At 36.7% G+C, this 144179-nt stretch overlaps 1 protein-coding gene across 3 annotated transcripts; it reads right to left on the bottom strand.

The window, feature by feature from the left end:
* Positions 1 to 35518: 35518 nt before the first annotated feature.
* On the bottom strand, positions 35519 to 105473 carry CLVS2 (clavesin 2). Of its 3 annotated transcripts, none has more exons than XM_078447268.2 (6): positions 105362 to 105473; positions 103952 to 104876; positions 92674 to 92848; positions 53195 to 53305; positions 46724 to 46944; positions 35519 to 41671 (listed from the first exon to the last, which is right to left on the bottom strand). In XM_078447268.2, the coding sequence occupies exons 2-6, from the start codon at positions 104338 to 104340 to the stop codon at positions 41584 to 41586; spliced, it is 984 nt and encodes a 327-aa protein (XP_078303394.1). In that variant the 5' UTR covers positions 104341 to 104876; positions 105362 to 105473; the 3' UTR covers positions 35519 to 41583. The 3 variants fall into 3 exon arrangements, with proteins under 3 accessions (XP_078303394.1, XP_060472537.1, XP_078303395.2); XM_060616554.3 differs by having other exon boundaries at positions 105314 to 105424; XM_078447269.2 differs by lacking the exons at positions 35519 to 41671; positions 46724 to 46944 and adding an exon at positions 46953 to 51133.
* Between the last annotated feature and the right edge of the window lie 38706 nt (positions 105474 to 144179).

The raw sequence follows: 144179 nt of genomic DNA, 5'->3' as shown, positions 1-144179 counted from the left end.
GTTGGTGAGTGAAAATCTTAACCCAGGTCTACCCAGCTGAGAGAGTTCACAGTGTTTCCATTTATTAATCCATTTGACAAATATGTATTGATAATGTATTATGTGCCATACACTGTGCTAGGTACTGAAGTACATGCATGAATGAGACAGACATAATCCGGGTCCTCATGTACTTACAGTCTAAAGGGGTCAAACGTATTTTTTTAAATAATAGTACAATCACTTAAGACAAAATCTGCAAAGTAAATGCACAAGGACAATTTTTTTCCTGCAAACATATTTATTTGTTCTGCGTAGTATTTGTCTGCAGAGTGTCTTTATTATTTGAGTTAATTAGTAATACTTATAAATCAGAAGATTTCATACTCAGGCAGACATACACATGCTGGAAGCCGAGCTATCCCAGCCTGAGTGGCAGGACCCGGGCTGTGGACGTATTGGTGACTGCAGGGCGGCCTGCCGACAGTGAAGCTTCTTGTACTCCAGCTTTTAGGTAATTTGGCCTTATTAAATTTGGTATCGCCTGTTGGGGAATTGCCCTCTGCAGGCCCCCTGAGAAAAGAACCATTAGAGAAGAAAATAAGGTTCCGCAAGAAATTGTGCAGCCTGGCCTTATGTTTAGCCCTTGCCATTCCCTAAGGAGACTCCTCTACTTACAGGAAGGATAGCCTCATACATTTGCCAGCAAAGAGGGCCTGTAAAGGAGAGACATATGGATTTGAAAGTCCCACTCTGGCAACTAAGGAGTGTATCTCTGGGCCCAGGTGACTTCAATCCCTAGACCCACCTGGCCCCTGGAGGCATTCCAGGTGATGACTGAACCTAGTCGGTTAAGGTACAGAATGGTTCATTGGTTCCTAGGTGCGTTGTCTCTCTGAGAATGTGTGAGGCATGGGGGTTTCTAAGGCTTTTTCGGCCCCTTCCTGGCACCTCAGACCTAGGCAAACACATTGTTCTTCTGGCCTCACGTGGTTAGGAGGTCATGTCCCTGTAACTGTTCCACTTGAGGTGTTGAGAAACAGAGGGCCTTTCACGAGAACAGCAAAGCAAATGCTTTGTAGATTATGGATCTACAAACGCAGGTACATAATGGAATAATGTAAGGAATTAATCAATAATCAAAGGGTATGCGGGAACTTTACGAGAAAATAGCCATGTTATTTCTTAAAGGTTGATTACACATAAGAACATTTTCAAAATTAGGTAATGTTAGAAAAACATAGATGACGTACATTACAAGGAAATCACTAGCATATATAATGCCACGTTTACTACAATAAATTGGCCAGTTCAACACACTGCTGTGTCTGTGTCCTTTTTTATTTTAGTTTTAGTTTCTTATTTTAGTTTTGTTTTATTTTCACCGACGCCTTTCTTCCTTCGGGAACCCCTGGACCTGCTGGAGCTGGACTCGGGCATACACATACAAACACATAAATCTGGATTTCTGGCTGATCTGAAAAACTCAGATGTGACTCACTGGGCTGGAATTGCCTGCAAGGCAATGATTGGCTAAAGCTGAGGAGATATGTGTTTTTTAGATGGCAAGAGGCTCTCTAATACACCACACGCTCTATGGCTTCTTCTTATCACTTCATTCATTAACAAAACCTGCCAGCCATTGTAGGCATTTGAGCTTATAATCCTTGATTTGATTAGAATTTTGGTGAGTGTTCAGATAAGGAAAGAATGCCCAAATGAAATTACATATCCAAGTGAGGTAGGCAGAATTCTAAGATGACCTCCAAAAAGTTACGCCCTTGGAAACCCCTTCTCTTGAGTGTAAAGCCTGTGAAAGAATCGGATGTTAGGCTATATGGCAAAGGTAAAGAGATTTTGCAGATATAATTTAAGCCCTGAGTCAGTTGACCTTAAGTAAAAGGGAGTTTTTTCTGGGTGGGCCTGTACTAATCTGGTCAGCATTTTCAGAGAGGGACCAGGTTTCAGAGACTCCAAGCAACAGGGAAACTCTCCTGCTCACCTTGAACAAACTGTCATCCTGTGGGGTGAGCAATGCTGCAGGAAACAGCAGGCTACTTAAAGGAGCTGAGGGTCTCAGTCCTATGGCCACCAGGAACTGAATTTGGCCAGCAACCAGTGAGCTTGGAAGTGCATTTGACCTTAGATGAAATCGTATTCCAGGTTTAAACCTTCATTGCAACCTTGTGAGATCCTAAGCAGAGGACTCAGCTAAACGGTGCCCAGACTCTTGCCCCATGGAAACTGTGTCATAAGCTGCTCAATTTATGGCAATTTGCTGCACAGCAATAGAAAACTCATAGATATTTTCTAAGTACACAGATTAAGAGAGCATTGAGAATGAGAGGAAGCAGTTTATGCAAAGGCTCTATGATAGAGATATGGGGGGGAGGGCTTGTAGTAAAGGTGTGTGTACATGTGGAGGAGAGTGGACGGGAGCTGCTGGTGTGCAGAACACGCAGGGACTCATGGCCAACATTTTATGTCTAATCCCAACATTTTAAGAAAACTTCTTTGGAAGGGTTTTAATTTACAGTATGATACACTCACTTTTGTACTTTAAAAGAATAAGTTAAATATAGGAAACCAAGTAAAAAATTATTGAAGCAGACTATGTAGCTAGGATTAAGAAAGAGGATATAGAAAGGTGAATGGATCTGAGAATTATTTAGGAGGCAAAACCATTATGACTTGGTGATTAGATGCAAGAGTGTTACAGAGTGGGGTCTAAGAGCTAAAATCTAGGTACCTCTGTTCCTAACTTAAATCCAAGTCAGTTTCTGTTTCTGAATGACTTGTCCCTTTGTCAGTTTAATTTACCTGAAAGCCTGTTCACTGTTAAAATTCCACCATTTTCTGTATGGAGTAACCATTGCTTAGTTAAGGTTTTGAAGACAAAGGAAGAATATGGAGTAACAGTGACATTTAGCTTAGGTTCTTAATACCTAAACTTTAAAGATTTTCCTTTCTTGGAGGCTTTAGGATGGTGGAACAGTAAGGGGACCTGGGCTGGTCTCATCCCTTGAACACAGCTGGATCAACATCAAACCATTTTGAACATCTAGGAAATTGATCAGAGTATTAACAGAACAATCTGCATAATTTGAGGAAGAGAACACAGCAGCTTGTCTTAACAAACAGACCAAACACACTTAGGATCTAGCTTCCTTTATTTGATTTTTTTCAATTTTTCAATTTTTATTTCATTCTATTATTGTTGTTGTTGTTTTTCCTTCTTCCAAAACGACAAGAGGGAGGAATTCACCTCAAAAGAAAGAACAGGAAGGAATGATGGCCAGGGATTTACAATGCAGATATAAGTAAGATGTCTGAACTAGAATTTAAAACAATGCTTACAAGGATACTAACTGGTCTTGAAAACAGCATAGAAGACACCAGAGAATCCCTTTCTGTAGAGATAAAAGAACTAAAATCTAGTTGGGCCAAAATTAAAAATGCTATAACCAAGATACAAACCCAAATGGAGGTCATAAAAATAAGAATGAACAAGGCAGAGGAGCAAATTAGTAATACAGAAGATAAAATTATAGAAAATAATGAAGCTGAAAAGAAGAGAGAAACAAAGGTCAGGGATCACGAAGGCAGAATCAGGGAACTCAGCAATTCATTAAAATGTAATAACATTCATATCAAAGGAGTCCCAGAAGATGAAGAGAGAGAAAAAGGGGCAGAAGGTATATGTGAGCAAATTATAGCTGAAAACTTCCCTAATCAGGGGGAAGGACACAGATATCAAAATCCAAGAAGCACAGAGAACTCCCATTAAATTCAACAAAAGCTGGTCATCACCAAGACATATCATAGTCAGTTTAACAAAATATACAGACAAGGAAAGAATTATGAAAGCCGCAAGGGGAAAAAAGTCCTTAACCTATAAACAAAGACAGATCAGGTTTGCAGCAGATCTGTCTACAGAAAGTTGGCAAGCCAGAAAGGAATGGTAAAATATATTCAATGTGCTGAATGGAAAAAATATGCAGCCAAGAGTACTCTATCCAGCAAGGCTGTCATTCAAAATAAAAGGAGAGATAAAGAGTTTCCCAAACAAAAGCTAAAGGAGTTTATGATCACTGAAACAGCCCTACAAGAACATTCTACTAAAGAATGAATGGGTTAACCAGGATTAAAGAAGAAATTTAAAAAAAAAAAACACATGGAAGCAAATAAAAATGAAAACATGACAGTCCAAAACCTTTGGGATGCAGGAAGGTCAGTCCTAAGAGGAAGTATATTGTAATTCAGGCCTTTCTCAAGAAGCAACAAAGGTTCCAAATGCACAGCCTAACTTCACACCTGAAGGAGCTAGAAAAGGAACAGCAAATAAAGCCTAAAGCCAGCAGAATAAGGGAAATAATAAATATTAGAGCACACACACAAAAAAAAGATATAGAAACAAACAAAGAAAAACCAGTAGAACAGATCAATGAAACTAAGAGCTGGTTTTTTGAAATAATTAACAAAACTGATAAACCCTAGCTAGACTTCTCAAAAAGAAAAGAGAAAGGAGACAGATAAAATTATGAATGAAAGGGGAGAAATCAACCAACACCACAGAAATATAAACAATTATAAGAGAATCCTATGAAAAGTTATATGACAACAAACTGGGCAATCTGGAAGAAATGCACAAATTCCTAGAAACTTCAAACTACCAAAACTGAAACAGAATGAAATAAAAAAAATCAAAAAAAAAAAACCAAAAAACAATGACCAGCAAAGAAATTGAATCAGTTATCAAAAATCTCCCAACATACAAGAGTCCTGGGCCAGGTGACTTCCCAGAGGAATTCTATCAGAAATTTAAGGAAGAATTAATACCTATTTTTCTCAAACTGTACCAAAAAAAAATAGCAGTGGAAAGAAAAGTTCTACACTCATTCTACAAAGCCAGCATTACCTTGATTCCAAAACCAGACAAAGATCACACTAAAAAGGAGAATTACAGGCCAATATCCCTGATTAACATGGATGCAAAAATTCTCAACAAGATATTAGCAAATCAAATTCAACCATAGATTAAAAGAATTATTCACCACCATCAAGTGGAATGTTTTCCTGGGCTATAGGGCTGGTTCAATATTTACAAGTTGATCAACATGACACACCACAATTGAAAAGAAAAAGGGTAAGGACTATCTGATTGTGTCAATAGATGCAGAAAAAGCATTTGATAAAATACAGCATCCATTCTTGATAAAACCTTTCAACAAAGTAGGGATAGATGGAACATACCTCAACATCATAAAGGCTGTATACAAAAGACCCACAGCTAATATCATCCTCAGTGGGGGATAACTGAGTCTATCCCTTAAGGTCAGGAACAAGACAAGATGTCCACTCTCACCATTACTATTTAACATAGTATTGGAAATCTTACCTTCAGCAGACAACAGAAAGAAATAAAAGGCATCCAAATCAACAAGGAAGAAGTCAAACTTTCGCTCTTTGCAGACAACATAATACTCCATGTAGAAATCCTGAAACGTTCCACCAAAAAATTGCTAGAACTAATATATGAATTTAGCAAAGTCGCGGTATATAAAACTAACCTTACAGAAATATGTTGCATTTCTATACACCAATAACAAAGTAGCAGAAAAAGAAATCAAGAAATCATTTCATTTGCAATTGTACCAAAACCAATAAGATACCCAGGAATACATCTAATTAATGAGGTAAAAGATCTATACTCTGAAAACTATAGAATACTTATGAAAGAAACTGAAGAAGACCCAAAGAAATGGAAAAGCATTCCATGCTCAAGGATTGGAAAAACAAACATTGTCAAAATGTCTATACTATCCAAAGCAATCTACACATTTAATGCAATCCCTATCAAAATACCACCAACATTTTTCACGGAACTAGAACAAAGAATCCTAAAATTTGTATGAAAAGACTGAATAGTCATAGCAATTCTGAAAAAAGAAAAGCAAAACTGGAGGCATCATGATTCTGGATCTGAAGATATATTACAAAGCTGTAGGCTTCAAGACAGTATGGTTTTGGCACAAAAATAGACACTTGGATCAACGGAACAGAATAGAAAACTCGGAAATGGACCCGCAACCATATGGTCAGCTCATCTTTGACAAAGCAGGAAAGAATATCTAATGGAAAGAAGCCTCTTCAACAAATGGTGTTAGGAAAACTGGATGGCAACATGCAGAAGAATGAAACTGGACCACTTTCTTACACCATACACAAAAATAAATTCAAAAGTGATGAAAGAATGGGGCACCTGGGTGGCTTAGTCAATCAAGACATCTGACTCTTGATTTTGGCTCAGAATTATCTCATGGGTCTCATGTGGGTTTGAGCCCCAAGTCAGGCTCTGTGCTGACAGTACAGACAGTGCTTGGGATTCTCTCTCACCCTCTCTGTGCTCCTCTCTCACTCTTACTTGCTCTCTCTCTTTCATAAACTTAAAAAAAATGACAAGACAGGAAACCATCAAAATTCAGGAGGAGAACACAGGCAGAAACCTCTTTGACCTCAGCCAGAGCAACTTCTTACTAGACACATCGCCAAGGGCAAGGGAAACAAAAGCAAACATGAACTATTGGTACTTCATCGAGATAAAAACTTCTGCACAGCAAAGAACAATCAACAAAACTAAAAGGCAGCCTACAGAATGGGGGAAGATATTTGCAAATGACATATCTGATAAAGAGTTAGTATACAAAATCTGTAAAGAACTTATCAAACTCAACACCCAAAAAAACAAATAACCCAGTTAAGAAATGGGTAGAAGACAGCAATAGACACTTTTCCAAAGAAAACATCCACATGGCTAACAGACACATGAAAAGATACTCAACATCACTCATCATCAGGAAAATACAAATCAAAACCACAATGGGATACCACCCCACACCTGCCAGAATGGCTAAAATTAACAACACAAGAAACAACAGGTGCTGATGAAGATGCAGAGAAAGGAGAACCCTCTTGCACTATTGGTGGGAGTGCAAACTGGTACAACCACTCTGGAGAACAGAGTACGGAAATTCCTCAAGAAACTAAAAATAGAAATACTCTATGATCCAGCAATTGCACTGCTAGGTATTTACCCAAAGGATGCAAAAATACAGATTGGAAAGAATACCTGCACTCCAGTGTTTATAGCAGCACTATCAACAACAGCCAAACTATGGATACAGCCAACAGATGAATAGATAAAGAAGACTATATATATATATATATATACATATATATATATATATATATATATGTATATATATATATATATGTATATATATATATATACATGTAAATATTATATATATGAATATTATTCAGCCATAAAAAAGAATGAAATACTGCCATTTTCAATGACTTGGATAGAGCTAGAATATATTATGCTAAGCAAAATAAGTCAATCAGAGAAGGAAAAATACGATATGATTTCACTTATATGTGAAATTTAAGAGACAAAACAAATGAACATATGGGAAGGCGGGGGGAAGAGAAGAGAGGGAAACAAACCATACTAGACTATTAATGGTAGAGAACAAACTATGGGCTGATGGAGGGAGGTGGGTGGAAGATGGGCTAAATGGGTGACAGGTATTAAGGAGGACACTTGTTGTGATGAGCACTGGGTGTTGTATATAAGTGATGAATCACTGAATTCTACGACTGAAACCAATATTACACAGTAACTAAAATTTAAATTAAAAAAAAAAAAAGGAAGAGCACCTGGGTGGCTCAGTTAGTTAAGCACCTGACTCTTGATTTCAGCTCAGGTCATAATTTCATACTTCGTGAGATTAAGCCTCACATGTGCTGTAAGCACAGAACCTGCTTGGGAGTCTCTCTCTTTCTCGCTCTCTCTCTGCCCCTCTCCCTCTCACACTTTCTCTCTCTCTCCCCTTCTCTCAAAATAAGTAAATAAACATTATTTAAAAAAATAAGTAAAATTTTAAAAAGGAAAAAATAATTTAAAAAAGGAAAAAAAAGTAAAAGAAAATAAAATAATATTCTCCTTCTTTCTTGGAAACAAAGAGTGGGTCACTGATAGGATTTATCCTTCCAACTGACCCCTTTTTCCAAGCACATATAAACTTCGTTATGTGTTATGGACATTTTCATTTACTCCTTCATATACTGGCCCCTCTCTTTATCTATTTAATTTATCTGCCATGATGAAAAAAGGAAAATGTCATTACCACAACAACAAAAGATAAGAGCAATACCCAGAATCTGGTTGTGTCAGTGGTGGATATTATCCTTCCCCACATCTCAGAAAGTTAGCATTGCTGGTTCATGAAACAATGGGATGAAGTAATGAGGTGTTCTGCATTGAGATTTGATTTGGAGGTTGGAATCAAACATTCAAAAGCCTCAAAGGATAAACTCAATGACACTTTTAAGAAGAAGTTTATTCAAGAGAATATATGTGTAACAGGAAAAGAATTTGAAATTTCAGAGAGTGAAATTGCAAGCCCCAGGAATCATGGACTTGGCATGGCAGCAACTAAGATGGGAAATGTGGAGGCATACATCATAACCTGAGTGCTCAGTCCCTCAGAAAGTCGCAGGTACCCAAATTTGGCATGTGAACGTAGTCAGTAAGACTGCCAGTTTGAAGAAACCAATCAGAAAGAAGACAAATGGAGCCTTCCCAAATGCGTGGAAGAACTAAACATACCCAAACTTGCCAAGAACCTGACAACCTCCTCTCATATCCTTTCCTCTTCAGTTTGTTCCTCTTCAGCTAAGTCCCAATGTATAAACCTACTCTTTTATCTCAGCCCCAAATAGAACAATTCTTGCCCAGTAACTCCTGTCTTAACTAGAAAGAAAAATAGCATCCTCTTATGTCTTCCATCTATACTCCCTCTCTGGAAGATTTCATCTAAGCTCCATAGCATGAAAAATCTATGTCCCACCATTTCCGAATCTTTATTTTCATACCTTGGTTTCTCTTGTGAGCTCACTTCTACCTATCTGCTTGTTTCTGCTTACATGTCTAATAACTATCATAAACTCAACATGTCAAAAGAAAACTACTGATTCCATATCACTGCCAAAGTCATTTTCTTCCATTCTTTCCATCTTAATTGACGGCAATGCCATCTCCGTGGGTCCCAACCTAGACCTCAACTGTGATGATTTTCACCTCATTCTCAATTGAACAGTAAAAGTTCTATTGATTATTCATCTGAAATATATTCCAAACACTACCTACCATTCCACCGTCTCTACTGCTACTTGCTAATGTAAGATAAGATTATCCCACCTAGACCTCATTAGTGGCCTCTAGGAGGTCTCTAATTCTATGCTAATGCCTTATAGTCCATTCTCCTTATGTTTTTTTTTTTAAATTTTTTTTTTCAACGTTTTTTATTTATTTTTGGGACAGAGAGAGACAGAGCATGAACGGGGGAGGGGCAGAGAGAGAGGGAGACACAGAATGAGAAACAGGCTCCAGGCTCCGAGCCATCAGCCCAGAGCCCGACGCGGGGCTCGAACTCACAGACCGCGAGATCGTGACCTGGCTGAAGTCGGACGCTTAACCGACTGCGCCACCCAGGCGCCCCTCTCCTTATGTTTTTAAACATAATCTTAAAACCCTTCAATGGTATCTGATTGCAAAAGACCAAAATCCAAATCCTGTCATTTCCTGATTTTATCATTTACTATTCTCCCCCCCCCCCCCCCCCCCCACTAATTCCTCTCCAGAAATACTGGACTTCTTTCTGATCTCTTAATAGACCAGAATCTTCTCCTGGATCATGACCTTAGCACTCACTATTCCATGTGCCTAGAACTCTCTCCCCACTCCTCTCTTTTCCCAGATTGTTACGTTTTTCCCTCCGAGGATTAGCTCAGTTGTCACCTCTTCAGAAAGCTCTTCCCTAACCATCCTCACTGAAGTGACCCTTCCTTCCACCAAGTCATTCTCTTTGCTATTGCCACCCTTATTCTATTTTCTCTACAGCACTTAGAAGTTATCACACTTACTTGTTTACATGATTATAGACTATTTTCACATTAAAATGTAAACCTCATAAAAACAGAAATGTTGTTTATTCCCTGAACCTAGAACATTGCCCAGGGTGGATAAATCTTTGTTGAATGGCATAGACAGAGTCTGACCTCAAAATCATTCATCAAAGCTTCATGTGATTTGACATATACATCCTGAGAAAAACTTTGAGGAACTTTGTTGCTTCTGGATTATGATGAGATGTTACTTAGTCCCCTGGATTATTTAACCAGATAATAACATCTACCTCAAATTTAATAGGACATCAGAGTAATGGTAAAAGTCAATATGAATTAATAAGGAAAACTGTTTCAAATATAATTCCCTGAAGAGTTATTATCTCTTAGAGTTCCAAGAAAAAAAATTCTTACCCTACTTCAAAAATAAGACCTAAAGTTACTATATTTATTTATAAATTGGCTCAAAATTAAGTACTGAATTATAATTTTTATCTTGTGATCCAGGATAATGAGTAATAATTTTTATATGAGAATATTTGATGAAGCATAGTAAATATACATTTAAGTGTTTATTTTTCCTAAAAGGATATTATTAAGTTATACATCCCCAAAATAACTAAGCTTCTATTTATTTCATAAAATGGTGCTAATTGCTTTTGGATTGAGATTCAGTTTCCCTATGTCCCTAAACTGATTAATAAAAGAGAAAGAAAAATCAACTTTTTGATGTACCTTACCTAGATAAACTCCAAATAATGTATTAGCTAGATGCATATCGATCTGAATTGTCATAAAGCTGAGATCCAGTCTCTGGTTTAAAAGCCTTTACTTGGGCACCTGGGTGGCTCAGTCTGTTAAGCAACTGGATTTTGGTTCAGGTCATGATCTCACAGTTCAAGGGATGGAGCCTTATGTCCAGCTCTGTGCTGACAGTTTGGAGGCTGCTTGGGATTTCCTCTCTCCCTCTCTCTCTCTCTCTTTTTCCCCATCCGCCCATCCCCCACTTGCACACATACATACTCTCTCTCTCTCTCTCAAAATAAATAAATAAACTTAAAAAAAAAAAAAAAGCTTCTGCTTGCTTTACACCTTCCATAGCAGGAAGGGCAACACCACACTCCTTACTTTCCAGCCCCATCCACTACCTGCCCCACTTACCCCATGACCTGGTCACAGTTTGCCTTTTCAGTCTTGCTTCTACACTGTCCCCACAAAACCTCATTTTATAGCCATTGCTGGTGGGTCATTTTCACTAAAATATTTCACACACAGGCCTCCTGTTCAGACATTGACCATGGTTTTCCCTAGAGCTAGAATGTCTTTCTCCACTAGTTAACCTGAAAAATGGTTTTCTCAGGCCTGAAGAACAAGCACAAACATTACCTCAGCTTTTGGTAATTCTGTTTTTACTCCCAACTATCTAATCTTATTCAGAAAAAAAATTGTTTCCTCATCAGGAAACATTTTATGTTATAACTCTACCACTTTTCTGCATAGCACTGGTGCTTAACACATACTTGTGCTTATACGTTTATCTCACGTACTGGGCCTTACGACCCTCAAGACACAAACTATTTCTTACTCATATTCCTATCATGGCAACTAGATGAAGCCCACCAAATATTAGATGTCCATGACATATTTGCTAAGTTGAATGGGAATAAAAGTTTGTCATAGAGGAAATGGAGCCCATAGGTTTTATTTATCTAGGTAACCTACAGAGCAATCAATCTTGCAACAATTTGTAAGAATCGTAAAGGAGTCTAAAGAAGTCCAGACTTCAGTAGTCTTGTCATTTGACAGAAGTGAGAGCAAGAGTTGATATGCAAGTTACCTAGATTGGTTTCATTGTACATATTTACTATTGTAAATTTCCCCATAATTTGGATAAAATAATTTTTAAAGGGTATTCACTTAATAAATATTTGTTGAGTACAGATTTACAAGAGCTGAGGCATACACAGCCTTGCTCTCTTTAATTTCTCATGGACTAAATAATTTAAATCACAGCAATAAATTATTTTAAGTAACCTGACAGATATCAGCAAAGAATCAATTTTATTATAATGCCTTATGCAAAATTTTTTAGAATTATCATTTCAAATAAAAATGATTTCAATCAAAATTTAAGTGGCATTCTAGATGCCAGAAAAAAAAAACTTTCTTAGACTGGGAGGTGGAAACAAAAATTTCCTATATTACAAGGTCAAGGATCATGAACCCTAAAGATTCATATACAGAGGGATAAATCAACATATCTCCCTATGGCATTCCTGACAAATAGCTATCTGAACAATATAAATGAAAATTATGTTCTCATTAAATAATGCCCTGGATAAATCTTAACAAATTTTTAACAAAGTCTGGCTTGAAACTCTTTCAAAGCCTTCTAATATCTCCAGGGATGATACATGTTGTTTTCATACCTCAAACTTCTATGGAGAATCAATTATTTACCTAAGTCTAAATCTCACCTTTGAATTAAATTATCTTTAAAAAAAATTTTTTTTTTAAATCTTTATTTATTTTTGAGAGAGTGAGAGAGAGACAGAGTGAGAGCAAGGGAGGAACAGAGAGAGAAGGAGACACAGAATCTGAAGCAGGCTCCAGGCTCTGAGCTATTAGCACAGAGCCCGATGCAGGGCTCGAACCCACGAACCATGAGATCATGACCTGAGCCGAAGTCAGACACTTAACTGACTGAGCCACCCTGACACCCCTGAATTAAATTTTCTATGCACTTTTCCATGGGTGAGATAGAGTTTGGGGCAAATGAAAGACCTAATTTTTCTTTTAATTTGTTAAATTCCTTATTTTAATATATAACAAATACAACATAACACAATAAAATTTGAATTTTGAGTAAGGACCATCTATCTGCTCACCTCATTTCTTCCCAGTTTAATAATATAGTAGTTTGACAGACCCAATATTCAAATACTGAGTAGCTCATCAAAAAAAAGTTAACTTGTTATAAACTGAAATAAGCATATTTAAAAAAAAAAAGATCTTAGGATATTAAATGTTATCACCTCCTCAAAATATTGACCTCTCCAAAGAAGACATCACAGAGCCATTGCTTTTAATCATTTGTTTTAGGTAATTAATTCTAGCTTGTTAGTAGAAGGTGAAGTACTATTTCTTCACTTATAAAGACTAGTTTAAAAAGTACTCTTTAAATACTACTATAGCATGCATTTGAAATAATGGCCCTCATTTTGAGTAGAGGAAGCTGCCTCTTGCATTTTATGTCATTACTAATTCATAGTAATGAATGAGAACCCAGATCATTTTGAGTAAAGTCACAAGACCATGTGGCCATGAGAGAATACACTGCTGTCTGCTGCTCTTGCTATTTCAATGTACTTAGTGTCACAACCAATACTCATCATGATATGCTTCCACACCACAAACTGGCCAATATGCGTTCTTATTGGTCAGGAAGCCCCTTTCCCTCTGCCTCACTAATTATTAAATAATTTAGATATTACCTCTGAATAACATACTATTAAAATAAGACTTATATTTGTCCCATTTATCACAAGCTGTGCAAGGCTATACATACCTATATGTGTGTAGGTACATTTATGTACACACACACAGAAATGTATATATTTCTTTTATCATCCTTATAGGTTAGTTTTTTTTCTCATTTTAAGATAGCATGAACCTGAGAAAAGATAGTAACTTTCTCCATATCATTTTCTAAATAAGTGATGCCAGCTACATTAGTTTGATTTAAAATTCAAACAAAATATGACCCGGGTATTAAACAAAATTATCTCTCCAATTACTCGCAGTATGTGACAAAAAATCATATTTTGCAGTATATAAAATTAAAGGTATATTTTGTCATAGTGCTAAGCCTGTGTTCATTGACACAAGCTGTTGGAAATGCCAGGAAACAATCAAGACAACTAGATGAGGTGGGAACGAACCCTCAGGCTGTCGCAGGGAGTATTTCGCCCCTGTCATTTGAAAGCCATGGAAAATTCCGACCAATCCTTGAGGATGTCCACACAATGCAGAAATGTAGCTGGACCCACCTAGCACTGCTGCCAACATGTAACCCCGAGACTTTCCCCAGTGAGGTATCACTTGACTTCAGCATCATTGCTCGCTGTTGCCAGCATTGATATCCCACTGCACTGACAAAAGCCACCACTAGCAACCCTGATGCTAAATGGCAACTATAAGGCCTTGCTTCCAGACTGCAGCTAAGTCCCTCAGTTCATAAGATCACAATCAGGACCAAGCGTACGATGTCTCTCTTCCCCGTTTATAGTAGCCATTGCCCAGAGTCCATACCTCTCAGATTAGTCAATCATTTCCTCCATTCTCATTGCCACAATGCTGGCAACATATTTTCTCCTAGCCCAATTTCTCATTCTAACATTGTTTCCTAAACCTTTCACAGGGACCACTGATATTCCCTAAATTATCTGTTATATAAACTACTTTAACCAAAACCTAGGTATTCCCAGAAAACGTAATTTCCTTTTTATCCTTCTCAGGCCAGGTATTTTTGTTTGGTTTTTGTTTGTTTCCCTCCCACACCCTCAATGCCTAAGTGTGGGGCTAAGAAGTGGCATTAGGGTCCTCAAGGTTTTTATCAGGAAACATCCAAATGCAAAGTTCCAGAACGTTATGACTTAATTCACCCAGCTTCACCACTCTCCCCGATTCCAAATTCCAGGTCCTTCTTAAAGACTTCAGCACCTGTGCACAATCTCCATCTTTACCTTGGTTGCTATAATCATCCAAATGAGTATATCAGCCTCACGGATGAACCAGCCAAAAGTCTTGAGTCTGTGTTCCCTGGGCTTCCGAAGGATTTCCTCTACTCTACCTAAGCCACGTACTCCTTCAATCACAACCTGAACTCTGTCGTCTCAAGAAACTCAAATTACTCCCTGGGGCACCTCGGTGACTCAGTCAGTTAAGCATCCGGCTCTTGGTTTCAGCTTATGTCATGATCTCGCAGTTCGTGAACTTGAGCCCCACCTCCAGCTCTGTGCTGACACAGAGCCTACTTGGGATTCTCTCTCTCCCTCTCTCTGGCCCTCCCCTGCTCTGTCTCTCTCTGTCTCAAAATAAATCAATGAACTTAAAAAAATTAAGAAAGTCAAATTACTCCCAAGGTACCCATTTCAGATATTCCACGCTGACCCAACTCCTGTTCTTCCAGTCACTTGCTAAGCACGCCCTGTACCCCCTGAAGAAGTTGTCCATAGAACTCTGAGATTGCCAACTCACCACTTGGTAGTGACCCTACCATTTTTTACCACATCTAGCAGCCTTTCTGTCTTACTGTCTTTGCCTACACATCTTCAGTTTGGAATCATCAGTTTGGAAGCTACTCACTCACACTGTTACAGATGCTGCGAATCCCGCTGTCCTGCCCTTGATCATCACACCCAGATGAGAAAACCACACCTCCAGACGAATCTAACTATAAATCTAACTATAAAACATCTCTAAAAAAAGCTTTCTGCAAATGTTTCTTTAGTTCTTCACTTTCACTGCACTCTTCAGTTTAGTCTGGCTTCTGGCCCTAGCGCTTGGGGAAAAAAAAATGCTCTTGTAAAGGAAACTAATGCCACCAAATGGCTAAATCACAGGAAAACCTATTTGACTTTCCTAGGATTCAACAAGCCAAGCACCAACTTCTTTTGGCTTTGAAAAAAAAAAAAAAGATTTCTTTTCTTCTTTAACAAGACATTCTCCTAGTTTTCCTCTTATTTCTCTGACAGCCCCTTCTAGTGACACTTGTGCATGCCTTCTCTGCCTCCAGACTTTTAAATGTTGGAATTTTGTAGGCTCAGATCTAGGCTATGCACATATTTGAATTTACCCTCATTCTTTAAGTGTTTATATCCCTTCCTATTTTTTTTAAATCATCAATATAAAGCACATTTATATCTTGACTTCTCTTCTAAGCCTTAGACCTATAGTCAAATGCCTAAATGATATACCACTTGGATATTTCACAATTAACTTGTTTATTTAATTAACAATTTCCCTCGATCTGCCTATCACAGTGGCATAATGAAAAGGCAGTTAGTTTCTGTATAATTGACAGAATTTTATGTCACAAATTCAAAAGTTAAAAACTCCATTTAACAAAATAACCTTAATATTTGTTTTATTTTCCTGAATCACCATCAGGCCCCCTGTAGAGTTCTTCAAAGTATATTACACTTGGTTCTTCTGAAAAATACTGTTTTTCATTATTTTTCAAATGTAATTGATCTCCTTTCAAATGCATATTGTCAGCATTCCCTTTCAAAGAGACTTTGGAAGTTAGTTTACTTGTGAGCACAAAGTTCTTTCTTGCCTATGAATTACAAAGTAATTCTTGAAAGCCTGGGGTGGTAGTGGTTGCCCTACACATAAATGAGAACCTGTGATCTTGATGTGTTAATGACTGAGGGGTGGTAGCTTCCCTATGTCTACCTGGTGGCTGTGTGCCTAATTTTTTGTGTATCTGTAGATCATGAGTAAACAATGCCAGCCATATTTTCAAATTCTGGGTCTGTGGTCCTTTTTTTTTTTCTGAGAATTAGGAATATATTGATGGCCATGTCAGTGAGCCAATGAATATTTCCTGCATGCCTACTATCGGTGTAAGCCCCAAATATGACACCGGAGCTGGGTCACTATATGAACTACAGGAAAAGTAAGTCTGAGGATCCAATTCAAACTATGCTTTGATAAATAACCTGCTAGAGTTCCTCTTGTGTGTGTTTCATTGAAAAGAAAAACTGTGCCCCTAGCACCGATCCATCTCCAACCCGGTGGAGGCCTGGCAGAGTGGCTTCTCTCTGCAATCCTCTCCGTAATGAAGGCCTTCTAGCAGGAAACTGCATCCTGTCTGTCTGCCTCTCACTTTGGAAAACATGTTTATCAACTCAGAGATGAATCATTGCAGCATTTATGCTAAATGGACAATTCAGGGCCACATAGTGATTTTCCACTGCTTCAGCAGACTTTCTCTTCTATTTACATCTGACTCTCAGCCCACTCCTATTGAATAGAGAGCCTGGCCTCCTTCCAGCCTTCCCAAATCTGATTCTGGAGTTCCCTGAGGATAGGTCTGATTGGTGTATACTACCTTGAGGGGCAGCTTCAGCTGGCGAGAGGCGTGCTGCTCTGTTCTAATTTGTGTGTTATGGAGATGTCAGCCACTCTGAGTCATCAGCAAACATAAGTTGGAGTACAAAGTGTCCTGAAATGATGTAGAGCAAAACAGAGTCAGTCTTCAGCTTCGTTCTCCCCTGACTGCTGACAATGCACAAGACACTTAGGATAGAGAGTTTCACATTGACTTTTATAATTCCTTAAACGTAATACCTGTCCTTTGTAAAGCAGTGTTTCGTGGTGATTAAACACCTAGGTTTATGAATGAGACAGAACTGGATTCAGATCCTGACACTTACCAGCTGAGTGTCCTTGGGCACATTAATTGATGTCACTAAATGAGTTTCCTTCTGAGAATTTTGTCTAAGTATCCACACTATAGAGTGGTTTTAAGGATTAAGGTTTTAAGGATTTAAATGGAATACAGTATATAAAAGGCAGAACATAGAACCAGGTACAAGAGGAGAGTTCAAAAACTAGTAATACTATTAAGGGCATTCTATTCATTGTCTGTTTCCATAATAATCCAATGTTCTTCCAGCTGCTACTAACATCATTTATTTCTTTTTATTTAGTCATTCCTTTGGCTTAACTCACCACAGCACAACTCTTTAAATCTTACCTTCCCTTTCACCTCAGAACAATCCATTCATCTAAAGGAATAAAGACAGAAAACTATTCACGTCTAAGAAGAGACAGGAAATGAAAAATACTGATATTACTTTAAAACTCAAACACTAACTTTTTGACATTAACTGGACCCAGGGCCTACCAAAAACCTGGGTGTGGTGTTTGCTTTATTTGTTTGTCTTTTGCTCTTGTTTGTGATTTCTAAAATATGAATGGGCTTCAGAATAGGCCATTGAGCACTAAACCATAGAATATTTATTAATATGCCAACATTCATGGGATGTTACATTAGAAATAATATAAATATAGGGCAAAACTCAAAGAAAGCCCCCATTCATACAATAGCTGAAACAAAATCTATTTCTACCTGTAGATGGGATTTACACTTGGGTTTTCAGCCACATTGGCAATCACTTGATATTTGAATAAGGCAATGGCCCACTTTGATGCCACTGTGGATCTCTCTCTTAGCCAATCCCATACTGCTAAAGACTTTGCTGAGGTAGCTACTTGATGCTCTCTTGGACTTTTCAGTTTCTTAGATTAACTGACGTTCCTACCTCTGGTCTTCAATCAGTTTCTGGGTTTACAATCTCATATATCCCCAAGTTTGAACAGTTGTATTAGTTTGCTAAAGCTACCATAACAAAATACCACAGACTGGATGACTTAAGCAACAGAAATTAATGACCTCACAGTCCTGGAGGCTGGATGTCCAAGATAAAGGTGTTGGTACATTTAGTTGCCCCTAAGCCCTCTCTTCTTGGTTTGCAAACAGGCTCCTTCTTGCTATGTCTTCACATGGCCTCTTCTTTGGCATTCTTTCCTCTTCTTATAAGGACACCAGTCCTAAAAAGGCCCATACTTACAACCTTATTTATTAACCTTAATTACCTATTTAAAGACATATTTAAAGACCCCCTTAATTACCTATCCAAATACAGTTATATTAGTGGTTAGGGCTTCAACATAAGAAATTTGGAAGAATACATTCCAGTCCTTAACACCCTTGCAGATTATTCATTTGATAAAGATCAACCTCCTTGACCTTGTCTAGTGGTACCTGACATAGCTGGACATTATTCTATAGGTAGCTTCCAAGAAGCATGGAAGCATGACATTCGCCCCAAGGGTAGATCTGGAACTAATGCAATCAAATTACACAGGGCCTGGAAAAGGCTGAGACACGTCAGTTAATTAGGAGACCAATATTTATTTAGTGAGTTGGATTTAAAAATTTTTTTCTTCTTTATACTGAAATATTTCAAACATATAGGAAAATGTAAAGAATAATAAAATGAAACTTAGGCACTCATCCAACTTAATCAAAACTTAAGAGAAAATATTTTTTTAATTTTTTTAACGTTTATTTATTTTTGAGACAGAGAGAGACAGAGCATGAATGGGGGAGGGCCAGAGAGAGAGGGAGACACAGAATCTGAAACAGGCTCCAGGTTCTGAGCTGTCAGCACAGAGCCCGACACGGGGCTCGAACTCAGGGACCGCGAGATCATGACCTGAGCCGAAGTCGGCCGCTTAACCAACTGAGCCACCCAGGCGCCCCAACTTAAGAGAAAATTTAAGACAATTATTTTAAAAGAAATATAATTATTTTCAAAGAATGTATTTGAAGTCCCTGTGATTTTTACTTTATCATACTTCCTTCTTTTCTTCTTACAGGCAATCATTGTTTTGAATTTGGTGATTTTTACCATCAGGTATGATATTCTTATACTTTTGCTTCATTGAATAGACCGTTGTTTTTGCCATTATTAAATTTCATATAAATGGCATCAGAAGATACATGTAGCTGGAGCTATTTTGTTGTATGTCCTTCCAGGGTAGAATATATCACAATGTAACTATTTATTCTTCTCCGGATGGACATTTACATTGTTTCCAATTTGCTGGTTGTTACAAATAACACTTGAAGAATTTTTGAATCCAGCCTCCTTTCCCAGCGTGTTCAAAAGATCCTCTAGAAACTGGAGGAGAGGAAAAAGTGTTCCCAGGTTTCCAGGTTCCCAGGTTTCTTCTTTTTCTCTTCAATCTTTTGCTCAATTTTCTATGGTATTGACTGCCTTTTCTTATTGATTTTCAGGGGTTTATATATTCTAGATTCAAATCCTTTGTTGGATATATTCATTGCAAATAGGTTTTGCTGGCCTCTAGCTCATCAGAAATAAATTTGTTTATGGTTTATAATTAAGTTTATCTTTTTTATGGAGAGAATTTTAATTTTAATATAATCAAATATATGTTTTCCTTTAAAAGTTTGGGGGGAGGGAGTTGAGAAATCCTTCCCTACCCTAGCTTCAAGATATTCATCTATATTTTTCTTCTAAAATTGTAATGTTTTATTTTCACATTTAAAATCTTAATCCATTGAATAAATAAAGGTGTATGAATCTATTAAGAATACTCAATAATTAAATTGGTAGGCATGCATACTTATAATTCTAATAGTTGAAAATTTAAGGATGGTGATATCCTTGCTGCTGTTTGTTATATCTCATTGATTCTTGTTCATAGTAAATTTGTTCCTCGTGGATTTTAAATTTTGTACTATGAACTTATTTTCAGGATTCCTTTGTATGTGGAAGTCCTGTGAAACAGGTTTAGTGTCTTCCTCCAGAGTGGTTCTGCTTTTGGTTTTCTGGACCACTCATGTAGTGTAAATTGGAACCCTAATTCCATATGGTTACCAATTTTCAGTGGAGACACTTATTTTCCACCTGGGCCCAGAGTAATGCTTGTAAGTTTCCTCATGGGGATAAATTTACCTGCTAAAGTAACTATGTTACTCCTTTAAGGAGGGTATATCACTTTGCAGGGTTTAGCTAACTGTAGGATCTCATTTCTGATTTACTATCTCTTTCTTGGACCCAAAACCTCATTCTACTTTTATAACCAGAGCAAAATAGAGTAGAAACCTCTTCCACCTATTTCTAATGGCACCCTCCCCTATTCCACAAACCCACCACCCAATGTGATTCTAGAGCTTCAATACTTTTACTTTATGATCTTGGATATCTCCCTTATTTTCTTGCTTGCTCAGCTATGCATTTAAAAGGACTAAAAAAACATTGTGATCATTCTAGTTATCTTGTTGCTATTAAGTGTTGCTGTAAGTTGATGTTCTGCTTTTCTATTTATAAATGTTGTATATCACATAGATTCACTTAGTGATTCACTTTAATTGGGCAAAGCAGGATTTATATCCTAAAATAAATAAATAAATAAATAAATAAATAAATGTTCTATAGTTTCTATTTTCTGCATTTTTATACATTTTTTTTCCTATTCAGAAGTCACTTGGGAGGTATAGCAAAGGGTTTAAAATTCAGGTTAATTTCCCATAAACAGTACGATATCATGAATTATTTATTTTCAGAATTTCAGCTGACTGCCTAGCTGCCAAATTTCTGCTGTCATGCAAATTGTAAAATAAATACAATAAGTAAAGCCCAATATTGCATAACAAGAAATGTTTCTCATCTCTACCACTTGAAACTGAGAGCAGGGGCAATTCAAATTTTTCCAATTTATGTCAATAATGTTTTGGTGTCCCACACAGAACATCTCAAGGCACTTTCCCAGCTGATCTGTTCCCAATAGCACTTACCTAGCTATACCCAGAATCAAAGGATTCAGTCTATGTAACTTTTCATATCTCATTCTAGAGAGACCATCCAGGAAAAAAAGTAAAAATCAACCAAAAGTTATTTTATGTATCTCATCTATCTTTGCTGCTTTTTTTCTTCAAACCCCCAATTCTTGTTTGCCCTTGGGAGACTAGTAAATGCCATATGAATAATATAATTAACCAAGTAAAGATCTGCTTCAATTGTTAGTATTCCCAGAAATCTGTTAAACACCTTTTTTTTTTTTTTTTACTATGTCATCTCAAGGATTGGATGAGTAGAGACAATATAACAGATTTTCCAAAATTAAAAAAAGATAAAAGTAAGCATTTAAGTGCTTGTCATTTATGCCTTTCTTTTAACTCCACAAACCTGTCCTGTGAAGGAAGAGAGCAAGAGACCCTTCCAGTGTCTCCAGTCCCCACTCAGTGGAGTTCGTAATGTATCTTAAGCAAATGCACTTGTTCATGAAGATAAGTCATCAGAAAGTAGGTTTCTCACATTTTTCTTCTCTTATAAAATGCTTTTGATTAAAAATAAGTCTGTAAAAAGCTCCAACACATACCTGTCACATTTTTTCTCAGTTGTCAGGAACATTAGAAATCATTTCTGATGGTCATCCAAGTAGCTTCAGATAATATATGTTTCCAGCATAAATCTCTTTTCTGAGAACGTCCATTCTTATTTTCAACTCATATTTTTACTTTAGTTTTGCCTTGACATAAAAATAGTGACATTTGCCCTCCAGAACATTCACACCATCAGTCACTACACAGAACTGAAAGCACTTCAATACATGTAGATACATTGTTGTTTTAGGAGATCTTCTGTGTCTTAAATCTGTTTATTGACACATTTTGCAAATGTGCCAATAGTGAAAACTACATTGTGCTAAATAAATATGAAATTGTTTTATTACTATAAAATGACAAAAATCAATTTCAATAGCAATTAAACAATTTAATTGTTTGGATTATATAATACGTGCTATATATAATATGCCTGATATGCTGCATTTTATAACACATGTTATGATACAAAATTTCCATTAATTAGAACTCTTCAAAAAACAGAATATCCTGATCTGATATCTTTAAGTAGCAGAAAATTGTAGTAGAAATAACTTCAGCATTAGATAAGCAGGTTTTAGAATCCTGCTCCTTCTACTTACTACTCTGAACTTGTCTTCACAAAATCTTTACTTCCATCAAAGTGAAGCATGAGTTAAAAATACCTTCTTTCCACAAAAACAAAACAAAACAAAACAAAACTACTTGGCACATGTGTTCTCTCTTTTTCCATGTTTATTAAGAACATTTAAAAAATAGAATAAGCTATGTATTAAGTAATAATTAAGGTAAAGTAATATAATTCTCTCTCTTCAGTCTAATTTCATTTTCTGTACTGGTTATAATATTGAAAATAAAAATAAGCTATTGGGACTAAATCAAAATAAAAAGCTTCTGCACAGTGAAGGAAACAACAAAACTAAAAGGCAACCCTTGGAATAGGAGAAGATATTTGCAAATGACATATCTGATAAAGGGTTAGTATCCAAAATATATAAAGAACTTATAAAACTCAACACCCAAAAAATGAGTATTTCAATTAAAAATTAGCAGAAGTCATGAATAGACATTTTTTTTTTCCAAAGAAGACGTGCAGATGGCCAACAGACACATGAAAAGATGTTCAACATCACTTATCATCAGGGAATACAAATCAAAACTGCAATGCGATATCACCTCACACCTGTCAGAATGGCTAACATTAACAACTCAGGCAACAACAGGATAAGGAGAAAGGGGATCCCTCTTGCAGTGCTGGTGGGAATGCAAACTGGTGCAGCCATTCTGGAAAACTGTGTGGAGGTTCCTCAAAATTTAAAAATAGAAATACCCTATGATCCAGCAATTTTACTTCTAGGAATTTACTCCACCACCCCCCCCAAAAAAAATACTAATTCAAAGGAATACATACATTCCCATATTTATAGCAGTATTATCTACAATAGTCAAATTATGGAAACAACCCAGTATCCATCTATTGATGAATAGATAAAGATAAATAGATATATACAATAGAATATTACACAGCCATAAGAAAGAGTGAAATCTTGCCATTTGCAACAACATAGATGGAGTTACAGAGTATTATACGAAATGAAATAAGTCAGAGAAAGACAAATATACCATATGATTTTACTGATATATGGAATTTAAGAAACAAAACCAAAGAGCAAAGGGGAAAGAGAGAGAGAGAGAGAGAGAGAGAGAGAGAGAGAGAGGCAAACCAAAAAACAGACTCTTAACTACAGAGAACAAAGTGATAGTTACCAGAAGGGAGATGGATTGGGGATGGGTTAAATAGGTGATGGGGATTAAGGAGTACACTTGTGATTAGCACCAGGGGATATAGATGTATGGAAGTGTTGAATCACTGTATTATATGCCTGAAACTAATATCACACTGCATGCTAATGAACTGGAATTTAAATACAAACTTAAAAAATGATATTGATAGTGAACATAATAACCAATATTATTTAACATTCATCAGTATTTTAAGACTTTGTCAGAATTTTCAATGTTGCTTATAATACTCATCTCAACCAGGAAAGCCTTGGTCCTCTCTGGCTTCTAGTGTCATGACACTGTTGCTATTTCCCAAGTCCCCATTTGCCCTCAGTAAGTTGCATTCTCCATTGATGGGGCATGAGTTGTTTAGTGGTAAGAACACATAAGGATAGTTGGTCTATGAGGCAGAAGACATTGGTCAAAAGCACTATAGCAGTTTCCTCTTTCTTCAGATGGGCTTCTGAGGCTTGGAAAAGGATTAACACACATGAAAATATAAAAGATAAAAGAAAATATCTGGAGCAAAAGAGACCTCCTCTTATAGATGTTCTCCTTTATACTAAGATCAGTTTACAATGACAAAAGGGTCAATCCTTCAAGAAGACATACCAGTTATAAGCCTTTAAGTACATAAGAGTAGAGTCCCAAAATACATGAAGTAAAAAACTGACGGAATTGAAGGAAGAAATAAACAATTCAACAATAATAGTTGGAGTCTCCAATATTGCATTTTCAAAATAGATACAACCTCTAAGATCAATAAGGGAAGAGAATACATGAACACTACAAGCCCACTATCTTCAGAACATTTCATATTTTATGTTTTGTTTACCTAAATGTAAAAACAGAGAGCTTCCATTATAGAATAATTAACACTAATAGTTAACATTTGCTAGGTACCAGGTGCTATCCTAAGTGTTTTGCATGTTTCTTATTTTTTTAATAGTCACAACAATCTTAAGAAGTACAAGGATTTATCTCACAGCTGGGAAATGATAAGCAAGGATGTTATAGTATGAATTATGTCCCCCCACTCCCAAATTCTTGTATTGAAATCCTAATCCCCAGTACCTAAGAATGGGACTACATTTGGACATAGTGCCTTTAAAGTGGCAATTAAATGAAAAATGAGACTCTTAGAGTGGGTTCTAATCCAGTCCCACTCCTGTCTTATTAGAAGAGGCTCTTTGAACATGGAGAAATGTCAGGGGAGTTCCTGCACAAGAAGATAGACCATGAGAGGACACAGCAAGAAGGCAGCCAGCCATCTGCAAGTCAAAGAGAAAGGCTTCAAAACAAACAAAATACACCAACATCTTGATCTTGGACTTCTGCCTCCAGAATGGCAAGAAAATAAATTGGTTGTTCAAGCTACCCAAGCTCTGCTTTTTCGTAAGGCAGCCTTAGAAAACTAATACAAAGGACTTAAACTCAAGAGTCTGATCTGAGAGACCACAGTTCTAAATACTACTCTAGAATGACATGGCTTACATGATTATTTTTCTTTGTTCTCAATTTCTAAATATGTATGTGTTATTCTAATCCATCTATATTACTAATTCTTACTTTGAACCTTTTTATCCAAACAACTGTAGAGAGTTATTTAAGAATAAAAGTTACCTTAGGTTCTGAGTAAACTTAGCAACCTCAGGTTTTGTGATGGTTCAAAAATGTTGAATCCTATAAGAGACCACCCCTGATTCTCGACCACCCATTCTGAAAGGCATAAAATGATTCTGTTAAAAATTGTTTTAAAGGCAACCTGGAGGTTTCTGAACACTAAAGAATTTAGAGATAGAAAGAATCCCACTTGAATATTTTGGTTACTATAACATTTCCTCCTATAATCCTGCAATGATTTTATCTTTGTTATATGATTATTTGAAGAGAAGAAATCAGGGGCACCTGGGTGGCTCAGTCAATGAAGCCACCAGCTCTTGATTTCGGCTCCAGTCATGATCTCACCATCATGGGATCAAGCCCCATGTCAGGCTCTGTGCTGAGCATGGACTCTGCTTAGGATTCTCTCTCTCTCTCTCTCTCTCTCTCTCCTCTCTCTCTCTCTCTCTCTCTCTCTCTGCCCCATGCCCCCATCTCAAAATAAATAAATAAACTTTAAAAAAAAAATAAAGAGAAGAAATCCAAGGGAAATTACTGCCAGTTGAATACTTCCTGTGTATCCATGACCTCAGAAAATCCTGACTAACATTATGAAAGAGTGCATAGAGTGCAAATAAAATCTCAGAGCTTTTTGCCTAGGCTAATACATAAATTATCTGCAAGGGAAAAATAAGTGACAAGGCAATTGTTATTCCAAGAAAACTTACTGTCCATCCCAACAGATGTGGACTGCCTCGCTTAATGTGCACCAACAATGTCTATGACATTTATTATTAAATCAGTAGGTATTTAGCTTGCTACACCCATAATATCTTTTTTTTTTAATTTGCAATATTGGAACACATTACATTGAGGTACATGTCAAAAATGTTAGTAATAAAAAACACATCACAAAGGGAACTCCCAAACCATGAGATCATGACCTGAGCCAAAAATCAGAGGCTTAACCGATTGAGCCACCCAGGAGTCCCAAATTTCAAAGTTCTTAAAATGGCAATTAATTTAAAAGACTTTTTCACTATTGATATATAAATACTCTGGCAATACCTTCCTCTACAGAACAAGTAGAAATGCTATATTTAAAAAAAACTAAATGCTGCTAAACTGTCAATAAAATAAGGGAAATCCTCAGAGGATAAATATAAGGCAGGTGTGAGAATCCAAAGAAGGATACCAAAGACTGATGATAGCCATTGACTTGGGATTTTTTACAAATACTGTTTCACCAGAAGTTTTGGTTTGAATAGTTACTGAAGGTATAGGAGATAAAGGAGGAGGCTCTTACAAGCCTGGAGCATTGGAAACACAGAACAATGAATGAATTCAGGACTGCCTAAGACTGTTAGACACTTGATGGGGGGAAAACAATATTTGATTTCCATCATTCACTACATAGAAACATCAATTCCACTGAGGTTGTCAAAGGCAGAGGTAAAATATTATGAAAAAAAAGAGAAAAAAATCATTTCCTACAAGAAAATCCATAGCTTTAACAATGTTTATTAAAAATAAGAAAGACTAATAGTTCAAAACCCAAATTAGAAATTTATATTAAAAAGACAAGATTCACAAAATTTAACATTAAGAGGCAAATTAAAAAAAGAATATAGTGAAATTAATGAAATAGGAAGCAAAGCTGTAATAGAGTTTCAACTAAGCTACATAAATTTATAAAGCTATATAAAGAAGGTCTAAGACAATACTAATAAAGACACATGTGAATAATCTGAGGAGTAGGAAAAGGAGATGAATACAAACAAGGCATATCTATGTTAAAAGGTAGAGATTATTATAAAATTTTAAAATCAATTTGAAAACCTCATTGAAAATGGTCACATTCCTAGAAAAAGAAAACAGTAACTGAAACTAACTTAACCACAAACTGGAAATTTCAATTGTCCTAAAATCATTGAGGATATAGGATTAAGAGTTTAAATATTTACATAAGGAAAATGCCAGTCCCAGATCATCTTAACTGAGTTCTGCCAGACATTCAAAGAAGAGATAACCCAATTTTACATGAACTAGCTGCAAAACTATGTTTTCTAGAGATATATACATAAGTAGTAAACTAGAAAGTAAAATTAAAAGTCAACATAATTTGAGATAGTTACCTTTAAACAGGAATCAGAGGGCATTATGTGAGACATAAAGGAGGATTTAAACTATTGGTAATGTTCTGTATCTTAGGCTGAGTGGTGGATACATGGTGCTCCTTCTGTTTTCTATATGTATACTGTACTACAAACTTTTTAAATATTAGCAATGTCAAAATGCTTTAAGACAATAAAAAATTCTTAAGCTTTTTTAATTTGATTTTCAATAAATAATACATTCACAAAGTTCAACAATAAAAAAATGTAGAAAGGTGAAAAATGAAAATTTCCTTCTCACCCTTACCTTAATCCATCCAATTTCCAACTCCCCCAACAAACAACAAATGTTATTAATCCTTTATATTTTTCTGCATTTCCTTAATATACAAGCAAATATGAATTTTTTATTTCCCACCCCACTTTTTTACATTAAGCATAATATATTCTCTACAATACTCTGTCCCTTGCTGCTTTTCTCAGCAACATATTTAGAGAGCTATTTCAGCACACACAAAAAATGTTTCCTCATTTTTTAAGATTTGTATGGTATTCTCATTTATTTAAACAGATTATATCAGATCTACATAGTATCCTTTCCATGGATATATCATATATTTTTGTTTTTTCTTCCAAATTTTTGGTTCTTGGAAACCATTATCCTATAAATATCTTTGGAAATATTTATTCTTGGAAACACATTTGAATATATCTTATGAAATATTTCTCATGTGTGCAAGTATGCCTGAAGGATAAATTCCCCAAAGAGTAGGTGGATCGAAGTACAGTCTCATTTGTAATTTTGATAGATTATGCCAAATTGTCATCCTTCTTAAAAGCAATATAAGGAGAGCTTATGTCCTCATACCTTCCTTGAAAAAGAGTAGGTTATTAAACTAGTCCATAGTTTCAATTTCTATTTCTCTCATTTTGAGTATGGCATAGCAGTTTTTCATATTTTTAAAGACACTATATTTTCTGGGAACCATCTGTTCATATCAACTGCCTATTTTTCTACTAGGGTTTTCCTTTTCTTATCAATTTCTAGAAACCTTTTAATATATTAGAAAACTTGACTCTATGTCTGTGATATAAGTTGAAAATTTTCCCCAGCTTTTCATTTGCCTTTTGTTTTGATTTTGCTTATGTTTATTCCATGCAAAAATTGTTGAATTTCATTTTTTAATTTAGTCAAATGTACCCTTTTTTAAAACTTTTTGGAATTTAAATCATAGTATAAGGCCTCTATTCTAAGATTATAAAGGCATTCTTTCATGCTTTCTACCAATACTTCTGTGGTTCCCTTTTTTTAATTTGAAATTTTTAATATATTTGAAATTTATCATAATATATGATGTGATGTATGGAGCTATGCAGTTCCTTTCCTGAAGAGAAATCATATCTAAGGTAGATCACTGTCCATTTAGAATATAATAGTATCATAAGTACATTTTTAAAAATGCATTATTTTAAGAGAGCACGACTCTGTGTATTATTTATATTTTCGGTATCCGTCTAATACAAGGTCTTCACACAGTATTTTAAAAGCCATAAAAAAGCAGTTAAAAAGTCGCATAAATTGATTGTGCCAAGTGATTCCAAAGCCACTGTCTTCCAAAGTCAGCAATAGCAATGCTAAAACAATCTCAAGTAAAATCTGATGCAGAGCCTTTTTTACTCCCTTTTAGTGAACTGAACTAAAGATTTTTTATGTTTAGATTAGCCAATTTATTAAGACCCGCATTTCTCTCCATTTTTTTTAAGATTTCAGAAAATCTAATCTGTTCAAAAGTCCATTCCACAAAATTCCTGTAGGATATCCTATGAGAACTGCCCATCATAAATCAATACAGTAGGGAAAACACCTGAATAAACTCATGGGAAGCTCCCAAACAGTACCTCAGCTCTCCTATACATCTGCATGGTTGCTTGACAGGCATCATGGTAGTAACATCCTGTCCCACCTGCCCTAACTTACCAACAAAATATAGAGAAGGTGCTCAAGAGCTAAGTGGAGCACCTGTGTTGAGATGTTCCCGATCCCATTTTCTTCTTGAAATCAAGGAACACATGCTTCTAAACACAGTAGTTGGCTTTGTTGAATGACTATTTCTTTTAGAGATAAGCCGGATAAAGTTTCATCTTCCTTTAGGACTAGGCTCATCCTGAAGCTATTGATTGCTAAGATCCTGAATGGTTGGGAATAATGGATATGTCCAATCATCTGCCTCTGATTTGAAAATCCCTGAGTCCTGCCCTCTTTGCATGAGTAGATGTTTACCAAATGTAATGCCGGTGGAGAATTCCAAGCACAGTAAACAGTATGGAGAAAATGAAACAGGTTCATTATGCAGGCAGAACAGAGTTACATAGAAAAAGGGTTAGGGGAACAAGGGAAAGTTATTAAAAGGAACAACAATATCACTGGAATGGTTGAGTCTTGGTTCTACCCTTAATTTGTCGTATGACTTCCAGAAAGACAGAGTATTTATAGGCCTCCGTTAATATGCTAATAAAATTGGCAGCTTGGATTAATCTCTAAAGGATCTTCCAGTAGTGGCATCTATTATTTTCAGAGAATGCAAGAACAGAGGTAGTTTTTGGTTGAGGTGAGGGTGCCATAGCTGAGGGATAATAATAAACTTCTTTTCCTTTTTTACTGAAGTGTTCATAATAATCTGTCAGTCTCCATTAATCAAATATATTTGTAATTGGTAAATATTCTCATAATTATTCCAATTAAAATTATGTATACTTACATATCTTTAGTTTTTTTTAAGTCTTGAATTATACATAGTTTCTTTTACTACTCTCGAGAATAGATTGCTAAAACATGTTTACAATGCCCATTAAATGACATAAGAGCAGTTGTGGCAAAATAAGATTTGAAATTCTTTTCTATAGAAAAATGTTTTCAATCACCCTTTAGTAATAAAGTTGTGTAAAAATCACTATTTTTTTCTGAGACTGGCTAAAATCCCTAGTATATATAATCAATGAGGGAAATAAATTTATAGCGACTTCATAAACAAATAAGTTCACAAAAGTAGGCAATCTGAATGGTGTCCATAACTTCCTGCTTCTAGAAACAAGATGCTTTATTATGACCATACTAAATTATGTTTTTTTCCTTCATAAATGTAATGAGTCAATTGCTGATGTTCTTAAATATCTCTTTATAAAAGTCAGTATGTGAAATAACTCAATTTTTCTGTTTATTGATTAACATAGAATCAGCCTGCCCTAACACAAGCGCTCACCTTTAGTGATTTTCTATATGAATGAAAATAGAGAAGCTAAGATGAAAGTCAATTTTTGGGGTTTTTTTTCTTATATTTCAAAAAGGGAAACTTTTATTTATTCACAGCTCCTTCTAGCTAAGTTATAATCAATATTCCTGATACCCTTATTTTGAGACTTGCACATGGTGAGTTTTTAAGGTATTTTATAATACGACCACTTTATAAAGGCAAAGATTCTCGTTTCACATACCAAGCAGGAAATAATCCTTTTAATGCTACCTACATTAGCTGGAGCTACAATGGTCAGAGTTTCCCCTAACAGTGGGACATAGAATACATCCAAACATGTCCAGGAAAATAGTGGCTTTGTGGTTCAGATTAAATGGAAAGATTAAATTGAACAGTCTATCGGAATTTGTTTATCTTTGGTTCCTCTTTGTCTTCTTTTCTGATGAAAATCAGTGTTCATTTTTCAGTTATAATGAGTTAAAGCAGTAGGAAATTGCCCGAAAAGGGGCAAAACTGGGCAAGAGCTGACACCTCTGGGTCACCCTGAGAGGCAGATTGTGAGATGTTATACCCCTGAGTGTCGACGGCCTTGAACTACTACCAGTGCAGAGCAGAAAGGAAGGAACCAAAAACCGTAATAGTCTTCCCCAAAACAGCATGGATATGAGAAGATGATACTGCATTTTTCCATGAAAAGGAAGGGGCCAGGTTATCAAAAATTAGCTCCTGATTCTGTGCTGACAGCTCAGAGCCTGGAGCCTGCTTCAGATTCTCTGTCTCCCTCTCTCTCTCTGCCCCTCCCCCATTCGTTCTCCCTCTCGCATGCGCTCTCTCTCAGAAATAAATAAACATCAAAATTTTGTTTAAAAAATTAGCTCATATTGTTGAAACAATAATTGCCCCATTTCACAGATGAGGAAATAGGGCCAGAGGTCACACAAATTAAATTAGGTGTGTTCATCACGCTTAACACACTATCTGAACACACTTTCCAGAAGGGCAGGAGCTTTGTTTCACTGCCATGTCCCTGGAACTTAGAACAGTGTCTGGGGCAGAGCAAACACTCAATAAACATCTGTTAATGTTAAAATTAAATAAACTGAAATCATTCAACCCACTCCACTGCTTCGGGGCTGGACTTTATAACTCATGCTGGTTTGTATCTCCATTCCATCATTCTAGAAATCAAGATGTGACTTTACAGTGATTTGGAGTTTATATCAAATTTTATCAAAGATATTGGATCGAGTCAACAATAAATTCAAAATAACATTAAAATATGCCCACACATGTTTAAAATCCATTTGAAAGCATTATATATTCCCATATGCTAACATCAATGCCATATCTCCATATTTTAATAACAAATTTATTCATAGCTATTTAATATGATAGGTTTTCTAAATTTACAGGAGTTTAGTTTATGATAAAAAGATTGAAAGAAATATATACACATTCACATTTCTGAATCTGAAATTTCATTTAGTGACATTTTATTTAGCAGAACTTCATTCATCTTCAGAGATCCAAAGGGACATGAAATAACCTTGACATGAAGTGAAACATTAATACTATGGTTTTAAGAATATAATAGAGGAACTGTAAAATTTCTAAATCCATTTGAAAGCAGATAGAATTAATACAATTTACCAATCAATATATTCCTAGGATTCAATCATAAAAATGACACATTAAAAAAACAACAAAATTCAGTATAAGATGATATGAACAACAGCATCTTCCATGCACTGTGTATACTTGAACTTGAACCCTTTATTTCTGATGTAATGCTAAACACATTCTTGGAAACTGGCAAAAAAGGATGTCACAGAGGCAAATACCTCCCACTGTCCAGAGAATTCACACAAGAGAATTCTGCCTTTTCCCAAGCACAGGCCATTTAGTCTCTTCTCTATAGAAGGTTTTCCACATTCCTCATTAACCCTGTCATATATTTGGGTAATCGGCAAGAAATATGATCTACACTGATTACCTATATGCTACATCATGCCTATTACAAAGCCACTGAAAGACTGGTTGTCTTCCGAAACATTTTCAAACATCTATTCTCATTTTTCACATTATAGTTCCTTCTTCAATTTCACATTCAACACCATACTTATTCTCAGTGTCTTGTTAAGAGAAGACCTGGTAGCAGATTGTAAAACTGGAGGCTTGAATTATTACAATGTAGAGAAAGGCACACAGTGCAGTGGAGTAAAGGGAATAACATAGGTTTGGCGAGAAAGAGAAGATAAACTGCAAAGGATAAAAATCAGAAACCTATCACACCAAGAACCAGTATTGAAGATATTTAGTTACTAGATTATGCCGAAGTCAGTCCAAATTGTAGGGATACAAAGTTTGGGGATAGTTAGGGGTAACAAATGTGATTATGAATTTCAGAAAATGATAGCTGCAATTGTACAGAGGAGAAGGGAGTAAACCAGTTAGAATATATGAACAATTCCTGTCATGTGGTGTCAGAACTAAAATTTCCAAATTAAAAAATATACAAAAGGTATCAAATATAAAACCCGACTGATATGACTTCTGTTAAAGTGTTGCCAGACTAAATAGTTATAATACCTATTTCTAAGATCATGAAAAGATTATTTAGAAACACCATAAAACTTCATTTATCTTGTAATTGTTTCAGAGAAGGAGTGATCATAATTTCTTTTCCTTCTTCTCTTCTCCTCTTTCTCCTTTCCAGTTAAACTAACTATCTTGGTGTTTTCTCTTAATCTAGTTTCCAATATTGGAAGAGTTATGATCTTTTAACTTGCAAATTTTAAATTGGAACTAAGATAATCAACAAAGAACAATTTACTATGGTTTTGACCTCAAAATGACTTTTCATCTGAGCTATCTTGTAGTCTTTCCAAAACTGAGTGTAAGCTATGCATATTATAGGTCAAGAATCAAATGATCTTAGAGTAACTTCCAAAGACAAAGCTCAAACAGTCATGTAAAACTGAAGTTCTGGGGTAGAGACCAGATCTGAGGGAGAGGGGAATTTAATTATTGGTTCATGTTTCCATCATCATCAGAGAGGGAAAAATTCCCCCTTTGAAGATGAATAACAAAAAGAGGTTTCTTATTAAGAAAAAAAAAAACTTTTCCTTGGGGTGCATGGATGGCTCAGTTGGTTAAGTGCCCAACTCATGATTTCAGCTCAGGTCATGATCTCATGGTTTGTGAGTTCGAGCCCTGAATTGGCATGGAACCTGCTTGAAATTCTCTCTCTGTCTCTCTCTCTCTCTCTCTCTCTCTCTCTCAAAAATAAATAAATAAATAAATAAATAAATAAATAAATAAATAAATAGAAAAAAACTCTCCTTAAAAGCATAACATAGCATGCTGAAACAAATTAAGATCTTCATGCAGTCTTTTTGGATTTGCTGCTAAGTCCAGGCACTATTCAAGGCACCAGTAATGAAAGGACAGGCAAAAACCCCTGCTTGTGTGGAGTTCATATTCTGTTAGAAAAAGATGTAAAATAAACAAAATAAATAAGCTATTTGGTGTATTAGAAGGTGATAAAAGTTATGGGGAAGCAATAGACCAGAAAAAGGAAGTATGAAGAACCATAGGGCCATATAATCTTAAATAGGGAAATTTAGAGAGTTCTAAGAAGGTGACTTTTGAGCAAAGATGAAGGAAATGAGGGAATAAGCCACATGGATTTTGGAGAGTTGGGGGAGAGGCAGAAAGAACAGAAGGGCAAAGGTTCTGAGCTGGAGGAATGCTTAGCAAAGTCTTGGCACAGCAAGGATGACAATTTGGCCAGAGTATAAAGAGTAGAAGAAATATTCTTAAGAAATCTCTAGAAAAGCCAAAGTCATGGGTGAGAGGGTATATTGCGTAGAACTTTAGAAGCAAGAAATTAAAGTATTTAACAATTACTTTTGCATTACACAGGTGACAAGATGCAACCCAACCAGAAAATCTGCTATTCTGCTCTTCTGGTGCTTACAAACTTCTTACCAACTCTCCTCATTCTCCATCATAAGGACATTGGTTTTTAGTCTTGCGGGTTTTGAGAAAGTGAAATGATCTGAGCTCACTCTCGCTAATGTGTTATAAATCCACTCTAGGCGCCAAGGGCAGAAGCAAAGAGACCAGTTTTCAGATTATTAAAATATTCCAAGTGGAAAATGTTGAAGTCTTGGGACAGGGTAGTGATGTCCTGGTTAGAGAAGTGGTAAGCATGGATATTACATTTTGAAGGAGAGCCCACAGTGTTAGTGAGCTGATTGGATGTGATTTCGAGACAGAGACAGGGAAGAGAGGATGATTGGAAAGTTTTGAGTCCTGGAACCCAGAAGGTTGAGTTGACACTTGGGGAGATGGGAAGGCCAAAGGGGAAGCAGGCTCAGAGTGAGAGAAGAGAAGTTTGTTTTTTTGTAAATGTTAAACGTGACATGTTCATTAGACATCCAAATAAAAACGTTTAGATAAATTAATTCAAAAGAAAGAATATTACTGGTCTTCTCTGTGGATCGAAGATCCAAAAAACATTTCATAATTTTCTATCATGAAAATCTTATATATTTTTGAAAAACATTTACTAAAGCATTTACAAATCAGTAGGCAAATACCCAATCCTATACAACTGACTGATTTATGTTTTTATGTGTAAAATGGCACATTTTTTCTTAAAACATAGCAAAGTGTTTATGGTTTCTGATACTTTTATGATTCCAGTTAGAAAAAAAAAGGGGCAGAAGAGAGCATACTCATTTTTATTTTTAGAGAGAAGTGATATTCAGAGACAAGGGTTTTTGATGTTGTTGCTGTGTAAAGACAGACTACACATCAGAGCCTTGACCATCATGTCCCCATGGACTCTTTTATTGGCCAAGTATTTAAGCCTTGATATCAGAAACCCTTGACATTTTGGAAACGTTTTCTGTATGTGCACTTTAATACACTTCAATGTACTTTTTAGTGCGGAAAGAATTCCATATCTCTGGTTTTTCTTGCATTCTTTGGTTGTCCTGAATTCATTCCCACTTGTGATGCTTCTTCAGTTGCTGCTAGAAACATGGCCCCTTCCTGACATGGCTTTACAAAGAGGCAGCAATAATGATCCTTAATAATCTCAAAAGCTGTGTACAGGAAAATCATCTGCATCTGAGCCAGAGAAAGTCATAAAGTCTATTACAGAGGGTTCTAGCTAAATGTCTCTTTCCCTCATTAGATAACTTTTCATCTATAGGTAAGTTAAATGAGGGAAACTCACAGAAGACACAAATGTGTATTTATTAAGCATTTTTTCCAAGTCAGGCTGAATAGTTTTATTTTATAGTTTGAAATGGAGTTATGTTTAATAGAATTTATTTAAATCAATGCTTCTTTATAATTTTGAATGTATGTCTAATCTCATAACTTTACGTCAAAAGTGAAAATATCAGCTATTTAATGGTCATCCGCATTGCTATATGCAACTTAAAAGTTAATTCACTTCTTCATTCAAACTATCCTTTGAAATCTTGTCTAAAACTTACAGAATACTAAAAATGACGTTTTGATTAAATGAAATATGTTTTCTCCTTTAAGCTCCAATCATGTAAATGTCAGAAGATCTCAGATATCCTAACCTAAATAGCTAACTAAAATTTCTCTAAAAAGAAAGTTATTGTCCATTTTTAGATGATATTTTAGAAATTTACATTTCACAGGTGCAACAGATCCAATACTACCAAATTCAACATTCACCATATGCAAAATTATTTTTTAAAGCAGAAATGTATTTATTCAAAAATTATATTATACCATTTATAATGTTGTATTGGAATAAATCACTCCCTCAAAAGGTCATAGGTATTTAAACCAAATAGTAAACAGTGTGCTTGTATTCTTATGTAGGACTTTTATAAATTACCTCTTAGACATCTTGTTTTGTTTTCTTTCTGGACAGTTTGGGAAAAAAAAGTATGTGGTTTTGAAATTTTATTTATCTTCTAAATAAGTCTGAAAGCTGAAAACTAGATTAGAAATAAGACAATGCTTGAAACTCTATTATATGTAAACCATTTATAGTTCATTGCAATTTTTCAAAATAGTTGGGGATTGATGAACTCTTGAAAGTTCTATTAACATTTATTTCAATTTTCACTGAGGTCTCTCTCATTCACCACAAAAATAATTTTGACAGAATAAATGAATTGATATCATTAAAGATACAAATATTTGCATTGAAACTTGAAACTAAGCCAAATACTGACCAACACCTTCTGAATTGTAACATGTCCACTATCTACTAGAAAAGTGCATTCATTGTATTTAAATCTATGCATATTTGGTTTTTTTCTTAATTTAAAAAGTATCATTTGCACCCTCCACCTTTGAAAAACAGTAAAATTTGGCTGTTTCAATCCACAGAATTGCTACTTTATATTTTTTCCCACAATGCAAAGGAATAAATTCCCACACTTATCACAGAATAGACTCCATAATAGTATCTCCATGTGTGGGGTTAACCTATGGATGTTTACAAAATAAAAACTTGAACTTGTGAAAACTTACATTCTTTAAGCCACTAAGATCAAGATACAATAACGTTTCAAAGTCAAGTCTCCTTTTGTAGTCTTACTTATTTGCCCCCTTTCAACTAGCAAATAGTGTTAAATAATTCCAATTGCACGTTGAAATCAGTTTTCTTTCAACTAAAATGAACACAAAAAAACAAATCCTTTTTACTACTGAAGATAATTACACATCCTGGATATTTAGCCAATCTTGTACTTTTGTGCCAATACATTTTATGTAACTTGCTGATTCTTAAATGATCTAATGGTATCATAAATTTAAAATGCACCACTATTTTTTAGGCTATATATCTATATAGCATACTTAAAAAGGAATATATGCCTATGAGCTTATTGATGTAAAAATGTAAATACTATATCTGAAAGTTCAAATATCATGCCAGACCTTTGCTCCTTTTATTTTGTGTGTTGAAAATCACTCTAAAATGTCCTGATGGCTGATGGCAGCTTTTCAAGTAATCATTAATAAATACACACAAAATAAGAATCAAAAAAGTTATTAACTAACCAGATCAGTTAGACATTTAGATACAACCACAGAATACATAGCTTCTCAGCAGGTTGTCTTCATATAATTTCTCTAAGGGGTCACAGACACATCCATAAACCTTTAGGTTGTTTGTAGAAGGAAAGGAAATCTGTTTCTGAAGATACACTCTGCCATGGCTCTAAGGGTTTCTTTTTGTGAGTGATAAACATGTTCCCCGAGGTCTAAAACAATGCTCCATTTTCTTGATGCATTAGAGGGACCTCTGCTCCCTCGGGAATAGTACAGAAACTTCAAATGTTTACTTTAACAATGTGACCTAGTTAACAATATTAGAGAGAACCTAGCTGCTTGGCTTTCCTGCTTATGAATGTATGAATTTCAGTATGGTAAAATAAACAAGCATTTTTCTGTGAAAAGACTCAAGCAATGTCTGCCTACACTAAGCAAACTATTACCAAAATAAAAGAAATCATGCATGCCCACTTCAAAAACTTCCTTGAACAAATACTTGTATATTGTTTTAGCATAATGCCAGACTTGTCAATAACGTGTTCAAGTTACGGTATTGAACTTACACAATAAAGACTTATACTCTATGGGAATGTTCAAAGCAAGTCCTCGATATCTTTCTTCAAATGACATTTATATTTCACCCTTATGACATAGATGCATGTATTTACTTTTCCAAAGAGAATATAAATAGAATCCATATTCTAGTATCACTGCTTTATCTCATTTTTAAAGAGGCACTTCTTCATATTTCTTAGAGTGTATTTTCACGATAATCTCTTCCTTTAAAAATATCAGGCAAAAATGTGTATAAATATCACTGACAATAAAAGGAAAGTTATTTATTTTTAAACTAGCTTTGGAAGCAGCCGCCCCTGAAACAATGGGAGGAAGAAAGGATATAAGAACTAGCTGGCAGAACAGGCAGGGTGAGAGAAGTATGAACAACTGGCCTATTCCAAATGAAATGTGGTAATTCTTTGAGGTCTACTATTTTCAATAACGACGGCTACAAAAGTAAAGCATAGATCTCAAAATAGGCAAATCCATGAGGGCAAACAGCTGTGTGTGTGTGTGTGTGTGTGTGTGTGTGTGTGTGTGTGCGTTGTGTGTATGTATGTGGGTGTGTGTGAGACAGAGAGAGAGAGCGAGACAGAGAGAGAGAGAGAGGACTATCACAATTAAATTGAAAGAATATGGGGGTGCTTATTTACGAAGTTATGTGACAATAGATATAACACAGAATATCGCATCAGGGAAAAGCATCCCTAAACGGTGCAAGTTAGCTGGTGCTGAAGGGAAAATTTATAGAGTTGACCAAATATCCCTTGACCAAGCAGCTCCAAAAACATTCCTGGAAAACGAGTCTACTCACAGATTGAACTAGATAAAGCAATTTCAAAAGGCATCATTGTTGTAATTTTTTCATTCATTTAAAAATATTTTACACAATGCAGCCAACTCTGAATTGCTCATTTGAAGAAGAACAGACACACAGCAATGGGAAATGAAGTTTCCAGATGTTGGGCAAGGGAGATAGTGGGAATCATACTTAGATAGGTATGTATACACATAAAATATGCCTTTCTGGTTATTTTTATATATGACACTAGCCTTATGAGAGGGGAAAGAAGCTGGCTATACTGGTTGACATCTGAAGCCGGTAGAATCCTAAAAAATGCCAATAAATAGTGTATTTCAAGAGAAACACATGAGACTGAAAAGTTGACAATCCTTCTGTACTTTGTTTTTCTTTTATCCTAATGCATCCTATTGCCTAACACTTGCTTCTGTAGTATATGAAGTCCAAGACTATAAAATGTACATCAGGTAGGCAAAAACGTAAGAATCTCATGGGTAGGGTTCTAACAAAGATAAGAGTTGCTGTGGCTTTTTATCCCCAGGTCATTCTAATCTCTATCATATTTATGGGCAGGGCAGAGTACCTGACAGTTGTTATTCTTCTGCACTTCCTTGAGGTTGGCATTTCTAAGATGTATTTCAATCATATTATTTATGTATAGATTATGTATTTTTACAAATGTTAGATAGGCCATCAGTGAGACTGCAGATTGGTGTCCTGATCTTGATTTTAAGCCTTTTGGCTATAGAATTGTCACTGGAATTTTTGAAGCTTTTGGCCAAAAATATATAAAAGCTGCTACATGCCTTTATTTCTGTTGGTTTCCAAGAGCTCCTTGAGATATGTTTCTTTCAAAAGAATATTTTAGTGGTAAATTTTCGATCTCAAAAATTGTCACTCTGAAGAGGTGGTAAAAATCTTGCTTTTTCACACTGGGATTTGAAATTTAAAGTAAGATTTTAAAAATGTGCTATAATTGTACAATTTCTATGAAATAAAAACTAAATAACATAAGGATTCCACATCTAGATTTGAATTATAATATGCTATCTCAGATGCCCTCAGAAGCTTTCATTATGTCTTATGGATGCAATATGTTCCTTCAGTCTTTTCTGAAAAGAAAATCTGTACTTACAGAGTCATTAAGATAATTACTTGGATTTTTGAGAAAAATTGTATTACTCTTGGTCACCTAAAACCTATGTTACATTGAGACCTGTTGTTTTTTAAAGGAAAATTTTTTTTCACTAAAATGGCACAGATTCAAGATTGCATTACAAATTAAACTGGAATTCCCTTAAACAGGTTCACTGAAAGTCTATTTCACTAAACATCATTTTCATTAACTTTAGCAGAAGTAGTTTTCCAGTTAGTATCTCACATAATCATTTATAACATCTCTAAGACCATTGAATATTTATGATTTATTTTATAAGCCTGTCACATCAAGAATTTATTAGAGCTCAATAAAAATATATATGTGCATGTGAATATATATGTTTATGTTTCCAACCAGTGCACAAGAATTAGAAATTAGCCCCTTATCCGTACATGGCAACTTTTATGCCCAAAATTAGCTGTCAAAACACTATTCACATATGAGTTCTCTTTCTCTTGGTCAAAGAGTTTTGTGGGGGGAAATGTTCTTAAAGTACATTAGACAGGGATACAATGGGGTCTTAAATACTACATTTGATCTTAGCCAAAAGGCCGAGAAACGGTACAATGGGGTCTTAAATAAAAGACACATTGTGAAGACAGCAGTTTAAAAAAAATCCACTCTTTCAGAATTCGACATCTTAATATGGGGAACATATCTTTTCACAAGACTCCAGGAATTAAACAACATGGAAGAGTTCAAGTGTTTAGTTTACCAGCTCCTCTGCCATTCCTTGTCTCCAAAATTCAAGGCCAGTGATAGTCACTAAGACACATTTTGTGTGAAATGAAAATCACTAGACAGGAAATACACTTATCATACTAATTTCCTAGAATCATCTAGTTACCTGTGTCCATTAAAAGTACATTGGAATATGACAATTTCAGAGAAAAACAATGAAACAATCACTATGATAGCTGAAATATGGCTTCATAGGAAACAGGGCTACATTTAATTAGCTTCCATTGCGTATGTGTCTTTTCTGGTTTTTGTTATAATTCATATCACTGGTATGGTCTCATGAGCCAATCTTTTCCAATTTAAGTTACTACCAAAGTTTACAAACTTGACATGAAGATTACATTATATTTACAAAGAACTTGGCACTTACAGAATAAATTATTGACTTTTTTCTTTAACTCCAGACCAGGGCACCCATGGTTCAGGCAAATGGGAAAGCCCAATGCCTTATTATATATTATGCTACATTAACATGAATAAATAAGTTTCCAGCTGGTCATTCTTCCACAGTGCTGTCCCTGTTGCTGAAAACAAGTACCTTCCATTTCTAATCCATGGAGAGTGTAGAGAATTTATCAGTCCAGAGAGAGCAAAGGTTGCATGTTTTCTTCTTCATTTTTATCCATGCGTTTTAGTACTGTAGGATCCACTACTGACTGGGATCTGGAAATGATAAGGCCAATGTCAGAGAGTTATTACCAAATAATCATGTTCCCTTCTCTGTCTTTTCTCCATTATTACTGCTCTCATGGATGCGGATTATCTTCCCTACATCAAAGGCTTTATGAACTGAGAATGCTGCACGTTTACAGAAAGACATGCTTACCATGGGTTTTGCATCAGAGGGAGAAAAAAATCCCCTCTGAGCTCTAAATAAAATAATGAGCAGCAAAGAATTCTAAATGTACCATAATAGGCTTAAGTTCTACTCTTCCCAATCGATCAAGAGTCTTTTCTTTGAGAGTGAGAATTTATAGCGTAGGACAGATGGATGATAATAGCACATCCCCAAGTGGAAAATTATTACAGTGAAACTATTGTTATGAGAAATGATGTAGAAGTGATAGGAGCCTTGGTTCCTGTTTTAAAGAGCTCTTGGAAACAAATTCAACACGAATGTGCATTTTAACCACCTTTCTAAATGTTTATTTATTTATTTATTTTGAAAGAGAGAGTGAGAGCAGTGGAGGGACAGAGAGAGAGTCCCAAGACAGACTTTGTGCTGTCAGCGTGGAGCCCCATGCAGCACTAGACCTCACCAATCGTAAGATCAGAACCTGAGTGGAAATAGAGTCCATTGCTCAAACATTCAAGCCACCCAAGCATCCCTAACCATCATTTTCTATTTTGGATGACCACAATAGGAAAAGAAAAGGAATCAAAATTTCAATGTGAGCTTTTGTTAAATTTCCCACTGGAGCATCTGAATAAAATCAGTCTTACTCTGGAAAGTTTCATGAAACGATTTAAGGCTTTAAAAGAGTAAAAATCCCTCTTGTTGAGGCAGCAGCACTTTGTGATTACAAGAGCAATCATTTGAACTCCTTATACATGCCTTTGACAGTAGGTAGGGATTATATCTCAATTCATCATTAGGAAACAACTTGAAACTGGGCAGGGGGAAAGTCAATGAAACATACTACTGTTATGGCAGGAAACTGCATTCTTAATAGCTATGGCATTAAAGAAGCAGCTGCCCTTTTAAAATTCTCCTCAGTAATGAATTTTCCCCCCCCGCTGCTGCATTCCAGCCAATTGGCTATTGCTGTGGCAATATGCCTCTTAGCAGACCTCATTAACTCTCAAAAAAAAAAAGACTGTAAGCTAAAATACAACTGCACATGCTAATGAAAAAGAACAGCAATGGAACTAATTATCAAAGCAAAAATAATTATAGGATTAACTGATTAATTGACTCTTTTATTTAAATAAACCTAAATTCATCTCTAAAGAGGGAGTGCAAAGAAAGGGGAGGACATTAAAATAGGAATGTTTTATTTCCTAAGTCATTTTCACTATTTTATCTCAGTAATAGGTTATACATGTGTATATCAGAAAGGAGACCAACTAAAGTTGAATGAGCAGATGGGTGAGAGAGAGACAGTGGAGGGAAAAGAGGGAGAGGGACAGGGAAGAGAAGGGGAAATAAAGGAGGAGGAAGGAGAGAAGAAGGAGGAAGAAAAGAAGGAATAAGGGATTGTGTATCATTTTTAAAGGCAATAATAATTTATCTTCAGAAAAATAATTTTTAATGCTTATTATTTTGGAGAGAAAGAGAGACAGAGCATGAGCTGGGAGGGGCGGAGAGAGAGAGGGAGACACAGAATCCAAGCCAGGTTCCAGGCTCTGACCTGTCAGCACACAGTCCGATGCAGGGCTCGAACTCAGGAACCAAGAGATCATGACCTGAGCCAAAGTCAGACCTTTAACCGACTGAGCAACCCAAGCGCCCCATATCTTAGGAAAAATAATTTATTTGATGAATAAAATAACATTTTAACACAGTGGAAAATGGCACAAAACACTTAGGAATTAGACCTTTAACACTGTTTTACTTGGACTCAACTAAAAACAAACAAAAAAATGGTCTCCTAAGAAAAATCCATGTTAAAACAAAAAAATTTCATTTGATGCCCTGCACTAAAGTATTAACGTGACTACTAGTAAATTCCATAAGCAGGGACATGATCAGTTTCTCTCCTTACAGTAAACACAATGTGTATCACAGTCTGTTACACAACAGGATCTTAATATCTTGAATTTTACCCAATAAATAGTTTCCATAACTGAAAGAAGTTTGGTATTAAGCATTTAAAAGCAAGAGTAATAAAGATAAAGCCATTTATCCTATAAAAAAAGAAATTCTTAACAGAAAATCCATTTTAAAATTCTCACAAAGTTAGATTTATTCTATAAATGTTGAAGCATAACCTAATAATATTGAATAAGTACATGCCAAAGCTCTTCAGGCAGCACAAAGTGCACAATTTAAGCATTTGCCAAAAGGTTCTATGAAAACATATATCATACACACACATGTGCACACACACACATACAGTCTTTTAAATCCTTAAGTTCCTTGACTATTTTTAAAGAGTGATTAGAGAATATGGTTATTTTAATATTTTAAATTACAGTGCACTATTCAACCTGGGATTAAATTCTTAGTTTGCTTTTATCATGAACTACCAGTATCAGAATTGTTGGATGATGAACGCTGGCTCCATATGTAGAACAATTCCTCAACAAAACAAGCCAGGCAGAAACGATTTCTGATTAAGATTTTTTGGTATTTAATTGTCCCAAGTGTACCATTATTTTAGTCCAGATTTTTTTTTGCTGTGTTATACAAAAACAGCAGGGCATTTTTTTTTTCAGTTCATTTATTTTTGACGGAGAGAAAGAGCATGAACAGGGGTGGGGCAGAGAAAGAGGGAGACACAGGATCTGAAGTGGGCTCTGCACTGAGAGCAGAGAGCCAGATGTGGGGCTGGAACTCACAAACCGTGAGATCATGACCTGAGCTGAAGTTGGATGCTTAACCAACTGAGCCACTCAGGTACCTCACAACAGGGCTATTTGTGCAGGATCATAATTGTGCGGGATCATAAGTGAATGTGTCTGTTTCAGCTACAATAGAAGGAGTTGTTTATCATTAACTCATAGTATATGGGAACCTTCTCCACATAGCCTCTACTATCTTTGCAATGAATAACCTCTATTTTTTTTTTGCATGAAACCCAATAACTTAAATTTAATCACTCAGTTGTCATTTATTCATTTATTATGCACCCACAATGTTGCGTTATACCTTTGTGTTTAAGAGGACAGATTTTGGACAGAAGTGGATTCCAATTCCAGGTCTGCTATTTGCTAGCTCTGTGACCATGAGAAGGCTATTTAAACTTCCTAGATTTTGTTCTCTTAACTGTAAGAGGGAGAATACAACACCTACATCATACAGATGTACTAAGGATCAAACTCAATAATGCATGCATAAAGTCCAGCACAAACTTTGGCAGGTCACAAATGGTAGCAGTTAAGGAAACGACTGATGGAATTGGATTGTTGGTTTTCCAATATTAGCAGTGCTACTTTGTGTCTATGTGGCATGTGGGAGTTACTTATCTTCTCTTTATCTGGATCTCCTCACCAATGAGAGAGGAATAGTTCTAACCTATTAGTTATTTATAGAAGCAAACAAGTCAACGTATACAAAGCATTAGATGGAGTTTGACATGTAGTAACAACAGATGTGGAATATTATTCAATAAAATCAGAGCTCATATTACCATGGCAATATTAATATTGCTACTCACTCAACTGTTACGTGCCTACCCTGGGCACTATCCTAGGTACTAGAGATATAAGGCAAAAGACATTCCTCCACTTTGAAACACCCACAATCTTTTGAACTTTGTATCTTTTCATGGACTATGGTATTCCTCCACAAATTGACACAGAGGCAGAAAGTCTTCTTCCTACACCTCTAGCTAAATGCCCCCAAAGAAGGAAATATCTACAAGTCTTTGGCAAAGGAATGATTTTTTTCCCTCTCAATCTAATGATAATATAAAACTGGGGGGGGGGGGGAATGGAGAAGAGGAGACAATTTTCTCCCATTCTTAACAGGGAACTGCCATTCCCTGACTTAGAGAAGATGAGACTCAAGTGAAATAACTTTCTTAGGCTCATTCTTCACAAGTTTTCAGATAGCACCCTAAGAACTTCACATAATACAAAACCTACCCCAAACAAAGGATGTCTGAAATTCTAATCAATCCATGTCAGAAGCAAGAAACTCAGGGTTGGGAGGTCAATGTGCTGTGAGCCAAGTCGTCAGAGGACAGAACGGCCTAATTGGAGAAGAAAATCAAGATCCAAAAAGACTTCAAAAGGTGGACAGACTGAGCCAAATCTAACAAGATGGTGTTAATCAATTAAAATTGTCTGCTTGGAGGAAAAAGCTAAACACAGAAAGAGAGAATTATGAGGATATGGATCTGTAAGTAAAGAGCCTTCTAGTGTTAGGGAGCTCAATATGAGTCAGCAATGTGCTTTCGCTGCCTGAACCACAGCAATAGAGTCAAAAACAGAAATCAAAGGAAGCCACTGAGGGCAAAGCTAGGGTTCTGGAACCTAAATGCAAGTAGTGATAGCATCAGATGTCACCTATTCAATTCTGGACATGGCACCTAAAAGGGGCCACTGACAGCAGAGCACTCCTTCATTCACTCCACTGGTACCCAGTGAATACCCTCTCTTTGTGCCAGGCCCTACTTCAGGCACTGGCAATTCAGAGAACAGGACAGACAAAGCCACTGAAGTCTTCATGAAGCTTAAATTTGGGGAGAGGAAATAGAATTAAATAAAATCAGTGATTTGACAGACAAAAAAATAAAGGAAGTGACTGATAAGGAGTGACCAGAATGAGGAGGATGTAGAGTTGATTAAGACCAAGTGGTTGAGGGGCACCTGGGTGGCTCATTCAGTTAACAGCCTTGTTAGAGTCTCTGTGAATATGGAACAAAACTGTGCTGACATTACCTTGTATGACTTTATCTTTGACTTAACTTTCTTAGACATCTACTGATGGAGGCATAAAAGGATTTAAAATCCCACCAAATATCTATTCCCCAAAAGTATAAAACCTGGAGTTAACTGGGGGCACCCTCACACTGGCTCCAGCCCACTTCCCAGCCACCTCCAGCATACCTCTTCATGGACTTGGGAGAGAGTTCCTTTTCCACCTCTTTTACAGGCATACTGTAGGAGTCCACATTGTATTCACTGTCATCATCGTACTCATGATCTAGCAGTGTTCTTGCCCATGTTCCCATATCATAAGGGGGCAGCATTCCTCCAAACTCAGAAGGCAGGATCTCAGGATGAATTAGTTGGTGTAGACTGTTCAGGTTGTTACCATGCAAAAATATCTACAAATGCAACAAGGGTGAGGGGAAACACACACAGGAGAATAAATACAATCCAAAGGCTAGGAGCAGGGAGTGAGGCTAGGAAAAGCAAAAATAAGAGTTTTCCATGTCTGTTAAAATATTTAAGTCCTTCATCCACTCTGTAAAACAGACAGGGATGGTATAGTTATACTAATATTTCATATAAAAATCCTGAGGCATAGGAATTTTAAGTAGTTTCTAGAAAGTCAGAGGGTGGTTGGGTTAAAGAGCTGGAACCCAAAATTTATAGTTTGAGGTCATGAGTAGAATCCAATGTGCATATTGATCTGTACATCATCCTGATGTTAGTTGTGCAGAGCTAATGGTGTGCATAATGAATGCTGTTAAAATAGACCATTCTCATAAGGGACTCATCAACTGTAGAGCCCATCCAAGTTATTAAGCCCAAAAGCTGTTACTACTTTGGCTTTTTCTTTATCATCAATAAAAATAAGAACACTGTAACCACTAAATTACTGCTTTGTAATGCAAAGTGTGTAATGTAAATAAAAGTAGATTAGCATCATCATAATGAAAGGTTGAGTGAAGGTTCACATCCCAAAGGACTTAAGTTCTATAATGTTGCCAGCATCTTCTCTACTAGTGGTTTCTATATTTATTGTTCAAATAAAAATAAAATAATGGAGTGAAAATGTAAAGATGTATGTATACATTAATTGTTGGTATTACTGTCTACATCTAGCTTTTTTTTTAACTGGAAAATTATTCAAGCTACAGATGCAAGATTTATTCCTCCATGAATTACTACCTCTTTCCTCTTCTTTCATTTCAATCTCAAAACTATAGATTGGTCTTCTCTGAAAAAGCATTGTTGTCATCTCAAATAATTTATAGAACATTTGTTTAAGGATTATAGTTTATAAGTAACTTAGAAATAGTCACTTATAGTTTAAAAGTGACTCATATTTCAGGTTCATGATGAACAAACAGGCTAATATATTTATCTTCGCTGTCTGTATTTTTAAAGTCCACTAAAGTAAATATATGGGAAAACAAAGAAAAACTAGTCTAAAGTATTCAAACAAAATGATAGGGATGGGAATGATCAATCAACAAGTAATTTCAACAGATTATGGACCAGTAAAAGCAGGTGAGAGAGGGTCACTGGCCAAAATAGGCAGAGGAAATGGCTGCCTGAAATACTTGATGTGGGGCCAACGGAGGGAGAAGATGCCATCTGCTGCCAAGTACATCAGGCCAATTGCAAACTTCACACACTTCCACTCCTCTTTGCAGAGCACAACAGTCCCCCTACCTACCCCCACCACACACATACACACACACACACTCTTAGGTTCTTCTTAGGAGAAATTAAAATAATTGAGGCCGGTGGTAAGTTAAGTTCTGGCACCTGAAACTCTTATTTTATTAGTTATACAATCTTATTTCATTAGATGTGTTTCTTCACGTAACAAACCTCCTTTCAAGTCACGCATGAGTTATCATCATAAATCCTTAGGGAGGTAAATGGAATCCCAGCACACTACTTCCTCTCTCTTTGCTAACATTCTGCTACCTCCTCCCTCAACATCATTTTCAGCTTTGGCCTTGCTTCCTCTTTCACTGAAAAAATAGGGCAACCAGATGAGACCCACCCACCAGCATCTGTGTCCATATGCTGTGCCTCCGCTTCTAGTACAATGGAAAGATAAACTCTACAAAGGCCAACCTCTCCACCTGTGCACTAGAATCCATCTTCTCTCCTCTACTCAGTTATACTGCTCAAGCAGTTCTTTCCAGTCTCTCTCACATCATCGCACTTCCTCCGTCTGGTGGATCTTTCCCATTAGAGAACAAACCTGCCAACTCTTCTCTTTCCATTCCCTCTCAAAAAGACACACAAAACCTCTCACGGCCAGATTTCTACTTCCAGTTATTCTTCTATTTCTCTCCTTCTCTTTATAACAAAACTCATCAAAGGAGTTGTTTATATTCACTGTCCAAATACTCTAGTCCCATTTTTCCTGAATCCGGTCCAAACAGGCTTTGCCTCCCACGATAACATGGAGATAGTTCTTGTCAGGCTCTTTCTCATTGCTAAATTCAGTGTCCGATTCTCAGCCTTTATTTTTCTTGAACTCTCAACAGCACTGGATATAAATGACTCTCCTCATTGAAACATTCCCAGCATCTCACGATTTTCTCCTACTTTGACAGATGCTTCTTTTCGGTCTCTTTTGCTGATTATTCCTCATCATCCCAACATCTTAATGTCACAGACTTCCAGGCTTCAGTTCTTGGATTTGTTCTCTTCTCTAAGTGTACTTACTTCTTGGTGACCTCATTCAGTCCAGTGAACCTAAATATTGTCCATACACTGAAACATTTATATATCAAATCCAGACCTCTCCTTTGAACTTTATATCACTATTTCTACTCTCTACTTAACATTTCCACTTAAAAGTTCGATGGGCACCTCAAACTTAATATGTCCAAAACTGACTCACAACTTTCTTCTCAAAATCAGCTCCTCCCTGTTTTCAATGTCAGTTAGTGGTATGACTGCTTCTAATTTCTCAGGCTAACACCTTCAACCCATCCTTAATTCCTCTCTAAGTTGTCAGTAAATCCTTTTGGTTCTTTCTTCAAAATATATCATGAATCTGAACATCTGACCAACTCCACCTCTACAACCCTAAATGAAGCTATCATCATCCTTCAAACTGTATTACTGCACTAACCTTCTAATTGTTCTCCCCACTGCAACTCTGGCCACCTGTGCTCTATTCTTAACACAGCGGCCAGAATGACCATGTCAGATGATGTTATTCCACTCACAATTCCCCATTGGCTTCTCCTTTCTCAAGGAGTAAATCCTGTAAGGTCCTCCATAAACCTCTTCTTTGAACACACCTACCCCTTTACTTCCTGGTAAAGCATACCATGCATGCATTTGTCCCAGGACATTTGCAATGGATGTTCTGTCTGAGGATTTTTGCCTTTAGATATTCCTATGGCTTATTCTCCCATCTCCTGCAAGCCTTTTCTTGAAAGTCTCCTTTCAGGAAGACCTCCTCTGGTGAGCCTTTTTAATATCGTAACCCTGCCCAACCTGGAAAGTTCTGTCCACTTTCCCCACATCATGTTTCTTTATATCATTTCTCACCATCTAGCATATTATATAGTTTACTTAGTTTTACTGTGCATTTACTGTTTTGACAATTCATAAAATACTGTCATGTCTCCAAACCCAAGGTTTCTTGAAAAATATATACTATATGAAGATTCCAGAACTCTTAAATGTGAATGCACCTCTGGGATGGGCAAAAGGATGCATTGCAATAATCCAACTATTTAATTTTTGCTTTAGATTTTTCTTTGTTTTAACTAGTTGTTGATAGCGGCATGATTTATTAAAGTTTTGCTATTTTTTTTCTCCTTATATTTTTCTCTTCCACCATTTCATTCAGGAAGTCTTGTCTTTGTGGGCTCCCTAGCCTCAGTGTACCTTACAATTCTATGAATTAGCCTAAATAATGCTTCTATTTTATTTCCCTAAACCATGCCATTAAAGAGATTATGGCAAGTGACCTGAGTGGAAGGGAGGAAAGTGAAATACATTTGGGAATTAGCAAGGAATAGCAGAGTCCACCATATGGAGGAACAGGTGGAAATCTGCACCCATCAGTAGGGAAAGCTATATCCTGTCATCTCTTGGTGAGTGGCAAGACCACAGCCCTAGAATAGCTGAAGGGTGCATGAGAGTTGAAGCCTAGCCATTGGTTTCTAGCTTAATTACAGATAACTTGGGAGCAGAAGGAAACCTTTATTCAAGGAACTAGTACTGGCTTCAGCAATGAAGATGTCAAGTGGCCATGATGGATGAGAAGTTTGGTTCTGCATGAAAGACTCCAGATATCAATGAGATTTTGGGAAGAAGGGACCCTTCTACCACTTCGGGTTCATATGCCTATCCGTCCAGCATGTTGGAGACTCAAAGTCAGATTTCGTTTAATGAAAATAAATAAATAAATAAATAAATAAATAAATAAATAAATAAACAGAAAATCAGGTGTTTCCTTTTTGTGACAAAAGATTCACAATTATTCCTTAAGTTTTCTTTTACCAGTTTTTCACAGCATAGATTTATAACATCTGAGGAAGTGTTTGAGTAATGTGGTGATGCTGAATGCATCACTTGGAATACCTGTAAAGAAATATAATTGCTTTGTACATTACATTAATTATTTAAGTAAAAATTAAAAGTGTTTTAACCTATAACTATTTATAAGTCATATAGTTTTAATTAAAATGGTAAAGCTCAGATACCTCACTTCCATCTGGAATAATGCTACCAAAGAATTTTTCTAGGCATTGTCAAAACTGTTCAGTTCACTCAAATAACCGCAAACCTGGAACTTTCCTCATTTTTTAGACTTGATCCTCTTTAGTCTTTTTCAACAGAGCAGAACATTGTGCTTAGAACAAGTCACCCCTGTACTCACAGTCTTTCAAAGTATTTCTCATTTCACTCTGACTGAAAGCCCAGACCCTTGCAATGGAATACAAAGCCCCATGTGATCTGCCACGCCATACCCCCTTCTATCCCATCCTCTACTACCCTCCTCAGCGGCTCATTCTGCTCCAGCTTTCTGAGCCTCCTTGCTTTTGCTAAGTGTATATACCAGGCATGTTTCTACCTAAGGGCCTTTGTCTTTGCTATGCCCTCTGTCTGGCACTGTCTTTCCCATAAATCCACATATTCAGCTCTACTACCTCCTAGCTGTGATTTAGAGCAATTTGCTTAACCTTCTGTAACTCATTTTCCCATCTATAGAGGGAGAAAAATAACAATGCTTCCCCTTGAGCCATTGTTGTAAGGATTAAATGAGTTAACATATGTAAAGTACTTAGAACAGCATGTAGCATAGAGTGAATACTACAGAAGCATTCACTAGTATAATACGTACTAAAAGCCCCAGCAGGTGTTTTGGATCACCTGATCATCTCTTCATAAAACAAAGTTTGAAAGTGTTACTTGTGAAGCACATCAATACATTTTTCTGAATTCTAACATGTAAATTAATTTGACTCTCACTGGTAGAAACTATTCCTGATATAAATTATAATTGTTTACAGAATTCTTCCTCCTAAACTACTGAAACATTTTCAACAAATTCATATCCAGAAGACCTTCTGCTCACTAATGCTTGATACAAACACATACTTAACAATTACTTCTCTTTTATGCTCACAAGGAGGCTTCTACAACATGCATGGAAATACCTGAAGTGCCTCCTCATTCATTGGGAAACATGGAAAATTGCCTTCAATAAAGATTTAGAAGTAAAGCATACTTTACTTTGGAACTAATCGTTTGAAAATTGGTCACAGCACAGTGGTAAAAATAGCTCTAAATCTGGAGATGTCTGGATTCCTATACGAGCTTTATAGCTGTGGAACTGAGTAAGCAAGTTACTCCATCTTAAGACTTACTTTCCTTAGCTCCGAGATAGGAGATACTGCTTACTAAATTTACACTTCAGAAACTTTTGGAGGCTAAAATGAAATAATGTGCGTTAAAACACATTTTAAAGTCTGTATTATTAATAATAATGAGAAATGCGTTCAGCATTTATCACGTACCATGCACTGTGCTAAACGCTTTATATAAATCATCTTATTTGCAGAAAAAATGATTATTTTGTTGCATGTACTTTGAATATCCTCATTGTTAAATGAAACCGAGCCTTAGAACTCAAGTAACTTGCAATCTAAACAAATATTAATATTTTTAAACATCAGCATTCTTTCTGAAATGTGTGATCGATCATGATGATCACCACAAAATTATATTAGATTTCACAAAATTCACTATATTCAATATGATACACATTGTGAAATAACTAGCATTCATATATCCACTAATAAAATGATAACTTTTCTCTAGATCTTACTTGAAATTAGGTGTACTAATAACAATCTAGTAACATGGCATAATTTTTTTTTTTTACTTTAAACTGGGGCTTTATCATGAATGTACTGACATGTTCTCCCAATTTGTGGGAAAATAGACAAGCAGGCTTGCGGGCTTTTGAATATTTCTTTTATATGGTCTTTAAGAATTTTTAAATATCTTGTATGTTGAATATTTACATGCAATATAGAGGTACATTTACCACACCTGATATTATATACACATTATGCATCATAATTCATTGAATGTGGGAGGAGAAAAAAGTATAAAAACAAAGAAACAAACAAATACCCTTTTCCGAGTCTTCTCCTTTAGGAAAGGCCGGATCACGGTATACAGGGCATGGATATACCATGGCTGATTGACAAAATGAATTCCTCCAAATCGTGCTGGGAAACTATCCTAGAGTAACACGAAGCGGGGAGAAAAATCAAAACATGCTTTAATATATTGAGAAGGCTTAAGGAAATCATATGGTATATAAATTTGTTATTCCACACACTTAAATGAGATTATTTGTATAGTTAAGATGAATAAGAAAGACCCTTACCATATTAAACATTATAATGTTCATACCGAAAGTGAAGCAATATGTAATAAAGCAAATCCTTCTCAAGAACAGTTAATTACTAACTTCAGCGCTTTTAAGAGTGCCATATTTTAAGCCTACAAATTGTTAACAGTCATTATAGGCCAAGAAGAAGAAATAAATACTTTTATTTATTTGTCAAATACTGAATCTAGTTAGATAAGTGTTGTATTTAAATCATTTATATTTATATTAAAGTGTACCTAATTTAAAATATTTTATTAAGTTCACTGTAGTCAACAACAATGTGAGCACCATTATATTTCAAAACTCACTTTATCTTATTTTGTCAACTTCATTATAAACATTCTCCTTCCCTTATCTCAGCCATAAAAAAGGGGAAACAGACTTACGCAAAATAAAACCTTAGCGCTGTAGTGTAAGAAATTTGGGGTTGTATTTTGCTAGGTTAAATTAAGTCAAAACCCTTTGAGCTCACCCCACAGGATGAAAACGGGCCTGTCAGAAAGCCACCCTCCTCTTCAACAAGAACTCACTTGTGTAAGGTTCGAATCTGAAGTGATGTAGAGAGGTAGAGAGGACTTTTCTTCCTATCTGTAACTAAATAGGTGCATCCCATTCACTCTATAATATGAAGGGAATCCTTCAGCTGAATGAATTACAACATCTCACAGTGCACTTGAGGAAGCCACATAAATGGACTGATTCTTGCTACTAGTTGAAAAATTCCACACTGAACTGACTACAAAAGTCTTCTTTAAAAAAAAAAGGGCTATACCACTAGAAGTCTCTCTCAAGGCGTATCATGATAATTAGCATTCTTCTGGATTCTATTTAGAGCATGAATGGGAACAAATGAAAAGTAAAGGAACTGAAATAATCAGATGCATTTTTTTAATTTAATATTTTCTTAAACAAGATTGTCTAGTCAAAAACACACATGGCATAACCCCATTAAAATATTTTAGTTTTGGGGGGACACTGGAACATTAATAATTAATTCGTGGTTTTGCATATTGATTTTCAGAGCGAATAAGCATTTTTTTTTTTGCCAAGCGATATCTATCTCTGAGACTAACACATTATAAAAAGACAACGGTACTGGCTGCCTAGGTGGCTCAGTCAGCTAAGCATCCAACTCTTTATCTCGGCTCAGATCATGATCTCATAGTTTGTGAGTCTGAGCCCCACATCGGGCTCTGCACTGACTGTGTGGAGCCTGCTTGGAATTCTCTTTCTCTCTCTCTCTCTCTCTCTCTCTCTCTCTTTCTGCCCCTCCTCTACTTCCTTTCTATCTCTCAAAATAAATAAAAATAAACTTAAAAAATAAAAAGAGAACAGTACTAGATAAATAAATAAGAATAACTAAAGATAAAATTTGTCTCCTTTAATGCCAGTGTCTTACTTCTTTTATAAATACATAGTTTTCATTTATCAAGAAGTTATTACAATAATAGAAATGAATCAGATAGAAATACAGACATAGTATGTTTTTAAGTTATCACATTTTTATACATAAAAAGAAAATAATGTATATACAATAAAGAGAATGCTAAGATAAACACCCATGTGCCCTCCACTCACCTTAAGAAATAGAACATGGTTAATAACCTTAAAGTTTATTGTATTCCTATTCTTTGATCTTCTACATTTTAAAATTTATATTGTAATTCTTTTGCTTATATTTTATTTTATAAACATTATAAATATATAAATATAATGTTTTACTTGCTCTATAGTTTATATCTTATATATTTTCTTTATTTTTATATATTATAGTTTTTGCTGGCATGTATATATAGATTTTAGGGATATATGTGTTTATATATATATGTATGTATATATATATGTGTGTGTATATATATAGAGAGAGAGAGAGGGTTAAGTTTTCTAACTACTTAAACTTTATCAAAATGTTAGTGAATATATTTTTCTGTTGTCACATAACATTGTTTTTAAGGTTTCCTGTATTTGAGTTTTCTACATGCACAGGTATAGTTCATGGTCACTATTGTATAGTATACCATTGTATGATACCTCACAATTTATTTTGTATTGTCAATGCATGGTGTTTTCCAAATATTTTGTCTGTTTTGCCATTACCAGTACAGCTGCTCTGCAGACTTCATTCTTGGACATGTCTCTTGGGCATGTTCAAGTGTATATGTGGGGTATATATCTGAACTGTTAACACTGAGTCAGAGTGTAGAGACTTCAGCTTTACACAACTGGTAACAGCAAGTATATCAATTTATACCCCTCCTTCCCCCAGCAATGAGGAAAGTTCCAGCTCTTACCCATACCACACTTGGTACTGTCAATCTGTTGAATTTTGCCAATTTATTGGGTATAAAATAGATTTTCATGTAACTTTAATTCCCTAGTTACTTGGTCTTTGCTTATTTTAATTCCATCATTAATAACATTATTTAGTAACATAACCATTTAATTAATACATACTTATTTTGTTTTATAGTCCTTGAGCGCGTGAATTTGCTTACTGTCTCTACTGATCTTGCTTACAGTATCTTGTTTATGGTGAACTTATATTTGGCTAATATTATCCATTGGGAATCCTGAAGGAGCTGGCTTGAGGATGCTTTTCCCCAGATGAGATCTGTATCAGCTCCTACTCAGTGCCATCAGCTTAGTTTGGCTTTAATTTAATTTCCCATCTTGGGGTTTCTGATTGTACAGTGTATATTCAAACCTCAGCCTCATGAGATAATTATGGCCTCAGACTATCACAGAAGATAATTACCATTATTATTAATACCAATATTATCATTATTATTATTTTCCCACCTGCTTATGGGAAAGGCAGAGAGGTTTACTTAAAGGTTTCCTAGCCAGCAGTGATTTTCCTAGCACAAACCTTCCCTAAGGGTGCCACACCTGGAGGAATGCAAAATCTCACATCTAGTCCCCCATTTACCCTCAACTAGTGCAAATCTAGTCTCTGCTTCTGCCCGCCCCACACCTTAGGCAATCATTACACTCTAAATCTGTAGGCTCCTGCAGCCAACATTTGCCTCCAGAACCACCCAGGCTTCACTTATTCCCTGGGTTTTTTTGTTTGTTTTGCTTTGTTTTTTCAGTAGACTTTGTGTTCTTGTCTCAGGGTCCAGAGGCAGGTGAGGGGTAGGTGTGATTCTTTTGCTGTGATTTACCTAACACCTTTGTGCTTCCTGGCAGGAAGATCTTCGAGAAATTTTAACCTATTGCATTACCTGAAGCAGAACTACTTGGAATGCTTTTAAAATACACTCTTGAATGAGCATTTAATCTCTAGAACAAAACTGAATAAACACCAGCTATCAAGTTTTATGCCAAGTGTTTAAGACAGTGATTTTTAAACAAAATCACACAGAGGCCATGCTTCTTCTATTGAAAAATGAATATGCACACATATACACAAAACTTAAGCATGAGTTCATGGGCATTCTTGACTGTATCTTTACATAAAGAATGACTTAATCAGTACCAAATCACATTTAAGACAGGGTGAAAGTGGAGAACACTGACTTTGCAATCAAATTAATCCAGGTTAAAATTCTGATTCAATGCCATCTCTCAGGCATCAAAGTCCAAAACAAGGATGACATAATCCCTGATTCCTTCCTTCTCTTTACTGTGATGCCCTTGTTTCCTTCCTCTCTCTCTTCTACTTGTGGTATTACAATTACACATACGTTATACCTTCTATAGCTGTCCTCCAGTCCTTGGATACTCTATTCCATTTTTCTTTTCAGTGTTCTTTCTCTTTGCTTTTCAGTTTTGGAGGTTTCTATTGATATATTCCCAAACTCAGGGATCCTTTCTTTAGCCGTGTCCAGTCTAATAGTAACTCCATCAAAGGCATTCTTCATTTGTTACAACATTTTTTATCTCTAGATTTTTTTTTCTTTTTTAGACTTTCCATTTCTCTGCTTATACTATCCATCTGTTTTTGTGTGTTGTCTACTTTATCCATTAGAGCAGTTTGCTCTGACTCTTCAAGTTGTGTTTTTAGACTTTTTTTAGTATACTTTATAATTTTTTTCTTGATAGCCAGACATTATGTACCAGATAAAAGGAACTGCTGTAAATTGGCCTTCTGTAATGTGGTGGTGAGGTGTCATGGGAGGGAAATGTTCCACAGTCCTATGATTAGGCTTCAGTCTTTTAGTGAGTCTGTGCCTCTGGACTGTGAACTCCCAAGTGTTTCTCAGTTTTTTTTTTTTCTCTTCCCTTAGGTGGGACAGGTAGCCTAGAGTTGTGTATTTCCCTTCTGCCACCGGAAGGCTGGAGTGTGGTATCTCCCCACCCCTAGGTCAGTTAGGTTCTATTAATACCCTTGCAAATTATGCTCTGGTTAACTAGCTTCTCCTGAGGGCAAGCCCTGTTAGGAACAGAGGATGGCAATTGTGATGAGCACCAGGTGTTTTATGTAAGTGCTGAATCACTAAATTCCACACCTGAAACTAATAATACACTAAATGTTAACTAAATGGAATTTAAATAAAAACTTGGAGAAAAAGGCAGTAAAAATAACAGAGTGCTCTGGCATATTTCAAAGGTTTTCTTCTCCTTTCCCCCTGACATAAACACAAGGGGATTTTTACCTAATATTTACTGTGAGAACCTGGTCCAGCTCCTAGAAGTAAATCTCACAAAAGCGTGGATGGCCCCCCAAGACTGGGCCCCCTGGAATTTTTAACTCTCAAGTTCATTCCCAATGAGACTCCAGCAATTTGTCATTCAAATTTCATGATGTCCTGCCTGGACACTGATTCTCACCATGGTTTGTTTCCTGTTAAGAGTCTCTGCTCCAGTAAGCCAAGACTCCCTGTGTTCACCTGTCTGCCCGTCCAGTCTTGTTGATAGTGGTGTTCCCTGATACCTTACCTCTCTTGTGAATCTAAGAAGAGTTGTTGATTTCTCAGTCTGTTCAGTTGTTTACTTGTTAAGACAAAGTGGCGACTTCCAAGCTTCTCACAAACAGAACTGGAAACCAGAAGTCTGATTCTCTCACTTCCAATCATGCCCGAAGCCCTGCAGTATTTATAGTTTCAGCTCTGTGTAGCTTCATATTTTCATATTCACCCTCATGACCACAATAAAAACCCAAACTCCACTGTGTCCACTCCCCTGTTTGGCACCATGTCACTTCCCTGCAGCCTCTTCATGTCTGTTTACGTTCAAGTGTAGTTTTATAGCATGTTGACTTTGTTCTCTCCCTCATGCCTGACATGGCCTTCCTCCCTCTTTGAATTGTCTTCTTGTGCTGATCTTTTAAGGCCTAGCTCATGCAACACTATCTCAAGGAAGCTCTTTTTGATCTTTTCTCATTTTTCCATGCCCTACTCTCTCCGTGAAAAGTCCATTCTCTGTCATCACGAGCACAGTGTCTAAGTATCTTAGCGTACTTGCCACAAGACCCTTAAATTTTCTCTTTATTTGTCTGCCTCCACTACTAAACTGTGAGCTCTGGGTGCGCGATTGTGTGTTGTATACGGTCTGTTGGTGCTTGGCCTGGCATCCATTTCCACCCACTTCATGCCCCACCCCATAGGGCAGGAGATGGAAGGCTAAAACAAAACAACTTTAGAACTGGGATTCTAAATAACAACGTTCTGTCATTCTGTCGATGAGAAGCCCTTCAGCAAGATTTGAAGAACCAGTCATTACATTTACATACAGAGGCCACCATTACATTGTTGCTGCAGTGGGAGCTGCTAGGCAAGCTCTAGAGGGGCAATTCTTTATCGCAGTGTCTGAACACTACCTTCCGCATCCTAGGTGGCACTTTGGAGAGTGAGAGACCCCTGGGATGGGAGTAGTGAGAGGGTGGAGACAGCAGTTTCTTGACCTCTAGATCACATCTGCACGGCTGTGACCTCAAAACCAAGAAAGCGGACATAGTCTGCTAATGACATTGTCATCCCTCCTGTTCTTCCAATGAGGTTTTAAAGCGTGAACTCCCTGTATTTAAATCCATTTGTCTTTGAACTATCCAGAGAGATTTCTGTTTTGTGCATCGAACTCAGTTCCAGACTGTGTGTAATTCATCTTCACATTCCCAACATTTTGAAAACGTGTGTGTATGTGTGCGTGGGTCTGTGTGTTTGTGTATATGTCCTATAGCAAAGCTAGGTGGATGTTTCTTGAAAAGAATAGATTCTGATATTTATTATTTAAGTAAACTATTTAAGTAAACTGAGCCACAATTTCCTTATCTGCAAAATGAAACATTTAATAGGACTGCTAACAGCCAACCATAGCTGTTAGCCATTAAACACACCTCCTAAGTACTGGGTTACCATATTAATAATCTATTTTTTTACTCTACACATATAGAAATGACTATGGAGGCAATTTTATAATGTGGTTTAATGGGTAGTTATTTGGTCCTAAAACACTGCATAGTACAAAATAATAATCAAAATAACAATATACAGCATGCTGATCATTGACTCTGCTGGCCACAGTGTTATTCACGGGAGACAATGAAATAAGAAGTACATTGCAATTAGTGAGAGTGCAGTCAAGATAGGTGGAAGAAAGTTAACAGAATTTCTACCTTCTGAAAGCTTTTGGCAATTCACCTGCTCCCATTCATTTTCCTCTTGAGTGGTAAACTTTGCTGTGCTGGTTGCACAGATTATCTTGCCTGAATGCTTGAGTTAATGGAAACTTGGCCCACCAAAGCTCCAGTGGAATTCAACATTTCTCCAAGCCTCTGTTGACCATATGCTCAAGTAAATATCTTTCTTTGGGAGAAGATAGATTTGGAAGTACTCCCTTCATGCAATATGTGAGTTTCCTTAAAAGTTGATTGCTATTGCAAACAATTACAAAATGATATCAATCAAAGCAAAACCTCTACCTTCTCCTCATTGGCATATAAACAATATACACATTATAGATATTGGCAGTATGGGCACTATATAGAGAGGTAAATATATGTATATGTATCAAATATACATAAGTAAGTTATTCATATATTTCTAGCAAAAATATGTATGCCTTACATGTCTAGCTATTCAAGAAGAAAAATTAGAAAATGAACCATTAATATATTATTCAATTTTTTAATTGATTCTGATGAAATAAAAAATTACATGTTAGGATAATACTATTACAAGTAAATTGTTAGATCTGAAAACACATAAATCAAAATAATGTCTGGTGTAATCGCAGTACAGTTTGTAGTCATAAACATGAACAAAATGAACTCTTCCGTGAGAATTAAATCCACAACTTTGGTCTTGTTTCACAAGATTGTCTAAGGTTCATAAAACGATCAAGTGTGTTAAGAAGTATCCTCAGTGTGAACATAGGCAAAAATTGTATGTGTAACTCACTCATTCAAAACCAAGTTCATTAGCCTTTTTTAAAAAATATAACTTATTATCAAATTGGCTAACATACAGTGTGTGCAGTGTGCTCTTGGTTTTGGGGGTAGATTCCCATGGTTCATCACTTACATACAACACCCAGTGCTCATCCCAACAAGTTCCCTCCTCAAGGTCCATCACCCATTTTCTCTTCTCCCCCACTCCCCCATCAACCCTTGTTAGCCTTTTTTCAATGCTTGTTTTTCTTTTCTACCTTTACGGTACTTTTTTGAAGCACATAATTTCAACTATTATGTGCACTATGGCAAAGTGCATACAGTGATAAGTCAATACCTAGAAATTACTCTTCTAATTCCATAACTCTCTCTCTAAAATTATACTGAGATTAAAAATATTGCACTATTCTGTTAATGTTTTTAGTACAATTAGAGAACATGATTATTGTAGAAATTCTGAACATCAAATAATGTATAATTTTTTTAAAAAGCTACTCATAACCTTACCAACCAGAGACAAAAGCAATATTTAGGCATCTTGGTGTGTGCTTCTAATTTTTTTTAGTTAAGCTTTATATAGATGACATGAAATTCTATCTAAAAGCCTGGAATTATGAGAATAATTATGAGAATAATTTTTACAATGCCTCATAGGAATACTATATATATATATATATGTATATATATATATGTATACTCTTTAAAAAAAAAATATATATATACAATATACATACAGTATATATACAATATATATATATATACTCTCTAAAAGTGTGCCCAGGTATAGAAAGAAGAAGGTGGCTATTATAGCAGATGGTACTACTAGTTCCTTAGATCTTATCAATATTTCCTTCAGATATATTTAAACTTATTAAGATTGGTCTGCTTTACAAAGAAGTGTTAGGAAGAGGAGAAATTGGGGAAGGCATCCCTCAGGCAGAAAGATCTAAACGGCAGCCCAGAACATTGAAGAGAATGGAATGAAACTACAAGAGTGACTAGTGAAAGGTTGCCATTGTGAGAATACAGATCTAACATTCTGGATGGTTTTAGGAAAGGCTCAATTAAGAGTTCTGTTAATAGAGAATTCAGAAAATTTTATTAAAAAGTTTTCTTGGCCAATCTAGTAAAGAAAATCAAGACATTGCCAAAAAAAAAAAAGAAGGAGAAGGAGAAAACTTTGATGTGTCTTGATGTGCTAACCACACCATATTTTCCCAAATATGTCTTTTGAGGGTATTCTTTCTAGCTGGTATAATAGCATTTGTATACTTATATCTACCTTTTTGAATGAATGTTGTGTAAGCTATTTGTATACACACTCTACCTATCTTGTAAAAGGTTAAGATTCCTGAAGAAAGTCACGTTTGCCCTACTTCCAAAGCCTTGCTTCCATTCCCCACCTCTAGTATTCTGTGCGGTGTCTGAAACTAAAGAGAATGGAGCTACCTCTATAATCTTATATTTTTAGTCTCATCAATACTAGACAGGCAAACCTAGGCAAGTCATTCCATTGCTTTCATGAGGTAAATAAGGATTGTTACCAAAATATGCTAACTAGCATATTTTGCCAAATTGAAGGAAAATAATCAGGAAACTATTTAATGACCAGCTAATTGGAATGTCTTTTTCTATGCCTGCTTCATAACTGGTAATGAGCCATGTGTAAATGGATGCAAATAACAGATGGAAAACAAAGGCTCTTGACCTGGTACAGAGAGATAGCAGTTTAAACTGGGGAGTACAAATACAGAAGGATGCTTCTCCTCCAATCTCTTAACTTCTGAATGCCCATTAAAACCTCATGCTGCCCAGGTAGCCAGACAATAAAGGAGATGGGTTAGATACAAAGTATTGTGTAAGAAACAAAATTTCACCCAGATAGGTATTGCTCTGACATGTAGGGAAACAATAATTATTAACATTTTCTATAGTTTACTTAACACTTAAAAGGGAAAAATAAATAAACGGTTAAAAAATGAATAGTCAATTCTTGATAGAGGAAACAATCAGCCTTCAAAGATATATCACATTGTATTTCAAAACAAGCACTTAGAAAGCTTTTCTATTTGATGAGCAATCTCTGAAACAAAATGCACACAAATTACATGCTTAAATTCTAATGATTTCTCAGCAAATAGTGTCTTAATTTTAATAAGTGTTTTAAGAAACATGGATTAACTGTGATGGATCATTTAAAAAAGTAATTAATAGTATACATTAACTTTTCATTAATGGTATTTTTATAATTAAATTTTTTTAAGATATGAGGGGCACCTGGGTGGCTCAGTCACTTGAGCATCTGACTTCAGCAGGGGTCATGATCTCACAGTTCATGGGTTCAAGCCCTATGTCAGGCTCTCTGACTGTCAGTGCAGAGCCCGCTTCAGATGTTCTCTCCCCTCTTTCTGCCCCTCCCCTCCCTAAATAAATAAGTTTTTAAAAAGATTTAAAATTTTATGGGGCGCCTGGGTGGCTCAGTTGGTTAAGCGTCTGACTTTGGCTCAGGTCATGATCTCACAGTTTGTGAGTTCGAGCTCCGCATCAGGCTCTGTGCTGACAGCTCAGAGCCTGGAGCCTGCTTCTGCTTCTATGTCTCCCTCTCTCTCTGCCCCTAACCCACTCGCATTCTGTCTCTGTCTCTCTCAAAAATAAACAAACATTAAAAAAAATAAAAAAATAAAAATAAATAAAGTAAAATTTTTAAGATATGAGTATATTTTGAAATGATTTTGCCCTCCCAAATGGTAAAATCCTAATCTAAATATGCATTAAAACAAAGATACCTTCTTAGATTAAATTTTTTAATTTAAAAATAATGTCCCTATTTGCATTTGCACACTTTACATACATAATATCTGTTTGTTTTATGACCTTTGGCAAAATGTCAGCTATTGTTTAAATTGTCTATCATGAATACAGATGTGTCAACATGTATATCTCTTAAGGGTGGTCAACAGAATATGCTCTCCCCAAAGGCAAATACATATCATTTATGACATTTTTAATTAAAAAATAGCCATCTCCCCCTATATACATAAATATTTAGCTAATGAATATTAGCTTCATGACACCATGACTCCTAGTAATTCTCTTTTGCTCTGTCATTCTCCTTTTATAAAATCCAATTCCTATTATAGAGATGTGTTAGATTTTCTCTTTTTCAGTTTTGTCTGAGGGTGTCCTCTGGTTTAATTTTTAAGTTAATTAGAAGGGCGCCTGGGTGGCTCAGTTGGTTGAGCGTCCGACTTTGCTCAGGTCATGATCTCACGGTCTGTGAGTTCGAGTCCCACGTCAGGCTCTGTGCTGACAGCTCAGAGCCTGGAGCCTGTTTCAGATTCTGTGTCTCCCTCTCTCTCTGATCTTCCCCCGTTCATGCTCTGTCTCTCTCTCTGTCAAAAATAAATAAACATTAAAAAAATTTAATTTTTTTTGGGGGGGGCGCCTGAGTGGCTCAGTTGGTTAAGCGGCCGACTTCGGCTCAGGTCATGATCTCGCGGTCCGTGAGTTCGAGCCCCGCGTCAGGCTCTGTGCTGACAGCTCAGAGCCTGGAGCCTGCTTCGGATTCTGTGTCTCCCTCTCTCTGACCCTCCCCTGTTCATGCTCTGTCTCTCTCTGTCTCAAAAATAAATAAACGTTAAAAAAAATTTTAAAAAAATAATTTTTAAGTTAATTAGAAGTGGTGCCCATGTACAATGATGCTGCCGGATATTCTCCTTTATAGGGTGCATAAAAGAAAGCATGAAGGGACTTACTGAAGGGCTATGTCTTCTCAACGCAAATTACTAGGAAACCTGCCATAGGATTCTAAGGTGTTAAATAATCATGGCTTTTAATTGTGAGTGGACATATGCTGTAGGAAGCTCAGGTCTCACGCCAACATTTTGAATGCAGAGGGATTGGATTGCATTGTTTTCATGATGCTACAATCAGCATCTATTGTTTGGACTGAGAGAGTCTTTTCACTTCGATTCAAGAGGACTAGGAGGAATCTGCTTGGGTCACTCAGAACACAGTGGTGGTCAAGGGCTACTCCAGTTTATAAAACTGAAAGTCTAGAGAAAAGCAAGGAGTTACACTTTCCTCATCCAAGATAGCACATGATTATCATCTGCTCAAAGTGAAAACAATGTAATCTTAAAATAGACCATCATTTCTAAATTTTTACTTTTGTTTTAAAAATCTTAAATAACGGTAAATTTGGCTTGTTTAAATCTATAAGCAACCCCAATTCCTCTTCAACCAGTAAATTACCATTTATAAATAACAAATACAACAATCACTTATAAATAACATTTAAATATATTGTAAATAACAATATAGTAACTTGTTTTATCCTGATGCCACAGACAAAACACAATGTTATTCCTTTTTTTTCCTTTTCCTGCTAGTTATGAACACATGTATTGAAGGAATCCATACACTCTTGGCTTCTAGGTTCCAATGATAAATCTACTTACCCACAAGATAAATGAGTCTCTGTCAGCAAAATATCCCTGCCACATATACAGAATTACTAAATAGAACAAAGAGACTATAATGGAGAGAAAGCCTCTTAGAGTACACTATGACTATATGGTCAGGACCTCTGAAATTCGTGGACTAGAACTGACCAATCTATCTCAAAATCTCAAGTATATTCTAATTCTAGACAAATCATTATTTTGTTATTTTTTCCTGTGCCCACTATTAATCAGTTAATGCTGGCTAACGGGGCTTCAAACACAACCCTCCTTACCCTACAGGGGTCCCCGGGACACAAATTCTGGTGTATTCATTTAGATAAATCCCTACACCTAGATAAAATTCTTAAATTACACTGATGACTCACTTTGCATGTGGAGAGGAACATCTGAGTCTTTTGGGTTTTCTTTTTTTCAGTAGGCTCCAAGTGGAGCCCAATGCAGGGCTTGAACTCAAGACCCTGAGATTAAGAACTGAGCTGAGATCAAGAATCACATGCTTAACCAACTGAGCCACCCAGGTGCCCTGATCTGAGTCCTGACTAGGGTAAAATATAGGCAATTTAGTGGGATACTAGATAAAATATTCCTCCTTAAAAGAGTTCTTTCTAGCCAAAACTATTTCTTAAAGTAAAACCAACAAGGAAAACTAATTGCAATACATTTAGCCATCATGTAACTGAATGGGCAGGAAGATCTTTCTTTTGTGAACAAATTAAGTGTGGTGTTCTGCCCAGCCACTTTTTCTGTCAGAGAAAGTTGATAACAGATTGAAGCAAATCACAGCTATTGAGCCTTAACATGGAGACACAAGCTTATTTAAGTTTGTCGCTGCGGGTGTGTGCCTGGTACAGGCAGAAGTCAAGACAACCTGGAGAACATGACACCAGCCATTGTCACAACTCTTCACAATCCATGAAATACAAGTTTCAATCAAGTATAATAGCAGGAGAGAAACCAAAGTAAAAACTACCAACTTATAAAATTGTTACATCATCATGTTTCTAAGTCAGGTTCTTCTATTAAAAGTGAATGCATAGCAAGAGTAACAAATAATGGTGACATTTCTAATCAAAATAGAATATGTAGTCATTTTCTATGACCTGTATCTTGAGGCCTGTAGCTCCAATCTCTAAGTCAGCTGCAACAGGCCTTACTATCAATAATGGATTAGGTCTCTCACTTGACTTTTAAACTACTTTAGTAACACACATTCAGAAGTGCTGACATTCTCATATTCAAAATTGCCAAAGGGGAGTTAAGCTGCAGAACTTCAGCTAGAGGAATTGAGAAGAGCAAATTATAAAAAGAATTAGGCAGAAGTCCTTAAGTGGATATTTCAAGACACTCCTGCCTACATCAGGCATGTGCAACTAGACCAGATTGTTTTTAATGATGAAACTCAATCCTGCAAGGGTTTGGCAAGATGGGAGCCATCAGATTCTGTTGAGGGGATATAAATTGGCAAAACATTCCTGAAAGAAACCTCAAAATATACTTCTTTTGTTTCCTAATACCAGTATGAGAAACCAATTATAAGGAAATCATCATAAATTGGGGTAAAATTTTATGTACACCAATGTTTCATACATATTTTGTGGTGAGGAAATCACTGGAATCAATTTAAATTTATTTAAAAAGAAATATAAAAGAAAATATTTAGGAAAATATATCAAAATATTAACCTGGTTAATTCTGTGTAATTGAATAATAGATGACTTTTATTTTATGCTTTGTGTATTTTATACTTTTCAAATGTTCTAACATGACCATGTACCGTACACAAACACACACGCTTGTAAATATGTATAATAGTAAAAACATTATCTACTTTAAAAATATCAACACAAGGACAACAACATAGCCCTCTAAGCATCTATTAAATTTAGCAAATATGTACTGCACACTACTCAAGCTTGGGAAATGTAAGGGGAATGTGAATGAAGCAAAGTCCTAACTGAAGAAACTTATATAATACTGGTAAAGAGAGTAAGTAACATAAAGCAAGAAAAAATAATTTCCACAAAATGTGACTGGGTTTGAAGGAGAGAAACAATTCCATACTGAAGAGAAAATTTGGAATGATGATGAAAATACTCTCCAAAGAGGGAGTACATGGAATAGATCATGGGGCACCAATGAGAATCTGGTACTTGTGGATGAGGCAATGGAGTGAGTGTAAGAGTGTCCCAGGGAGAAGGAGCAGTAAAACCAGAGATGGGAAGACTGGGCCACTTTTACAATATAGTTTTCAGGAATGTTTGTCAGGAGTTGAGGGTGAATGTGAGGAAATGGTGGCAGCGTGGCTAAGAAGACAGTTATGGGGTCTACTTGGACCGCCATCCAGGTTGTCTTGCCAAAGGGCTTGTAGTGGGCATTCTTGAGAAAAGAGTGGTATGTTACAGTTGTGCTGTAGGAACATTAGTTGAGTAGGGGTGTGTAGTCTGTTATGGAATTCTGACATTTTAATGTTTATGTTTTAGTGCAACCACTTTGATGTGGAGACATTCTTTCTCAGGTTAAAAATAAAAACCAGGTAGACGTTTAGTTTAATTATTTTTTAAAATGACCAAGTAATGTGTGACCCACCATCTACCAGGTCTTCCATCATGGCCACCTACCACAGGGCAGCAGGGATGAGGTGGTGAGGGTTAGGGATGGATAGGGGTGGAGTTGGACTAGGGAACTGTTAGAGTTAAGGATGAAATAAGGGTTATGGGTGTCTCGGGTGCATATTTCTTGAAATAGAAAACGGTGATTTGATGCTTTGACCTGCCCAGTTTGTTTGATGAAGTCTTGTGAAATGTCCTACTTTATTTGATTTCAAGAAGATGGAGACATGCAGTCAAATCTATTATCACTATACAGATAACTAGAGCTGAATCTGAGTCCTATCATGGTGGTAAACCATAAAAGGAAAACACGTGACATATGTTAAGAAATGATTGGATATGGAGAAGACCTGCCATCGAATGGCTGAAAACAGGTTGATACTTTTTAATCTTGCTTAGTTCACCACTAATTGTACTAGAAACATATAACAAAAGGATCATAGTTAAGAGGAGGTCTGAAATGTTGAGCTCTCAGTGTTAGCAGGCCATATGTGTGAGATATCCCCAAGCTTGGATAGCTCACACTGAAATAAAGACATAGAGAAGCAGAAACAGAGAAAGAAATTGAGATTCACGAATACATTGAAAGGCTCCAGTAATCTGTGTACTATTAAAATAGTAAAAATACACATTTTTCCCCTAATTGAAGTCCCTGACCAATATCATGGAGCTGGCTTGAGTAAGGGGTTGGAGAGAGGAGGTCACTGAAGCCAGAATGATGTTTTCCAATCATTTGCCAGAACGCTTTTAGCTCTACTACCGCCTTCCAAGACTGTGTGGTGTCCATATGGGTTGTGAGGCAGTGGATTATAAAGACAGCTTGAGAGAGTCTAAAGATGTTTCAGGCACGTGTCCTTCAGAGAAGCACACATGAAAAACAGCACGACTAGGGCTCATGATGTAGGCAATCCCCCATCCACCTGTCTGCTAATGAGGAATTCCCATTCAGTCTCTGAACATCTCCTGCAGGGCTGGGGATAATGAAGACGATGTCACAGTTTAGCTAATCATGGAATATTTGCTTGTTCTTACTTGTTAGTTTTATAATGGGAAGGAAGCAAGGGTTCAGATTGGGATCATCATCCCCTCTCCAAAATTCAGAAACACTTAATAAGTGTACCTCTCGCTACAAAAAGAACTTTTAAGTTAATGCTTCAAAGATTTCACTGTGCTCTTCTTGTGTTTATCACACAATTTTATAGACACTTAAAAGTTTTCGCTAATTTGAGAATATTCTAATTAAACACCAGGAAATTCATGTGGCCTCAGAAAGATCCTTTTTCCTTTTGCTTTACTCCCTGTTACTTTGTTGGCAAATAATAATCATCCAAAGCTATTCCTTGTAAGTTTTCCTTTCCATTGCTGCAAAGTCTTTCTACAAATAAAGTTCCTTAGGAAGTAATACTCAACAAGTTGTTTACCCATGGTACACCTCACTGGATTAGCAATGTCAGTGATTAGCCTTTACTGTCTCCCCATTGTGGTACAATGCACTCAAGGTCTCCATTCATTCTGGAATCTTGCAGTGTAATTGGAGAGTTCATATTAGTCTTTGGTCTGCCAATTTGTATAAACAAGATATGCAAGCATCTATATCTGATCAAGCATTGACATCAGGGCAACCATACACATTTGCAATCTGTCTTTCCATAATCTCAGTAATGGCATGTAAATAAAAAAACAAAATTTCCAGCCCAGCCACATAAAGTTGCATAAGATCTCAAGGAAACACAGATTTTTCTGAATTAAGAAATGTTCCTGACTATTGCTGTGTGTATGGATATGTGTTCGTGTGGTTAAGAGAGTTCCGTGGCTTTGACTTCTTCCTTGCAACTCATGAGTAGAAGCAAGAGATTACATGCCTCGCCTTCACTCAACCTTGAAACCTAAGCAAACACAACAATTCTGAATTAGTGACAAAGCTGATAGAGATCTGTTTTATGTAACATATGAATCTGACTTAGGGTCATGCATGTCATTTTAGACATTGAAGTATGTGACATATTTAGGCTGCTTTTGATCTATATAATGTTTTAATTCACTCTACTTTTTAGAATAGATTGCAGTTCATCTGTGAGTTACAACTTAAGTGGATTCTAAAAATTTTGTAGACAAAACAGTTACACCTTTTCTCCAACAACTTTATCTTCAATACTCTCCCAACCCCATCCATGTAGTTTGCCATTAGATCAGACTTGATGATATTCCTTTCCTCCTACCATCCACTTCCCATTCCTTCAATATGGATCTTATTTGTTTTCAAGTTCATATGTATGTGTGTGTGTGTGTGTGTGTGTGTGTGTGTATCCAAAAGAAAGCTGCATTTGAAGGTTTATGTATTAACTCTGAAAAGATAGTCCCCATGCTTAGGTAAAGTCATCAAAACATTCCTTTACATATAAATGTTAACAAAGAGGTGGATTTTTCTTTGAAGAGTTTTGCTTTTATCTTTCTAATATTCTTTCTGTCATATAATCAAAACCAAAATGAAACAGCAAAAAAGCCCCAACTTCTTTTAATAATTCAAATAAAAATGCTTTTTAAATATTATCCCATGGTGTTCTTCAAAAGAGATAATAGACAGTATCTCTTCATTCTCATTCAACAATTATTTATGGTTCCTACTATATATTTGCACAATGCTGGTGGTGGGACCCAGATTCTGTTACTTTGTCACTTTTCTCACCATTCAGAAGGTATCTGTGTCTATCTATTGACTAATTTTTTTAATTTTGAAATAATTATAGACACACAGGAAGTTGCAAAACTGAACAGGAAAATCCTATGCACCCCTCACCTAGTCTCCCCAAGTAGGATACCTTACTAGAAAAAAAAAATCAAAACCAGGAATTTGATATTGATATAGCCATAGAGCCTATTTAGATGACATCAGTTTTGTAAGTACTCCTTTGTGAGTGTGTATTTATGTACTTCTATGCAATTTTATCACCCATGTAGCTTTCTGTAACCATCACTACATTTCATATTATTGCTGCTATATAGATATGATATTTGTAAAAAGAACAAAATCTATGTCTTTTAAGGATGTAAATTTAAAATACTTTCTGAATATAACCCCATGTTCTCTGAACGTTAAATAAAATGGATTTTTAAGGAAACAATACCTTACCCAGAAAAAGCTAAAAAATTACCTTGTTTTAATTTCTTGAGCCAAATAGTATTGGTTTGAAATGTTTCCTTTAAAACAAAAAAAGATTAATATGCCAACATGGAAAAGATAAAACACAATATTGAGTCAAAATTACACATCTAAAGATTGAGAAAATTTACTAGGAAAGCATACCACCCTAAGGAATAATTCATTTTTAAATATCTCACATAAAATAAAAACTAAAAAAATCTCCCATAGGTAAAGAAACAACAGACAGCAAATAGACTTTTGGTGTTTATGATTTATAGAATGCCCACAGCCTCTTGGACTGGCCTGTGATTGCACCATCTTAATTTTATAACTGAGAAAAATGAGGCTCAGAAAGCTTACAGATTTGAAAAATTAAAGTTCCAGTCAAGCTGTTACTGCTCAAGGTGATCATGGACTTTACCATGGTTTCAAATCTACTTCTTAGTCCACTCTGCTGTAAGTTTATATTCATTAGTAAGTGCAAAAGAGATCAAAATTTGCCTATTAAGCTAGCTCTATCATCCTAAGAAAACACAGCACACACTCCTACAGCAGTGGCATTGTTCGGTCACTCTACAACCAACATTACCTTTATCATTTTCGTAGAATAGGCAAAGAAGAAGAGCAAATTTTATTGATGATATATTCATTTAAGAAACATGTGTTAAGTCCCATTCTTTGCCATCCTTAGTGATATTAAGACACCATCCCTGCCAGCTATAGATTTTACCACTTAGTTGAAATAAAATGTTTACACTCTATTTTACCAGGGAGCATTTCCATGGCTCACAATGATACATAAAATTATTTAAAAGTAGATGAGTATTGGGGGCGTCTGGCTGGCTCAGTCAGTGGAGCACACGACTCTTGATCTCGAGGTTGTGGGTTCCAGGCCATGTTGGGTATAGAGATTGCTTAAAAATAAAATCTTTAAAAGAAAAGTAGATGAGAATTTTCTAATTTAAAATGACTGAACACATATACTTGTTTCCCTTACTCCTGAGACACCATTGAAAATGATGGAAGATGAATATTTTTTAAAGAAAATGAAAACTGTAAATAGTGAGTGAAGAAAAAACCAACATCGCATAAATTATTTCAAAGCATTTTTAAAATAAAAGAATGAGATAAAACTCTTATGAGTAAAACAGAAGCAATGTAGATGTGAAAACCAGGGTAGGGGAGAGAGAGAGAGATTCAACAAGAAATGATAGATTTAAACCAGTTCAGTGACAAAAACGATCCAGAGTGACAGCAATCCAGCAAGATTAGAAAGCAATTAGACAAGTTAGAAGAGAAGGCCACTGGGCTAAAAGAAGAATGGTTTTTAAAAGAATAGAAGAAATTTCATGAGTAAATACTATCAAAAGATAATAATATATTGGCAGGAAATAGTAGAAAAGGGCCTTTTACTTTTTATTATAAGCTCTTCTATTGTATTTTTATGAAGAGGTAAATATCTTGTATGATATAATATTTTTGAATGGAATTAAGTATAAAAGAAGGAAAAATAGGACCGAGAGGCTGAATCATGAGACTAAGGCAATAAAAAATATCCAAATATATATCCATGTGTGTTTTAGCAGCAGAATTTACAGGTGTACTCCCTGACAATCTTTTTAAAATGACTGCTTGAAAGCTTATCAGATTCTTTAGCAGATATGTGAGCCAGAGTTAGAACTGGCATTTGCTTGAGAAAACAGAGGTGACCTGTTAGAGACACCTAACACAACAGAAATTTATCCTTCCTCTGCTCTCTGATGAACTAAATGATAACCTTTCAGGCAGGAATAAGATGGCCTTTACTGAATTATTTCAACCTCATCCTAATGCATTGCAAATAAAAGTACCATGTGAAGCCCTAGGATTTACTCCATGTAGTTTGTCAGAGGTAGTTTGAGTTTCAGATACTAACACCAAGAAGAAAGTATGTGTTGTCATTTGGGTCTGCACAGCTTGGTTCCACTCCATTACCTGGACAGCAAAGTTCACTTTGGAGCTATGGAAAGAGACAAAGGGAAGCACATCTAGAAAAAATGTTACTGAAGACTGGGGTGACCTTTATGCTTAGCCAGAAAGGAATGAGCAATTCTCCAAGCATTCATATATGAGTCTGAACAACATATACTTTCAGGTGACATAAAGCTTGACTTCAAAGTGACTCATTCCTACTGCTCACTGCTAGAGCTTTGAGAACATTAAAACAGAATATGAGATAAGGTTCTTGGATAACTGGGACTCCACTGAAGATTAAATATTACACAATGGATTCAAGAATCCTCTTACCTGTCTCTTATAATAGCTCCGTAGGACCAGAAATGAGATCAAAGATCAGGCACAGGTAGAGTCGAACAAGAAAAGAACTAAATTTACACACTTTTATTAACAGCCTATTTAAAAACGTGCTTCAAAGAAATAAGAAAAAAATCATAAAAGGAGACACTGGGATATTATAAGACAGCACTGTGATGGTGATAAACTGTAACTTCCTGCCGTTTTTGACAGTCGGCATTTGCAGTGCTTTGACAGAGCTTTGCTCTCTTTGTGTGGCTTGCTAAATGTCCAGTGTGCAGAGGTTACGAGCATCTCACTAAGTGAGGGTGATACATCTTCAGGTCTAACAGCATTCTCCATGTAAGATGATTCATGAGAACTATTCTCCCAGTGCATTTGACAAAAACTGCCTCATCAATCTGTGTTTTAATACACTGCTGCTTTGCTATCTATGAATTCATCATCAGGAAGTATTTATTAGAAATATGGTTGATGGCATGCTTACAGTGAACCACCAGCATGTTCCAACTGTTACAATGCTTCCCTCTGCTTAATCCATCCTTTATCACAGGACCACTAGATTTAGTTATCTATTGAAATATACTATCCTGTCAAGTTGAAACTTAACTGATCACCTACAAATAAAAAAACCTTAAAACACTTAAGAGCGGCATTCATGACCTTCTACTATTAAGTATCACCTAGCTTTTGCAGAATACACCCTATTTTACTTCTTCATGAATGTTAAGATACACTAAATTAACATACTTGATAATACCCAAATGCACTGTGTACATATTCATCTCTGTTTCTCCCCCAAACTGTTCTCAGCCTATAATGTTGCTCACAATACATTTTCCTTCATTCAAAATCCTTCTAGGGCCTTCTATGGATATCTCTTTTCTTAATCCTTTCCCTAAGTAAGACCTATTCGCCCTGTCCTTGCTTTCCCTTTGGTATATCATTTTCACTTTTACAGAGCCTTGTCTGTTTAATAATATACTAAATAATATAATAACATATATTAAAATAATATAAAATGATATAATACATGTACATAATATATTAAAATATAATATTTTCTAATAGTGAGAAGTATTTGCCAAACTGATCAAAATATATTGGAGCAATTATACTTTTACTTGGGGATAAATTGACAAAATATTTTGGGTTTAGTAGTCAACCAGAATGATACAATATTTAGAAACTATGTCATGAGAGAAAGCTTGGAAGAATAGGTGATATGTATTTGGAGAAGGATATTGTAAAATGAAAAATATCAGATCACTTCTAATGTTCAAAGGACAGACATTCTATGTTTTTGAAATATTGTTACGTAAAGGACAGTGTATTCGGTGGTCTGGCATTAATCTTGTTTTCAAGAGCTGGCATAAAGTGCAAAATTCAGAGGCCAGTTTTAGCTGAATTTAAGGAAGAGCTTTGTTGCCAAACTCTTAAAGATGAAAAGGTCTGCCTTGCAAGGAGCTGCACTAGCAGCTGAGTGTGTATAAACAGAACTTGCATAATCATCTCTTAAGACTACCACAGAAGTAATTCTTATGTAAGACGGCCTGTGTGATTTCTAAGTTTCCTTTAAATGCTAAGATTCTAAGATTCTAGACATGTCTATACTAAGCTTTTCATTACAGGATTTGACATAGTACATGCTCCTGTGTCGTGCACCTATTAAAACTGATTTAGATCTGTACTGAATAGCCAACAGCCCAATAAAGAATCACACAACATGACACGAAATAGCATCCCTATTAGATGAGGAAGATCACATTAGGATGCTCTCTGATATTTTAAGACTCAGTTTTCCATTCACCTGGTCTTAATTACTAGTCTAGAAAGTCTCCAGGAAAAAGAAAAATCCAATCATGTATCTGTAACCCTTAAATATTTAAAAGTATACAAATAATACAACAGGCTGTATAAGATCATGTTTTAGGAAAAAAAGTTCTGATTGCCATGTCAAAAGGGGACTGGACAGGGGCAAGTGGGACTCAGGGCCAATCACTTGTCTTTTGAGATTACCAAGGTGAGAGGTTAAGGAAGATTTAAATGATGACAGGAGAAAAAGGTGAATAGGAAAGGACATAGACAAAAAGTACCCTCCCCTTCTTTTCCATTATTACTTGGCCTGCACTACTGTGGACTTGCAGCATCTCTGGGCTGAATTGCTACAAAAGTCTCCTGACTTCCCGCTTTTCCAAATTCTTCCTTTAAAATTATTCCACACAATAGATATTTATAGAATGAAATCATGAGCAGATGATGTCAATCATTAATTTTTCTGTTGGTCAGTTCTCATGAGTTATTCTCCTCAAAATACTCATTGATTCTCCATTCTTCATAAAATACAGTTTAAATGCAAAGTCGCTCCTATTTTGACCCCAACCTGTCAGATTCCTCAAGCTTATCTTTCTTGCCTATGTTGTATCAACCCTTTACATCAGACTGCCTAGACTCGCTACATATTCAAAATGCAATATATGCATTTTCACCTCTAAACCTTAGCTCTGTTGTTTCCTTCCTTATGTCTCTCTACAGACCAATACCGTGTCATCCTTGAAGATCTAGCTCAATTTTCAACTCTTCCATAAAACCTTTTTAGCGTTTTTAGTCATACACTATAATCCCCTCCTCTGAACTACAAATAATTTCTGTCTGTAAAATTTATTTAGTCACTTATTTAATTGATTTTAATAACAGGAAATCACTGACAGAAATAGCATGTATTCTCTAAAAATCATGATTGTCTTTCTCAGGTGTAATTTATGTTCACTTTTTTGTCTTTTACTTAGTTCCTCTCTGGCTATCTTATTCAGATTTGCATAAAAGTATTTTTTTAAATAAGGCTTACTGGTGGTTGCTTGAATTCAACTTCTTTCCTTCCTCCTACCAAAAAGTAGTTAATACATGCCAAGTATAGTAGTATAATATTTCGAATTATATGCCAGCCTGGTAGCTTCATAAAACATGTTTTTTTAATCATGTTTGACTTTTTACTCCAAAGCATATTTATATTTCCATTGACTCTGCTTCCCTGAGTCTTCCTGTAAACTTCTTTTGTGGTCCCCAAATGTGACCCATCACAGCCATGTATGTTAGCACTGCATAATTTTCTTAAGATTAGCAGCTGCAGCTGCCTGATTCTATTAATTTACTCATCAACCTATGTTAATACTATTTTAAAATAGAAACTAGCCTTTTTAACATGGCATATTGTATGCTTGTTAAATAATTTGCTTTGTTTTCTACTGTATATCATGGCTATTTGAAATAAATATTTTATATTTAAAATACCATGTCTCCAATGGTAAAATGTATAAAATGCAGGAAGTAGAAAAAAGAAAATGTTACCATAGTCCTACAACTCTCGCATAATTGTTCACATTCCAATGCATTTCTTCTCTTTTTTAATACATTATTAACATAAATGTGATCATATTTTACATTCATTTATATCATACATATTTCACTTAACATTATATATAGTCATTGCCTATATTATTACAAACTCTTTGCAAACATCACTCCTAAGAGTTGAAAGAACACATCAGAGAAACAAGTTGGTGTTGCAAGGTCCTTCTTTATGGGGCTCTGTAGTCTTTCTCTTGTCATGAATTCTGAGTCTGAGAACCAGCTCAGCACCTAGAAAACTAGGCATGGTATTGTAATTTTACACTGGGATAGCCGTATTCATTCCTTTTCATTTGTTTTGACTGAATATTTTAAGCATCACTTATCGTCTTCTCATCTCTCTCTCCCATAGGAGCACCGTTGCCCTGTAAAGGCCAGGCCCTTAACTGCCACTTCAGCCTTGCCCCTCATTGTAATAATTGCTCCCAACACACTTCTGATGTTTAAATGCCATCACCTGGCCAATATTGTTTCCGAATCCTACCACCCCCATTGGTCAAGAGGTCCTTTTACTGAGTTACTCTAATGTATGAGCTCTCTTTTCCCCATAGTTCTTTCGATTTCTACTTCCTCTGAATCTTTCAAATGCCTGAGATATTGCATCCTCTAGCATATGCTCTTGCAAAAGTCTCCCATCCTACTTCACCATAAGTGAAAGTTTTAAGAACTGCACTTCTACTATATGCCTTTAGTCCACCCAGAACGAGTGATATGATCCTCCTTGCCAGCCAGCCTGTGAGTCATTTAGCTGAACTAAATGTCATTCTTGCCATGGAGGAGCTTATACAGCTGAGAACAGTGAGGAGAAATATGTATACTAATCACATCTATACCAGTCTCTTCATGTGGTTTTAGTAGAAAATATTTGTGATATTCCCCAGAGTGAAAATCTCAAGAGTCTTACACCACAGGAGTAAACTCATGAGTTCCACATGCCATAAAGCACCCATACTTATTATAATCATATTTGACCACTATCTTACAGTCTGGAAGGACAATGGTAGGGGCTATAAACTTCTAAGAGAAAATTGCCTACAGTTTGTCTTAGAAACTGGGAGGGGGGGGGTCTTTCTTCTCACATAATTTTAGTTGGTGAGTTTTGTATGATCTGCCAAGTTAAGCTGATTAATTACATTACATAAAAATAATATTACAGTTTAAAGGAATAACCTTCTTGTTACATCAGTTACATCAGTAGATTCTCTTCTGGAGTACAGGGCAAGAAGTACATGGCCAGAACCGATTTAACCAAGTGCCTTTTCTGACTAGGTATCATGCCAATCTCTCTCATATTATATCTTGTTTAATTCTCATAATAATACCAGGTAGAAGGTATTAATGCCATTTTTAAATATGTAATAACAAAGACTGGGATCAGTTAAGTCGTCTATCTAAAATTGAAATCTGGATGTGGCAGAGGCAAGATTTAAGTCCAGGAATACCTGATTCTAAAATCTGACCTATTCTGGCAATTGTCAGGAGGAGACGATTTCGCTTTCAACCATATACCTTATCATTGTTCTCCAAACAAACAGTGCCTTCTAGAGAAAGCAGATAATCAGAACATGAGTTTTCCAGCAGTTTGCTTGAGTGAAAGAAACTGATCTCTTTCTTCCTTATATGGTCTCATGATGAAATACAAATTATAGCATCACTTCTCCTACCCTAAATCCAACTTAAGAATGGTTCATGTTCTTTTTTTATTATTATTATTTTTAGAGAAAGAGAGGAAGAGAGAATGTGTATGTGCATGTGTGGATAAGGGGCAGAAAGAGAGGGAGAGACAGAATCCCAAGCAGGCTCTGTGCTATCAGTACAGAGCCCCATGTGGGGCTCGATCTCATGAAATGTGAGATCATGATCTGAGCTGAAATCAAGAGTTGTTCAATTAACTGACTGAGCAACCACCCAGGTGCCTAAGAATGGCTCATATTCTTAAAATTAGGTTATAAATAACATGTGGGAAGACTCCAAGAAGAAAGGAAAGGGAAGGCATAGTTCTAATTCCAATGCCAATACATGAGCTTCCAGTAAACAATGCCAAAAATAGGAGTTAAATAATAAAGGAAAAGTCTTAAAAGGAGAACCTTGAGCCACATAAAAAATGAAGCCTTAATTCAAACACATAAACCATAAGACTCAGGATAATGAAAGAAATATTTACTTCTGCTGGGATTGTGACCTATTCTAGAGGTAGATGGGCTTACTTTAGAGGCAGTGATAACTAGAGAAAATCAAAACTGGAAAGCATAAAATTACAAACCACAACAATGGAATTTCTAGGAGCTCTCCATGGTGCTACTCAATTCAGCCTCAGCCTCTTTTGATGATTTTTATGCAGTACTGACGTCACCTTAGCTCATCTTTGCGTTAAGGTCTTTCCCAGATCTAAAGATTTATAAAACTAGCAAACAGCCTTATATTTACAAAACTATGATTTACAGCAGAGTGATTTGACTCTTCTTTCACTAACTTAATCACATCTCTAAGTTTAGCACATAGCAGTAACCCATTATGATGCTGACCATCTACCTTGGTTGAGATAGCAGACCTCAGTTACCACTAAATGTAGTTTGTTTGCCAATTCTGTAGCAATACATTATTGTCCTGTGTGGAGTAGAATATGCTTTCCTTATCCATTTAGCAGAGATAATGGGCTGACCAGAGGCATCTTTTTGAAATCTTTTGATGGGGCACCTGGGTGGCTCAGTCGATTAAGCATCTGACTCTTGATCTCGGCTCAGGTCATGATCGCACAGTTGGTGAGTCCGAGCCCTGTGTCAGGCTCTGCAATGACAGTGTGGAGCCTACTTGGAGTTCTCTCTCCCTCTCTCTATACCCCTACGCCCTTGTGCTCTCTCTCTATCAAAATAAATTAAACTTAAAAAATAAAAAAAAAGGTTCTGAAATCTTCTTTTGAAACCAGGTGATAAAGCTGCCTATCTGTCTGAATCACTACCCAGTTGCAAATAAACCCAGCTTTCTGCGCTTCAAAGTTTTAGTTTAAGTAGGCCTATACTTATTTATAAAAAACTGTAAGTAAGTATATTCTTTAGAATTTTGATTTTGGAAATAAATTTACTCTATATTTCACCTCAGAAAAAATATCTCTGGGAATTTAGATTGGAAAACATAATAATAACAACAAAACTACTACCTCATGAAAGAATAATTTCTCTCTAGACCTATATGTAAAAGTAAAAATATTATGCCTCCTGAACTTTATTTCTATCATTCTGTGATCATAAACCTGATAATGACTGGCTTTAAGGCATTACTTACAGGCATTTAAAAAGACTTTAAGGCATTATGGAGCTTCCAAGTCAATATAGCAAACTGAATGAGCTTAATGTCCTCACCTCCCTCTATAAATTTAAATGATAGTAAACAGTTCGAACAATAACAAATTTATAGAAAATTTATACAAATGCTGTAAAAGAGGCAAAGTAACATTATTAAATCAGGCATTTGATAAAATTTTAAAAGATGAAAAATACATGGGGGTCTCACTTCTACTTCCAAGAAGATGGGATAGTCATACTTTTCCTTATTCTTCCCATTAAATATAACTTTAAAAACTGGGCATTATATGCAAACCAAACATAAGAAGACTATGAAAGTAGTTTCTAACCAGCTAGAAACTGTAGGACCCAAAGAATGACCTAGGTCAATTCCCTGGTTTGATTTTTGCCTTATACATTTCAGACTTAGAGCTCAGGAAACTGGCACCTGGAAATTCCAATAGGCACAGACAAAAAAAAAGCCCTAACAAAAGCTTGCCCTCACTGGGCTAAGGACCAGGAAAGGTATACTCACAACATACAAAGCTTTTAGGCAACAGCTACTTTACTCCAGCTGTACACCACAGGGAAAAGAAAACAGAAGAAAAAGAAAAGAAAAGAGAAGAAAAGAAAAGAAAAGAAGAAAAGAAAAGAAGAGGCAAGGAAACGCAAGGCAAGGAAAAGAGAAAAGAAAAGAAAAGAAAAGAAAAGAGAAAAGAAAAGAAAAGAAAATCATGTGACCTCACCACCATCCATACCAACAAAGGGGGAGAAGGAAGCCTGGAAGTGGCACATTTCCAGGCTGTTATGAGGCACCCCATCCCCCACAGAGTAATGTCAGAGCAGGTTGAGTGAGCAGTCAGGACTTTCATTCTCTATTCTATCAACATTAACACCCTAGTTGTGAGATGCTATAGTATTTTTACAAGATGTTATCACTGAGGGAAACATGAGATTTCTCTGTACTGCTTCTTACAACTGCACATGAATCTACAATGATCTCAAAACAAAATTTAAAAGTTTAATAAGAAAAAATACATGTGATCATGAAACATTATGATATGCAGAGGATTAAGACCACAGACATAAAGTCCATGCTATAGAAATACAAGAAAAAGGATCAGAGAAAAATTCAGAGGAAAGAATAATAAAAATGTTTCTTTTTCTAACTAAAAGGAATAATAAAAAGTTTCATTATGATCTGGTACACACATAAAAGATCTGCTCCCAAGAGCATGCTTGCAAATGCCAAAGGTGAAGAAAATCCTAAAATCTTTTACAAAGTGTAGATACCTACAGAGCAACAAAGGTTTATCTGAAACCAGCCTTCTTATAAAAAATAATGGATGTCTAACAACTATGAAATAATGATTTCAAAGTTCTAAGGGAAAATTATTTTGAATTCACATTTCTATATCTAGCAAAACTATCAACAAGTGTGAAAAACAGAAGAAACACATTTAAGAGAATGCAAATACTCTGCCATTTTACCTCCTCTGTACTCTTTCAGGTAAAACAAACCAAGAAACAAACGAGGCATATAAATTGCTAGCCCTTTACCTAGGCAGAACTAGTCTGGTACAGAGTCATATAATGAATTGTAGGAAAGATGCATTTATTCCATTGTGCTTGAATGTAGCAATTAAACTTCCTTGAAACACTGTCTAATTATCACCTCTTACGTTCAGAGAGCATAAGCAAACATTTTAAAAAAAAGTTATTTTAGACACTCAGTTTTCTAAAAGAGAATACAAGATGTCCACCATTCCTCTTCTTCGTATGATCACAGCTAACCTACATTTCTTCACCTCCTTTATAGTTATGGGTGTCTACTTGGCTGTTTTTTCTAACCAATAAAATTTGAAAGAAAGCAATGTGCACTGTTTTCAGGTCTGTCCCAAAGAAATATATAATGTGTGATTCTCCATGCTTTTTCAACCTTTAGGGAAATATAATGGAATTGAACAAAGTGACCCTGAAGAGTATACCTAGAAAATGGCAGGACAGTACGGTGGAAGGAACGTGGGTCATTGATTCACTAGGAGAAGCACCTTATTGGACTGCGTGGCAAGATGTTTGAACCAATGTACACATTTTGATCTGTTTGTTATAGCAGCTATTAGTACCTTATGTAACTACCTCATATTCATTCACATCTTAAAATTCCAACTAATTGGGGCTTTGCAAAATGCAGTCAACTTTAAGCTATAGAAACACACTGTTATTAACTGTGCATCAAATAGTATTCTAGGAGGCATTCTTCTTATGAATTTATTGTGGTTTCTCTAACTGCAGCTCTTTTCAGAATAGTTATGATGAAGGATAAAGAGTATTTTATTTCCAGATAAATCTTAAGAAAATATAGCAAATGGGAATGCAAGCTGGTGCAGCCACTCTGGAAAACAGTATGGAGGTTCCTCAAAAAACTAAAATAGAACTACCCTACAACCCAGCAATTGCACTACTAGGCATTTATCCACGGGATACAGGTGTGCTGTTTTGAAGGGACACATGCACCCCCATGTTTATAGCAGCACTATCAACAATAACAAAAGTATGGAAAGAGCCCAAATGTCCATCGATGGATGAATGGATAAAGAAGATATGGTGTGTGTGTATATATATATATATATATATATATATATATATATATATATACATATACATGTATATGTATATATATATATACACACACACACAATGGAGTATTAGTCGGCAATCAAAAAGAATGAAATCTTGCCATTTGCAATTATGTGGATGGAACTGGAGGGTATTATGATAAGTGAAATTAGTCAGAGAAAGACAAAAATCATATGACTTCACTCATATGAGATGAACATAAGGGAAGGGAAACAAAAATAATATAAAAACAAGGAGGGGGACAAAACAGAAGAGACTCATAAATATGGAGAACAAACTGAGGGTTACTGGAGGGGTTATGGGAGTGGAGGATGGGCTAAATGGGTAAGAGGCACTAAGGAATCTACTCCTGAAATCATTGTTGCACTATATGCTAACTAATTTGGATGTACATTTTAAAAAAAGAAAAAAGAAAAAAAAAAAAAGAAAAGAAAATATAGCAAGAGTGCTACCCATGGAAGAGACAGAAGAATCACGTACCTCCATGATTTGGGCAATATGGTACCAGAATTTTAAAATTTACAAAAACAAAAATGACACCTCAATTTGATATTCCAAAAAATTTTGATTTAGATGTCCATGAAGTTATATTTATGAAGGTAAAATGGCTAAACATTTGAAAAATAAGCATGTCAATTTTATCAACATCTGTAGGAGAATCTGATGACACTAGGGTCCTAATATTTCCCCAGAATTATTTAGTAATGACTGACAAATAAAAATTGCATATATTTAAGGTACACAGCAGATTATGTTACATATACACATTGTAAACTCATTGCCACAATCAAGCTAATTAACATATGTTTCACCTAACATAATTACTGTGCGTGTGTGTGTGTGTGTGTGTGTGTGTGTGTGTGTGTTAAAAACATTTAATGTCTACTCTCTTAGCAAATTTCAAGTATACAGTATACCACTACTAACTATAGTCACCATGCTGTACATTAGGTTTCCAGACTTATTCATCTTATAACTGAGACTCTGTATCCTTTGGCCAGCATCTCCCCATTTCCCTCATCTCTCCGCCCCTGATAACCACCATTCTATTCCTGTTACTATGAATAATTTTTTTTTAGATTCCACGTATAAGTGAGATCATGTACTCATTCGTCTTTCTGTGCATGGTTTATTTCACTTAGCATAACGTCCTCCAGGTTCGTGCATACTGTTGCAAATGGCAGAATTTCCTTCTTTTTTAAGGTTGAAGAGTATTCAAAACTAATTTTTTGAAAGGATAAGTGAATGTTCATTTTGCAGTTTAGAATTGAAGAGAGTAAAAAAATAAAGTGCCATTGGGGAAGAGGGATATATCAAGATGCATTTGCATTGATACTAAAAAGAATAAAAGAGAACTTGCACTTACTCATCTTTTTGTTCTCTAGTTAAGGACATGTCTAAACATAGCAAATAAAATGAAATGCAGAACAGCTCATATGGTTCGTTCAGTTTTTCATTACAGATAATTACTTTCTATCCATTTATCATTATCTCACTGACTCAGACCAAAAGATTGCTATTTGCTTCTTTCCATTTTGTCACTGCAATTATTTGGCCATTTGAAGCAAAATGATAAGTAGTCTCTTCCTCAGTAGTTGAAAGTGTACACGTAGTAAATTTTATTGATAATACTCTCTACTTTAAGTCAGTAAATACGTGTTGAATAACTCAAGAGCACCAATCTCTTCATTTTTGTCAAAGTTGACACCTACTTCCTACAACTAGACATTTTAAACAGATTTAGCTGCTAATCAAAAAATAAACAGCAATTTTGGGGCACCTGGGTGGCTCAGTCGGTAAGCATCTGACTTCGGCTCAGGTCATGATCTCATGGTTTGTGAGTTCAAGCCCCACGTCCAGCTCTGTGCTGACAGCTCGGAGCCTGGAGCCTGCTTCAGATTCTGTGTCTCCCTCTCTCTCTGCCCCTCCCCCGCTTGTGCTCTGTCTCTCTCTGCCTCTCAAAATTGAATAAATGTGAAAAAAAATTTTAAATAAAAAATAAACAGCAATTTTAATACAAGAAAAGATAATGATATATACATTTATATATACATGTATGTGCTGTGTGTGTGTATATGCATAGAATTAACCTAGCCCATTATCAAAGATTATATAATCCTTAGCTTGCTTGCTGAACTAAATATTATATATAGCTTTTACATGCCTATTGTCAGCTTTTAAAAAGACTTCCAACGTCCTACTTCTGGGGACTAAACCTCTCAGCCAAACCACCACATTATCACACCATGAAATAAAGCAACTTCAAGGGTTTCACTCATTTGTTTTAGGTTAAGTAACAACTGAAAGGAAGCACACTTAGCTCAGACAGCTATGCATGTGATGAAGAAAATGTCACTTTTTTTACACACTGCCCTTGTCACTGTTTCTCAATATGGTTCTGCCTGTGCATACACAATGTGGAAATAAACTCTCCCACCTTCAGGCTGTCTGAATGAATGCAGTTCATGAATCTGTGTTCATTTTTAAAAAGACAGGCATTGTTTCAGCCCTCTCCTATCAATGCACCATAATGCTGCCTTAAGTTTACAAGGTAGCTTGAATGCAAGAAGTTTCTGCTGCTGTCCAAAGCACTATAAGCTTGCAAACTATTGGCAGGTTAACAATCATTGCAAAGAACACTGTTGCAAAGCACAGAGCCCTTTTGTTTTATTAGGAATTCCTAATTAACTCAATATCTCACTGAGTTCTTTTTGGATATTCTCTCTTAACCATTCTACACACACACACACACACACAAACACGTGCAATTTGGAAGCTGCCAGAAATTGTAGGTAGGATTTGGAGGACTGCACAAACTAATGCTGGACTGAAGTTAATGGGGCTCGTCACCCGCTAGCCTTGGACAGTGATGTTCCAAGTCATTAGCATGTCTTCTGTTTTTGGCAAGCTCCCCCTGGTAGGACTGGGCTTCCAAACAGTCAGAGCCAGAATTTGTAGCAGCAGCACTTTCTGCCTTCCACATGAATGACTAGAGCTCTCAAAGCTAGCAGATTGGTGACCGCTTCTAACACTAGACCCTTTAGACAGAAGAAAGGGCTGCCATTAGGTACTGTGAATTGATTACATATTCTTTATTCTTTCACAAGTCCTACTTATTAAGGGCTCTTAAAATATCTGGCACTGATTTAGGCATTTTGCGATGGCCCTTACATCTGAGTCTTAAGTAGAAACTCAAAGAGCTATTCAGTTCCTTGTTACAGCCAACCCCCCTGACAGCAAGCTGCGCCTTGACTACATTATGTACTTTTCAGCAGATGGAGTTTGGGGATTCCTGTGAAATTGTGAAACAAAAGCACTGAGACACAGGAGAACAGAGCTGGGAGGGAATAACAGATAGATATATCCAAAGAACAACAAACAACACAGGTAGGGTTAGGATAAGTTAAAAAAAATGACAAGAGATTCTGGATTCATAAGAGTTTGATTTTTTCATTACTAAAGAGTTTTAAGAATGCTAGTATTTTAGAAAAATAGGGCAACAATGACAAAAAAATATTAAAAAGGACATTGCTTCACTGTAAATTCAAGCAGTCTAAGCTGTGCCAGTATCTCCAAACATTTCATGTTTTAATTGGCTTCCCAGGGCTACAAGTCACATCCACTTAATCGTGTATTGATTTTCTAAGATGCTTCCTGTTACTATGACTACCCCAATCAATGAACTTCTTATAAGTAGCGAGATAATTTTCTTTCTTGTTTCTTTCCAATGAAGTCTGAATAATTTATTTCCACAAAAATATCTGATGTTGCTTCTCATCTATCAAGGAGCTACATTATATTGGTAAAATTGTTTGATGCCTCTCATTTATTTGTTTATTTATTTATTTAATATTTATTTATTTTTGAAAGAGAGAGAGAGAGAGACCGCACACATGCGAGCAAGGATGGGGCAGAGAGAGAGGGGGACAGAGGATCCAAAGCAAGCTCTGTGCTGACAGCAGAGAGCCCTATGAGGGGCTCAGACTCACAAGCTGTGAGATAATGACCTGAGTCAAAGTCAGACACTAAACTGACTGAGCCACCCAGGTGCCTCTGATGCCTTTCATTTAAAAAAAAAATTAACAACTCAGGCAACAACAGATGTTGGCAAGGATGTGGAGAAAGAGGAACCCTTTTGCACTGGGAATGCAAACTGGTACAGTCACTCTGGAAAACAGTATGGAGGTTCCTCAAAAAATTAAAAATAGAACTATCCTATGACCCAGCAATTGCACTACTGGGTATTTACCCAAAAGATACAAAAATGCTGACTTGAAGGAGCACATGCTCCCCAATGTTTATAGCAGCACTATCAACAATAGCCAAATTATGGAAAAAGCCCAAATATCCCTAGACTGACAAATGCATAAAGAAGATCTGCTATATATACACAATGGAATATTACTTGGTGATCAAAAAGAATTAAATGTTGACATTGGCAACAACGTGGATGGAACTGGAGGGTATTATGCTAAGTGAAATAAGTCAATCAGAGAAATACAAATACCGTATGATTTCACTCATATGTGGAACTTAAGAAACAAAACAGATGAACGTAGGGGAAGGGAAGCTAAAATAAGATAAAAACAGAGAGGGAGACAAACCATGAGAGACTCTTAAATACAGAGAACAAACTGAGGGTTGTTGGCAGAGTCTTGGGTGGGGGATGGGCTAAATGGGTGATGGACATTAAGGAGGGTACTTGCTGGGATGAGCACTGGGTGTTACATGTAAGTGATGAATCACTAAATTCTACTCCTGAAATCATTATTACACTATATGTTAACTAACTTGGATTTAAATAAAATTTTTAAATTTTTAAAAAATTTAAAAAATATTTACAGATTCTGCACAGAGAAAGCATACAGAATTATCTTGGACCATGATCATGAGTGGTTTATCAATCTGTGGTTGTGTTGATAAAAGTTCTTTTTGGCTATGAGAAAAGTGCCTTTCACGTGGGCCTTCATCACAGGGACTGAGAGGCTGACAATCACTCAAAGTGGATGCTCACTGGGAAAGAAGAAAGTGGTTCTGCCACTAGGAGTCAAAGAAAGTGCAAGGCCACGGGCCAGCCATTTGCGACTTCGTTAGTTAGAATTGTTCTCTCTACCCCAAAAAACAAATTGTATATTGTGAGGATTTTGGCATGGGGGAGGGAAGTCACTCTAATCTGAGCCTACCCACTTTTTCTGAAGCACAGCCCTAGAAACAATAAAACAAGATTCAGGAAACACATTGGTCTTTGGAGTCAGACAACCTGGACTCAACCCTTCATGTCAGGTGAGAAAAATTGGTTAAGTCTCTTAAACTTCTTGAAGTTTCATTTCCTGCCCTATAAAATGATATCAACATAGTTACCACCACGGTAGTATGGAATCTCTCTAAAATTTTTTTTTATGTTTATTTTATTTTTGAGAGAGACAGACAAGGCACAAGAAGGGGCGAGGGGGAGAGGGAGACACAGAATCTGAAGCAGGCTCCAGGCTCTAAGCCGTCAGTGCAGAGCCTGACATGGGGCTCGAACTCACCAACCATGAGATCATGACCTGAGCTGAAGTTGGTGCTCAACTGACTCAGCCACCCTGAATCTTGTTTTATTGTTTCTCTACTTGAGACATCTTTCCAAAGCAGAAGAGTGACCAGGTCACTTTCCTGTCCCAAACCTCCCCAAGTCTGGAGAAACACAGGCCAAACCACATAGGGTGCCATCCGCCACCCCACTGAAACAGTTCTCAGCCAGTCTTTCTTTGCTCATCTCTGATCATTTGCCTCAATTCACTTCTTGGTCTAGTTTCCTCAAAACAGATTTGTCATGTACTTTTGACCCCTTACAGCTGTGTGTTTGTTCAAAACACCTCCCCAAAGTTTTCCTGTCTGACAGGTTCTTCCTGTCCTCATCCACTTAGTAAACTCTTGTTCATCCATCCAGGCCAAGGATATCCACATATTTGCTATCTTTCCCACAGTGCCTGGAGTTTCTCCCCCAAAAAATAAAGATTAATTTTCACCAGGTGAAACAATTTCGTTTTTCATTTGGTTTCCAACATGAACAAATATTTTATTTGGCGTCTAACGTGAAAATATCTAGATGTTACTTAACCACACAGTGAAGTGATAAAAAAAAAATGCAACCTGTGTATTGAAAACCTGAACACTAAAAGCAAAATGTGATGTTATTCAGATTCCCAAAGTCAATCAACTTTAAGTCTTCACAGTCTAAGTAGTCACTGAATTGTAAGAAAAACAGCACACTTGCAGAAAAATATGCCGCCTGACAAATGAGCTTATCCACACCAATTACTTTGAGCATTGCTATCACCTCCTAAGCAAAAGATGTATCATTTCTAATTTAATACTCTAAAATTGGTATAAGTGAATGGACTGAGATTCAAACAAGGTGCGTCATTTGCCCAAGTATTTAATATGTAGCATTGTTGTCATCCAAACCCGGGTCTATCTGCCTCTAAAGACCATTCTATTTCCACCCCTCTGCATTATCTTTCTATTGACCTTGCACTTTGATCATAGGTGGATCTTAAAAGCAATGGTCTATGTGTCTTTTTCCCAGGTGTCAGGTGCTATCTCTAGCCAGATCATTCAAAATCCTCTTTTGCTTGAGAAAAGGGGGGGGGGGGTTGGTGTGTCAATTTAGAAAGGTTATACAATCACTTGAAAAGGAAAAGAGATGGGGCCTCTTCAAAACACAATTACATCATCCTATTAACAACACACATAATTAAAGTAAGTTTTCTTCCTGGCACTAGACCCATTGGTAGCCTTTCTTATTTTTGGTTCAAGTACCTTGAATATTTGTTGTGTTCACCTAAATAAAAGTAACATATTATAGCAAGATTATAGCATGGTATAAATTCTCACTGAGTTGTTACAAAATATCCTATCTCTTCATTTCCCTGACTAGGTTCATTGGAAGGGGTTTACTATTGTGGTAGTGGTGGTGGTCTTGATGAGGGTAGTAGTTGTATTTAGCAACCTGATATTGTGTATATATCTTACTTCAAACTTTTTTTGGACTTACATTAATCTCAAAAAAAAAAAAAACAGTTTAAATTGATGCTTAGAGTGAAACATGTACCAATACGCAATAATATGTCATACATAATATATGCAAAGTAAAACAGAGTCATGATTACGAAAGCCGTAAAAAAATGTTACTTCAGTAGAAGACTATGAAATGCCCCATGCCCCAATGAATGGAACGTTTTTAGCACATCTTATATTTTTATTCAGAGTTACTATTGTTTTTAGATCTAGATATAGAAGTAGTCATAGATACAGACAGAGACAGAGTTACAGAGCATTTAAAAATCAATCTGAACTTGAGAAACATCTAGTTTAAAGATTAGTAACATGTCAAATTTATTCCCAGAAAGAGTTCCTTTAGATGGCTTCTCAGTTGGCAATTAGAGGAAATCAACTCTCTTACTCAGTCTGGGTCCTGGGAGAAAGGTAAGGGGACTGAAACATTTATGGGAAATAGAAACAAGGCGGGTCCCTACGTGCAGCCAGCACAAGGGATCCTTCCCTCTCCAACACAAACACAAAGATTTAAATTGACGGTAGCTCCTGTTGTGCTGACACCTAGCACTTAAAGAAATTCTGATAGTAGCCATGCTTATAGGGAAGTTCCCAAACATGTCCAAGTTGTCAGTTTTCTCTCCTGGAATGGCTTACAATGTTACTATTAAATGACTCCAAAAACCATGTAAGTTGGTAAATAGCAAGATACTGAGTCTATCCTGAGATGCTTTTTTTTATTTTCAATTTCTTACAAATAATATGAGTTCTCCAGTCCTTCATGTAGCTGAAGGCCTGCCTATCCCTAGTGCAGAAAGAAGACAACGGCAGGTAGGGGCACCTGGGTGGCTCAGTCAGTTGAGTGTCAAACTTCGGCTCAGGTCATGATCTCACAGTTTGTGAGTTTAAGCCCCACATCGGGCTCGCTGTTGTCAGCACAGAGCCTACTTCAAATCCTCTGTCTTCCTCTCTCTCTTTCCCTCCCTTGCTTGTGCTCTCTCAAAAATAAATAAAACATTTTTAAAAAGCTAAAAAAAAAAGAAGATGGCAGGTTAAAAAAATTATAAAAGGCTAGATTACCATTATGTGTTAAGTAGCATGGTTGTAGAAGCCAATTTTCTTTACAAAGTGACACTTTATTTATTTTTTTTAAATGTTTATTTTTGAGGGAGAGCAAGTGGAAGAGAGAGAGAGAGAAAGAGAGAGAGAGAGAATCTCAAGCAGGCTCCTCAATTCAGTGCAGAGCCCAACGTGGGACTTGAACTCACCAACCGTGAGATCATGACCTGAGCTGAAATCAAGAGTTGGATGCTTATCGGACTGGGTCACCCAAGCACCCCACAAAGCGAAGGACACTTTACACACTGCTGACAACAGGGTAGAATCAGGAGTGATTCTACATGATATACACATTTCCAAACATGCTTATCCTATGTCCTCTCCCAACACCTATTATCTATCTCTATGGAGTTTTAAAAAAGGTGTTGTTGAAGAAAAGGCAGCAGCAAGTCTGACTCACCAAGAGCAAGTCAGGAAACCTGCATCAGGAAAAACCTATATAGAGAAAAAGGATCAGTGTGTCTCATTCACTTCAGAGGCAACATCCAAACTGTGAATTCAATTTGGTTATGATGTCCTGCTGCCTGGAGAAGAGGACCATTTTTATTGAGTCATCAGCCATCAGTTTAGGTGCCTACAGACACAGTCAGAAATTCCTATGGAGCAGAGGTCTGCATGATTTTGGCTCTTCAACATAAAAAAATAAAGTCTGACCTTCCAGCCTAATGAATGACAAAGATATAATTAGTTATTTTAAAACGAGTGGTATTTTCAGTGGTAAAAGTTACAAAAATTGACTGTTGACTTGCAAACCTCTAAAATGCATGTTGAATACATGGAAAGTAAACAGTAAATAATATCACTGAAGAGCTACTTCTCAAATCTTTTTTAGGAATTTAAAATTTATCCCATAAATATCGTATACAAAGTACCATAAAGCAAACTACAGAGAGCAGAAGGACATCCTAAAAGTTAAAAAGAAATTATCAGTAGTAGGTTTATGACATGTCACTAATTAATAATTGATTTTCCATTTTATAATTCCTAACCAGGTAAGTGTCATTCCCTGGAAGAAGCACCATTCCTATATAAATTCTATGTGATAGGCTTTCCACCAAAAATAGCAACAACAACAACAGCAGTAGCAGCAGCAGCAGCAAAAAAATCCCCAATTAAGTCTAGAGAAGTAATTCAAAACAGTTATTCCAAATCTTAGATATCAAAATACATACTGACCGATTGCCTTTCTAACAGCTTTATGGACAACACGAAGATATTAATAATCATATCTTCAATTCATCAGGTTAAATTGAGTAGTAAAGCAAATAGTTACCTAATTAATTAATACACACAGAAAAAGAAAGAGAAACAAAACAAGAAAGCTAAATAGCTAATAATTAAAATCGAAAACGTGCTCTTTGTTCTGCTTCTCAAGATAAAAATCTCCAATTGGCACCCACATTTATGTTTAGATGTAGTAAGATTTGCACTCAGTATTACAAACTCCCATCTACGAAAAGGCCACATCTTTCAACTTTCCTTCTATAATCCTTTGTCCAGTTATGGTTTTAGTGCTTGTGCTTAAAAACTATTTTTAAAAAAATGTTTTTATTATTCATTTTAAATTTTTTTATTTTTAATTTTTTTTTAAGTTTATTCATTTTTGAGAGAGACAGAGACAGAGTGTGAGCAGGGGAGGGGTGGAGAGAGATGGAGACACAGAATCCAAAGGAGACTCCAGGCTCTGAGCTGTCAGCACAGACCTTGACGCAGGGCTTGAACTCACTAACTGCAAGATCATGACCTGAGCTGAAGTAGGACACTCAACCAACTGAGCCACCCAGGCTCCCCCTTTTATTATTCTGTAAGACATTTCGTCATTCTAACACATCAGATGAGAGAAATCAAACGTGAAAGACTGAGAAACTGGGTAATTTATAAATCTTTACCTGAAGGCCTTCAATAGCCAGTCGCAGCATGCTTGGTGTAAGTTTGGAGGCTTGCTTGAAGGTGAAGTTACTCCAGTCTATGATCAAAACAAATCCATTCACTTGAAGCTCAGGATCTTCAATCATAGCTTCTAAAGAAAGTAAGATGGCACGCAAAATATCCACCAGTGTGTACCTATCAGCAATAGAAATGTACTGCATTAAATTTGACAACCACTTTCACCAAAACTATAGATAGTGTTTACCACACTGTAAATTTCCTTTAAGATACCTCAGGAGTCTTAAGATTATTTTATTTAAAAATCTTCTCCTAAGAGGACATTTATTTACTGCACTCAGGGGACATATTAGAATTTAACATGTATTCTACCAAACCAAACTAAAATGCTTTTGAAAACATACACTGTTTCATATTTTACAACCATTTCTTTACTTCCAGGCCTTCCTATGATTTTCTAAAATCTCATTTCGACTATCCTGAAAACTAGGCATGGTAGTTTTTTAAGCAGCTCAGGAACACTCTCAGTAATTCTAACACTTTGTACCTTCATATTTCCAAAATTTAAAAAAAATGAGATTTGAAGAAATTTCACCAATAAACAAGAACACTAGGGTTAAATAACACTAGGGTCTAAAACTGTCAACAGATTTTAATTACTTGTACTGAGTTTATGTCATAAAGCTGCAAGAAAAGAAAGGTGATTGAGTCTTGATCTTTTTCAGCCTTGCACTTAGCACAGTGCCTGGCACATTGGAAGAACCCAATGAATGCTCTTTATGTTGCTGTAAAATGGGAGTAGACTAGAGCACAAGAACACTAATTGTGGAGTAAGACACAGCCTCAGTGAAGGCAGCAGAAAGAAGAGCAAAAAAAAAAAAAGGCAAATTTGAGAAGTATTTTAGAGATGAACTTGTTAAAATTTGATACTTGATTAGATGCTGAGACTAAGATTAAAGGAAGAGTAAAAGATGACACACACAAAGATTTTCTAGCCTCAGAGCCTGAGTAAATGGTAAAATCTTTAATCAAAATCAATAATGCAAGAAGAGGATACCTTTGGGGATAGTTGGAAATGTAGAGTTTAGAATAAAACCCATTGTATGAGAAATATGTGGTACACTCAGAAAGATATATCAAGTAAATATCTGAAAAAGTAGATCCTAAACTCAGGAGAAAGCTCAAGGGTGCAAATTCCAGAGTCAAAAACATACAGATCTTAAGTTCAAGTAAGTGAAAGGGTAATGTAATCAGAGCTGAGAAGAAAATGAGATAATTATTCAAGAAGGAAATCCCAGCATTTCAAGAGGAATCACTGAATTTATGAAAATGTTAACAATTTCAATTTTTGAGCAGCCTGCATTTTAAGTTTTCTCCCCTCATATATTCAGGTGGACATGTCTAGGAAAAGCTAGAGAAATAAATCTTGACCTCAGGAAACAAGTGAGATGAAGAGGATTGCTGGATTAGGTGAGTGGAAGTAATGGGCTCACCAGGAAGACAGTATGAGACAGTGAGTACATATGAGGGAGTAGTTCTATTTTTACTTCTAAAAACATTTGGAGGCAAATGGAGAAAGCATAGTAATTCAGAAGGAACTTCAGGTGATTTTTCACTTGCTTTGGGTATCATTTCCTCATCTGTAAAATCAGTAGTTTGGAATAGAATCCCTGTGGGATCCCAACATTAATCAAGCATGGTGTCAGAAGACTTCAAGATGGAATTCCTTCCCTGTCCCTCATTAGCTGTGTGGTCCAGGACATGTCATTGATCTGTAATTCTGAGCCTCAGTTCCCTAATATGAAAAATGGAAGTACCTATTATTATCTTACTATATCTCACTGGCAATGGTGGGGTGGGGGGTGGGGGGAGGAGAGGAAAGTCAAAGACATGATGCAGGTGAAAGCACTTCCATAGCGCTAGGTGTACAGAAAGTGCTCAGTAAATGTTGGTTGGAATACATACAGAGCATGCTTTTTATTGTAATGGTAACCATAGACATAGTGTACTAGGCAGGATATAATCAGAACTGAAGGCTGTTTATACTTAAAAATTATTGATGATCTTTAGATAACTTATTCTTATAAAAGGCGAGGATCAAAAAATTATTTTTAAATCTTTGGAAAGTATACAGGCTTTTTATAGGCCTAAGGATATAACATCTCAAAATACTTCCTGAATACATAAGACAATAAAACTTTGTGTAGAGCTCTGTTACCTATTTGTCTTTAAATCTATGAAATATGTATGGCTGAATACCTTTATTTGTCACGCCATGGCTGGCCTATCTCCTTTATAAATATAATAGCCTAACTTAGTGTTATGACAAAAAGTCTATAGACCTACACAGACTGGAAAGATGAAGGAAAAAGGTTATATTTCTGGTTTAGGCTTAGAACCCCATTTAAAATATATGTTCATTTTAATTCCTGAAATTCATCATAATATCATGCTAAAGTATTTTTAATTAGAAAAGCCCAATTTAGAATCTATCTCCGTTATGATCATCCTTATGTTACCTATAGAAATACCAAATAGCATTAATACCAAAATAGCATTAAGTAACACTTGAATCTGAAATCAGCTTTGGAAGGATGATGTATTATTTGCAGTGAGAATAAACCATAGCACCAGTGAAGGCAGAATTCAAGAGGCATTTTGTTTCAAATAACACACTTTGAGTATGGTTTTCCAAAACTGAGGCCAAGTCAAGAGAAAAATTTACACATATATTGTTATTCCAAAGGAAATAAAACAAGGCAAATCCTATTATCAGCAATGAAGAAAAGCATGTTTGCAAAGTTTTCAAGAGTAAATTTCATCAAGTTTTTAAATTTAATATCTTGCTTCAAAAAGAGAATCAAATGATCTTTATCTAAATCATTATATGTCTAAATCAAAGAAAAGAAACATTAAAACATCTTAGCTAACTGTATTCAAAGGGCAGGTCAAAACCACTCTTGACACGCCAGTCCTCTGTTGTCAAACATGTCACATTACTACCATTAACAGCTCAGCAGGCTATTCATAAGCAGAATCTTATTACATGAGATCTTGCCAAAGTCTGTAAAATATCTTCCAAAGAAATGAGGGATTTTATATCTTCAGGAATCCTACCTTCATCCTTCTCTTTGAAATTATGTTTAGCAGTTGTACTCTACAAATCTGAGGTCACTGCAATAAATATGTTCATGTGTGAGGTTTACATCCCAACAACAGGAGCTCCACCATTTTTCTTCTTCCCTCGTATGTTGGAAGAAAGCCATAAATAACAAACTAGCACATTAATGCAGCTCTTGACTCTGGATTGTGCTTTCCAAAACAGCATTAAGTAAATCCTGAATCTGAAATCAACTTGGAGAGGATGATGCATAGCATGTAGTAAGAAGAAATAATAACACCAGAAAGGGATTTTACAACTGGGACACCAAGCTATACAGACCATGGCTCTTGAAAGACAGCAGAGCTGCTAGAATATGTAAAAACTGTATGGAGAAGACTGACACCTATATCTCCTATTTACTACCTGTACAATCAAGACCAAGGAAGCGTGTTCTCCTGCCTCAGACCACGCAAGGATTTGGGGGGCTGACTGGCCTGTGCTCTCCTGGGGCATCCTCTACAACTTACAATCGGTGCAAAGAGCAAACTAAATCACAAACAAGTCATTACCTTCCTACTTCCCAATCTTTTCTTCCAGCCTGACAAGGAAAAACTGGCATCTTGGCATCACACTGAACAGCACAACAGCAAGCAATTTCCCTTTGTCACTAAATCAATCAGCCATTATTAAATTCTTCATTAAGGCTGCCCCTCCCCTCAGTTTTCATTAAGCCATGTTTCTAATGTCTGAAGCACTTCCTATTAGAAAGGTGTTAAGGGGGAAAGACAAAGGCGAAGAATTGCCTGTATTAACGCCTCAGGGTATCATCAGTACTAAAGTTGATGAACCTATCTAGGTGTTTTATATTACTCAGTGGCAATAATAACACCTCTATCTGTGTAATCATTTAAGAGTTCCAAGGCGATTTCAAATGCATTTTCTTAATCTCAAAACAAGCCCAGAGTCTCTGTGCTGGCTTTGTTCCTATTATTTTGGAGATGAGGACACAGGGTCTCAGGGAATTTGAACAGTTTGCCCACAATCACCATGGGAGTAAAGCGGGGAGCCTAGATGAGAAGCCAGGTCCTTCTGAATCCTCAGTTCTCTCCACACCCATGGTGCCTCGTACCTAGAACGCAGTCTAATGAATAGCTGATCTGCTTTTTCAGGTCTCGGCAGTATGTATGTCAGAAGACAGATCAAGAAGTCAATACCAACGTGGCACCATGCCAGGTTCCAGGGCATGTTCCAACCTGGCCCCAGCAGCAGGCTTTGGTGAAGGAAAGGCAAGAAGACATTCATAAGAGTCTGAATAGAAAGAGGAGAAGTCTACAAACCCTGGAGAAAATATGAACTCTGAAATATTCATCTGTCTGGCTTGTGTCACTGAGTGCAGAAGATTAGCTGTCTGAGCCTTGCTTTAGTTTTACTGCTGTGGGAGTGTAGGTGAGTGAGAACAAGTGAATCACTGAAAATGAAACATCTACAGGAATAATGTCTTTCTTTGGGAGAAAAAAGTTTTAAAAAATGTGCACCTACTGCCACCAAAATAAAATAAAGTAAAACAAAACAAAATAGAATTGTAATGGAAAAAATGCAAATGTCAGAAAGGCAACTCTTCAGGGTAGAATACTCTAAGCAAATGTCTGCTAAGTCTTTGTCTTCAGAAGATTATTCTAGCAATTTAACTTTCTCATTGTCTATTCTGACGTTCAATCAAGATTTTGTAAATGACAGATGGAATTTTTCCGCTAGGTTTATGTTTGTCCTTAGACTTACGTTGATAGCTGTCTACACACACAAAAAAAGTTTGACCAATTCACCTACTAGTTGTATGATCATGGGTGAAATATTTCACCGCCCAGTGCCTCAGTTTCCTAATCTGCAAAATGTGGATGTTAATAACACTGGCCTTGTAGGATTGTGATAAAGATTTACTACGTTAATGTTTGCAAAGGACTTAGAAGAGTGCCTGGCACATCACACATGCTATAAAAGTGTTTTAAATCAATGAATAAATAAAGTAATTAATTAAAGCATTAAAATGAGACAATAAAAGGTTGAATTCAGTTAACAGAGAAGGCGATGTTCTCTCGGCACAACACTGTGTAGTCCACAGCTGCCCCTTTGCCCTGAACTTCGAGCGCAGGCAAATGGTACTCTCATTAAGCACTTACAATCTTTCTAGTAGTTATTTAATGTTTCATGTTTTTTCCTCCCAGAGGTCATATATGTCTTGACGGTACAAAGAATATGTCATATGTCTTTATTTGCCCTGTCACCTACTAAATTTCTTTTATATAACAAATGCTCAACTCAGGTGTATTTCAGCATTTATTTATTTATTTATTTATTTATTTAAAATTTTTATTTTAGAGAGAGAGGGAGAGGCAGAGCATGAGCAAGGGAGTGGCAGAGAGAGAGGGCGACAGGGGATCTAAATCTTGACACAGGGCTCAAACTCACGAACAGTGAGATCAGGACCTGAGTCAAAGTCAGACGCTCAACCACCTGAGGCACTTTTTGTTTTTAATGATTTGAATGGAGTACTGTTTGTTCAGTTATTTGATGTTATAAGGACCTGACGTACAGGGACATCCTTTCCCTCATGTCAGTAGTACTGTTTATTATGTTAGTAAAATATATGTACTTGCCCTCAGTCATGTAAAAGAGCTCAACCTTTCTAAGAATGGAAGAAATGTATTCATTGACTAAGGATAACAGTAATTTACTAACTATTGGCTTATGTTTTAAAATATCTTTAAACATTTCTTTAGAGGTATCCTGTCAGTGCAGTGTAGTAAACGTCAAATCCTTTGCTTCTCTTCAACTTTGTTTAAAGTTGTGTATCTAAAATATGAAAATAGCCCAGTTCAAGTCAGACCCAATCAACATCCTACTTTAAGGTTGGCACTCTTGGTCTTTGCTGTTATTTCAAGATTATTTCACTAATTACTGTATAATTGCCCCAGTTTCTAGAGACCGTCCTATTTTTTTCCAGAGATTCGTTCCAATATTCCACTAACATTTCGCAGGACAATTTTTTTTTCTTTCCCATTTTCCATGGTATGAACCAAGGGCATAGTCTGGAATAAGATGCAGTTTCCAGAATCTTTGTTAAAAGAGCCTCCTTATAAGGAAGCAATACAGAGAGGTTCTGCTGGAACAGAAGTGCCATGGAATCCACACATGCTTTTCCAGTTTTGACTGAATCTCAAAACCCACCCATAACATAGCACAATGATGTCTCCAGGGTTTGAAAGGTAAGGATTCCTGACCTTGACACGATATATAACACCGTAAAACAAAACGTTGAAACACAAATAAATATAAACTTTAATAAACTGAGTCTTCAAAAATCAGGCCTCAAGATGAAGCCTATTTTCTTTTGTTTGTTTTTTTTGTTTTGTTTTCAAGATCACTGAGTGTGAGTGTTTCTCCCTAATTATCTAGTTAATTGTGCTTGACTGTTCCTAGCAATTTTTACTTCATTTTGTTTTATTTCATAGCACACTTCCAGAGAAGAATAAAACTTCATGGTGGGATTAAAACAAATCTGTATAATCTATGTCTATCTTAAAATTTTAATCTATTATCAACTTAACTGTCTTTCAGTTTGGAGACTGACCACATTATTTTAATAAATGTGAGCAGAATCATAATTCAATCTGAACTTGCAAACATTATCATTGTCTTTTTTGTGAAAAAGCCACACAATAGGAACAAACAAACTACAATGATATGTTTTTTAGGCAAATTCCAGGATAAGTTAGAGAATCGTAGCATGACGTTTGATCTGCTAGTCTTCTATCCCTTCCAGAGCTTCAATACTGTGAGTGATAATCAATGTTTATCATGACAAGCCAAACATAATGCAAGACGGTCAGTGCTTCTGAATTGCCACTATATTAGGAGTCGTTTATTTTAGCTGTATGTAATTGTTTTCTAAAGGTTATTAACCAGCTTCCAGATAAATGCTTGTTTGCTGTACAAAAGTGTAGAGGACTACCCTGAATTCTAATGAGGTAAAATGCTACTTGCATGCTGACAGCCTACGGGCCAACTATCAGAATGGGTGTCATCAGGACGTTTCAGGTGACATAATTTCCTCACGAGTGTTTGCAAGAACTACGGTCCAGTGAATTTCAACTTCTCAGATACCTGCTCTCATGCTCTAGGGTCTAAACTGTGATCTACTTTCATTCCAAACGTCCTTTTCTTAAAGTAGTATGATCCCTTCTAGCTTCAGTGTTACATTATCCTCATGTTCTGTTGTTGCAATCAAATGGACAGTTTGAAGGTATCTGTAGAGTCCTAATCAGGGCACTATCATCCAGGAAAGAAATACAGCACATGATATGTGGAAGATTATTTCATCCTAGTGATGTGGTGTAACGATTCAATTGTTTGTAATTTTGTGGAATTTACTTTTGTTTTCAGAAATTATGTCAGACAAACTGAAAGAAATGATATGAAATTGTATGAATCTTTACCAAGGTAGAGCCTACTCAATAAATGTAATAAGTAATCTGAGCCTGTTCTATCCTTTTGAGAAAAACCACAAATCACATTGAAAGTCATTTTGACATTTCAGTATTTTAATTATTTTTTAGATGTATTAGAATGTGATAATGCTGTGAATATTATTATTTTACCTTAGTCTTCCTGAAGATTCCATGTCTCTTATAAAAGCTTTGGAAATGGTCCAATTCTTTGCAATAACCTGAAACTGACCTGCACTACATTGCAGTGGAAAGAGCCACTATTTTATTTATAGTCACAGCTCACACACATTTACTTTTGCTAGTCTCCCGAGGAGCACAGAAAACTGTCCTACAAATTTAACATAGGAGAAAGTATATATAAGATAACTTCCTACTTAGAATTCTTTCTTTTTAATGCGTAACTCACTTCAACTCAATATAGATTTGCATTAACTCTAGGTCACATGCTATTGTAAATATAATAACATAAGACTTCATCTTTGTTGTTATACAGATCAGTTATTTCAGAGATCTTTACAAATTTTTTCAAAATTCATTAAAAAAAAAATCTTGCTTTTCCCTTGGGAGGTTGGAAATAACCTTATTTCCAAATAAAGGAGACACTTTCTTCTACCTCGTTTCTGGAATTTCCCTGTGTAATCTTGGACATTCCCACCTATTGTCTCTTTAAAACAATGCTATTTTATTTTCTTTAAAACAATGCTACTTTTCAAAAAAGTTGTTGAAAGCCAGGCAATTCACTGAACAACACAAGGAAGGTGGTCCAAATCATGATCAGATGTGCAGTCTTCTCAAGAGACCCAGGTTGTTTGGTCTGGAAGGATGAGAGCAGGATATGACTCCCAGAACAGGGAAGGCATGGGAACGAAGAGAATTTGGCAGGTAGCATGTTCACCTAACAGAACAGCAGCAAGGTAAACATCAAGGGAAGGTGACACAGACTTCTGTAGAAGTCGAGTCAGTTAAAAATTGAGGCTGTGCAGTGTGGGAAGGAAAAGGATTCAGACCAAAGGTAGGAGAAGGGCTGGTGAGACCCTGATACTGCCAGAAAGGTATTGCCAGAAACTGTCCTGCAGGCTCCAGGGCAGTTCTTAGACACATATCTCAATGATAAAAGTTTACAGAGAATGTTAAGACGATAGAACTGATGATCCACTAGTCCTTGTTATTGGATACATGTAGATCTGAGATAGGGGGCAGGTAGGAAGAAGGAGGGAATGATTTTTTTAAGAATATAGGAGGAATTTTAGACAAGCTCAAAATAACTTGTGTACCTTCTGTTCTTGACATTCTATAACTTCTTGATTATACCTGTTTATTTCCAACCATAGAAACAGAATTTACAAATTTTAGCCTAAGGATCCTGATAGAGTATTTTTATAAGAAATAGCTTCTCATTTTTAATTTCACACATATGAGATTTTAATGTTTAAATTATAAAAATAATTTTATATACCAATTAATAAATCATCACCCATTATGGATTTCCAAGGAGATAGATTCTGATTACTAGTAACCTATCCTTTCTATGAAAGAATGAGATAGAGAACTAAAACATATTCTTTAAATCTGGAATATTAACTTCCCATATAGAGGAGAACTCTTTCATCTTAATTAGATTTATGTCAGTGTGAATATTAGTTCACTTATAAAGATAAGTGAATAAAGGTCTGATGTATATGCAAGTTTCACTGAATGCAATCTGCCTCTCTAATATCTTTAACAGAGAGATTTTGAGATATATTTAAATATAAAATTTCCTCAGCTCCCATTTTACTGTAGCTCACAATAAACAAAATGCCACTCTGATATATGGATTAGGTTCTTTCTTGAAGAAATTTTTCAATTTTGATATACACAATAATTGATTTGCATAACCCTACAATGGCCATCTCAGACGGTAAACAAAAATTTCTTAAAGATAAATTGTGGCCAAATAGTGGCTTTTCTTGGTCCTTTAAACTTTGCCACCTCATAAAAAGTAGAGTGAGATCTTTATAAATAACCAAAATAAGAAACAGAACTCTATTCCCCCTCAATAGCTAACTCTAAGTCTCTTAGCTTTATGATTCTTCAGGTAGTAATTTGTCTTTATATTTATCTAAAAGAAATCAGAGTAGTTCTCAACTTAGAATTACAGGGAATAGGTGACTATATAAAGAGTAAAAAAAAAAAAACCTGTTAGGGGCATCTGGGTGGTTCAGTTGGTTAAGGATGGCTCACTCAGTTAAGCATCTGACTTGGCCCCAAGTCATGATCTCATGATTTGTGAGTTTGAGCTCTGTATCTGGCTCTCTGCTGTCAGCACAGAGCCCACTTTGGATCCTCTGTCTCCCTCTCTCTCTGCCTCTCCCCTGCTCTTTCTCTCTCTCTCTCTCTCTCTCTCTCTCTCTCTCTGTCTCTCTCAAAAGTAAATAGAAATATTTTTTAAAAACTTAAAAAAAGTAAAACCCTGTTTAAAATATTAGCTCACATTCTAAGGTTTCAATAATCCAAGAAGCCTATCTAGAAAGCTGTAAGATCAATAAACTTTCTCAGTAACTGTAAAAGTCTTTTACAATTGTTCCTGAGATGTTTTCAACTAACCAGATGCATCAAAAGTCACCATTCACAGAACTAAAAATACACCAATGTTATAACAACCAGCTTCTTATGATTCATAGTTCTGCTAACATTTTTAAGTCCCATGAAATATATTTAGCTTTGAACTTAATTGAAACTACCTTACACAAGAGTCTTTCATAATTTTTTATATCTTTCAGTCTGAGAAAATAATTTTGACTGAGCAAGTGGAAGAGTCCCTCTCTGCATCTTGCTATTATAATGTAGATGAAATAAAAATATTATTTCCCCTCCGTTAAAAAGCAATAGAGCTCAAAAGTCTACCAACTGACATTATCTGAACATTTTCCACTCCCTTACAAAAGATGAGAAATCACATCAGACAGGAAACACATTCTTTAGATTAGTGGCAGGTGTAGAACACACACACCAGTCAGCCTTTATTTTCAGTGTCAGCAGGCATGCTCAGCGAGAGGGCACAACTCTTCCTTTTCATTGAAGTGACACACATCGTATTATTCCTTCATCTACACATCACCAAGCAGAAAAGCTCCCAAGCCACAAAACTACTTGATCTTGCTTGAACACCACGCTATTCTTTAAAAATAAAACTTCAGTGCTAAGAAGAGGGATGATGGTGATGGTGATGGTGATGAGGAGGATGATGGTGATGGTGATGACAGTGATGATGATGATGAATTTAGTTTAAGAATTTCTTTAGGAACAAGGAGGAAAAGTGGTCTCCACTCTCAGACTCATTTTTCCATAGAACAGTAAACTTATTCAAGAGGTGAAAAATATAGCAGCTGTATTTAGAAGGCGAATGATTCAGATTGCAGCACAATAACACAGTTCTGGAAAACACTGAAAGCTGCAGTAGAAACTAGGTGCTCACGAAGCAAGAGTTTCAAAGGTAAAAAGAAAAGCCTTTCTTCCACTGCCCAGGATGGCCACCAAAACCTCATTTTGTAGTTTCAGTTTCTTTTCCCCTCCCCATGAGCCAAATAAACAAAAACACCAAGGCTGTAAAACTATGACATGACTCAGGGTAAAATCCGGAAAATGGGGGAGTAAAAGAATCCCTAGTACAAGTTTGAATTTAGGATTTACCTGCTCTGATCCCAGTTGGCTGCAAAAAGGACTAGAATCTTCCTGCCATAGTGGTCCAGATTGGCCAGGCCCCCAGGGAAGCCATCTTTCAGTGCCTGCTTGATTCCAGGGTCAGTGGCCTTGAAGCTTTTGAACATGTCCAGGTTCTGCTGCCGGTACTCAAAGTACTGGGCCAGAAGGCGGAAAGCTTCAAAGTGATGAAACTTCCTGGCCCGCAAGAAGCGTAAGATGAAGGCATCATCTGTGCGCAGAAAGCCAATGTCCGGCCTGGTGATGACCATATCCCTCACCTCCTGGATGTCCTGGTGCAATGTGTCTGGGTTCTCGTTCAGCTCCAGGCGAGCTTTCTCCAGGGTCTCAGGAGAGAGACCAGCTTGTAAATGAGTCATCGTCCCGCTTGTTCCTGAACCTTCCCTTCCTCCTGCTGACTGTCCCACAACAGACCTGGCCCTTGCCACCACCACACTCTGGCCTCCAGACCTCCCTGCTGCCTGCTTCCTCTTCTGTACAGGAAATTGTTTGTCTTGGCGTCCAGACCAGTACCCTGTTGCTCCTGCCTCTCGGCAGCTCTTTTGTGGGAGTACGAACTTCTTTTCCCACCGCCTAAAAACAACACCTCACTTTGGTTCCCTCTTCCCTTTCCTTTAAGGAGCTGTGGACCTCTGGCGGGCCCAACACTCCTTGTCCTTCCTCAACCCTAACAAAACACCCCTAAGCCCACCCAGCACGGTTGGCACTGATCTTCATGCTGTCCTCTTCTCTTCCAAGATGCAACAAAAACAACCCCCACGCACATCTCAGCCCCAGCTCTGTGATGCTTCTGCGGTCCCTACTGAAGGATGCGCCTGCCAGGGATAACGATGGGAATTCTGATTAATAATAAGGTGGCTCTTCAGCGCTGAGCTCCAGGGCGGGGAGAGAGCGTCTTTGCCAGAAAGAAAAAGAGAGAAGGGGGGGGGGGGGGAGGAAATTATTTTTCCTTATGCTTATTTAAAGATGTTATTCTTAAAAGGCATTTGTGGGATTTTGTTTAAAATGATTATGATCCAATTAGGCGGAGACTCTGCAGATAGCGCACCTTCCCTCCTCCCTTCCTAGATACACCGTGATCTCAGAAGGCACCAGAAGGGTTTCGGTGGCGTTGGCACCAGCGTGGGCTACCCACCCCCCAGCCCCACCCGCAACTTCTGCCTTCCTCTAACCCTTTATTTCGACGGAATTATCCCGGGGGTGGAGGGGGGAGGTGGAGGGAGGAGGGGGATCTTTCCCAGAACACACATTTCAAATGCGAGGTTGGGGGCGGGGGACGGGGGGAGAGAAGGCAGAGAAGAGGAGTGGAGGATAAAATTAAAATGTCTCTACCTTTTCTACAAAACCCCAAAGCAAGAGAGAAGAGCGGCGGGCTCCTACCAGCAAACCCGGAGGCGGGGACGCTAAGCAATGCGGCACTCCCTGGCATCCATCAGCCCCGGCTTCGGCGGCGGCGGCGGCGGCGACAGCAGCATCAACTCCTCTCCGCGGGATGGAGCGAGCAGCGAAGAGGGGCGGCAGCTGGGACCCGGGCCGGAGACGCACTGGGGAGCAGCCGCGACCACATCGTCAGCCAGCAGCCCGCTGCCTCTCCCAGCGGGAGGGTGGGGGTGCGGAGCTAGGGCCACCGGCGTCCCAGGTCCTCGCCCGGCCCGGCCATTCGCGTCCCTGGGAGAGGAGAACGGAGGGAGCGGGGTTCGAACGCCTGGATGGACAAGGCCACGCCGGCTGCCGCCGCCTTTGTGCGCCGGAGCCGCGGGGCGGTGGGCGCGGCGGGGCGGCAGCTGCGGGGCGCGGGCCTCTCCACGGGGGCCCCGGGCGGCGGGAGTCAGGCGCGCCCCTCCGGGCTCTTGCTGCCGCTGCTGCTGCCGCTGCTGCTGCTGCTGCGGCCCCGGCTGCCGCTGCTAAAAGAGGACTCGGCTCAGCCCAACTCCTCTCTAATTATCCCAGCACAGATCTGGCTGCGACGTAAGCGCTCACTCAGCTCGCGCACGCACCCCGCTCCTCTCACCCTGACTCCGCTGGGGAGGACTGCGATTTCCGCCGCATGCAAATATCCTGAGCCCCAAGTTTAGCCTTCCCCTTGTCCCCACTCCTCGGCAGGCTACTCGAGCGGGCATCACCTGGCCAGGCGGGCCATCGACGCCTCGCGGCCTCCCCACGCCCCTCTCTCACCCTTTGTGTGCAAGACCCCGGAGCGGCCGGCGAGTAGCTGTTGTAGATGGCAATGCACACGAACACACATTTTCTAAGTCCCTTAGGAGATCATTTCGATGTGGGAAGTACACAGAAATATTTTGTACTTTTTGCATTTGTTGTTGACAGATATGTTTAATTTAGAAAAGGAGACCAGAGTGGTCCCAAAGCTTTGTGTTGATGATTACACCTCTGGAGGAACTTACATGAATAGTATTTCAACGATGCATTCTGGCTGCTGACTTACTATTGAACAGAATGGAAATGAGCACCGGGGCAAAAAACAAAAACAGTCCCAGAGGAAGGAAAAATAGACACTTCTCATCTCGTAATAAAGCATATATTTCTGGAGACACATGCAATCATTCTCTTTAGTGTTACACACCTGTATACTGGAATTATCATTAAATGAACAGTCTTCAGCCTCAGATGACTGTCTAAGGGTTTGAGGAAAAGGATTGTTTTCTCTTTTCAAAGCACAGCATGTTTTACTGCGCATGTCCCTAAGAGCAACTTTTGGCTTACAAACTAGAATAGGGTCCTAAATTCAAGTCAACTCAATGCAACAATTATTTCCTGAGCTCCACTGTGTGGGACGTTCTTGTAGATTTTATGGATTGGCGGTCTTGAAGACAAGTAAACATTGTCATCCTTGATGACTATTAGAACCCTCAGATTACAGGCACACACTTCTTATTGTTCTTTAGCAATGATGTTTACCAAAAGAAAAAGGAGAAGGATGACAGACCTCTGGCATTTTATTCATTAATTTAATGCAAAGTTTAGTAAGAACCAGAATACACACACACAGTCATTACCCCCAAGGAATTTACACTTTAAATGGGAAGGCAGAAAATTACACACACACTCACACACACTATATTTTTTAATATAATATATATATTTATTTATTTAATGTCCTTCTAGGACTTTATGTAATTATGACTCTTCAAAGGCATTCTGAATATAATGTGAACTATCAACATAATTTAATTCACAGTTCAAAAGATTTCGAAAAGTTTCTTTTTGGCCAATATTCTAGAACTTGAAGAAAATTTGTCTCCTGTGGATTCTATAAAGAGATTTTCTGAAGAGGTTTCACCAATATTGAGAGACAGTTCTTCATGGCTCTCTTGTGTTTCTGAATGTCATAGGAGCAGGGCACAAACTGCCCTTTTTCTCCTATCTTTTCAAGGCTGTGTATACAGTGTTAGTACACAGACTTGGAAGAGATTGGAAGCTAGAGATAGTACCTCCATCTGAATGAAAGGTTTGCTTAGAGTTTGGGAAGATAGAGGTAGTATCTCCCTTCTTAGCACAGGGCAGGCAGGTTTATTTTGGTCCCCTGTTCTCAAAGCTACTGTCCTGTAACACCACCTACTATGTGGGCCAATAACATCCGACCCTCTTCTCTTAGGCTTGTGAGAATCAGGGCTTAGAAAACAAGCCTAAAATATGTTGGTGCTTAGACTACTTGCTGTTCCTGAGTAATAAAGTTGTTTATCTCTAACTCAGAGGTTTTGCAACTTCCACAGCACACATGAAACTCTGGCCAGCTAACCTGTTAGCATGCAAGTAGGCTTAAATCTTAGAACCTAAAGGTACTTAAAAACCAATTACTTAATTTTGCTCTCTGAGATGGAAACAGTAGACCATATTTTTAGAAAGGAATTATAAGATAAAATTTACTTTGTTACTCCAAAGTATGGTGTGACCTATATTTAGTGATTATATTTTTATTATTTATAAATGATAGGCTTCTTCAAATAGGTTCATTTTACTATATCAATATATGGTGTAAATTGCCTCTATCATGCAGTAGGTTTGTTGGAATAGGTCAGACAGGTATATATAAAAATTTTCTTCATTATATTTACAAACTATTAAGTCCTCACTCTGATAATTTTACTATTATTCTCCCTCTACTCTTACATTTGAAATCAGTTCTGAAACCAAAATAAATATGCAAAGTAACCTAAGAATTAAACAAGGTGTTTATCCAGATGACTTCAGAGTGTTTGATTCTTATTCAATATTAATTTACCTTGCCAAATTAATGCAAAGTAATGTAAGAACTAGAATAGAAGAATAAATTAACTAAAGGATTAATTAAAGTATTATTGGAAAAATAATTAAATTAAGGACTTCTGGTGTTTTCAAGCAACCTTAAACCACAATTTGGTTTGCTATTATATTTAAAGTGGACATAGTAAGTAATTTACATTTTAAAATACTTTATCCCATTTGCTGTTAAATAAAATACACATACAGAAAGGGGCACAAAACAAGATGCACAGCTCAGTGGTATATTACAAAGCACGGACTTGTGTAAATGCCCACCCCAGTTAAGGAATAGAGCATTGTCAGTACCCACATATAGCCCTTCTCTCCTCACCTCCTAACTACTTGCCTTGCCTTCCAACAAAGGAAGCTACACCATCTTCATTTTGAAGGTCATCACCTCCTTGTTTTTCTTTAAAATTGTATAAACTAGGTGGCTGTGCACTACAATTTAGTTTTTCCTGTTCTTTTTTTTTTTTTAACTTAAATGAATGCAATCATTCATTTTAACTTTGTGATTGGCTGTTTTCATTCAGTGTTACGTCTGTGAAAGAGGGCTCTTTTCTCCATGGTGTTGCATGTAGTTAGTTCATATTTGGTGATGGTGCATGGAATTCCATTTTATAAACAATATTCTTGTCTATTCTACTGTTGGTGGAGATTTGAGTTGTTTTTCTATTTTGGGGTATTATGAATCATGACGTATAAACATTCTAATATATGTCTGTTGGTGCACATGGGTTTATGTTGGAATGAAACTGCTGGGTCATGTGGGATGAGTATCTTCAAATTTACTAAATGACACCAAACTCTTTTCCAAATGGTTGTGCTATTTCACCCTCCCCCCAGAAGTATATGAGATTTCTCACTGTGCTACATTCTCACATATCTTATTATTATCCATCATTTTAACTTATCCCATCTGATTTTGAACAGGCATGTTTGCATGGTAGTTTGAGTATAATTTCCATGATTTTTAATGAGGTTGAGCAAATTTTCATGTTTTTTGGCCATTTGTATAAACTTTGTGTGTGAAGTGTCATGCACTTTTAATATGGTCTCTGATTAGTATAATTTTAAATTTTAAAATAGTTCAATTTTTCTTCAATGAATAGTATTTGGGGGGTTTTGTTTAAGAATATCTCAAGGTCACTCACATATTCTCTGATAGTACCCTTTAGAAGTTTTATTATTTTTGCCTTTCATTTTAACCTACAATCTCCCTGAGACTGATTTTAGTGCATGGTGTGAGAAAGGGATAGAGTATTGTTTTGTTTTTTTTTTTTAATATGAATATCCAGTTGACTCAGCACCATTTATTGAGACTGTTTATTGAAAAGACATCTTTTTCCTATTGAACAGAAGAGCTACCATTGTCACAAAATAATTGTGCATATATGCATAGACTGAATTCAATATAAATTTTAAATTTCACAAGGCATCATTGTTTTATAAACCAACGTTCCTCAATGGTTTGCAAAATGTGAGCTTCAGACCAGCAGCATTCGCATTACCTGGGACCTTATGAGACATGTAAATGCCCACCTCTGACATCTTGAATCAAAATCTTGGGATGGGATCTCACAGTGTTGTCTGGCCAGCCTTTAAAGTGACTCTAAATTACATTAATATTTGAGAGTCATTGCTCTAGATTTACATACATGTGTATCCTTTTCCGTGTTCTTTATTCCTTCTACACAAGGAGTTTCCAGAAATTCTGAGTTTCCTGAAAGAATTGTTCTTCTTTTACCAGACGCACACCCTTTAATATGTCCCTCAGTACAGATCTGAGGGTTATAAATGACTTGTTTCATCTGCTTGAAAGTCACTATCTTACTTTCCTTTTTGAATATTTTTGCTAGGTATGAGATTCTGGATTTGCAGCTATTTTCCTTCAGCACATTAAATATTTTAATTCATTTTTTTCTGGCCTATAGTATTTCTGTTGTAAAGTTAGATCTCTTTTCATTTCTTTTTTGAAAGTGATTTTTTTCTAGCTGAATTTATTTTTTCTTCCTGTCTTTCATAATCAGCAGTGTCCTGTACTCTTTTTATTACTTTGCTGTTTCACCACTTTTTATTCTTCTATTCCTTTATACATTTTTTAAAAATCCTTCTTGAGTTTTATCAAGCTTCTTGATGCTATCGTGATGTCTTTCATGTGTTTTGGAATGATTTAAGTCATACTATCTCCATATGTTGCCTCTATTCCATTTTCTTTCTCCTCTGTTTCTGGAATTCTGATTATACAGATATATATCCTCACTGTTTCCTCCATGTCTCCTTAATGTATCTTCTGCATTTTCCTTCAATTTTCTCGGCATCTTTCCTTTTGGATATTTTCTGTCTGAACTGGTTTCAATTTATTAAATAATTTTTCAAATCTCATTAGCCTGCTAGTCTGCCTCATAACTGTCTCTTTATTCAATCCTTAATTTTAGTTCCAGGATTGCTGCTTAATGCAAAGAGAGATACACATATGTCAATTATGTAGGAATTGTCAAGCTCAGTTTTTATCTCTATAAGCATAATAAACATAGTTATTTTAAATTCTTTGATAACTCCACTATCTGGGTTCTTGGTGGATCTGCTCTATTATTAATTATTGTTTCCATTGTTTCTGTTGGTTTTCATTTGTTATTGTATTATCTATCCCCTTGAGTTTCCACCTATTTTAATAATTGTATCTGTTCTTACTTCCCTCTGATCCTGTTTTTGTCTCTCTAATATCTTTAGGCAGGGTTTCCTTTTGTTGATTGTCACTTCTAGATGTTCTCACTCAGCACTCTGATCAATCTCCAAAATGCCCAAACTGCATCTTTTTTCTTAAGAAACTATCAGATAATTTAAACCAGTTTCCGAATTTTCTTAGTACTGATATACTTTTTTAGATGTTGAAGACCATAATTTTATATCTACATCTATAATGTATAATTAAGAGATATATGAAGACGTTTTACCTGCACAAACAATGCCTGCATAAGTAAATCACTCCTAGGAGCTCGTATGTTCATGAAAAGAACAAAATTTTACTTAAACATTAGAACACATTTCTAAATTTTTCCCTTAGTATTTATTTCCCAAGTGTTTTTTTATTTCATCATCTGTGAGTCTCATTTGCAGACAAGTGACAGCTGAACTCTAAAATATAAGAAAACATTTATATGTTTAAAATTTTAACTAAATTAAAATTTTAAGTTGGGAACTTTTATTTAATTTTTATTTTGAGATAATTTCATATTAATATGCAGTTTTATGGACTAATACAAAGAGATTTCACTCACCCTTAACTCAGGTTAACTCGGGATACCCTTATCCCAATGGTAACACATCACAATCACGATATTGATATTGATAATCAAGAGACAGACATTTCAATCACCACAAGGATCCCTCTTGTTACCTTTTTATAGCCACACCCACTTTTATAAGCTCTACTTAACTCTCAGACCCCAAACTCCAGTGCCCCAATATATCTAAATACACCAAAATTTTAGAATCTTCTTCCTTCCACAATTAGAGGATTCATAACCAGTAGTCTCTCTAACATAAGAGAGCATTAGGGAACTTTGAAATAATACCTTGACAATCCATTGTCACTTGTACACAGTCTCCATTATGGTAGTTAATAGGCAAAATTCTTTTTTCCAGAGGTTTATTTTATTTTATTTTTTTTTTTTTTTTTTTTTTTTTTATTTTTGGGACAGAGAGAGACATAGCATGAACGGGGGAGGGGCAGAGAGAGAGGGAGACACAGAATCGGAAACAGGCTCCAGGCTCCGAGCCATCAGCCCAGAGCCTGACGCGGGGCTCGAACTCACGGACCGCGAGATCGTGACCTGGCTGAAGTCGGACGCTTAACCGACTGCGCCACCCAGGCGCCCCTCCAGAGGTTTATTTTAATTTTTTTACTTCTTTTTGTCATATCTATGTAGTACTACAGATAAGTTAAAAATTAAAACAAAGGTATTGCCTTTAAAAACATCACATTGACTGGTGTTGCGGACGGAGTTGACAAATTCTCATTTCATCTTAGTGTTGTGTTACCAATGATATCACACCTTTACAGAAACTAGTAATAGGAAATTGATCCACCTATTCCCCTCATGATACAAATGCTTCCCAGAAACCCTATTAGATGCAGTGGAGGCGATTGTATTGCTCTTCTTCCTTTCAGAGGAGTAAATGTGATCGAGGAGATGATTATATTAAGTCTTATTAGTCTGATAAGTTTTATTTAAAACCATAATAATTAATATATATGACAATTTTAATACTATTTCATATTACAGATCTATATTAATTAAGTTTTGCAATTTTGTTTTATTTTATTTTGCCAAGGTTCTCCCTACTTTTAATAAAGGCTTTTCTAAATGGATACACCTTGCCCAGGTACATTGCCCAGGTAGTTCCAAGTGTCAACAGTTTCCATATAGTTGTACAGGTGAAACTAGATTAAAATAATCACTAAGGACCACCTCGAGGAAAAACACTCCATTAAAGATTGAGAGGTGTGTGTGCACATGTTTGTATGTATGTGTATAGGTAAAAGAACCGGTGAAGTTCTGGATGGATGTATATAAGCCTCAGCTATTTTTAAGACAGCATGCAATCATGTGTCACTCCCTGGGCAGCAGTTTGGGATCAACAATGCTAACCTCCCTAAAATGTGTTTCCCTATTTACAATACTAAAGAGTCTGTCAGGGTGAAGGTCCTTCGACAGATAAACACGGTAAAAACTACTATTTTGCTGGATTTCCCAGAGTTGTCATTTCTTAAATGAATGCACTTGTATTCAGACTTGCCGATGTAGTGCACATGCCAGTGAGTAAATGTCACCCTGTTGGTGATGCCGTGTCAGTAGATAAGAACAAATTCAGTTCTGCCTCATTGCTCTTGTTTTGAGGCATATAATTTCAGTTGTAACATATTTTCAGACCAACTGCTCAAACTTAAATCTCTTTCATTTTCTCAGGAATGATTTTGTCCTTCAAAATATTGACATTCCTGTTATTGTATCATATCTACTAATAATCATGGGATAGGACCTGAGTTTCTTTTAATGGAATATAATTAGCTAAACTTCACGAGAGTTAGAAGTAAATTTTCTACAACAAGCACATAGCAACGATAGGTGTTTGCCCTTCATTACAGTCCCAATGCTAAGTACACATTAAACACTCAAAGGCCACCAGTGAAAACAAGTGGAAGAAAAGTAAAATTTGTAAAGTTAAAAAAAAATCCCTATGTGTTTCATCTGTATGTTTTTTTTAAGTGGAAATAGTCCTCAAAATATACAAGTAACATATTTTAGATTCTTGAAAGAAATAGTCTTTGACATTTGATTCAATGTGTAATAAATTGGTTTTCTATGATTTTTTTTTTTTGTAGTTCACTTAAATCATCTTTTGAAAGCGTTTCCCTTAGATTTCCAGTGGTTCACTTCCTCTCAAGCTGCAGTTACAGACATTCACGTGTCTTTCCCAAAGTATTTATCTTCTGGCTTACTAAAGAGGATTATATTATAGAAGAAAGCCTTGAAAATGTCTAGCCAACTATGTGTTAATGGATTATTAAGATGAAATTCTTAGTGATACGAAGAATGATTTAGGAAGTCATGGATTAATCCTCCCATGAAGTTTGAAAAAAAATGTTGTTTAAAGATGCAAATGCAGTTTCAATCCTTTACTAATTCATTTGTTCTTTCACCAAATATTTATTGAGAACCAATTATGATGTGCTCCCTGTGTTAGGCAACTCTGCTTCATTTTCAGCTCACCACTGTAGGATATACTATAGATAAATTATCTGAACTATTAGAGGTTTATTTTGCCAAAGCCTCATCTTCAGAGTTGCTAAGGTGATGTTTTCTAGTTTAAGATAGGCATAGTTCCGTAAATTTAAACAGAATCCTTCAGGATAATGACCACTACTGGTGATAGTATAGCTTTTCACATTGATGCTATGACCAAAACGTTCCCCTTTTAGCATCTTACACACTGATTGGCTGTCTGGTATTCTGGCTTTGCTTAGTCTGGTTGCTCTCCTTGTTGGCTAGAACACTGCCTTTTATCTGATACCAGGCACCAGTCATCAATAGACACTTTCTCCAGAAGATGACTGTGAACTCTCTGCCTTCCAAATGTTCTCCCACCAGTCGAAGGACTGCAGGCTGTTCCTTGACTACGTGAGCATGAGGCCAGGTCCCAGAGCCTCCTGCTTCCAGAATCATGGTCAAGAGCACATCCCTCCTCCAAAACTGTGTGAGAAAGAGATAGGCCCCTCCAAAAAAGCACCGGGGGCCCAGCAACATCTCAGAGAGTAGATTTTTTGGCTCCATCTTTCTTCCCTTATCTAGCCAACATTGTTCCTCAATCTACCAAAATTGCAACTCAAGGGAGAATATAACTTGAATAGCCCAGAATAGGTCGTAATGTGGCAGTCAGCTCAAACTGTTAACCGTCCATTTTCACAGTACTTGATTATAAAAGTTTAGAGACAGGTTTATGATAAAAGTTTCCCATACCTCAGCAACTCTGCAGTATATGCCTGGGTACTATGAAAAGTAACTATGGAAAAAGATTTGAACAACGTTCACAATGAGGTAAAACATAATAAGACAATATCATAATAAGAAAAAAACTGTGAGTAGTAATTTATACAGCTAGGGTTTCCAAATTGTATATTTCCAGAATACTAATCACTGAAAATCATATCCTACTTCTATCTTCTGATCTTATAATATTTTGGAAGTTACAAAACAAGACTCTAAAGACAGTTGCAAGTTTTCTAGGATCCAAGTTACAAGGGAATACCAGAAGAGTTTGATGAATATCCACTCTAGAGCAGAAAAAATAAAATATTGATGTCATGATTTCAAAATTAATCAAAGAGTGAGTAACTTTATAAGGTTATGAAAATTCCTAAAATATAAAACAACTGAGGAAAAATAAAATTTGCAGCTCAACTCTTCAAAATGCCCCTTGCTTCATGCGCATGGATTTACTCATGACTCCCGATAAGCATACTTTCTCCAAAGGCTACCCATTACTTCTGCTCACAGCCTTGGAGTGGCGCTCCAGCCAGATGGGGGCAGGCTTCCCAGCAGAGGGAGCCACAAACTTGCTAGAGCTTGACTAACATCCTGGGGCCAAAGGGGCAATGGTCACCTGGGGTCTGGGCTGTGTAATGCCATCTAAAAGTAGGGTTGCCTAAAAGTAGGGGGGAAAAAGGTTCTTAGATAAATTTAAATTTCAGATCAACAACAAATAAATCTTTTTTAGCATAAATATGTCCCATGAAATACTTGAGGCATACTTACACAAATTTTTTTAATTAAATTCAAATCTAACTGAATATACTATATTTTATCTGGCAGCCCTATTTGAAAAGTCTGTTGCCTACAGAGGGGATGAAAGAAACTTTAAGAGTAAATACAGGACCTATTTTACCAACATGAGAAATTTAATGGAAACAGGAAAGAAATAGGGGAAGAAGATGGAAAGCAAGACCAGCCTCATGGTGATGGCTCTGCACCCATTGGTAAGGTAAGCAAATGCCTGGATGAGGTTGGGGTGATGGGGAGTATGAGCAGTAGATTGGAGAAGCAGTGGATATAGGAAGTCAACAAGGTGCCCACAACCTGGAAAGCTGCTCATTTGATTTATCTGGTCCATCTTACTTGTCTGCCTGGACTCTTAGCGGGAGGGTAGACTCCAAAACATGCCTCTGTCTCCTGCAAAGAGAACTGGGAGCTGGAGAGTATGAAGTTCAGAGAAACTCAGTGAACGAGTGAAATGTGTCTTTGAGTGTAATCTCAGCCTTTGAAATGTGCTGTGGCTTAAAGGACCTGGAATCATCAGGCATGACTGTGTCTGCTTGTCTCCACAAGGAGATCCTTGGACTTCCTGAAGAAAAGGACCAAGTCATATTGATACTGACTTCTCAATACCTGATGCGAGCCAGTCTCAAAGGAGCTTGCTGTGGATGTTTATGCTGATTTGATATTTTGTGATTATGAGACTAAAAATTGTTTTTCTCCAAAGAAAAGAAATAGGCCTTTCAGAGCATCAAAAACTATATATTTATTTCAAAAATGATCAAGAAATCAAAATATAACTCAGACTTTTAAAGGGGGGAAACAAGTAATCTGGTAAAAATGATTGCAACTCTTTATTAATATAAAATTCGACTATTTCACTTTCTTTGAGCATTAAAAACTATTGAAGCTGTCTCTGAGAAAGACAAAACACTCCTGTGTTACAGGAAATAGTTAGCTACACTCTGGCATAATGTGACCAGGATTTAAATTATTGGATGGATGAGGAGTACCATGCAGAGAAGCAATGAGCTTGATTAATTTCTGCTGATGTGCCTCTAGAATAATGTCCCATCTTATCTCCCTTCATGTCACGCCACCAACCAGGTGCCTTGACTGCCATGAGACTCACTTTTATAAACAGCACATCCTTTCCACTAAATGAACAGCATAATGCACAAGGCAGACGGGTGCTTCAGCCTAAGAAGCTTAACCTGGAAAAAAATCATTCTGAGCATAAAATTTTATATTAGACACTTTGACAATAAGGAAACGGCATGCAATTAAGAACATCAGTCAGAGCAAAAGCTCTGGTTTATCTCATAAGTTTTATCTTTTGCTATAATGCCCGGACTGCCTGGTTTACATAAAAATTAACTTAGCTGGTGTGGGTTAAATCACCCTCTAAAGTTCATTTTACCACGTGTATAAAAATATCTTCTGAACTTTTTCAAAATTGAGCATTTCTCACAGTGTCGAATAATCGATCAATATTTTATACTAATGCCTATTAGCCGTCATCGTGCTTCCGTGAAAATGTATTCCTACAAAAAATTTTACCTTCTAAAGAGAAGTCACCAAGTTCATAATACTGGCAGCTGTTCAGGTGAAGACAGAGAGGCAGGGTCAAAGAGGGATACCATAGGGCTTTAAGTAATTTAGTACCATTTTATTTTTTAGTATGTTAGTGGGTATAAGGGTTTCCTCATAGTATTTCCATTTCTATGTCTTCTTGAATGTTTTATACTAAGCTTTCAAGAAAGAAGACATCAGAATTGCTTTAATCATACGCATACTTTGGTGATGCTTATATACAGGTCATGGTATATGAGGCACATTTATTCAGTATGTAGTATTTTGTATAGTATTTAGTATTTTATTTAGAATTTTGTCTTGTTTTTTCACCCATCCTTTCTGATGTTTACATATTCATTCAATTACAAATCAAAGGAAAGCATTCTGATGAACGATAAAAATGGCTTGGATTTTAACAAATGGTATCGCTTATAGAGTTCTTCAACCTCAGAAACCCCTCCGACTACCACCCTATCTTTTTCCTCTCCTCTCCTTTAAAAGGTTTGAAAAAGCTGGTTAAGTCCCCATCTCCTCTGCATCACCTTCTAGTCACCTTCGACCACGCCCTCTGACTTGCTCCATTAAAATGTATTCACCAGGCATTAGTGGTTGTCACTAACAGGTTCTTGCTAAAGATCACTTCATCTCTGCAGCATTTGCACTGCTAATACCCCCGTCTTTCCTAGCACGTTGTCTTTAGGCCTCCGACGTCTGATATGTATTCAGCTTCTCTCTCTTGAGTCCTATTTCCACCATTTATTACCATTTTCCCTGACAATTTTACCCTAAGCCTCTTATAAGCCTCATTTTCTTCACTGTGAAGATTACTCATTGTAGCATTACTTGAACTGTGTTTTGCATCCTTACAATGGAATACGAGGCTGCTATTTTAAAATATAAATCAAATCTGTTGCAATCATCTGGAAAAATTAAGCTGCACAAAGGTAACACAATGCTTTAAAAGAATTATCAATAGCAATATAAATATGCAAAATGTAGGAAAAGTTAGAGGGATTTGCACTAAACTTCACCAAAAGTTTTTTATAAAATGGAATAGATAGTAGAGTTACATCCTAAATTATGTATTTGTATCATTGTAAATTTCGTGAAAGCATACATTACTTTAGCAGCTATAAAATATGAAAGTGAAAAATATGGATATAGTAGACATCATTTTTGTCTGATTAAATGATGTAGCACTTGGCACTATGGTATATGGAAAGCCCACAACACACATTTACTATTATTGTTATCTCACTGCACCTTTGTAACAGTTCATTATGACTTCCTCCAGTCCTAAAATGTTTGTGTTTCTTAAGCTTGCATTTTCAGCTCCTTCCTCTTACTCTATTCATGTGTCCTGCCACTCTTATGTCAAAGACTCACACCTCTCTAGCCAAATTACCCTAAGAAGCTCCGGACCCTCATACTGGCGTTTTGAGCATATTTTTGCTTGTAGATCCTTCAGGTCTAAAGATGCATCATGCAGGGGCCCTGGGTGGCTCAGTCAGTTGAACCTCCAACTCTTGGTTTCAGCTTAGGTCATGATCTCATCATTGTGGGATCTAACCCCATGTCAGGGCTTGCAGTGACAGTGTGGAGCCTGTGTGGGATTCTCTCTCTCTCTCTCTCTCTCTCTCTCTCTCTGCCCCTCCCTATATGTGTGTACACGCTTGCGCATGAGTGCACTTGTGTGCACGTGTGTGTGCACGTGCTTTTGCACTTATTCGTGCTCTCCCTCTCAATTTAAAAAAAATTAAAAATACAACATGCATAACACTGAAGTCTTGAATTTAACCTTCTATAAGGACTCTGGCTTTGAGCTCCCTGTTTTAGTGACTAGTACCAAGACATTGCACAAGCTAGAAACCTAAAGATCAGCCACTATTCTGCCATCATCCTTCACAGCTGATCTCTGGTCCAGTCAGGTCTTCCCCTTTTTATCCTTTACAGCCCTAGAGATTATCCCCTTCCGTCCAACTCCATTGCCATTCTCTTGGTCAGGCCCTACACCACATCTGTAACCACCTTCTATTGGTTTCATTGTCCCAGCTTTATACCAATTCATTTATTCAACAAGCATTTACAGAGTCAAGTTTATAGCCAGTGGGGAGAAAAATAAGTAAATCTGTAGTTACAACTTATGTTTTCATCAGTGTCAGCTCTATTACTCTTATTTCATAGAATACCACATACACATTATTCAGGTTCAATTTTCTTAAGAACACAAGAATCTTAATGCAATCATATGATAGGATGACAATGATATTACAATGATAATACAATTGGCCTTGAAGATATAGAGTAGACAAAAACGGGCTTAAGGATTGGGAGATTTCAGAGAAAGCTTCCTGGAGGAAGTGATACTTGAGTTGAAGCCTAAAGTATGAGCAGGTGCTGCCTGGACAAACAGAAAGATGAAAAATGTCCCAGGTAAGAAGCACCATCTTCAATGTCCCAGAAGCCAGTTTTCTTAGCATGAAGCATTCCGTTCTAGTATAGCTGAAATTTGGCATCAAGATGGAAGAAACAGACAGATCCCTGTAAATTCTGTAATAAGATTAGTTATACTCTGTCCTATGGAGGCTGGCAGCCATTGCATGATTGAAAGTAGGAAAGTCACATAGTAAGATGATCACCCTGGCTACAGGGGTGCCAGTTCCAGCCCTTGAATCAGAGTGAACTTTGCATCTCCTCTTTAAGACCTTTCAACAGATCTCTATTTCCCTCAGCTTAACGTCCAGGTATTATCTGACCCTGGCTTACTTCTCTAACTCATTTCTCTTGTCATTCACTCAGCGTCAGCAAAATCAATCTCCTAGCACATCCTTGCAAGAGTACTGCACAGTCTTGCTTCTGAGCCTTTTCACACTCTGTTCCACAGTCTGTTCCCCAATCCTGAAATATGCTTCTTGCACCCTTCGTCACTGGTTATTTCTGGTTATTCAGGACTCAACTTGAAATCAACCTCATTATAAGACCTACCCACCTCTGCCCAAGATTGATCTGTGCTCCTATTCTGTACTCATAACTTTGTATGATAACCTCATATCATATCACATATCATGTTCTAGTGCAATTGCCCACATTCTCTTTTTTTAATCTCATTCTCTAGTGTGCATAAGTTCTGAAAAGTTAGAGCTTTGTCTTTTAGGGATGTGATAAATATATGTTGAATTAATGAATAGCATCATTTGGTTTTCTGGTTCAGAGTCAATGCCAAGTTTTTCAAGGAATTCAAAAGCTCAAATAAATATAGCAAATAAAATATAATAACAATGATTTAAAACAGATAAGAAGTAGCTTTATAAATTATATGGTAGAAATTACATTAGTAGGAGTCAAGATACCCGATATTAGTTATGTCTTTCTCACTTGCTGTGCCGCTAAGCTTGATTATTTAAGATCACTTAACCACTTTTTCTCCACTTGTAAAGTAAGAGTGTTCAGTTAAATGATTTCTAACATTTCCTTCAAATTTAAAACCCTTTGTTCAGATAATAACATTAAATGTAAGTAGAATATATGTAAAAGTACTAATGTTTACCAGACTGCTTAACTAACAACATGCTTTATTTACTTCTATTCAGTTGTGTAAAATGGGAGTAATGGAAAAAAAATATTTATCTCTATAAGCCATCATGGTTTGACTAAATATGTTTCACACTCTCCTTAAAAATCAGTTTGTCTCTTGTGATTTTGCTACTGAATGGAAAATCTAATTTTTAAATAAAATTGAAGTGGAATACAGTTTATCTCAACTATAAATGGTGACTTGAAACCTACTTTTAAATCTATTCTCAGTAATTCAATTCTAATCACTATGATTCAACTTTAGATAGAAATTCACTTATCAATTGAATGATCCTTTTCTCTGTGTTTTATTAATATATTTTCATGCATCACCTTCTTTGATTAGAGCAATACAGAAACTGGCATGGAGAATTCAAAGCCTTCGGATTATACTTCTTCAAATGAGTATGATTTAATGTCAGAGCGTTGCCATATGGCTTATAGATGTAAAACTTTCAGTTTTGGATGAACAAGGTAATATCACCTTTGAGAATCTATCCACAAACTGTCAGAGCAAAATTAAAAGCAATTCATCAAAAGAGCATGCTGACTGTCTTAGTAGAATGGACATTGATTATGTACCAATTAAAGCAAACATGACTCACACTGAATGGAAATCAATTGACTCCATCCATATAATAAGCTTGATCCTCCCCCTCACTGTCTAGGAGAAGGGGACTACGAAGGTGGCTGGGGGAAGGAGAGGTGTCTGCATGTTACACAGCGCTGTCCTGAAGTTCAGGTAAGCTGAATATAGTCCCAGAGAATGTGTGGCCAAGTTGAAAACAGACAGGCCAGCATACAGGCTCCACTCCACTTAGCGGCTCGCTGATCTGAAGAGGGAACTGTTCAGGGACCCCTGTGCAGTGCTGGCCCCCAGGGAGAGATCCAGTGCTTCCCCATGGAGGAAGACTGCACTAATGGGAGATCTGGGTGAGGGGCAGAAGAGGCCCCTTTCCCCATTAGAGCCAGTGATGTGCATTCCTCAGGGCAAAAGCATAAAGCGCGTGCTTTCTAAAGCGTTGGGTGTTGGGGCCCCTGGGTGGCTGAGTCCATTAAGCGTCCGACTCAGTCTCAGGTCATGATCTCACAGTTCCTGAGTTCAAGCCCCGTCCCCCTCGATCAGGCTCTGTGCTGACAGCTCAGAGCCTGGAGCCTGCTTCGGTTCTGTGTCCCCCTCTCTCTCTGCCCTTCCCCCACTCTCACTCTGTGTCTCTCTCAAAAATAAATAAACACACAAAAAAATTTATATAGTGTCAGATGTTGACATATCCCTCACAGCAATGGGAATTTCACGACGCATTCTCCCAGTGCTGCTATCACACAAAGATTCCCAAATGCATTTTTTAAATGGAAAAAAAAAAAAAATCTGTTTCTATATAGTTTGTTACATAGTGCTAGAATGGTGAGAGCAAAAGACTTAAATCTCATCAACTCCATTTATCAGAAGTTGTAAACCTTTTCTGGTTTATACAGACAATTGAGGATTGCAGTGGGAGAAAACAAAAGCAACCACTGTGGTGCCTGAGAAGCTCTCTGAGTAGCGTGAATTCAGTAAACCTTACACAAAATCATGACTACATGATTGACTAAAAAAGCTTACTATACTTCTATGCCCTTTTTCCCACAGAAACTGTTTAATTACATGATGTGGTATAGCACATTTAGAAAAAATTGCAGATTATAATCGTCTGTTCTCTTATTTTTATTTTAAAAGGTGTTCTCTAATATCAATTACAAATACAACTCTATTTTCAACCTTCCTTTGAGCTTGTGGATAAAAAGAAGAAAGGAAAAATCTGCATATATTTCTTTAGACTTCACACTTGTTTCATGCAATTTTTTTTAAATGGTCTCTCAGGGCAAGAAAATATATTACCTTATATTTTATTTTTTCAGGCTCTGATTACAATTGCAACCCATTAGTCCAACATTTTGTTTCTTTACCATTCAACTTTTCCTCTGGATTTAATTGCATCTTACTTTGTCCTAACTTATTTGCACCTCCTTCAAGTACATGTTTTATTCTGTCTAGCAGCTGACGCTTTTTTTTTTTTTTTTTGCATGTTTTTCTCTACGACAGGATTGCAAATTCTTAAAGGGCAGTATCCATGGGTCTTTCATCCCTTACAGCAACAAAAAAATGATACTCTCTGAAGAGAAAAAATACTCAATATTTTTGTGTCTAATTGAAAGGACTTTAACCATTCCAAAATAATCTTTTTTTTTTTTAATCATTTAGGAAAAAAACTAGTTTCTTGTAAACAGTCGATCATGTTCACCATGAACAACCAATGATCTGGAAGAGTCTTTGTGAGAAGATCCATTTAATCACCATGTGAGGCAGCAACACACCGTAAACTGAATGCAAAGATAGGTAAGCAGCAATGCACGAAACATAGCACTTTTTTCTTGCTATTCCTACATAACAATAAACATCTAAATGAAAAATAGAAATGTCTGTCAATTATATGGTGTTTTATCGACAAAAGACCAAAACGTCAAATGGTCTAAAGGTATACTTTATATACACTATATATTCAATTACTATTTCTAAATAGCTACCTGCTTGACGTCAGTTGAAGTGACTCACTTTATACTTTTCATACAACCCTGTACAGACTATATCTTTAATTCATTTTTTACATACTGGTTCTGCCATTTAGCACATTTTTATTTGGTACTTACATACTCAAGCCTTGATAAAATGTGCCTTTGTATTTGAGGTTTATAAAGCCAATTTGCATTCTTTACATGTTGCATCCTTGTAACAATGCAATATTTGGCTCTGTGATAAAAGACATTTTAAAATTCTCACCTTAGAAACAAGAACTGAGGGCCCAGAGGTTAAGGTGCATGACTGAAGCCCCGTTGTCAATACTGAGTTAGGACCAGTAACTCAAGGGAACTAAAAGTTTTCAAAGGCTCCTTTCCACCCTCTAGGACATGACTGAAGCCCCATTGTCAATACTGAGTTAGGACCAGTAACTCAAGGGAACTAAAAGTTTTCAAAGGCTCCTTTCCACCCTCTAGGACATGAGCATCTATAGAGGAATAACTGTGATTGTCACATTCATTTGAATATTTTCTTGCATAATTCTTACCCTTTAGCAAGAGCTCTAAGCGCATGAAATTATTGACAGGTGAAATGACGTGATGTTATGCTAGGAAATGGGGTGCCTGGGGGGCTCACTGGGTTCTTGATTTTGGCTCAGGTCATGATCGCAAAGTCACGATCTCATGGTGATAAGATCGAGCCCAGCTTCAGATTCAGCACTGGGCATACAGTCTGCTTAAGATTTCCCCGTCTTCCTCTCTCTCTGCCCCTCCCCCACATGTGCACATGCTCTCTTTCCTCCCTCTCTCTCTCTCTCTCTCTCTGTGAAAAAAAATTGCTAAGGAAAAAAATTGAGAGTAGTAGAAAGTTTAAAAGCAATGGAGAAAATGTTGATAATTGTTGAAGCTGGGTTATGGATATTTGGGACTTTGTTATGGTCTTCTCTCTAGTGTTGTGTATGTTTGAAAATTTCCATAATGAAAAGTTAAAGAAAATAAAGAGGATTTTGAAACACCCACTTGGGAGCATAGATGGTAAATTATTCAAGTGAATGGTTCCTTCTGATGCTTACAGGAAAGTAAGTTTGGAGAAAGTCCAAGGTTACAACTCAGAATTTTAGACCTGGATGTTCTGCTTAAATCCATTCCCTTTCAATAAATAAAACTTTCACTTTCCAAAGCATTCACTGACTGCTCAAATTATTCCATGGACTAACCAAACAAATAAACAGTCCAAGGTACAATTAGGCATAAAAAACAAAAATTAAAATTCCTTTTCAGAACAATGGTGAGAATTATACAGAAGCGGGAAATGATAAGAAAACACCATTTGAATATGTTATTTTCAAATTCTATCTACTATGGCTTGGCAATCTTTAAGTTTAAGACATTTTTTTTTAATTATTTTAGGGAGAGAGAGAGCACAAATGAGAAAGAGAGACAGAGAGAGACAGAGAATCTTAGGCTGTCTCCCCACTCAGCACAGAGCCCAAAATGGGCCTCGATTTCATGACTCTAGGATCATGACCTGAGCCAAAATCAAGAGTCTGTCTCTCAACTGACTGAGCCACCCAGGTAACCCTTAAGTTTAAGCTTCTTTAATGAGACTTGGAGAATATCATTTTAAATAATTCACAAATAAAACCAAGAACATATATAAATTTAACATATTATTAAGAAGAAAAATGAAGGGCATTTGACTGGCTCAGGTCAGCTGTGTTCACAGCTCAGAGCCTGGAGCTTGCTTCAAATTCTGTCTCCCTCTCTCTCTGCCCTTTGCTCACTCATGCGCTCGCTCTCTCTCTCTCAAAAATAAATTAACATAAAAAATGTTTAAAGAAGAAAAATTAAATTTGAACTTGAAAATCATGATATTGGACAAGTACTTTGAGATCCTTCTACAGCAACATGAAGAAAGGATGATACAGGAAAATGGCTACGGATTCTTTACTGCTGCACCACAGGGTAGGTGTGACAGCCCTCAGCATGCCACCTATGAAGGAAAAGGAATGTAAAGTAAGAATCCAAAAGTAAAAATGGAGATGTAAAACATCAGGCTTGCTCCCACCCGGAGTGACACAAGAGTAAGACTTGGCCCAAGAGATTAAATGTCCCCTGAGAAAAAGACAATTTTTCCCATTTCTTCTAAAGACACACAGACCTGAACTTTCTGTGGAGTGTAACTAAACTACCTCAAATGATTTATGGCCACCACTTTGAGCATTTAATTGTAGTCTATGTCTATCAAAGTAGGCAGCAATTAAGAGAGAAAAATAGACATATTAATAGTTTCTAACTGTTTCTGCATTAACTAAGGCCAGTAGAATTCAGTTTTTTTTCAGGAAGTCAGGAACATACCAAGCTTGAAAACTGAAGGAGAAGAGAATATAAGTTAGCAACACATCAAGTGAGACCAAACATAAACGGTAAGTAATGCTCCTAACTCTTTCCTTTACCTTCACATCATCGCCCAAGATGCTGTGAATCAATGTCAATATTTCTGTTGCTTTTGAGCCGCCATAGTGACTTTGCCAATCATTTAAGGAAGGCTAACACTAATGTAGATTTTCTCCTACTAGAACCCTCGTTAGCTTTCTCTCTCATGTTTTAAGGGAATGGACTCTGCAGTTATGCTGCTTGGGCTTGAATTCTTCCACACATCACTTAGCTGGAGCAAGCTGCTTAAACTCTCTGATCTTAATATATGTACAGGTAAAATGGGCATAATTGTATCTACCTCCATAGAATTTTTATGAGGGTTAAATTAGATAACACATGTACAGAGCTTACCAAAGAATTTGACATAAAAGTAGGTACTTAGTAAATGGTAGTTAATAATATACTGCTCAATATAACATATATTCCTTTTTCCTAATTTTTTTTTCTATTTAAGTGAAAACTGTTGGTCACAGGCCAGTACATCCCAATTTCTGATGCTAACATATAGTCTTGATTCCCCAGGAATCAAAGATCCTATCTTATTAGAATATAATCAACTTCATTGTTTACTTACCCAGAATCTATCCTAAGTCCCTTTTTTCTTCCTAATAGGACTTAATTGATTTTTATTTGTTTTTATAGTGGTAAAAAAGAAAAGAAGAAAACACAAACATACATGTGAAATCTACCTTCTTAAATGTTTAAGTGTGCAGTATAGTATTGCTAACTATATCCACATTGTTGTACAACAAATCTCTAAAACATTTTCATCCCATTGAAATGCAACTCCCCATTTCTCCATCTCTCCAACCCCAGGCAACTAACATTCTACTTTCCGTTTCTATAACTTTGCCTACTTTAGATACCTTACATAAATGGGATAACACATTATCTATCCTTCTGTGACTGACTTATTTCACTTAGCGTAATGTCCTCAAGATTTTTCCATATTGACAGAATTTTTTCCTTTTTTTTTTTTTAAGTTTATTCATTTATTTGGGAGAGAGAGCACTGGAGAGGCAGAGAGAGAGGGAGAGAGAGAAAATCCCAAGCAGGCTCCACACCGCTAGAGCAGAACCAGAATCCATGAACTGTGAGATCATGACTTGGGCCGAAATCAAGAGTTGCATGTGCAACCAACTGAGCCAGCCAGGTGCCCCAATTTTCTCCTTTTTTAAGGATCAGTAATATTCCATTGTATGTACACACCACTTTTTAAAATCTTTTCATCTACTGATGGAAATTTAGGTTGTTTCTACATCTTGACCATTGTGAATAATGCCGCAATGAACATGGGAAAGCAAATACTTTTCTTTCACATCCTGTTTTCATTTTTTTTTTTTGATATATATACCCAGAAATGGGATTTCTGGATAATATGGTAGTGTTTTTAATTTTTTTGAGGAACTTTTACATTGTTTTCCATAATTTACATTTTATGTTCCTACCAAACAGTGTACAAAAGTTCCAATTTCTTCACACAATGACTCATTATTTTACCTTTGTTTATAATGGCCATCCTCATAGATGTGAGGGTTTTGACTTGCATTTCCCTGATGATTAGTGTTAGTGAGCATCTTTTCATATACATTTTGATCATGTGTATGTATTCTGGATAAATGTCTATCCAGGTCCTTAGCACATTTTTTCATTGGTGTCTTTGTTTTTTTGATATTGAGTGTTAGGAGTTCCTTATTTTTTATTGGAAATAAAACCTTTTATCAGATACATAGTTTGCAAATATTTTCTCCAGGCTGTCTTGTCTTTTCACTCTGTTGATTGCTTCCATTGCCGTACAGAACTTTTGTCCGAAGTAGCCTTACTTGGGTTTTTTAAGATTTGTTTGTTTTGCTTTTGTTACCTATATTTTTGATGTAATGTCCAAGAAATCATTGCCAAGACTAATATCATGAAGCACAGCCTATATATTTTCTTCTAGGAGTTTTATAATGTCAGGCTGTGTCTTTAAGTTTTTAATTCATTTTGAGTTGACTTTTATATATGATATAAGGGTCCAATTTCATTCTTTTGCATGTGGATATCACGCAAAAGATACGTGGATATCCCAACACCATTTGTTCAAGAGACTGCCTTTTCCCCGTTGTGTAGTCTTGGCACCCTTATGTGGACACTTTAACAATATTACTTCTTCCAATCCTTGAAAACAGGATGTCTTTCCATTTGTTTGTCTAATTTCTGTTGCAATTTTTTGAGGTACAAGTATTTCCACCTCCTTGGTTAAGTTTATTTCTCAATTATTTTATTCTTTTAGATGATATTGTAAATGGAATTGTTTTCTTAATTTCCCTTTGGGATTATTCATTTTATTGTATGGAAACAAATAACTTTTGTGTATTGATTTTGTATCTTTAAGTTTTCCTGAATTTATTTGTTAGGTTTAACAGGTATTTCTTTTTAATTAGTCTTTAGTATTTCCTTTATGTAAGGTAATGTCATCTGTGAGAAGAAGAAATAATATTACTTCTCACTTTCTAACTTTGGTAACTTTTATTTATTTTTCTTGGCTAATTGTTCTAACTAGGATTTTTATTTGCTATGTTGAATAGAAGTGGTAACAGTGAGCCTCACTGCCTTATTCCTGAGGCTAGAAGAGAAGTTTCCAGGTTTTGTCATTGATAATGTCAGGTATGAGCTCTTCATATATTATAGCCTTTATTATATTGACATAAATCCTTCTATTCCTAGTTTTTTGAGGTTTTTTATCACAAAAAAATGTGTTGAGTTTTGTCAAATGCTTTTCCTGTGTCTATTGATCATGTGATTTTTGTCCTTTGTTCTGTTAATATAGTGTATCACACTGATTCATTTTCATATGTTTATGCTTACTTCACAGGGATAAACATACTTCATATGTTTATGCTTACTTCAGCCACAGGGACCTTCAAAAGGTCATGGTTTATGATCCTTTTAATATGTAGTTGAATTTTATCTCCTACTATTTTGCTAAGGATTTTTGCATCTATACTCACTGGGGTTACTAGCTTGTAGTTTTATTTTCTTGAGGGTTTTTTGTCTGGCTTTGATATCAGGGTAATGCTGATCTCATAGAATGAGGAGTGTTGCCTCCTCTTTCATCTTTTGGCAGAGTTTGAGAAGACTTGGTGTTAACTTTTCCTTAAATTTTTGGTAGAATTTGCCAATGAAGCCATCTGGTCTTGGGCTTTTTTTTATTTAAAGTTTCTTCCTTCCTTCCTTCCTCCCTCCCTCCCTCTCTCTCTCTCTTTATTTCTTTCTTTTTCTTTCTTTCTTTCTCTCTCTCTCTCTCCCTCTCTTCCTCCCTCTTTCTTTTTCTTTCTTTCTTTCTTTCTTTCTTTCTTTGAAATTTTCTGATTACTGATTCAATCTCTTTAGTAGTTAAAGATCTGTCCAAGTTTTCTATTTCTTCATGATTCAGCATTGATATGTCATATTTATCCATTTCTTCTTGGCTATCCAATATGTGGGCACATAATTGTTCATAGAAGTTTGTAGAATGCTTTTTATTTCTGTGACATCCACTGTAATGTCTCCTTTTTTATACCTGATTTCATTTATTTGGGTTTTCTCTCAGTCTCTCTCTCTCTTTCTGTCTCTTTTAGCCTAAAAGTTTGTCCATTTTGTTACTCTTTTCAAAATACAAGTCAGTGTCATTGATTTTTTCAATTGTTTTTCTATTCTCTATTTCATTTATTTGTTATGATCTTTATTATGTCTTCTGTTCTGCTAACTCCTGGTTTTGATTGTTTCTTGACACATAAATTTAGTTTATTTGAATTCTTTCCTCTTCTTGAACATAAGCATTTACTGCTATAAGCTTTCCGGTTAGTACTGCTTTTGCCACATCCCATAAGTTTTGCTATGTTTTCATTTTCATTTGTCTCAAAATATTTTTTTAATTTCCTTTTAGATTTCTTATTTCATCCATTTATTGTTCTAGGATATATTATCTAAATTCCACACATTTGTGTGTCTTCCATTTTTTCTTTGGCTATTAATTTCTGGTTACATTCCAGTGTAAGGCAGAAAGTTATTTGGTGTAAGTCTCATCTTCATAAATTTGTCAGGACTCATTTTGTGACCTAATATGTGATCTACCCTGGAGAATATCCATGTGTGCTTGAGAAAAATATATTTTCTTCTGCTCTTAGGTGGAACGTTTTGTATATATCTGATTCATTTAGTCTCTAGTGTTTTTCAAGTCCTTTGTTTCCTTATTGATCAGTCTGGATGTTCTATCCATTACTGAAAGTGGGGTATTAAAAATCTTCTATTTCTATGTTACTGCTTATTTCTCCCTGTAGTTCTGTCAATGACAGCTTCATATTTTGGTGCTCTGGGGTTGGGTGCGTATATGTTTATCACTGTTATATTTCCTGTTAAAGTGACCCATTTATCATTACATAATATTTTACTTTGTTTCACGTTGTGATAGATTTTTACTTAATTTTTTTTTCTAATGAAAATATGTCAGTCCTTACTCTCTTTTGGTGACTATTTACATGGAATGTTTTCCATCCCTTCACTTTCAGTCTAGGCATCTCCTTAAATCTAGAGTATTTTCTAGACAACAACATATGGTTAGATCTGTTTTTTAATCCATTCAGCCACTCTATGTCTTTTGATTGGAGAGTTTAATCTTTTTTTTTTCCAATATATGAAATTTATTGTCAAATTGGTTTCCATACAACACCCAGTGCTCATCCCAAAAGGTGCCCTCCTCAATACCCATCACCCACCCTCCCCTCCCTCCCACCCCCCATCAACCCTGTTTGTTCTCAGCTTTTAACAGTCTCTTATGCTTTGGCTCTCTCCCACTCTAACCTCTTTTTTTTTTCCTTCCCCTCCTCCATGGGTTTCTGTTAAGTTTCTCAGGATCCACATAAGAGTGAAATCATATGGTATTTGTCTTTCTCTGTATGGCTTATTTCACTTAGCATCACACTCTCCAGTTCCATCCACGTTGCTACAAAAGGCCATATTTCATTTTTTCTCATTGCCACGTAGTATTCCATTGTGTATATAAACCACAATTTCTTTATCCATTCATCAGTTGATGGACATTTAGGCTCTTTCCATAATTTGGCTATTGTTGAGAGTGCTGCTATAAACATTGGGGTACAAGTGCCCCTATGCATCAGTACTCCTGTATCCCTTGGGTAAATTCCTAGCAGTGCTATTGCTGGGTCATAGGGTAGGTCTATTTTTAATTTTCTGAGGAACCTCCACACTGCTTTCCAGAGCGGCTGCACCAATTTGCATTCCCACCAACAGTGCAAGAGGGTTCCCGTTTTTCCACATCCTCTCCAGCATCTATAGTCTCCTGATTTGTTCATTTTGGCCACTCTGACTGGCGTGAGGTGATATCTGAGTGTGGTTTTGATTTGTATTTCCCTGATAAGGAGCGCCGTTGAGCATCTTTTCATGTGCCTGTTGGCCATCCGGATGTCTTCTTTAGAGAAGTGTCTATTCATGTTTTCTGCCCATTTCTTCACTGGATTATTTGTTTTTCGGGTGTGGAGTTTGGTGAGCTCTTTATAGATTTTGGATACTAGCCCTTTGTCCGATATGTCATTTGCAAATATCTTTTCCCATTCTGTTGGTTGCCTTTTAGTTTTGTTGATTGTTTCCTTTGCTGTGCAGAAGCTTTTTATCTTCATAAGGTCCCAGTAGTTCATTTTTGTTTTTAATTCCCTTGCCTTTGGGGATGTGTCGAGTAAGAGATTGCTACGGCTGAGGTCAGAGAGGTCTTTTCCTGCTTTCTCCTCTAGGGTTTTGATGGTTTCCTGTCTCACATTCAGGTCCTTTATCCATTTTGAGTTTATGTTTGAGTTTATGTTTGTGAATGGTGTGTTTATGTTTGTGAATGGTGTGAGAAAGTGGTCTAGTTTCAACCTTCTGCATGTTGCTGTCCAGTTCTCCCAGCACCATTTGTTAAAGAGACTGTCTTTTTTCCATTGGATGTTCTTTCCTGCTTTGTCAAAGATGAGTTGGCCATACGTTTGTGGGTCTAGTTCTGGGGTTTCTATTCTATTCCATTGGTCTATGTGTCTGTTTTTGTGCCAATACCATGCTGTCTTGATGATTATAGCTTTGTAGTAGAGGCTAAAGTCTGGGATTGTGATGTCTCCAGGTTTGGTCTTCTTCTTCAAAATTACTTTGGCTATTCGGGGCCTTTTGTGGTTCCATATGAATTTTAGGATTGCTTGTTCTAGTTTCAAGAAGAATGCTGGTGCAATTTTGATTGGGATTGCATTGAATGTGTAGATAGCTTTGGATAGTATTGACATTTTGACAATATTTATTCTTCCAATCCATGTCTTTCCATTTCTTTATATCTTCTTCAATTACCTTCATAAGCTTTCTATAGTTTTCAGCATACAGATCTTTTACATCTTTGGTTAGATTTATCCCTAGGTATTTTATGCTTCTTGGTGCAATTGTGAATGGGATCAGTTTCTTTATTTGTCTTTCTGTTGCTTCATTGTTAGTGTATAAGAATGCAACTGATTTCTGTACATTGATTTTGTATCCTGCAACTTTGCTGAATTCATGTATCAGTTCTAGCAGACTTTTGGTGGAGTCTATCGGATTTTCCATGTATAATATCATGTCATCTGCAAAAAGCGAAAGCTTGACTTCATCTTTGCCAATTTTGATGCCTTTGATTTCCTTTTGTTGTCTGATTGCTGATGCTAGAACTTCCAGCACTATGTTAAACAACAGCGGTGAGAGTGGGCATCCCTGTCGTGTTCCTGATCTCAGGGAAAAAGCTCTCAGTTTTTCCCCATTGAGGATGATGTTAGCTGTGGACTTTTCATAAATGGCTTTTATGATGTTTAAGTATGTTCCTTCTATCCCGACTTTCTCAAGGGTTTTTATTAAGAAAGGGTGCTGGATTTTGTCAAAGGCCTTTTCTGCATCTATTGACAGGATCATATGGTTCTTATCTTTTCTTTTATTAATGTGATGTATCACGTTGATTGATTTGCGAATGTTGAACCAGCCCTGCATCCCAGGAATGAATCCCACTTGATCATGGTGAATAATTCTTTTTATATGCCGTTGAATTCGATTTGCTAGTATCTTATTGAGAATTTTTGCATCCATATTCATCAGGGATATTGGCCTGTAGCTCTCTTTTTTTACTGGGTCTCTGTCTGGTTTAGGAATCAAAGTAATACTGGCTTCATAGAATGAGTCTGGAAGTTTTCCTTCCCTTTCTATTTCTTGGAATAGCTTGAGAAGGATAGGTATGATCTCTGCTTTAAACGTCTGGTAGAACTCCCCTGGGAAGCCATCTGGTCCCGGACTCTTATTTGTTGGGAGATTTTTGATAACCGATTCAATTTCTTCGCTGGTTATGGGTCTGTTCAAGCTTTCTATTTCCTCCTGATTGAGTTTTGGAAGAGTGTGCATGTTTAAGAATTTGTCCATTTCTTCCAGGTTGTCCAATTTGTTGGCATATAATTTTTCATAGTATTCCCTGATAATTGTTTGTATCTCTGAGGGATTGGTTGTAATAATTCCATTTTCATTCATGATTTTATCTATTTGGGTCATCTCCCTTTTCTTTTTGAGAAGCCTGGCTAGAGGTTTGTCAATTTTGTTTATTTTTTCAAAAAACCAACTCTTGGTTTCGTTGATCTGCTCTACAGTTTTTTTAGATTCTATATTGTTTATTTCTGCTCTGATCTTTATGATTTCTCTTCTGCTGGGTTTAGGCTGCCTTTGCTGTTCTGCTTCTATTTCCTTTAGGTGTGCTGTTAGATTTTGTATTTGGGATTTTTCTTGTTTCTTGAGATAGGCCTGGATTGCAATGTATTTTCCTCTCAGGACTGCCTTCGCTGTGTCCCAAAGCGTTTGGATTGTTGTATTTTCATTTTCATTTGTTTCCATATATTTTTTAATTTCTTCTCTAATTTCCTGGTTGACCCACTCATTCTTTAGTAGGGTGTTCTTTAACCTCCATGTTTTTGGAGGTTTTCCAGACTTTTTCCTGTGGTTGATTTCAAGCTTCATAGCATTGTGGTCTGAAAGTATGCATGGTATAATTTCAATTCTTGTAAACTTATGAAGGGCTGTTTTGTGACCCAGTATATGATCTATCTTGGAGAATGTTCCATGTGCACTCGAGAAGAACGTATATTCTGTTGCTTTGGGATGCAGAGTTCTAAATATATCTGTCAAGTCCATCTGATCCAATGTATCATTCAGGGCCCTTGTTTCTTTATTGACCATGTGTCTAGATGATCTATCCATTTCTGTAAGTAGAGTGTTAAAGTCCCCTACAATTACCACATTCTTATCAACAAGGTTGCTTATGTTTATGAGTAATTGTTTTATATATTTGGGGGCTCCGGTATTCGGCGCATAGACATTTATAATTGTTAGCTCTTCCTGGTGGATAGACGCTGTAATTATTATATAATGCCCTTCTTCATCTCTTGTTACAGCCTTTAATTTAAAGTCTAAGTTTGTCTGATATAAGTATGGCTACTCCAGCTTTCTTTTGGCTTCCAGGAGCATGATAAATAGTTCTCCATCCCCTCACTCTCAATCTAAAGGTGTCCTCAGATCTAAAATGAGTCTCTTGTAGACAGCAAATAGATGGGTCTTGTTTTTTTATCCATTCTGATACCCTATGTCTTTTGGTTGGCGCATTTAATCCATTTACATTCAGTGTTATTATAGAAAGATACGGGTTTAGAGTCATTGTGATGTCTGTATGATTTATGCTTGTAGTGATGTCTCTGGTACTTTGTCTCACAGGATCCCCCTTAGGATCTCTTGTAGGGCTGGTTTAGTGGTGACAAATTCCTTCAGTTTTTGTTTGTTTGGGAAGACCTTTATCTCTCCTTCTATTCTAAATGACAGACTTGCTGGATAAAGGTTTCTCGGCTGCATATTTTTTCTGTTCAGCACATTGTAGATCTCGTGCCAATCCTTTCTGGCCTGCCAAGTTTCAAAAGAGAGATCAGTCACGAGTCTTATAGGTCTCCCTTTATATGTGAGGGCACGTTTATCCCTTGCTGCTTTCAGAATTTTCTCTTTATCCTTGTATTTTGCCAGTTTCACTATGATATGTCATGCACAAGATCGATTCAAGTTACTTCTGAAGGGAGTTCTCTGTGCCTCTTGGATTTCAATGCTTTTTTCCTTCCCCAGTTCAGGAAGTTCTCAGCTATTATTTCTTCAAGTACCCCTTCAGCACCTTTCCCTCTCTCTTCCTCCTCTGGGATACCAATTATGCATATATTATTTCTTTTTAGTGTATCACTTAGTTCTCTAATTTTCCCCTCATACTCCTGGATTTGTTTATCTCTCTTTTTCTCAGCTTCCTCTTTTTCCATAACTTTATCTTCTAATTCACCTATTCTCTCCTCTGCCTCTTCAATCCAAGCCGTCGTCGTTTCCATTTTGTTTTGCATTTCGTTTAAAGCGTTTTTCAGCTCCTCCTGACTGTTCCTTAGTCCCTTGATCTCTGTAGCAAGAGATTCTCTGCTGTCCTCTATACTGTTTTCAAGCCCAGTGATTAATTTTATGACTATTATTCTAAATTCACTTTCTGTTATATTATTTAAATCCTTTTTGATCAGTTCATTAGCTGTTGTTATTTCCTGGAGATTCTTCTGAGGGGAATTCTTCCGTTTGGTCATTTTGGATAGTCCCTGGAGTGGTGGGGACCTGCAGGGCACTTCCCCTGTGCTGTGGTGTATAACTGGAGTTGGTGGGCGGAGCCGCAGTCCGACCTGATGTCTGCCCCCAGCCCACCGCTGGGGCCACAGTCAGACTGGTGTGTGCCTTCTCTTCCCCTCTCCTAGGGGCAGGATTCACTGTGGGGTGGCGTGGCCCGTCTGGGCTACTTGCACACTGCCAGGCTTGTGGTGCTGGGGATCTGGCGTATTAGCTAGGATGGGTAGGCAAGGTGCATGGGGGCAGGAGGGGCAGGCTTAGTTCTCCTTAGGTGATCCACTTCAGGAGGAGCCCTGTGGCAGCGGGAGGGAGTCAGACCTGCTGCCGGAGGGGTGGCTCCGCAGAAGCACAGCGTTGGGTGTTTGCTCGGAGCTAGCAAATTCCCTGGCAGGAACTGGTTCCCTTTGGGATTTTGGCTAGGGGATGGGCGAGGGAGATGGCGCTGGTGAGCGCCTATGTTCCCCACCAAACTGAGCTCTGTCGTCCCAGGGCTCAGCAACTCTCCCTCCCTTTGTCCTCCAGCCTTCCCACCTTCCGAGCAGAGCTGTTAACTTATGACCTCCCAGATGCTAAGTCGCGCTTGCTGTCGGAACACACTCTGTCTGGCCCCTCCGCTTTTGCCAGCCAGACTCGGGGGCTCTGCTTGGCCGGCAGGCTGCCCCTCCGCCCCAGCTCCCTCCCGCCAGTCCGTGCAGCGGGCACCGCCTCTCCTCCCTTCCTACCTTCTTCCGTGGGCCTCTCGTCTGCGCTTGGCTCCGGAGACTCCATTCTGCTAGTCTTCTGGTGGTTTTCTGGGTTATTTAGGCAGGTGTAGGAGGAATCTAAGTGATCAGCAGGATGCGCGGTGAGCCCAGCGTCCTCCTACGCCGCCATCTTCCTATCGCCGAGTTTAATGTTTTTATGTTCTAAATACTTACAGATAGGGAAGGATTTACTATTGACATTTTATTGTCTTTCGGTGATATAGATTTGCTCCTCTTTTTTTCCTATCTATTTCCTTCTTTTGTGTTTTGTGATATTTTGTAGTGACATTCTCTGAATTCTTCCTCATTTTTTTTCATGCATCTTCTATAGTCATTTTTTTGCATTGTTATTGGCCTTACATAAAACATCTTATAGTTATAATAATCCATCTTAAGCTGAAAACAATTTGAATCACATTCAAAAACTACTCTTTTACTTCACACCCCCTCACACACATTTTATGTTATTGACATCACAAATTTTATTTTTTATATTTGTATCCATTGACATATTTTATTAATCTATCTATTTATTATTTATGTATTTATTTATTTTTGAGAGAGAGAGAGCACATGTATGTGCAAGTGGGGAAGGGGCAGAGCGAGAGGGAGACAGATAATCTTAAGCAGACCCTATGCCCAGCAGAGTCTGATATGGGACATGATCTCATGACTGAGATCAGAACCTGAGCCCCAATCAAGAGTTGTCACTTAACCAACTGAGGCACCTAGGTGCCCCTAATATATTTTTTAGAGTTATAGTTATTTTTTATACATTTGTACTTTAAATTCCATACCATGTTTTTAACTCAATGATATAGCACTGTGTTTAATGTATCTTAATGAATCTGTCAAGTAGCAGCTTAGATACATTTTGTAAGAAGTGTTCTTCAAGAGTTATGTATAAGCTTTGGAGAATGGCCAGGTGTTGAGTCACATGCTTATACATAACTCTTGAAGAACACTTCTTACAAGATATATTAAGTGAAATGTGTCTTGAAAGACGCATTACTTGATTTATGTGCCCCCAGCATAGTATTACTGTATTCTTTTTCTGTATATTTATATTTATATTTATCAGCAAGCTTTATACTTTTTTGTTTTTGTTTTTTGTTTTGCTTTCTAGAATCCTTTCATTTCAACTTGAAGGACTCTCCTTAGAATTTCTCATAAGGCAGGTCTAATGGTAATAAACCTCTCCTACTTTTGTGTATCTGGGAAAAACTTAATGTCTCCACTTTTGAAGGACAATTTTAGTGGATATAATATTCTTAGTTGGCAGCTTTTTTCTCTCAGCACTTTCAATATATCATTCTATTCCTTTCTGGCCTATAAGGTTTCTTCTGAGAAATCTCCTGATAAGTCTCATGGGGGCTTACTTGCACTTGACAAATCTCTTTTATCTTTCTGCCTTTAAAATTACACCTTTGTTTTTGGCATTTGAAAACTTGATTATAAAATGCTTCATTGTAGACATCTTTGAATCGTTCTAATTAGAGTCTGTTCATCTTATTTAATCTAGATGTCTATTTCCTTCTGCAGATTTGGATTTTCAACATTATTTCCTCAAATAAGCTTTCTGCCCTTTCTCTCTCTCTCTTTCTGGGATGCCCATAAAGCATATATTGGTTCATTGGATGATATCTCATACACTCATAGTCTCATACACTGTCTTCACTCTTTTTTATTTTCTTTGCTTCTCTAACTTGATCATTTTAAATGTTGTCATCTAATGAATTTTTCAATGCAGTTATTGTATTCTTCAGCTGCAAAATTTCTGTTTTGGTCCTTTGTATATTTTCTTTCTCTTTGTTGATATTCTCATTTGGTGTGGACATCATTATCCTGAGCTTATTTAACAAATTTATGACAGTTATTTTGAATTCTCTGTCAGGTAACTCATATGCCTCCATGCCTTCAGCATGAGTTTTCTTTCTTTTTTTTTTTAATATGAAATTTATTGTCAAATTGGTTTCCATACAACACACAGTGCTCATCCCAAAAGGTACCCTCCTCAATACCCATCACCCACCCCCCCACCCCCCATCAACCGTCAGTTTGTTCTCAGTTTTTAAGAGTCCAGCATGAGTTTTCAAATATTTTTTTTTCCTTTGTATTGGGATCCATACATTTGAAAGAGCAGCCAGATCTTTTAGTCTTTACAAACTGACTTCATACAGGAAAAGACTTTCACCAGTCAGCCCAGCTGTAGATTATGGGAGCTTCTCAAACCTTTTCTGTTGATGCATTTTCTCTGGACTTGTGTATGTGCATTCCCAATTATAGGGATTTTCCATTTATTTTTTTCAGCAGTTTGTAAACTCTTGTTTCCTATGTTGTCTGTCTGTAGTGCTATAGGTCCTCTGGAGCTGTCACAAGCCATCGTCTTCTGTTCTTAGTGGCTCATAGGCTTCTAGAGTATGCCAGATCCTATCAGTACTCCCATTCAGGTGAGATAGAAACTAATGCCTTTAACAGCCCCCTGAAAAGCTGGCAGTTTGGACGCATGCTCTATTCTTGTCTTCTTCCCCCATCCCAAAGGAGAGTCCACCAGGCTACATCTGCCCTTATTCTCTGGAGGAGCAACAAGCCATACAAATCTCTTTTATTCTCAGCAGCCCTCAGGCGTTGAGTATGCTGGTCCTGTAAGCACTCCAAGACAAGCAAGACAGAAATCTGTCCCTTGGTCAGCCCCCTGAAACATTGGAACCTTGTATGTATGCTCTAACTCTTCTCCTCAAGGAAAAGCCAAGAGGTGAGGATTTTCTCCTGCTTATTCACACTGACCTGGGAGTAGGGACTATGGCAAGTGTCTGTGTGCTAGTCCAAACTGTCATGTTTATTCTTAGAAGCCCCCAACCTGATGCCCTTTCCTATCAGTGCTTAGATTCAGGGAAGACAGAAACTAGTCCCTTGGGCAGGCCCCTGAAATATCTGAGTGTCGGAAATATGTCAGTCTTTTTCTTCCAAGATTTTATTTAAATTCAAAGTAATTAACATATAGTGTAGTATTAGTTTCAAGAGTAGAATTTAGCAATTCATCACTTACATATGACACCCAGTGCTCATCTCAACAAGTGCCCTCCTTAATGCCCATCACCCATTTAGCCCATCCCCCAACCCCCTCACCTCCATCAACCCTCAGTTCATTCTCTGTATTTAAGAATATCTTATGGTTTGCTTCTCTCTCTGTTTTTATCTTGTTTTATTTTTCCTTCCCTTCCCCTATATTCATCTGTTTTGTTTCTTAAATTCCACATATGAGTGAAATCATATGGTATTTGTCTTTCTCTGACTTATTTTGCTTAGCAAAATATACTCAAGTTCCATACACGTCATTGCAAATATATCTTTCTCTCCTTAAGGAGAAGCCAGGAGCTTGCAGTTTTCTCCCAGTCATGCTGCACTGTGCCAGCGGGTTGGGACTATGGTGAGTGAGCACCACAACTTTTCCTCCCAGCTTCCAAGCAGTTGTTCCCACACTTGCTTGGGGCATAAAAGCTTCTTAGTTTCTGGATTTCTCACAAAGGCAATGGGTCCATGTATTGTTATTCAGTGTCTCTGTGGGAGAAGCAAGGTTTGGGCCCTCCTGTTCTACCATCTTGTTCTAACAGAACCCAATTTTATTCATTTACCAATTCTACCCATTCAGTCCCTGACTCTCAAGGGAACTGACTCCACTCCCCATCTTTAGGGGTGGATCTAAGTGCTCTAAGTATCATCTCGTCTCTTTTGCTAATGATAAGATTAGTTGGGTTTAAGCCAATGAAATTCAAAGAAAGGGCTGCTGCTGTTGGAAGGTTATAGGAAAATCTGCCTTTTTCTCGGAGAGCCTCCTGAAGTGATGTTCTCTCTCACTCTCTCTGCATGTGAATGAGGAAGCATGAACCTCAGGCATATTTTAGGCATATCTTAGCAGGCATATCTCAGGACCATGAAAAAGTAGGTCTTAGGTTGAAACCCAAACCGTGTATAGCTGCACAGACAGACCAAAGAACCAGACTCCTTGGCAACGTATTTTGTTCATTGAATCCATCAACTCTAAAGCCCATTCTTAGCTTTAGGTTTCATGCTGTGTGGATCCTTATTATATAAGTTTGAACTATATACGCTGATAGTTGCAGAACAAAGCAAATGGGATGAATTAGAGAATGTCAATATCTCTAAAGTTCAGTCCTCTGATCTGTAAGGTTCTTGTCATGACTAAATATGATAATGTTTGTAAAGATTCTATCAGTGTAACACATTCAGTTCTCAGTAAGTATTAGTTCCGTCTGCTTCCTTGTAAAATGAAACCTAGGATTTCTTTCTCCACATACCTTTAGATTTGTCAAGGAAAGTGCTTTCTGTTTCTTGTTTACTAAGATAAAAATAAATCTCATATGGTTCCTAGAAGGAAAGAGTACAATTTCTCCCCCCAGAAAAAAAATGTTTTTTTTTCTCTTTTGTTCCCAGGAACAAGCTTAGTACAAATCCCTTGTCAATTCTCACCCTTATACCTCAGCCTTATTATTTTTTTTTTACAAAATTTTAAATTTGCATGCCGAGAGAACTGTTGTTCATGATGTTATAGACATTGAGGCATAGGAACCTAGGATCCAGGAGTGACAGTTTGTGTTCCAAGTCTAAGACAAGAAAGAATATTCCCCCAGCAAACCCTACAGACCAGTTAGGCAGCAGTGTTTACATAAAAGCAAAAGAGAAAATGTACTAACATGGTAGGCAATGGACTAGATTCCAGGTTTTAGCCAAATATACATAATATACAAAAATGCAAAAGTAAGGGGAGACTTGAGTCCCTGCAGAGTATCATTTGTAGTTTGTGGAATCCATTGGTTCAGTAACTTCCACTCTGTAAGTTGTTATTGAAACTCCCACCTTTTTTCATAGAGACCTTGGAGCATCAATCAGATGGACATTATGCCAGATAATAAGCTAGAACAGATTTACACTGATACAATAAAAGTTTAATATTTCATGTCCCCTCGTGAAAGATTTGTGCATTTATGAACTATATTGTTTATATGGTTTCTGGAGTCATTGGATAAATGGCACTGATACAAACAGTGCCCGTTGTGTAACATAGAGAAGATTCTTAATTTTGTGTGTTGTCAGGCAGTGTTTATGATACTTTAAAACTTCCACACAGCTAGTGACAAATTGTAATGGAAGAGACAGCTAGCTCCAATATAACTCTACTATAGATTTTTGCTCTCAGAACACATTATCAAAGATATTTTTTTCCAACGTAGCACACATCACTGCCCTGCACTTATGGATGTAGCTTCCTGCAAGTTGTTTTTATTTCTCCTACCTACATTTTCTTTTCGAACAAGAGCTGTGCTACTTTAAGCAGCTTCAATGTAGCACGCAGTTTGGGACTGCATGGTTTCAAATATTGGTCATATTACTTTTTAATCCATGTCTATAGCTTTTAAAATGGACTAAAAGCTCTGTAGAAAAGAAGCATACAAATCTAACACAGAAAGTTTTGGCATAGCATATCAAACTGTATATTCCCTGTGTATAACTGTTGCTAATAAGGCGCTTTAAGAAGTTCATTAACTCTGAGACTACTTCATCACAACTCACAAAGGACCTTGTACTTATCATGTACACAAATAGCTGTTTATACCTTTCTTCTAGATCTCTGATATAAGCTTCCAATTTGGAAACAAAAGATTATAATAAGCCAGTGGGTTACAAATTAATAGAGCTTAAACAATTTCATGTCAATTCAAGTATTTATTAAATACTGTAGCATCAGACTAACTTGGGAGTAACAAAGAAATTATAAGACATAGTTCTTACTTTAGAATTTAGTTGAGAGGCACCTGGGTGACTTTGGCTCAGGTCATGATCTCATGGTTCCTGAGTTCGAGTCCTGCGTCAGGCTCTGTGCTAACAGCTCAGAACCTAGAGCCTGCTTCAGATTTTGTGTCTCCCTCTCTCTCTGCCCCTCCCCTGCTCACACTCTGTCTCTCTCTCCCTCAAAAATAAATGTTAAAAAAAAATTTGGTTGAGAAAGGACAATAAATGTGGATATATATGTGTATGTGTATATATTATATAGGGAGAGTTTCATACAACTATAGCTATATATCATCATATAGTTATATATAATTATGTAGTATAGTTACATAATTATATATTGTTTATATATTATATAACATACTTTTAAATGTACCTAATAATATGTAATAAATATTATATTTACATATATGCTTACGTGTATATATATACATTGCACATTTACATTTAATATATAATGTTTATTATGTCATATACATATATTGTCCATAATAATATAATTATAAGATAAAGCACCAAAATCTAGTTGTTTTATTCATTCACTCAACAACCATTTGTGGAGTAGAACAGAGATTGGCAAACTTTTTCTGTAGAGGGCCAGATAGTACATATTTTAAGCTTTGAAGGGGCCGTATAGTCTCTGCTGTGCAGTTCTACAATACACAAATGAATGGATGTGGCTGTGTTCCAATAAAACAGCTTTTCCTGTAACCAGCAGGGCTCTATGAACTAGCCTTTTGCTTGCCCACTGTCATCATTGAATCCTTGTTTGCTCATAGGCACGAGGACTCCTTGTCTGTGGCCACCACCATGAGGCTTAGTATTTGTTTCTACCCAGAATTCTATTTCCCCAGATATCTGTATGACTTGTTTCCATGCCTCCTGCAAATCTCTGCTCATATATCACCTTCTGAATCAGGTGTTTTTTACCATGTTATTTACTACCACAGTATGTGATATTGAGACCTTCCCACAACCTTGTCCAAAACCCTGTATTTTCTCCACAGCACTGATTTAGCCCAGTGGTTAGTAAGAGCATAGATAGACTGAGGCAAAAATGTCTGGGTTGAATTCTGGTTCCTTTACTGCTGATGGTATGACTTTAGGCTAATCATTTAATCTCTTTAAAATTCAGTTTCCTTTATCCATAAAATGAGCATACTAACAGTATATGACTCATGGAGCTATTTGAAATAATTAGTGGGTATACAGTTAGTATAATATATACATAATGTCAAATGACTATTGAACTGAATTAAATTTCTAAAATAATAGAGGAAGAAAAAGAAATAACCAACAGAAGGCAGGAATGCAGGGAAAAAAAGAAAAAATATGAAAAGCGGAAAACACAAAATAAGTTGCAAAAATAAATCCACATAGTTAACCATTAATTATTATCATTAGCTCCAATATCTGTAAATGGTTTAAATTCACCTATTTTTTTCTTAAGACTGTTGGGTTAGATTTTTGAAAGAAATCCACCTCGGGGCACCCGCGTGGTTCAGTCAGTTAAGCGTCTGACCGGCTCAAGTCATGATCTTGCAGTCTGTGAGTCTGAACCCATCGCGCTCTGTGCTGACAGCTCAGAGACTGGAGCCTGCTTCAGATTCTGTGTCTCCCTCTCTCTCAGCCCCTCCCCCACTTGCACTTTGCCTCTGCCTCTCAATAATAAATAAACGTTAAAAAAAAACTTAAAAAATTAAAAAAAGAAAAAAATCCACCTCTGTGCTACTGACAAGAGAAACATCCATCATACACATACATACATGTATATACATACATGTACACATACAGATTGAACATAAAATTATGGGAGAAGGTATATTTTGCACAAACGAACCAAAAGAAAGACAAAGTAGCATGCAAATTCTTGACAAAACATAAGTTAAGACAAAAATATCTTAAAAGAGGTAAAAAGATACATAAAAATAGAAGTACAACTCCATCAAAAAATATAACAATGATGAAATTGTATATACCTGTCTCAGTCCGTTCAGCCTGCTAAAACAAAATACTACAGACTAGGCAGCTTATAAACAACAAACATTTATTTCTTACGGTTCTGGAGGCTGGAAGGCTGAAATTAGGGGCCCAGCCTGGCTATATGAGGGCCCTCCTCCAGGCTGTGGGCTTCTTGCGTATTTTCAGATTGCAGATTGAGCTGGGAAGCTCTGTAGGATATTTTTTATACGAATACTCGTCCTATTCATGCGGATCCATGACTAAGCACCT

This window comes from Panthera onca, chromosome B2 (assembly GCF_046562875.1).
Source record: "Panthera onca isolate mPanOnc1 chromosome B2, mPanOnc1 haplotype 2, whole genome shotgun sequence".
NCBI classification, from domain to species: Eukaryota; Metazoa; Chordata; class Mammalia; order Carnivora; family Felidae; genus Panthera; species Panthera onca.
Note: the sequence above shows the minus strand (reverse complement) of the source record. Positions and strands in the feature narration are given on the sequence as shown.

Coding starts and splice junctions, on each gene's coding strand:
- CLVS2 (XM_078447268.2), bottom strand. CDS start 104,340: ATGACTCATTTACAAGCTGGTCTCTCTCCTGAGACCCTGGAGAAAGCT. Junction 53,306..92,673: donor TGGCTATTGAAGGCCTTCAG/GTAAAGATTTAT, acceptor GTGTTACTCTAG/GATAGTTTCCCAGCACGATT. Junction 41,672..46,723: donor TCTCCCAAGTCCATGAAGAG/GTATGCTGGAGG, acceptor TATCATTTCCAG/ATCCCAGTCAGTAGTGGATC.